The 127,846-nt window shown below is 51.4% G+C and overlaps 1 protein-coding gene and 1 long non-coding RNA gene across 2 annotated transcripts; both read right to left on the bottom strand.

The window, feature by feature from the left end:
- Positions 1 to 49,662: 49,662 nt before the first annotated feature.
- Atoh8 (atonal bHLH transcription factor 8) lies at positions 49,663 to 77,704 on the bottom strand. Its single transcript, XM_021654070.2, has 3 exons — positions 76,497 to 77,704; positions 67,974 to 68,165; positions 49,663 to 50,634 (listed from the first exon to the last, which is right to left on the bottom strand). The coding sequence occupies exons 1-3, from the start codon at positions 77,265 to 77,267 to the stop codon at positions 50,629 to 50,631; spliced, it is 969 nt and encodes a 322-aa protein (XP_021509745.1). The 5' UTR covers positions 77,268 to 77,704; the 3' UTR covers positions 49,663 to 50,628.
- A 23,117-nt stretch (positions 77,705 to 100,821) lies between these two features.
- Positions 100,822 to 109,403, bottom strand: LOC132654189 (uncharacterized). Its single transcript, XR_009591826.1, has 3 exons — positions 109,222 to 109,403; positions 108,358 to 108,535; positions 100,822 to 101,276 (listed from the first exon to the last, which is right to left on the bottom strand). It is a non-coding gene; the product is annotated as an uncharacterized LOC132654189 (long non-coding RNA).
- Between the last annotated feature and the right edge of the window lie 18,443 nt (positions 109,404 to 127,846).

Below are 127,846 nucleotides of genomic sequence, written 5' to 3'. Positions count from 1 at the left end.
CCTCCCCAAACAGTTCCACCAGTGGGGACCAAGCATTCAAATCTGAGCGCAGGGGATCGTTCCCATCCAAACCATCACAGAAGGTCTCAGTCGCCCTGGCCCCATGCTCCAGCTCGTCCTAGTCAGCGGCCTAGTCTCTGGTCTCAGAAGGTTAATGCGGCCATTTCCCATCATCTGCTGTGCCTTGGTTCTGCAGTTCCTCCCTGCCCGGGCTGACTGGTGCCTCTCCGGTCACTCCACTGCCCTGCAGCCCCAGGGAAACCTGTTCCCAGTGGACAGGAAGTAGTTGGCAACACAAAACCCCATCTCCGGGGCTGAAGTCCTGCAGAGGGACTGCAGAGGAAAATAGTGTTTCTCTGATCGGTTGTCTCTCTTAAACTCTGCAAGGCAGCTTCCCTGTCCGTCAGAAGACATTGGTAAGTACCGCTGCCAGTGAAATGAGCCAATTTAAGCCAAATTAGAGTAAATAAAGGATGGTTTGTTGGGAGGCAGCCCTCGGTGGGTTCTCCGACCTCACAGGAGAACGTCAGTGAAGTTGCCATGCAGAGGGAGACAGAAGAGTCAGGGGCAGAAAGAGAAAGTGCCTGTTCACAGTGAGAAGAGAGGAAATGCGGAGATGAGGGGCAGAACCAAAATGTTTGGACTTTATAGTGGGGGGTCTCTGGGGAGGGGAAGCCCATCCTCTGGGCTGGAAATTTCAGGGTAGAGGGCAGGTGTGCCAGCCGTGCCCTCTAACAGACAGGGACTGAGGGATGCTGGGACAACCCAGAGGCCGGGTCTGCTTTGGTATGTAAAATAGGCACCTCAGCCACTTGTCCCAGGTCTGAGTCCCAACAGCTGCTCTCTCCAGTAGGCGCCCTAGCCCTCATACACTCTTCTGCAATGTGCGCTGAGCCTTGCCGAGTGGGGATTGCTATACATGCTTTCATCTGCTGCAAAGAAACTTAGTGAGAGACGAGAGCTGCATTTATGTACGGGTGTGAGGGTAAGTATTGGGAATACAGTTGGAAGATACAGACTTAGCCAACTGGCAGTAGCAGGTCCTCTAGGGGTTATGACCTCCCCAGCCTTGGCTTTTTGGCTAGGCTCTGGTAGCAAGCTTGACTTCTTTTCTGTTGAGTGGGCCTTGAGCTATTGGTCACCTCCACTGAGGAAGCGCCGCTTTCATCACCGGCCATCTTGCTAGGCTGGTCATCTTACAGTGGACTGTGGTAACTTTTCTCCCTCAAAGCTAGAGCACAAAGGAGATAGCACTTTCCTTCCGGGAGGAGGCTTCTGGGTCGGTACCCACTTGCTTCGCCCATGCCCTGTGACACTCAAGCCTGCACCTGCTAATACAGTAGTTACCTTGCTCATCACTGCGGTGAAATGCCAGCAGAAGCAGCCGAAGGTGAGGGAGGCTCTCAGTTTAGGGGGTGCAACTCGCCATGGCAGGGAAGGCACGGCAGCTGGAGCAGCTGTCTGGTGATGGGAGTTTGCAGGGCCAACACAGATCAGGAAGAACAGAGGACTGGAAGCAGGGCCTGACCTCAGTAGCCTATGTCTGCCAGCTCGGCCTTACTTCACAAAAGTTCCATGATCCCCAAGTGATGCCACCAACTAGAGACCAGGGACCATGTGTTCACTCATACGAGTGAAGGAGATTTTTTTTTTTAAATCCAAAGGGTTAACAGCTTCCATTAGCTTGCAGACCTCGTCCTGCTGCCACCTATTTTGCCTCTATAAACAATATAGTTTCTGCTCCTCTTTCACTTCTCCTTCCTCACAGACAGTGAGCAGATGCTGCAGTAAACAGCAAGGCTTGGCAGAGACCAGTAGGAGTTCATGGGACAGCATCCTCAGGAACATCTAATCAGCATTGTGCGTGCATCATGCATGTGTGTGTTGCAGGCTGTACATGAGTGCGTGTGGAGGTCAGAAGCCAGCTGCAGAGAGTGTTTCCTTGCTATCCACCTTTTAATTCTGAGTCTTGCCAAGGAGGGCAGACTGGCAGGCCAATGAGCTCCTGGGATCTATCGGACTTAATTACGCCTCAAACACTGTGACCCCGAGGCAGCTTACAGAAGAAAAGAGTTCACTTGCCGTAAGAATCTGCAAAGCTGCAGCAGAGGCAGCAGGTGCCAGGCCGGCAGCTGGGGAAGCCGCTGGGGACTCACATCAGGAAACAGAGAGCGGGGCCCACCCTCCGAGACACACTTCCTCCAGCAAGGCAACCCCTCCTCAACCTGGACAGCACCACCAACTGGGACCAGGTATTCAGATGCCCCAGGCTCTGCGGACATCCCTGTCCCCACTGCCCGTCGCTGCCTCCACAGCACTGGGATCACAAGTGTGCACCATCACACATGGCTTCCTGCACATGTGTTCCGGGGAACGCACTCAAGTTCTCATGTCTGTGAGAACTTCACCAATGCCCCCAACCCTCCAGCATTTCAGAGTGGAAATGCCCCGCCCCGGCCCCGCCTCCGTACCTGTTTGTCAGGGAGCAGACCTTCTCCGGGGTATTGTAAGGCTGACCGCCAGTGTCAGGAGTCGAGGGTGAGTTAGAGAGCATTCCAGGCACATAGGTGTGCCCTTCTTACACGGGTGGAATTGCCAGTGTCTAAGCGGGGTGTCTACGGGGTGGGGGAGGGCGAGATGCGTTCTGCGTGTTCAAATGCTCCTGGAACTGTGAGCTCCGGGGACGTTGAGTGGATTTCACTCATTCTGTTTTCACCTGCAGAGCCTAGACCTCATCCTTACAGGGAATAGAGTTAGTTCTGGCCTTAGAACAATGATTTAAGGATGGGGGTGAGGATAGGGTGACTGTGTACTTAGAGAAAGCTCAGCCAGCACCTTACAAAATCATGTCATGTGTGCTAGTCTTCTTGCTTGCTTCGTCGGTGTTCCTCTTGCTTTACACACAAAAAAAGCCAAGTCTGTTTCCACAGACTGTGGTGTGGGGACTGTTAAAGCCCTATGTTTTAGCAGCATTCCAGCCCTGTGGCCCCTTACTAGATATCAAAGGGATTGTAAATTTGCCCTTTCACTATCTCAAGGAAACGTTTTAGACCAGCACTGTAGCAAAATAAATCATCCAAATGTGTGACATGTTTGTGTATGTGTGAGTGTGCGTGAACTTGGGTGCATTCGGGAGGGTGAACACACACAAGCACCCCTTCCTCTGGAGGGGGAGACATCATGGTCCGACCTTCTGGCTGTTCCCCCTACCCAGGTCATTTTACAGAGCATGAATTTGTGTTCATGGAGCACCAGACTGCTCTGGCTGGAGATGACCCTGACCCTGACCCTGACCCAGGACATACAGATGGTTTCAGCCAGGTTCTCCACAGGGAAAGCACAGGCTTACCAGCTGACCTACATTGTCTGAATAAGAGTTTTGCTAATTCCCAATGTTACTAAACGGGCTGAGCCCGGTGTGGTGGTACACACATTAAATCTCAGCACTCGGGAGGCAGAGGCAGGCGGATCTCTGGGAGTTTGAGGCCACCCTGGTCTATAAAGCAAATCCAAGACTGCCAGGGCTGCACGGAGACACCTGTCTCAAAAGAACAAAAAAAAAAAAAAAAAAAAAAAAGAAAGAAATTGCAAATCTACTGAGCAAAGACGAAACTCATATACCGTTATGATACGTAGACTAAGCAATGTTCTTTTAGTTTTCTTATGATCACATTTGGGGCTGGAGAGGTCACTCAGTTGTGCTTACCCAGCATACCTGAAGCCCTGAGTTCAAACCCCAGTATGAACTGGGCACGGTGGCACAGGCCTCTAAGCCCGCACTTGAGGTAGAGGTTAAGCAGTAATCCTCACCCTTCCTAATGCTGTGACCCTTTAAAATAAACAGTTCCTCATGTTGTGGTGGCCCCAACCATACAATTATTTTCATTGCTACTTCATAACTGTGACTTTGCTACTGTATGAACCAAAATTAAATATCAGATATGCAGGATATCTGATATGTGACCCCTGAGAAAGGGTTGCTCGACCCCCAAAGGGGTTGAGACCCACAGATTGGGAAACCCTGGGCTAGAGGATCAGGAATTTAAGGTCATCTTTAACTTCATAGCAAGTAAGACCGACTCAAGATATATGAAACCCTGTCTCTAAATAAATCAATTAATTTTTCAAGTGGTTATGAAGGAAGACAAGTTCAGAGCTTTTCTTCTGCTGAGAAGTACGATGCCAGGAGTGCTGGTTTGGGTGGGGAAAGTCCCGTAGGCCCGTGTGTTTGAGCACGTGGTTCCCAGCTGGGGTCCTGTGTGGAGAGGTTGCAGAGCCCTCAGGAGGTGCCCCTTGCTGGGGAAGGACACCACTCGGGGGCACCGTGTGTTGACGCGCAGTGAGCCGCTCCTGGCAACGTGCCGTGCCCCCCACCTTATCCACCCCAGCCCTCTGCAGCCAGAGGCCACATGAACTCTCTTCCTTAACTTGCTTTTGGTCGTCTTCTTCACCGTTCTATTGCTGTGAAGAGACACCATGACCACGGCAGCTCATATATATATATAATTAATTGGAGCTGCTTACAGATCAGAGGTTTAGCCCATCGTCATCATGAGGAACACAGTGGCCGGCGCCGTGCTGGAGTAGTTGAGAGCCGCATCCTGATCCAGTCAGAGAGAACTGGGCCTGGGTGGGATTTTGAAACCTGAAAGCCCACCCCCAGTGAGACACTTCTTCCAACAAGGCCACGCCTCCGAATCTATCCAATTTACAAGCCTGTGGGGGGCGTTCTCATTCAAACCACCACAGTCTGCTTCATCACAGCAGCAGCGAAGTAACTAATACAGAGTCGTTCTCGGGCTGAGCTCCGTAGAAACCTCTGCGTGTGCGGCAGCTCTCACCTCTGTGTGGCTGCGAACGCAGAGAACGGGAATCTCTGGAGAGCGTGAAGAGGCTGACTTCTTGGTAGGCATCTTACGCAGCGATGTGAACAGCTGGCCCCACCCCACCTTTCAGCAGCTGGGCCACAGCCCCCAGCCCACCTTCAGGGATTCATTCCAAGACTCCTTGGATAGTACTAGACGTTTGCTGAATTTGTTCCTGGACCCAATACCCATGGCAAAGCTGACTTATAAACTCAGCCACAATAGAGGAGTTAGGTGAGGCTGGAGAGATGGCTCAGCAGTTACAAGCATTGCTCTCGCAGAGGAGCAAGATTCCTGCTCCAGCTGCCTGTGCCACCAGTTTCAGGGGATCTTCTGCCCCCTTTAGGCCTCCACAGGAACTGCATGCACATGATGCACTTAACAAACTGGCAGGCAAACCCCCATAAGCATAAAACACAAACAACTACATTATTCTTTAAAAGATTAGCAATAATTAATAATAAAATAGAGCAATTATGGTAATGCAATACAAAATTACTTAAAATGTATGAATTATTTATCTTCTGGAATTTTCTACTTAATGCTTTCTTTCTGTAGCCATCCACGGGACATTGAAACCACAGAAAATGGAATTCTGTGCGGAGAGAGCTACTGTAACACTAAAAATTGGGGTGTTCAAAACATATTGTTACTTAGTTGTGTTACCTGGGTTACATTTGGCTTATTGAAGAAATTCAGTTCCAATAAAAGTTGGCATTAAATAGAACCATATTTATCATGCTGCGTAAAACTCAAGTCCAGGTGGATCAAAGACCTTGACATAAAACTAGAGGCTCTAAATCTATTAGAAGACAAAGTAGGGAAATGTCTGGAACTCATTGGCACAGGAGACAACTTCCTGAACAGAACACCAAGAGAACAGGCTCTATGAGCAACAATTAATAAATGGGATCTCATAAAACTGAAAAGCTTCTGTAAGTGAAAGGACACTGTCAATAGAACAAAACAACAGCCTACAGACTGGAAAAAGAACTTCACCAACCCTACATCAGACAGAAGGCTATATCTAAAATATTAAGAAATATCAACAAATCAAATAATCCAATTAAAAAGTGAGAAACAGAGCTAAACCAAGAATTCACAACAGAGGACTCTTGAATGACTTAGAAGCACTTAAAGAAATGTTCTATGTCCTTAGCCATCAGAGAATGCAAATCAAAATGACTCTGAGATTCCTTCTTACACCAGTCAGAATGGCTAAGATCAGAAACTCAAGTGACAGCACATGCTGGAGAGGATGTAGAGAAAGGGGAACCCTCCCCCATCACTGGTGAGAGTGCAAACTTGTACAACCTCTCTGGAAATCAATCTGATACTTTCTCAGAAAATTGGGACTAGTTTTACGTCAAGACCCAGTATACCACTCCTGGGCATACACCCAAAAGATGCTCCATTATACAACAAGGACATTTGCTCAACTGTATTCATAGCAGCTTTACTGGTAATAGCCAGAAGCTGGAAACAACCCAGATGTCCCTCAACTGAAGAATGGATAAAGAAATTGTAGTGCATTTACACAGTGGAATGCTACTCAGATATTAAAAACAAAGAAATTATAAAATTCACAAGCAAATGGATAGAACTAGAAAAGATCATTCTAAATGAGGTAACCCAGACCCAGAAAGACACACATGATATGTGCTCACTTATAAGTGGATATTAGACCTATAGTACAGGATAACCATAGTACAATCCACAGACCCAAAGAAGCTAAATAACAAGGAGGGGAAGGGAGAGTGCTGGAGTGTCACTCAGAAGGGGAAATAGAATAGACAGCAGAGGTAGATGAAGAGAGGGAACTGGGCAGGAGATGGAATGGGGAGGGAAACAAGGGTCAGGGTCAGATGTGGGGGCGGGAGGTGAGAGGGCTGGGAACAAGAAGGGAAACTGAGGGAGGATGGAGGCCTGTGACAGGGCAGGCTCCTGGGAGGATAAGGGTGTGACTCTAGCTGAGACTCCTAACAAGGATGGGCGGCATGAAGACTGAAGTGACCACCTCCTAGCCAGGCAGGACTAGCGGAAGGAGGGGAACAACAGCCCACCAACGGAACCGTTGATCCAAAAATTACCCTGCCTATAAGCAGTGCAGGGATAAAGAGGGAACAAAGATGGAGGGAAAGTCCAACCTGAGACCCACCCACAGGAGAGAGCCAGCCCCTAAGATTATTAATGATGCTACAGTATGCCTGCTTACAGGAGCCTAACTTGACTGCCGTGGAGACAGATGCTGGAACTTGCAGCCAAGCATGGGGTGGAGCTCCAGGGTCCTGTGGAAGTAGTGGGGGAAAGATGGAAGGACCTGGAGGGGACAGGAACCTCACAAGAAGACCAGCAGAGACAACTAACCCAATCCCATGGAAGCTTTCAGAGACATCAACTAAGGCGCAAGCCCGGTAGACCTAGGCCCCCTGCACATGCATGGCTGATGGGCAGCTCGATCTTCATGTAGGTCGCCTGGCAAATGGAGGGGGGGGGCTGTTTCTAACACGGACTGTATTGCCTGCTCTTGGATCACTTCCCCCTGGCAGGGCTGCCTGGCCTGGCCTCGGAGAATGAGGATGTGCTCAGTCCTGCTGTGACTCAGTGTGGTTGCTGTGACTTGGTGTGACTTGGGAAGATTTCTGGGGGGAGAAAGAGAAAGGGGAAGGGGAAACAGGGGAAGGGAAGAACTGGGAGCAAAGGAGGGAGGAGCCACCCTTGGGATGTAAAGTAAATAAACTGAAATTAAAAAAAGGAAAAAAAGTTGGCATTAATGACAAATCCATTTAAAATATTAACTTACTGAGTGGGAAGGTCACATTCTGAATGAACAAAGAGTAATATGAGCAGAATGATAGCTGAAATAGCTGTGTTCAGAGAGAGACTGTCAAGGCTGAATAAGAACAGGGGGCCAAGTTGGGCAATGGGAGCACGCGCCTTTAATACCAGCACTTGGAAGGCAGAGACAGGCGGATCTCTGTGGATCTTTTGAGGCTAGCCTGGGGCTACAGAGTGAGTTCCAGGACAGCCAGGGCTACATAGAACAAGCCAAAAGAACAGTAGGCCAAAGGAAAGGTATCTGCACACTGACACTCAGATCAGAAGATTCCACCAGGGCCAGCAAGGCGGCTGAGCTAGTCCTGGTGATTGCCACCAAGCCTGAGGACCTGAGTTTGATTCTCAGGTCTCACGTGGCAAAAGGACAGCATCTCCTCCTGCAGGCTGTCCTCTGACTTCCACAGGCATGCTGTGGTGTGCTTGCATATGCAAACAAATGCAAGAAAGGCATTTTATTAGGCTGACATCTGGAGTGGGAAGAAAGTGAGTGTTAGCTGTAAGGAACTGAGAACCCCAGTGTCCATCTGTATCTAAGCCATAAATCTTTGCTAATTTTTTAATACCCTCTAAGGCACCCATAATAAGCCCCTGCCAATCAAACACATTCCGGGCATGGTCTCATGTAGCCCAGGCTGTCCTCAGACTTGCTATGTAGCCAAGGATGATCTTGAACTTCTGAGCCTTCTTCATCCACCTCCCAAATGCTAGGATTACAGGTGTGATCCTATTACATAAAACCCCTGGTTTATGAGTTTCTGGAGATCAAAGCCATGGTTTCATGAATGTTTGACATGCATTCTACCATCTGAGTAAAATACATATGTATTTGACTTCACATCTTTGATGGGCTTTAAAGATGGACCAGGGATGATCTAAGATGGTACATGATGAATAACTCAATCCTAGACTCCTAGCTCAGAGGGTCTTTATGCTACATAAGCAATACATAAACTTCTTTTCCATTTGTAATTGTCCTGGCAGTGTAAATAATGTCTTAGGAGAAAGCATCAGAAGCTGAATATATTTTAGGGAAACATTATTGCTTAAGTTTGCAAAGCAAGGTGTGCTCCCTGCGCCTCAGCGCCTACCAGCTCTTGCAGGCTTGGACCTCCTTGGGGTGGGATGCTGTGGCCTGGGGTGGTCAGGCTACCTTATCACAGCAGCAGAAACGGACCCAGGACAAATCGTCCTGGGCTGGAAGCCCTGTATTATTCCAGGCAGTCGTAGCGAGCTCCTTAAGCAGCTTTAGAAACCAAAGCATGTAGCTCAGTTGTATCACACATCTGTCTGCAGGGCGGGGGGGAGGGGGGAAAGCATCTCTTGTTTACTCACTAAAGCTTGATGGTATGTGTGTAGTAGGGACTTGGTCGTTCTTAATCAGGCAGTTGTCTCTTTAAAGTATTGGGGGGGCAAAATAGCTTTTCTGCTCCTCAAGTGTGCTGCTCAATAAGAGAAGAAAGTGAGGTTCAAAACTGCACACATGAACTCTCCTCGTCTGTTTGCTCTGCTGTAACAAAGCGCCTTGGACTGGGAAGCCTACAAACAAAAGAAGTCCGTGTTTGCTCAAGGCTGAAGACAAGAGGATTCCTGGTTCTTAGATGAGGTTATAGTGAGCTTTAGGTCAGCTTGGCACATCCTACAATCACCTGGGAAGAGGCTTGGTGAGACTGTCTACGTGGGTGGCCTTTGTGTGTGTGTGTGTGTGTGTGTGTGTGTGTGTGTGTGTGTTAGGGGAGGGTAAGTGAACTTGAGTGGAAATGCTCACAAAGTCCAGAGGAGGGGCTGGATCCCCTGGAGCTGCAGTTACAAATGGTTGGAAACAGCTCAACATTGGTGCTGGGAACGGAACTCCAGTCTCTGGGAGAGCAAGAAGTGTTCCTAACGTCTCCCCTTCCTGCTAAGCTGTTCCTGGTCAGGATCCTTGTTTACAGCGACGGAAATGGAACTAGGACAATATTGCTGCAACTATTCAAATATTGCTTTCCCTAACACCTTCAGGCCCTACCCCGACATCATTGCTCTCATGTTGGAGATTATTTCAATGCATTCGGGGGAGGTGCAGTCCATACCTTATCTTTCACCAGTTCACAGGCACATGCCTGCATGCACACCCACATACATGCATGCACGCAACAATAGCCAAAATTAAAGGCCAAAATCCTACAAGAGTTTGGACTCTTGCAGAAGATAATTTTGTTGATAGAGTAGCCTATCAGTGGCTTTTCCTTCCCCACTTCTGCCTGTGGCCAGTGTGTGTCACTTGTCCTTCGTCGGAGAACGCTGTGTGCTCTGTGATCTCAGGATGTCAAGGGAGGTCAGAAGGGTCAGAACCTCAGCCCTCCTCCCGACCCCCTGCTCCGCTGATCTGGAGCTATTCATCACAGGGAGGCTGACAGAGATGGAAAAAGCATCTGGCTGACTTCCGGCTTCACAGACCAGCATTTCCTCCTGCGCACAGAAGCCGGGCATGGCCTGTCTGGAAGGTTCAGGCAGCCTTCCCATTCATGAGCAGGTCAGACGTCCCAGGGTCGTCTTTAGACGACAGCATACTCATTCATATGTCGCTTTGTTGTTTCTAGATTTATCTCCAGAGTCACTTTCCGTGGCCTTGTCCATCTCAGTCTGAAGCAACTCCAAACTCTCTGCAGAACTCTCCCCCGTTTCTGATCTCCCCAGGCCCCTTGCTCACTGCCCATACTGTAGTCTGGCTCAGCCCCTCACAACCAGGAAGGGTGTCTCCTCTTCAGGAAGAGGCATGGCTTGAATGAAGAACACAGCCGGAGTCCCAGCTTCCTGCGGCGGCAGAGAGTTGTCCTTTCTGTTGTTGCTGCTGTCCAGTCTTGAATACTGCTGAAACGTGACACATTTTAAGTATTCTTTTCTTCAGTGTGAGAAAGAAAAAAAAAAGACAACAACATCACTTGTTTGGATTTATTTATTTGTTTTTGGTGTCTCTGAGAATAAGAAAATAATATGTAACGTCTTCAGTGGAGCAGCTTCATGTCCCAGTAGCCCAAATGCTGTCCCGCCATGCACTGGAAAGTCAAAACTTCTATCAACACGCATGGATGGAACTGATTGTGAGCAAAGAGAGAAAACATACGTTTGAAGTGTTAGTCCTAGTAGCCACGATGGAAAAAGAAAGTCAGCGTATCCAAGGAATTGCCGTGCCAGGAGCTTGCGGGACCTTCGGCACTGCATCATCTGGCCTAAGCGTCCAGTTTCCCCACTTGACGTTGCTCTGGCAGAGGCAGAATAGAGGCCCCGTGTGATCTGCCCGTGGAAAACGCAGCCCTGTGTTTTCCAAAGCTGGGAACCGAAATTGAAATGATGATGGCTTGATTGTCACACACACTAAGTGTAGCAGATTCTGGACCATGGGCCTGCCACTGAGTGGAGCCCTCTGTGCTCACTGCTATGGCTCTGGCTGACCCTCCTTTCAGGCCTTTCCATTGCTAATGTGCAAACAAAACACGTGGGGTTCAGCCCACAGTTCCAGACAGACGCTCGTGGCTGTGTTAGTGCTCAGTAGGGCTTTCTCAAAGACACTGCCCCGGGCTTCAACCCGTCCCTGTCCAACTGACCGCCGTCAGCCCCCACAGCCCTCTGAGAGCGAAAACACAGGCTCCGCCCCACTGTACCAGAGTTTCCATCTAGCAGGGAGAATGTAATTAAGAAAGGTAGTGTAATGAGGGCACTGACGTCAGGGTTCTTCTAGGAAAATTCCATGCTGAGGTGAAGAAGGGCCACCCACAGGAGCTCTGACTTTAGGAGAGAAACCTCCTTCCTTATTTCTTCTTCTCTCTCTCTCTCTCTCTCTCTCTCTCTCTCTCTCTCTCACATACACACACTATCACACGTCTCATAAAGTTGCACTAAGAACATTAGGTCAGATTGGTATGTGTGTGTTCCCATTTGTCTGAGCACACGTGTGTGTCGCTAGTACATGTGTGTGCATGCTTGTGTGTGCCGGAGGTTGGTATCCCGTCTTCCTTGATCTCTCTCTCTACCCTAACCATCAAGGCAGCGTCTCCCAGCTGACCCCGGAACTCAGCAATACTGTTCAGTCTAGCTTGCTCTGGGGACCCCAGCTTGCCTTCCGAGCTCTGGGATTGCCCGTCTGGCACTTACGTGAGTTCTAGGAGTCTGAACTCCTGGCCTCACACTTGCACAGCAAGCGCGTTGCCAGCTTTCCCCTCATCCCCTGTTTTTGTCTCTTAATGTAAGCGTTTTGGTTCAGGCCTATGGCTGGAGGCAACAGTGGCAGCAGAGATCAAAGCTATGGGAAGTCATTAGCCATGGGACAGAGTTCCATGTCCGTCAAGTCTGGGCTGGGGAGGCAGAAGGCCAGAAATAGGTGTAGGCAGAGTGAGCTTGCTGAGAGCGGAAGTCAGGTGTCAAGACCCATTTTGTCAACTCATAGCAGGATGTACTTTAGCTTAGTAGCATGGCATGCCTCACTTTTCCTACCAAACCAGGATGGCAAATGGAGACTCGGACATGACCTCGTTGAGGGCTGAACCTCTGCAGGCCAACCTGAAGTCAATGTCAGGGTAAAGGGCAGTTGGACTCCCGGGGCAATATTAGTGGGGCAATATTAGTGGCAATATTAGTGACTCATACTTAAAAACCAACAATGTGACTAGACAGAAGAAGCTGTGGGGACCTGGGTGTTAAGTGTGATGGGGGGGATTTTGGAGGGGGACATGAGGAATCTGACTTCCTCATGGGCCTCACTGAAAACTGATTATGCTGGTGGTGGGGGCCTCAGCATCCTTCAGGCTGCCTTCTGACCCGGGATTCTGCTAGCCATTTATCTAGCTCCTTTGAGAGCCAAGAACAGAAGGCTACCTCTGCATCAACACTCATGTGCACGTGAGGCCATTCACAGCCCCTCTGGAATTTCTCCACTGTCATGAAGCCTCAGCAGGTCTGGGTTCACCTTGACTTCAATTGACTTTTGAAAAGGAAACAGCAAGCGTGGCTATTGTTAGTGGGCCGGTACACAGCGCCACCTGGTGTCAGGAAGCCATATGTACCATTCTCAGCACCGAGCTTAGTTTTTTGCAGGGGTCCAGAGCTCTCCAGCAGCTGGTACACAGAACCTTCCTGCTCTATTTGAGCCCTTTCTGTCTGACCACTCAGCTACAAGCTCCTCTTCATCATCTCATGTCTTTATCCCCGATCTTTCTTTCTCTGTCATCTCTTTCTGGAAGAACATCTGCTCCCATGGGTCAAACCACACACTGGGGTGGAGGGAGAGGGGGCGAGACAGCATCTTCAACATATGGTTCTGGTCAAACTGGATGTATGCCTGTAGAAGAACTTATATAGATCCACACTTACCACCATACACAAAACTCAACTCCATATGAATCAAAGCCCTCGACACAAAACCAGAAACACTGAACCTGATAGAAGAAAAAGTGGGGAAGAGCCTTGAACTCATTGACACAGGAAAAGATTTCTGAACAGAACACCCTTAGCACCGGCACCAAAAACAACAATTCACAAAAGGGACTTAGCAAAAAGCTTCTGTGTGGCAGAGGACACTATCAGCTGCAATGGGAGTCACTACTTGATTGAGTTTTCGATAGTCAGCTGTCATGATCCCTCTGTCTTCTGCACTAGCCAGACAGGAGAGATAAAGGGAGACGTGGGCTGTGAAAGCACCCCCAGATCTTTCAAGTCCTTGATGGTGGCAATTATTTTCCACAATTCCTCCAGGGATATGACACTGTTTTGAGTCACTATTTTCCCTGGCAGAGGCGACAGTAAGATGTTGTGGGTATGAACATGTTTTTGTTTTGGTCCCAGGTGTGCGGTGTGGGACTGATTCAGATGGTCCACAGCAGCAGACTATTTGCCTCATGCGGGCTCTGAAAGGAGCTCTTTGCCAGCTGCAGACAGGTTAAATCTGAGGACTCTGGAGAAAGAATAAATGCCAGAGTCCAGAGAGTGAAGCTCAGAGAAAGAACAAGGCTGCTCCTGCTTCCCCCTTGCTGCTCCTGTTGCTGTTGTGAGACAAGTTGGAGATCTTCTGAAATGAGGACTGGACTGGCTCCAAGGAACCTGAGGGCCCTGACCAGCAGGAGGCAGCTAAGAGAACTGCGCCCCCTTTCCTGCCCACTAACCCTTTTCTCTCCTACCTGGTACTGGGGTACTGGAAGGGGTTGGGGTGAAGTAGGGAGAAAAAGATATTAAAAAAGTAAACAAAAAAAAAAGAGTTTAAAAAAAAAAGTGTGCCAACATTTAGCCTTTCTAACCCTTGCTCCATAGTCAGGGAACCAACTTCTAAGTATGTCTTTCCCAATTCTGGGACTTGGGAGATAACCACAGGATGAGATAGGGACCCACTGGACCTACTGTGAGTCAGACTTCAGCCAGAACTCCCTTAATTACCTGACCTCCATAGCCCCCACTTTAACTGGAGAGCCATAGTGTTTCTTGGATCTTCAAGAATCAGCATTAATTCAAAACCAGTATCCAATAGATCCCAGAAAGCCTGATGGTCCCCTCTCCTCTAGCATACAGTAACCCTTGTAAACTCCCATGGGCTCCTCTGGAGAGAGGCTAACAGTAGAGTTTTAGGTATTTTATCAAGGCCCTTTCTTGGGAACCTGGCTGTCCCTTCATTAAAGGGTTCTGGGTCTACAAACTGGCTCAGGTCTGGATATTGATTCACTGACCAAGATTGCCTTTTGCCACAATCCAGTGTGGCCTTTCTTTCCTTTGTTTGAGACTTTTTCTGTGTGTACAGAGCAAACTAAAATTCAGGAGCTTCTTATTTATCTCATGCCTGGAAACACCGTGACTGACCAGCTCATACCAGAAGTCAGGCGCCGTGAAAGTTCACTTTGCCTGTGCTGAACATTACAGGTTAGGCTATTGCAGACATTGCTTCGTCTGCGCTGCCCATTCACTGCTGAGGATCACTTTCCCTCTGGCCAGTCAGTGCTGCCACCCGGACCCTGCTAGCCCGGGACCCCATAAACCATTGCATTTAATTCACCCAACTGCGCAGCAACATCTCCAAGCTTGAGGCCTAGCACTAGAAGAAGGGTAATAACAGAGCTCTTCAAATGTGCTGGTGCCCTCTCACCATTTTGAGTCTAGTAGGCTTAGTGAAGGCCTTTCCCATTGTGGAGGGGTAGGTTTTACACAGCACACAATTTCCTTCACCAAGCTACAGGACACCAGGCATCTCCAACTCCTTCTCAGTAGGCCATCTTTTGACAAATGTTTGAGCTAACCAGTCAGACAAACGTCAGACACCATTCTTAGCTGTGTAAGCTTCCATAGTAGACCTAGACTCTCCATTGAGAAGGCTCACATCAGTGAGCTCTGCCTGGTCCGGTTTTATGCTCTTTCCACCATTTTCTTCTTTTCCACCACTCCTGCCTCCTTAAAATCCATCTCTACACATATGACCCAGACTTCTGCTTGAACGGAACAGCAAACTCACTAAGCTCTTCAGTGTTGTAGGATGCCTCCTGTGGACTACGTTTCTATCTCCCCTCTGGTAACCCTCTTTGCCTTAAGTCTGGTTGTAGGTCTAGAGGCAGCTATTGGTGGGTCCTAAGGGACATCAGTGTGGCCGTGTCTGGGAATTCCTTCAGAGAAGGTCACTGCTGGTTTAGCGGTCAATGAAGGATTAATTTCCTCAGTCAAAGGTGAAAAGGGAAATATTTCAAGGGTGAGGCTAAAGGTGGGGCGACTGCTTCCCCAGGAGAGAATCTGAAGGCTCAACGTCCTCAGTGTCAACTGGGTCCTCCCACATCTCTCCAGTGACCTCATTCTTTATTTTATGCCCTTGCTTTAACCACCGACACCCTTGGAGGCTGGGACTTGAATTTTTGCTATAATTCAACCAACCTTATAATGAGAGCTTAGGTTTGATTTTCTGTAGTTTGAGCTCTGTGGCTGCTGGAGAGAAGATTCTCTTAGAAACCTATAGACTGTTTAGACATATCAGGAGAGGGCCAATTTTAAACTAAGTCTATTGTCCTTCACTGTATTATATAAGTTAATTAATTTTATCATGAATCCCTTTCCTATCCTTTGTCCATTTATCCAGAGTTGCTAAGAGCAACCTATCAGCATTATTATTTTCCTTATTTTTCCACAAACTATGAAAAAAATATATACAGAGTCAACACATTCATTGCTGCCCACAATTGATGAATCAGGATAATCAAATGCATTTCTCTCCTTAAGTTTATAAAGTAGTTCACATCATGACTTTTAGTGCTTTCCAAGCTCCCAGGAGACGCTTCAGTAACTGAAGATGTTGGCAAACTGGAAAGCCTATTCCAGATACTAAAAAGATGCATCTTTATACTTCTGTTGCTCTAGAATTACTTCTAGTACCAAAATCTGTATTAGTAAGGGTTCTCTAGAGTAGCAGAACTTATAGAATGAATCTTTAGATAGATAGATAGATAGATAGATAGATAGATAGATAGATAGATAGATAGATAGATAGATCTGGATATACACATATACACATGGCTAAAGCTAGGGATATATATATATGTACACACACACATATATATGGGGAGATTTATTGGAACGATTTACAGGCTGTGGCCCAGCTAATCCAACAATGCAATGTTGGCTGGCTATAAATGGAAAGTCTAAGAATCCAGGAATTGCTCAGTCCACAAGGCTTAGTGTCTCAGCTGGTCTTCAGTATACATTGGAATTTTAAAGAAGTCGCCTCTAATGCCAGTGGAGGAATGGACCTGCTAGGAAGGTGAGAGCAAGCAGGCAAAGAGCAAAAGCTTCCTTCTTCCATGTCCTGACAGGCTTTGTGCAGATGGCATCTCCCAGATTCGAGGTGGGCTTACGCAGCTCACATGGTCTGGATTAAAGGAGTGCCCTCTTACCTCATAGATTTGGATTAGAGCTAAATCTCTGTACTTCAGATTAATCAAAACCCCCTCACAGGCATGCTTGGGGGTTTAGTTCATTCCAGATGTAGTCAAGCTGAAACTAAGAAGAGCCATCACACTCGCCATGGCTGTCTGGCCTGCTTTCTTCACATACCTCGGTACAACCTGCCCGGGTGGCATGGCCTACCCCAGTTATTAACCAGGGAAATACCTTCACAGGCTTACCCACAGGCCAATCTGATGGAGGCGTTTTCTCTTCAAGTTCCCTCTTCCCAGATTACAAAACACCCGACCAGCACAGAGGCCTAGAAAGTGCGGTATTTTCTTTTTAGCAAGAAGCAGTGAGCAGTGGTGTGTTTATTCATGTAGATCCTAGAGGCTGGCTCAATTTCTCTAAGCAAGAGAGCAACGCAGGAGAGGCTGTCACCACAGGGCCTCGGAAGTGCAACTCAGCCTCCAAAGAACAAGTGACAGAGCTGCCACAGGTGACAAGGGACTTTGTGCTCTAAGTAGTCTCTCACCACGGGCTCCTTAGGGCCACTGGGAGTATGGTGGAGCACCTTAGAAACTGTCCACAGTGGAAGGGAAGAAGCAAAAGAAACGGGCCACAGGCTGGGGGCCTTGGTGCTTTCAAACCTGTGACCCTGTGTACACTCCACGTGCTGAGTCTTTTTTTAGATTTGCTTTTAGTTATGTATGGGGGGGGGCATATAAGTGCATGTGCTCTCAGAAGACAGGCATCAGAGCTCCCTGGACCTAGAATACAGGAGGTTGTGGGCTGCTGGATGTGGGTGCTGGGAACTGAACTCAGGTACTCCACAAGAGCAAGATGAGCTCTTAATCACCGATCACTTCTCCACTGAGCATCTTCCCTCCACCGGGCATCCCTCCATTCAGCATCCCTCTACAGTGCATCCCTCCACTGTGCATCCCTCCACCAGGCATCTCTCCACTCAGCATCCCTCCACTCAGCATCCCTCCACTCAGCATCCCCCCACCAGGCATCTCTCCACTCAGCATCCCTCCACTCAGCATCCCTCCACCAGCATCTCTCCACTCAGCACACCTCCACTCAGCATCCCTCCACCAGGCATCCCTCTACCCAGCACCCCTCCATTGAGCATCCCTCCACTCAGAATCCCTCCACTCAGCATCCCGCTACCAGGCATCTCTCCACTCAGCATCCCTCCACTCAGCATCCCTCTACTGTGCATCCCTCCACTCAGCATCCCTCCACTCAGCATCCCTCCACTCAGCATCCCTCCACTCAGCATCCCTCTACTCAGCATTCCTCCACTCAGCATACCTCCACTCACCATCCCTCCACCAGGCATCCCTCCACTCAGCATCCCTCCACTCAGCATCCCTCCACTGTGCATCCCTCCACCAGGCATCTCTCCACTCAGCATCCCTCCAACAGCATCTCTCCACTCAGCATCCCTCCACTCAGCATCCCTCCACCAGGCATCCCTCCACTCAGCATCCCTCCACCCAGCACCCCTCCATTCAGCATCCCTCCACTTAGCATCCCTCCACTCAGCATCCCTCCACTGTGCATCCCTCCACTCAGCATCCCTCCACTCAGCATCCCTCCACCAGCATCTCTCCACTCAGCACCCCTCCACTCAGCATCCCTCCACCAGGCATCCCTCCACCCAGCACCCCTCCATTCAGCATCCCTCCACTCAGCATCCCTCCACTGTGCATCCCTCCACTGTGCATCCCTCCACTGTGCATCCCTCCACTCAGAATCCCTCCACTCAGCATCCCGCTACCAGGCATCTCTCCACTCAGCATCCCTCCACTCAGCATCCCTCTACTGTGCATCCCTCCACTCAGCATCCCTCCACTCAGCATCCCTCCACTCAGCATCCCTCTACTCAGCATTCCTCCACTCAGCATCCCTCCACTCACCATCCCTCCACCAGGCATCCCTCCACTCAGCATCCCTCCACCAGCACCTCTCCACTCAGCATCCCTCCACTCAGCACCCCTCCATTCAGCATCCTTCCACCAGGATCTCTCCACTCAGCATCCCTGAACTCAGCATCCCTCCACCAGGCATCCCTCCACTCAGCATCCCTCCACCAGGCATCCCTCCACTCAGCATCCCTCCACTCAGCGTCCCTCCACTCAGCATCCCTCTACTGTGCATCCCTCCACCAGGCATCCCTCCACTCAGCATCCCTCCAGTCAGCATCCTTCCACTCAGAATCCCTCCACTCAGCATCCCTCCACCAGGCATCTCTCCACTCAGCATCCCTCCACCAGCACCTCTCCACTCAGCATCCCTCCACTCAGCATCCCTCTACTGTGCATCCCTCCACTCAGCATCCCTCCACTCAGCATCCCTCCACTCAGCATCCCTCTACTCAGCATTCCTCCACTCAACATACCTCCACTCACCATCCCTCCACCAGGCATCCCTCCACTCAGCACCCCTCCATTCAGCATCCCTCCACTCAGCATCCCTCCACCAGCATCTCTCCACTCAGCATCCCTCCAATCAGCATCCCTCCACCAGGCATCCCTCCACTCAGCACCCTTCCACTCTGTATCTCTCCACTCAGCATCCCTCCACCGGGCATCCCTCCACTCATCATCCCTCCACTCAGCATCCCTCTACTGTGCATCCCTCCACTGTGCATCCCTCCACTCAGCATCTCTCCACTCAGCATCCCTCCACTCAGCATCCCTCCACTCAGCATCCCTCCACTCAGCATCCCTCCATTCAGCATCCTTCCACTCAGCATCCCTCCACTCAGTATCCCTCCACTCAGCATCCCTCTACTGTGCATCCCTCTACTCAGCATTCCTCCACTCAGCATTCCTCCACTCAGCATCCCTCCACCAGCATCTCTCCACTCAGCATCCCTCCACCAGGCATCTCTCCACTCAGCATCCTTCCACTCAGCATCCCTCCACCAGCATCCTTCCACTCAGCATCCCTCCTCCAGCATCTCTCCACTCAGAATCCCTCCACTCAGCATCTCTCCACTTAACATCCCTCCACTCAGCATCCCTCTACTCAGCATCCCTCCACTGTGAATCCCTCCACTCAGCATCCCTCCACCAGGCATCTCTCCACTCAGCATCCCTCCACCAGCATCTCTCCACTCAGCATCCCTCCACTCAGCATCCCTCCACCAGGCATCTCTCCACTCAGCATCCCTCCACCAGGCATCCCTCCACCAGCATCTCTCCACTCAGCATCCCTCCACCAGGCATCCCTCCACTCAACATCTCTCCATTGAACATCCCTTTAGCTCTTCTGTTGAATTTTGAGTCATGCTTATCTCAGTCACTTTTTTCATTACTGTCCCAAAATACGGTAAATCAACTTCAAAAATGTTACATTTTGTTGGGGATTTAAAAAAAAAAAATAATAATAATTTATTTTAACTAACATATAATTATGTAATTTTCCCTTCTCTCTCCTCCCCCACAACTCTTCTCATATTCCTCCCACTCTCTCTCAAATTCATGACCTCTTTTTATTTAATAATTATTGTTATTTTGTTATAATTATTATTGCGTTATACACACACATATAATACAGCCTGTTGATCTGCTGGGTCCATTATGTGTGTGTATGAGTATGTGTGTGGGTGAATCTGTATATGTATGTGTGTCTCTGTGTGTATGAGTGTGTTTGTCTTTCTGTATGTATGTATGTGTGTCTCTCTGTGTGTATGTGTGTCTCTGTATATGTATGTAAGTGAATGTGTCTCTCTGTATGTATATGTGTGAGTATGTGTGTCTATGTGTGAGAGTATTGTGTGTCTTTGTGTGTGTGTGAGTGTGTGTGAGAGTGTGTGTGTGTGTGTGTGTGTGTGTGTGTGTGTGTGTGTCTAGAACTGACCAGTTACTATTGGATAACCATCTAGGCCTCTATTTCTGGGGAACACTGATTCTTCCTTTCTGTGTAGTTAATTGCCTGGAAGCTCTTCATCTAGGGTGGGTGCCTGTGAGATTTCCCCCATCTCCACTGGTGTGACAACTGGTGTTGTCATTGTTCAGGCCTTGTTTGGGTAGCCTTATTGTTACATGGGTGTAGCTTCCCTGTAGTTTGAATATAAAGTGTCTCTCATGGGCTCATGTGTTTGAATATTTGGTCTCTGGCTGGTGGTGCTGTTCTGGAAGGTTGTGAAACCTCACTGGAGGAAGTAGGTCACCAAACACGGGCCTCTGCCTACTCTCTACTTCCTGTCTGTGAAAGCAGTACGACCAACTGTCCCCTTGCAGGCCGCCATGCTCTCCAATCACCATGGGACGCATCTCCTAAAACTCTAAGCCAACACAGCCCATTCCCTAGAGCTGTTTGTCTCAAGTATTGTGTCACTACAAGAAAGGCAAGCAATGCAAGAAAAAAAAAGGTTCATTTTAGCTCATGGAGCAAGAAAGCAGAGATGGGGGTATGAGAGAAAGGGAGAGACAGCCAGAGAGAGAGAGAAAGGATGGGGTGAAGTATGTGGAAGCAAGATATGCCTTCTCTCAAAAGCAAGATATGGCTTTTAAAAGCATGCCCTCAATGAGCTACTTCTAGAAGTGGGGTGCCGCTTCCTCGTTTCTCCCATCTTTCAATAATGTCATCAAATCATGCCTACATTGATTCATTAATCCATTGATTAATGAATTAATTCATCCCCATAATCCAATCACCTCCCTAAAGCCCCATTTCTGAACATTAATTATGCTGGTCACCAAGGCTTTAGTACATAAGTTTGGCAGGCTGTGCATATGCAAACCATAAGACACTAATTAAACCAAAGGTAAGGCCTAGAGATGTGGTTCAGCCATTAAAAGCACTTACTGCTACTGCAGAGGTTCGGCTGTCAGCATCCAGCAAGCAGCTCACAGCAACCTGGAACTCCAGTTCTAGTGGCTCTGACATGCTCCAGCCTCTGCAGACACTTGCACACACACAGAGCCCTTTATACTCACCCAAGCACACATGCAACAAATGAACACATAATTCTAAAAGGTGTTCTAATGAAGATGGGAGTTTTCTGTAACCCCTGTTTTCCATGCATGCCTTGTTCCCAGAAATGACAACCCTGAGTCCTTATACACATTTACAAAAGCCTAGGCCACCAGAGCTGGGTGTGTTCCTTGACTTGCTCATAACTGATATCCCAGTTATTCTATTCTAAGTTCTGCCCTGTGGTCAGTTACCTATGCTCAGGTTTCTACATCTGTCCTCCTCAGTGCCTGGGGTGAATCCCCCAGGCTTCACTCTATCCCAGCATTCATGCTCTCTACCTGAATTCCCTTCTCCTATTTCCTGCCTCAACTATAAGCCAAGTAGCTGTTTATTGACAGGTGAAGAATCTGTATGATATGCAAAAGATTATACCCACATTCTAGTGGTTATGTTTTCTTTCAACAACTTAAATATTTACACTACTAATGCCATGTGAGCTTTCTGGATCCAGCTGTTATTGTCTGCCATTAATTTCTGAAAATTTTCACCATGATGACCATTGTTATTTCAAATACTCCTACTATTCCTTTCTTTCTTTCCTCTCCTGCACAGGTCACACCGTTTGTGCCTAGATCACACTGTACACATGTCACACCATTTGTGCACAGGTTACCCTGTTTGTGTTATACTACATAATGCCGGCTGGCCCAGAACTCTCCTTGTAGATCAGACTGCCTCATGCTCACAGATCTACCTGCCTCTGCCTCCCTAGTGCTGAGATTAAAGTTATATGCATCCACACATGACCTCAAAATCCTTTTAAGTTATGAATACATGAGTGGATATGTGCAAGAAAGTGTGAGTACCTGATGAGGCCAGAGGCATCAGATCCCCCGGAGCTGGAGTCACAGGCACTTGTGAGCCGCCTATTGGGTGCTGGGAACTCAACTCAGGTCCTAGGGAAGAGCAGTACACACTCTTAAGCGCTGGACCACCTCTCCAGCCCTGTTACGGTGTGTCTAATTTCTGTGTTTTTCTTTTGATTCTGTACCAGTGTTTCCAACCCCTGCTTGCCCATCTGTCCTGTGTGAGTTTACGCTTTCCATGACGGCCTGTGACATGTGATTTCAGGTACCAACTCGATGGGCCACAGGATACCCATGTCAAATGTTATTCTGGGCCTAGGAACATAGCTCAGTTAGCAGAGCGCTTGCTCAGCAAGAACAAAGCTCTGGGTTAGATCCGTCCACACGGGGCATGGCAGTGCACACTGTAATGCCAGTACCCAGAATGTGGAGGCAGGAGGCAGGGGGATCAGAAGTCCAGGCACACAGCAAGTACAAGGCCAGTCTTGGCTCGTGAGACTCTGTTTCAAAACAAAACAAAATACGTTATTTCTCTGTTTCTGAATGAGATTAGCACTTGAAGTAAAGTAGGTGGCCTCCTCAGTGTGCTGTCCAACAGGCTGAGGCCCTGAACAGAACCGGGAAAGAGGGAACCCTCCCTTGTCCTGCCTCTGTGCTGGGCCTGGTCATTTTATCCCACCTCCTGCTCTTGGTCTGGAATGCACCATATCTGCCGCACCAGCTGTGGAGTCATCAGACTTGGGCTGAGTTCCACTCCTGCCTTTCTTGGGTCTTCAGCTGCAGATAGCAGGACACAAACTCTATAATCAAATTAGGCAGTTACTCAGAATAAATGTGTATTATTGACCCTTTTTCTCTGGAGAACTCTGACTGCTATAGAGCCTTTCACATATTAACCTCAGTTTTCCTTAAATTTCCATGTTTTTCTTCAATGTCTTGGGATTTTGGTTGCAAACCAGCCATGATGCACAGGTTTGTGTTCTAGCCATTTCTGCTCCTCTGTGGAGCTGATTCTCTGCTTTGTTAATCTCTCCAGTGCCAGGTGGTGGATTGCCCTGAGAACACAATTTTCTGTTAAAACTGAAAAGTAGTTTATTTTTTTCAGCTTGTTCCTTGTAACAAGAACACAGCATATTTGAGACACAGAGAGAGAAACAGGGAGGGGAGAGAGACAGAGAAATACAGAGAAACAGAGACAGAGACTGAGGAGAGAGTCTCATGTAGCACAGGCTGGCCTCAAAATAGCTATGTAACCAAGGATGGCCTTGAACTTTTGGTCCTTCTGAATGCTGTGATTTAGACCTGTACCATCATACCTAGTTTTATGTGGTTCCAGGGATCTAACCCAGGACTTTGTGCATGCTAGGAAAGCTCTTTACCAGATGAGCTATATTCCTAGCCTAGAAATCATGACTTCTAAGCTCTTTCCATATCAAAAATGCAATGGGAAGTCCCCCTAAAGCTGTCAATTTTGAGCCAGGAAGAAAGAATACAGTTGCAAGTAGCAAGTGGGAAAGTATATATTCTAACACCAGAGGCAGAAAACAGCACGGGGTTCCCACAGAGCTTTCAGAGACAGAATATGTCAGAGATACACGACATCAGGTTCTCGGGATCTGACTCCTGTGGACAGGCTGGAAGCCAAGACGTCTGAACTCCCATGGCATTTTCAGCGTCTTATTGGCCCAAACAATCAGAGAGCACAGACGGAAACTATGTTTATGTTGTGCAGCAATTTTCTTCAGTGCCAGGAACCTCATTAAAACCCAGAAAGTAGAGAAAGACAGCCAAACGCCTGCCCCAGCCATGCTAGCCAGGGTGTTCCTAAAACAGACACCCAAGCACCTGCCATGGGTGCCACTACAATGGACAGACGAACGTATGGTACAGAGATGGGAAAGATGGAGTACATAATAGAGAGCTGGAAAAGAAAGCAAAGCTGAGGGGTCTGTACACTGGAGACGCGACAGCGGCAAAGAACAGGCAGATATGGTGAGGTCCTGGCCTGGCCTGCCACCGAGGGTCATGTCTTGGTCCATGGTCCTGCCTCGATGTCTGTGGACCAAGTTACCGCCAAAGGCCAAGTGGATGTCGGTGGTGTGGGCTGTCACCTCAGACCATGTGTATATATGAGGCCCAAGCTGTCATTGTGGGCACGTGCTGATCTGGGTGGCCTGCACTGCAATCTGAGGCCCATGGGGACATCCGGGTCCATGCTGCTGCTGGGGGCCTGTCCATGGCCCTATGGCAGGGTCTGTGTTGATGTACCAGGCCTGTGTCACCAGCAAAGGCCATGCACATGTCCCTGGTCGGGATTGTCTCCTGAAGCATTGTGCTGGCCTTGTCCCTCTCCAGCCATCACATTTACCTCCCAAGCCCAGATCCAGGGCTTTGAGTTGGCCCATCCCAACATCTACCCCATCTATGATCTGCAGGAGGGCATGAAAGGACTGATCCTGCAGATCCAAAGATGCAGGATTTCATGACACAGGGCAACAACAGATTTTCCACAGGAGTCCCAGTAAGGATCCAATATTGATGGTGTAGCAGAAGCCATGAAACAGACCAGTGACTCTTTGCAATGAACATTTGCAAGTAAAGATGTGTGGACAAAAGGGTGTACTATGTAACACACTATGACACACTCCAGCTTCCATGCCAAGATGGTTTTGTTTTGTTTTATTTTATTTTATTTTATTTTATTTTATTTTATTTTATTTTATTTTATTTTATTTTATTTTATGGGGGGGTTGGGAAGGCAGAGGATGGATACAAAGGGATGGGGAGATGAATGGGACAGGGATGCATGATGTGAAATTCACATAGAATTAATAAAAAGCTAACAAACAACCAACCCAGAAAGTATCAAAGACAGGCTTATTATGAGTAGGGAAGTTTAAAGGGGTGAGGAGTCATTAATTCTAAAGGAATGTTAGGAAGTAAACCACCCAAAAGTCTTAGGAAGTCCCTGAAACTTACCAGATATACAAAGCCTCCCCTTCCTCCTGAAGGCTACATAAGCAGTAAAGACTGCTGAGGACAGAAACCAGCAGAGTATTCTAGAAGAGACAGTCTGACCTGTCAAGCTGGTAGCAACCCATACGTGAGCTCCCAGGTTCCAGTTTTCATGAGTCGTCACTCATGCTTGAGTGAGTTTTCCACAGCACAGCTGTCTTTGTCCCATGCTCCTAAAGTAACCCCTCATCTGTATTCCTGTTCATGACCCTCCCCCGATAAACTCATTAATTCACCAATATTGTTTCTTTGGTCTGTCATTTTCCTATTTGGCTATATGGATATCTGTCATGTCTCCCCAGGAATAATGTCACGCAACAATCTGTAAGCCACAAAACCTGTTCCAGACACTTTGTCAACCTCCTCTCTAGTCATTACAATAAAACTCTAATGTAAAAGTAAGTTTTATTCACCTGTTTCAGTTGTCTCTGAGGCTTACCGCTTGATCAGCTCACGCTTTTTAGTTCTCTCCAAGCTCTGGGCTGCCTGCTTCAACCCAGCTGCTCTTGCTTTACATGCAGAAACCCTGTCTCAAAAAACAACAACAACAAAAATTTATCATGAGCTTGATATGGTGGCACATGCCCAAAATGTCATCTCAGCACTTGGAAGCTAAGGGAAAGAGGAAGTGAGGTTCATCTTCAGTGAACTGAAGGCCAGGTTCCACAACAGCAAATCATGGGTTAAATCCTAACCCTTACAGCCTGGAGCAGTGCTGCAACCCCCCCCCCCAGCAGCCTCCCGTCATCTCCCAGACCACCCATCGCTTTTCTCAAACAATGCCTGGTTCAGCATTGTTTGCCTTGAGCTCTCCTGGTTCAGCATCGTTTGCATATCGGTGCACTGTTTATTTAGGTCTGCTATGATTTCATGTGTGCTAAACACATCGAGGCCTTTCTCTGTCATTATTCCATAAGCCAGGGCTTTTCAACCTCTGGGCTGCAACCACTGGGTACATATCAGATAGCACGCATATCAGATATTTATATTATGATTCGTAAGAGTAGCAAAATTACAGTTACTGTGGTTGGGGGTCACAGCATTGAAAAGGTTGAGGACCACTGCAATAAGCAATACAGAACATCAGTGAGTTATGTGATTCTGACATCATCACCTTAGGAGCTTCCATACACGTGAGGAGCCAGGCACTGGGGTTCATATCTGTAGTTCCATCACTTGGGAGGCTGAGGCAGGAAGATCAGTGTAAGTTCAAGGCCACCCTGGGCTGCATGGTAAGTCCCAGGCCAGCTTGTGCTACAGAATAATAACTTGTCTCAAAATATAATAAGATACAGGGCTGTAAAGACGTCTCAGTAGCTATGAGTACTGACTGCTCTTCAAGAGGACCTGAGTTCAATTCCCAGCCTCCCACATCTGCAACTCCAGTTCCAGGGAAGCCAATGTTCAGCACCTGAGCAGGCGAGAAGAGGTGCACAGACATACAGGCAGGCAAAACACTCACACATATAGAATAAAATAAAAATATGACGCAATAAAATAACATAGAGGATATGCAGGGGTTATATGCAAATAGGACATCATTTTATTCAAGGGACTTGAGTGTAGACCTCAGCATCTCAGGGATCCAAGCCCCTGAAGGGGTGCAGTTGTTCAGACATGTCAGCCTGTTCTCTGGGGGTCTTCGATGTAAACTCAAGAAACAAGACCCACAGGCCAATTGCAGCCAAGGACCCAAGCTCAAGTGCAGCTGTGCGGGTCCCTAAGCTCCTGAGGTTCTCCGCTGTGATGAGGACTGGGATGAGGTCTTCCGAGTAAAGCACTTCACCGGAGTAGCCATTGGTCTTCGTACCTGCCACTGGCAACTGGTTCTTACATCTGAGGTGAGCTCAGAAAGGACTAGGTCTTAATGAGCTGTTCATTAAGATAGAAGCTGCCCGTCTATCCCAAGCCCCTGTGCTCTCTTTGCAAATATTGCTATTCTGTTTATAATCAGAAGCCTAGAACAGTGCGCTTCAATGTTCTTTGGCTAATGAGCTATTAGCTCGTCTCGAAGACACCGGGGTCCCTTGGAGATCATTTACCAATGTAATTCACTACGTCCCCTTAAACACTTTGAACTGCACTGTAAATTTAGAACACTGCCTCTCCTCCATAAGTGCTTACATCAAATGGAGCAAACCGTGGCCTTGGCAAGGGAAGTCCTTCGAGTTCTCAGTTGTAAATCTAGGAAACAAAACTCGTTACTGCAGCGAGGCACTTGTTTCCTTCAAAGCCCAAGGAGAGGCACAAAAATGAGTCAAATTTTCTTTCTCTTTCCCCTTAAGATTACAAGCCTAAATTTTATTTACCCCTTTAAGCTGGAAATGGCTTGGTCAGTAAAGCACTTGCTTCATACCCCTGTAGCCCCCAGAATCCACATTTTTTTAGAAAGCTTGGTGTCTTGACTCTTGTAATCCCAGCAATGGAGAGATGGAGACAAAGGGGATTTGGGGGTCACCTGTCAGCCAGTTGAGCCTACTTGGTGAGTTCTGGGCCAGTGAAAGTGTCCTCTGGTCCCTCACATGTGTATCTGCGTGCATGCGCGTGTGCGCGCGCACACACACACACACACACACACACACACACACTTCCACAGTTCATTAATTAAGACCGGAAGCACCAGCAATCTGTCTGTCCTTAATATGCTGCTAACAATATTCAGCACACAGACCACTCTGGAAGTTCTGGTTGTCGGGTAGCTTGTTCATAGCTGGCACGGAGAAACTTCCCTATGGTAGAAGAAGCCTCCAAAGACAGCTGCCCGGGGCAGGCCACGTTCCCTGGGAACCGGTGAGCTTGGACATGAGTGTACCATCACCCTGCAGTGCCTTTCGGTCAGAGAGTCAAAACCCAGGATTGTTGACTTGGTGGCCACAGTGCCCAGAAGGACCCACCAGGTAGGTACAGGGCAGACAGCATCAGCTCTGTGACCATGGCTTCCTGGGCACGTGACCCATACTCATTAGGGAGGGTCACACTAGAGCCATCCTGAGAGGAATGAAAATACTATAAAGAAGCAGTTGCGTCCCTCCCTCCTGTGTCAGACATTGAGACAATGGTCCGCAAGGAGCGGAATTTCCTCAGGAGTCTCCTGCTGGGAGAAGGAAAAGGCTGGGTCCTTGGTTCCAGTCCCAGGGGAGATTTCACACTGCTGACAATGTGTCTGGCCACTTTGGGCTGATGAGATGGCCCAGTGCATAAGGTTCTTGCCACACGAGCCTGAAGACCCAGGTTCGATATTCAGAACTCATGAAAAGGTCAAAGGAGACAACGGACTCCACAGATCACCTTGCAGAGGAGACTGGGCAGCAATAACGGAATGACCAGAACCTGACCAAGACTGCTTAGTGATGCCCAGGACCCCGAAGATGGAGCTGGGAAGGGTGTGGGTGGCACTGGACCTCTTGGCTCCTTTTCCGAATGTGGCTGCATTGAGTACATCTCCAGTCTCTGCCTCTTCCTGTTGCTTGTCTGATTCTGTAGCCTGTTAGAGGCAAGTGGCCAAGCCTGGCTTATTAGGAGATGTCTGGCCCAGGCTCCAAATGTAACAACAATGTGTCCATTCCTTATCCAGACCCAAGCGTCTTCAAAAAGAGGTGAGCAATGGCTCCTCCTTGTCAGAGCCATGTGCAGTGTCTTCAGCTTCTGAGCAGAGATCATGTCAAGAACCTGACGTGTCCTGCAGGCACATTCTCTAACCCAGTCTGGGCAGGAACCTTTTCTGAGGTGACCGCTTGGCTTTGGTCTTCAAGAATTTTTCTCCCCTGGTCAATCTAACTTTCCTGATTTTATTTCCAATATCCTTGAGGGGACTGCGAAAGGAGAAGGAGGCTCCAGAGCAATCTGAGGGGCACGCTCAGTAGCCACGGACAACAGTGGGGGGGGGGGGGCAGTAAGAGCAGGCCAGGACTGTCAGTCACCACAGGAAGCAGCCTCCTTCCTGGGCTCACAGTGGCCCTTGTGAAGATTTAAACATGATGCCACCTCGCCTTATTTCTTGTGTTACACTGGAGTCATGTGTATTCCACAGCCTGGGGAAAGAGGCCTTACACCCTCACCTCCCAAAGCTAATAAGAAAGGCCTTTCTGCCAGCTGGGATTTGATTTTAATTTCTTTCTTTCTTTCCTGAGCCAAGGTCTGGCGAGGTATCCCTGGCTAGCCTGGAACTCACTATGTATCTTGGAATGATCCGCCTTTCTCTGCCTCCCAAGTGCAGGGTTTAAAGGTGTGCATCACCATACTCGGTGATTTTAATGAAAAATTTAAATGCTGCTTCTAGAAGCTGGGAGTCCTGTTGTATTCTCACAAGCTGATACACACACACACACACACACACACACACACACACTCATGTATACCAGCCTAAGAAGCCAATGATGACCTCAGTACTTCTAATCCTCCTGCCTCTGCTTTCTGAATTCTGGGGTTACAGGTGTGCACCACCACACCCTGTTCATGCAGTGCTGGGGATGGAATCCAGGGGCTCGTGAGTATTAGGTGGGCAACTGAGTCACATCCAGCCGCTCACAAGATGATACTATGTAGAGCTCTGAGAAGCATTCCAAAGACAGGGCTGGCTTGGCCACTTGAAAACTGGGAACCCTGAGTGGCTTCCGGTCCATTGCGTCTCTGGCCTTATTAAAGCTTCTCATCTGTAAAGTGATAGTGAGCTTTCCACCTGCAGAGCTCCCTCCATGGTTTCAGGAGGGCAGGGGTGGCTGACGCAGGCCCACCATTCAAGCCTCTTCCTCCTGTGCTGTGGCCAGCACTTCCCATCCTGGCCAGCAGAGGGCGATGCCACACTGTGAAGACTTTCTGCTCCAAAGCTACCAATTTTGAGGGCTGTTGCCTGAATAAGGAAGGTGTGGTGTCCGGCCGCTGTCCCAGCTTTCAAGTAGAACAGTCGGGTTCTCGGGTCACCCCTGTGTGAGCACCAGTGTCATATCCGAAGGTTCTCGGTACCCCCGGGCTCCCTCGTAACAGCACCTCAGCACTGGGCCCTTCTGGGAGCCCAGGAAGTCCTTTGGGTCTCAAACCAGTGTCCACAAGGCACCACTGTATGGTAGCTCTGCTAGGCACCAGGGGTGTCCCTGACAGCCTGCTCTAGGCTCCAAGCAGCCTTTTCCTGGATATGGGCTGCTCTCCAGGATGTCAAAGTTGCAGAAAGGTCTGGGCAGAGGTGAAGGCCACCACGATACAAATTCTGCAGGTGCCAGATCAGGGCTCTCCAACCTCCCCACAATGACTCCTCCATTCTCGGTGCCAGGAAAGAACCCGGGACCAGACATTCCCTCAGGCTAAGCAACTCAGCCTAGGAGGTACGGTTGGCACCCCAACTATGGCTCTCACAAAAACTGTTGCTCCCCTGCAGCTCCCCAAATGTGTCTAGGGCTCCAAACGGCCCATGCCTCTCAGCCCTGGGGAGCTGAGGTCAGCACATCAATTGTACGGGGATCCTGAAGCACAGAGGGAGGGCATTTGCCCAAGACCTGAATGAAGCACACTGCCCAAAGTTACAGCCAGTAACTGGATTCTGAGGAACCTCTTGGCTGTTATTTTCTAAGGCTCTGGCCATTCGGGGGAAGCAGGATGGCAGCTCCTGCCACCTAGAAGTCTGGATATGGGGTCACAGGCTAGATACAGGAACACAGATCTTATGACTGTCCTGTGGGCACGGGCAGGAGCCCCTCTGATTCCAGCAGGGATAACTTACCGGAAGGACTGAGATGTCCTGAAGGTGTCAGCCTTTGCCCATGACTAAACACAGCTCCTGGTAGGTCCTCGTCATGGGACAATTTAGAGGGAAGGAAAGGAGGGCCATCAGGGGAGCCATGCGGACTCACTGACTGGACCAGTCCCAGGGGTTGGCAGCAGGCACTGGGGACACAGGGTGATGCCCCATGTGTCTCCCTGCCACCCTGCAAGTTGGCGTGGGTCTCTCTTCTGTTCTCCTGACTGGGATCCAGGGAGAGTATTGTAACCAGCCATCCAGGGTTTTCCACCAGAGAAAACCCATTTCCAAAAATGACAGACACTGTTTTGTGTAAGAGGCTGGGCCAGGAGTCCAGATGAGAAGCTAGAAAGATAAGGATACCTTGGTCCTGGACCGGAGCGGAGGAAGGTGCAGGGAGGCGAGGGTCCTGAGAGGCTGGGAGGAGGAGCCCGTTTGGAGAGGGTGACCAGCAGACCAGAAGACCCACCTGGGGACCGGGGGAGGCGAGACAGCTGGTGGCACGTGACAGGATGACGCTGGGACAGTGGGCCGGGCGCAGGCGTGGGCCTGAGCAGCAGCTCTGAGCACTAGCCCCTCTTCTATAGTTTCATGGCGTCCACACACGCCTGGACTGTGAAGACAGAAGGCAGGGGTGCAATTGTTCAACTGATTGTCGGGCAGCTGGGTGGCCTTGGGTGAGTCATTGTGTTCCTGGGGTCCTAGGTTTTCCATATCGGTGTTAACGGATTACCTCACTAGGCTGCTGTGGGGATTAACTGGGCTCTAGGCAGCTTTTAGCACCCTGCTGGCTCCTAAGGGTCAGCTTCATATAAATAATAACACTGCCACTGAGTGAGCGCTTGTTCTGTCCAGACTCCAGCCATTTCCCCACGCAGATCACCTCAGACCTTCACAGGAAACCGCTAAGTGGTTTACCATTTTAAAAACACTTTTTAAATTTATTCTTCCACAATTTCACACGATGTATCTTGATCCTGCCCACCCATCTTCTCAATTTTCCAACCCGCCGGAATACTGATGATCTGTTGGCTTGGTCTAGTCCGGGTAACCCCCAGCCGCAGCGAGTTCCCTAGCGCAACAGTGGCCTGTCGGGAAGTCAGCAGTTCCCAGCTCTCCCCCACCAGACTGAAGGTTCCTCCCTTCGGCAATGTTCTCTGAGCCTTGGGGAGGAGGCTGATCTGACGGTCCTATTTAGGACTGAGCCCTTAGTCTTAGGACTTTGACCAGTTCTAAGCTTCTCCAGCAGAGGCTGAGCGGGCGCTAAGCATAAATACGTGGCTTGCCGTCGCGTCCCAGTGTTACAGGTAGAGGCCTTTACCCACAGGCACGGAGGGGCAAGGTGCTGACTTGTTTTATTCCCCCCTCGGCTCCAAGGACCCTTTGGGGAATGGGGCTGGGCCACGCAGGTCTGGCTGGTGGCTCTGGAGGTCTGGAACAGGACGTTTGGGGAAAATGCTCCCCACCCCAATCCGCTGGCACATCAGCCTTGCTGACCCTCCCCTCACCCACACCCAGGAGTTCTGGTTCTCCTGTTAAAGGCTGGGGTGGGGGAAGGAGCCCTTCCACAGAGCGCAAATGTGTCCCTCGCTGCCTGGATTCTCCTGGAACCCGGGCGCACAGACAGAAGTTGTGTACACAGGATTTTAGTATTTCCTCTCCGGCTCCAGCCCCAATTTGAGGGCCTGTAAAAGCTTGAACGGCGTCCAGTGCGGCGTGGTTTGCCTAAGCCAGGCTCCCGGCGCTGAGTCAAAGCCCACACAGGGACCAGGGCGCCTGGAGTGGGGTGGGGGACCGTGCGAGGAGGGGCGGGTGGCGGGAGGGAAGCTGCTGGGGGGTGGGAGGGGATGGAAGCTCTGAGAAAGGCGCCAGCTGAGGGGGCAAGGGGACGCGGGAGGGGAGGGGACTCCAGAGCGCCCACACGCAAACGGCCCAGCCTGCCAGGAGCTGGCTGATCTGCCCCTAGCAAACCTCAGGGGCTGAGGTTCACTCATGGGGAGAGGTGAAGGCGCAATTTCACGACCCCTTTCTTCCCCCAGAGCCTGGGAAGCTTTCCCATGTTCGTTGGGACAGTGGTGGGGCTGGGGAGAAAAGGCTCCTTGTGGCCGGGAGGATAGGCCTGATGTGAGAGGTGGGTCCTGAGGGCTCTTCTGGCCTCTGACTTTTAAGCCCCCCCATCTCCAGCGTGAAAACATCTTGTCCTTGAGCTGTGTCTTCACAGCTCACTCTCCCTTTCTCCTCTGTGAAATCCAAGGGGGTGTGAGTGTGCCTGCCTCCTATCTCTGTGGCTCTAGTTCCAGAATGTGGATGTGTGAGGCAGGAGAGCGACAGAAGAATGAACAGGGCTTGGGAAACAGAAAGGGTCTCACCCTGGGCCCAGTGTGTGATGCCTACTGCCTGAGTCCAGAAACTGCAGCGCCATTGATGGAGCTGAAACTGCCAGCTGAGGTTGGGCTTGTCTTCTTGAATCCGGAGCCAGCAAACAAGAGTGTTCAAAACACAAGCGGTGACCACTCAGGGTGGAGGGCTAGGGCCTTAGCGTTCACAGGATCCGCATTCTTCTCTCATCTCTAAATCCTACCACGCTTTGGAAAACCTTGCCTTGCAAATTCAGTCACAAAGGCAATCCCTTAAGACTCACAAGTAAACTGCTGTTTTTAAGTGGGGGGTGGTGGAGAATGACAACAGGATGAAACCGGGTCTGGTGTACCCCGAGCTAGCTAAGCACTCCCTGTGTAATTGAGGGTGACCTTGAACTCCTGATCCTCCCGCCTCCAATCCCAAGTGTTGAGATTACAGGGGGGCATGTGCCACCACACCCATCTTCAACTTTGCTTAATATTTAAGGCCTGTGGTAATTACATCCTTTGAACAGCATAATTTAGAAAACCACAGGATCATGAGTAACACCACGGTTCTGGTACAGCTCAGTGACTTCCTCTAGAAAACCTGCCGCCAAAATCTTAGGTGTGGACTTTCTCTAGCGGTCATTCACACTCTCACCCCTCTCCCCTCCCCTTCTCCCCTCCCATCTTCCTCTTCCTCCTCCTCCCCCTAGTCAGTGCTTAATGCATTACCTCTTAACGCTACTTAATAAACCCACTAACTTTCATTACTGTGACTCGTCTTAAAATGCTTAATATTTAAGGCCTGTGGTAATTATTCTGTGGCACAGGCAGGGACCCCACTTTCACCTAGCGCAGATCCCTGCATGGAGGTGGGGTGGAGCATGGCGCATGGCAGGCTTCGGGCTGTTGGTGGCAGGAACGGGTAATGCCCCCCCCCCCCGCCACCCTCGACAGAAGCCAGGGCTGCAGCCGAGGTGTGCCTGCTCTGATGAGGGGAAGGCAGACGCCACACTTCCGGGCTGGGTGTGAAGGGGATCAGTGCGGTTTCTCCCAGCATGCCGCTCTCAGGGGACGGACCTCACACCTTCCAGGTCTCTCGCACCCAGCCCAGCTCAGGCAGGCCTGAGGCCTCCCTGGCAGAGGTAACACACTTTCTGCTCCTCTGCTCTGAAGTCCAGATGCTCTGAAAACCAAGCACGTGTGCACGTGTGTGCTGCTTGGAGCTGAATCCGACTTAAACAGAACTCGCTGGTGATTTTAAGTGACACATTTCAGTCCATCTGTACCCCGCTGCCCGGGGACCTGAGCTGTGATCGTTGGTTCTGACACGTTTGCTCCAGGCCTGTCCCCAGGCTGGGATGAAGCAGATCTAATAAACAACATGACATTATGGGACTTGTCTGGTCCTCCTTAGCAAACCCAAGCTCCAAAGCTTCCTCACCCCAGAGGTTCCTTGTAGGAAGCAGTGAACAGGTAAAATCCACCAACATGGCGGTGTTTTGGGTGGCCCTGCCACGATGTGCAGCCACAGCGTGCTGTGTGGTCCCTTAGCTCGTGTCTGGAGGCAACCGTGTTGGGAGCATCTTACAGGGCTGATGTGTTGTGTAGGCTTTGATTTTTTTAAATCTACTTTATTTGGGGTTCCTTAAGCCTCTCCTTCCCTTCCATCCCCCCAACCCTAGGTACAAGAGAAAGAAGGCTAGTAGGGACAGGGGATGTGGACCTCTTTAGACACAGTTCTTTAGGGAGATTCTACTCTTTGTCACCAGGACATCCAGCAGTCCAGCCATCCAGCAATACAACAAAAGCAGCAACAAGGACCACCAGCAGCAGCAGGGGCAGCAGCAACCTCCTTGCCGTGTTCCCTGAGGAATTTCTCTCTAGGAGCATCTTGAAGAAAAGCAAAGCAAAGCACAGCAAAGTGTTTTCTCTCTGGGCTCCTATTTATACCTTTTCAGAGTGCGCACCAGAAGTTTTTCAGCTGGCAAAAACCATGCCCCCTGCACAAGGCAGTTTTCAGCTGACAAGGATTACAGGCCCTCTCACCAGGCTGTTATCAGCTGTGGATTCCTGCATGCCACACTTGGGATTACAACAAAAACATACTTACACACCATAACCAAAACTTCCACTGCAGTGGTGCCTTCACACACGGATAAGGTCATGCACAAAACCTGTCCTCAAAGCATACTTCTCTGGTGGGAAGGGGAGCTGAAGGGATTTTTGTTGTTATTGCCTTATTTTGAGATAATTAGAAATTCATTTTTTAAAAGTACAAAGTCATATACAGGGACCCAAGCACTCTTCACCAAGCTGCTCTCAAAGTCTGTCACTGCCATGTGTCCTACTTTGCTCTCTATTGCTGTGAGAAAGCCCGTGACCAAGTCCACACACAGTCCCAGCTGCAGCCCATCACTGAGGAAAGCAGCGCAAGAACACAAGGCAGACACCGAAGTGATGGCCATGGAGGGAGACACTGAAGTGAAGCCCATGGAGGCAGATGCTGAAGTGATGGCCATGGAGGAACACTGCTTGCTGATGTTCTCCTCGTGCCTTGTTCGGTTTGCTCCTTTATCACTCAGGACCACCTGCCTAAAGGCGGCACTGGCTGACATGCGCTGGGCCCTCCCGCACCAATCATTCATCAAGAAAATGCTCCCCCACCCCCCGCAGGCTTGCCTATAGCAAATCTGATAGAGACATTTTTCTCAGCTGAGATTCCTTCTTCCCAGGTGAATTGACCTTGTGTCAAGATGATGATAGATAGGTAGGTAGGTAGATAGATAGATAGATAGATAGATAGAGCAAAACAAAACTAACCTGGTGTGCTTTCTGTGGGTTCCTTTTTTTGTCTTCCACCCTTTTCCACCCTTACTAACCCCCTAACACTAGATAGATAGGAGAGAAAAAAAAAGGATAGGCATAAGGTTTCTGTGTTTAAAAAAAGAAATTCTTGCTACACTAACCAGCATATCTTGGGACAGTATCAAAACTACAAGTGGACATTTGTACAATCCCAAGACTGTGTATTTATTATACCAGATATAAATGTGTCTGTGTGTGTGCTTTATATGTCCCCACCATGTAGCCTGGACCTTGCTATGTAGCTCAGGGTAACTTCAAATTTCAAACTTCAGAATCTTCCCGAGTACCGTGGTACTCTATAACATGCATAGGTCTGTCTTTGATCCCTTTTAACGGAGTCTTTTGCAGATTGTTTTCCATCTTTAGAATTGTGTGTATATGCATGTATTTGTGTGTTTGTTGACAGAGAGGAGGAGCAAAAGAGGAGTGAGCAGGGAAGCCAGGTCAGATTCACCATCTGGACCAGTCTCTGGGTTGGCAGAGGGTGTCAGGAGCACAGGGATGATGTCCTCCGTGTCTCCATGCCACATGCAAGCTGGCCTGGGTCCCTATTCTGTTCTCCAATGTCACTATTCACCCAAACTGGCCACCAGTAAAAATCCACTTGTGAGCCCTGTGGAGTGCAGGAGTCCCTTCTAAGGCCAGACTGAAGAATGGAGCGTCCTGCTAGGCGTGGCAGATAGCAGACAGACCACATACAGAGGCCCAGACGACGCAGTTCAGGAAAGAGGGACAGCCATCCCAGGTCTCGTGGGTGGTCTCTTACTTTTTGTTGCTATGACAAAGCACCATGACTAAGACAACTTATAAAGCATTTAATTTGGGGCTTATGGTTCTAGAAGATCAGAACCCATCATGGCAGGGAGCATGGAAGCAGGCAGGCAGGCAGGCATGGTGCTAGAGCAGTAGCTGAGAGCCTGCACGGGATTCACAAGCAGGAGGCAGAGAGGGCGAAGAGGGGATGGAAGCTTCTGAGACCTCAAGGCTACCCCTCGTACCACACTTCCTTCAACAAGGCCGTGCATCCTAACTCCCAAACAGTTCCACTAACTGGACACCAAGCATTCAAGCATTTGACCCCATGGGGGCCATTCTCGTTCAAACCACCACAAATGTTTGCTTTCTGTTGCTGCAAGAAAGACCATAACCAAGACAATTTGTGGAGGAAAGGGTTTTATTGTTCTTGTTTTTTGTTGTTGTTTTCACCATCACTGAGGGAAATCAGGGTAAGGACTCAGGACAGCAGCAAGGGCACAGGAACCTAGAGGCAGGATCCGAAGCTAAAGCCATGTAGGATCCCTGCTTGCTGGCTTTCTCCCCCAGGCTTGCTCAGCTTGCTTCTTACACCATCCAGGACCACCTGCCTAGGGGATGGTGCTGTTCACGGTGGACTACCCCCCCCCATTAATCTTTAATCAAGAAAATATCCTACAGACTATGAAGGAGGCATTTTCTTAGTTGAGGTTTTGCTTTTCAGATTGTGGTGGTTTGAATGATAATGGCCCTCATATGCTCATATGTTTGAATGCTTGATATCCAAGTAGTGGACCTAAGAAAGAATTAGGAGTCATGGCTTTGTTGAGGGAGGTTTGTCACTTGGAGGTTTCAAAAGCCCACAGGCCCAGGCTCTCTCTCTCTCTCTGCCTGCTGCCAGTGGATCAGGATGTAAAGTTCTCAGCTGCTGTTCCATGCCTGTCTGTTTCCTACCGTGATGATCATACTCTAACTCTCTAAAACTGTAAGCCAGCCCCAAATCTCTTATAAGACTTATCTTGGTTGTGGCGTCTCTCCATGGCAGTAGAATAGTAACTAAGATGTTCTATCTTGTATTTAGTAGAATGAAAAACAAAAACAAACAAACAAAACTACCAGGATAATGTGCACTTGTGAGAACAATCATTTGCAGAATGATTAGGAAACATTAGCCCTTGATGAAAATCTGACACACATCAACTGTACTAAGCAAAGACTCACTGTGGAGAATTAAAATTTGATTGTTATGAGAGAAACCCAGAGCTTCCCAAATTTTATCCTTGTCACAGCACACAGAGATGATGACAGCAACGGCAGCGTTCACTGGGTGTGCTGGCTACTTTTCATGTCAGCTCGACCCAGGCTCAGGTCATGTAGGAAGATGGAATCTTAATTGAGAAAAGCCCATCCTAAGGTTGGACTGTGGGGAAGTCAGTAGGGTGTCTTCTTGATTTGTAATTTATGTGGGAGGGCCCAGATCACTGTGCGTGCTGCCATCTCTGGGAAGCTGGTCCTGGATGGTGTAACAAAACCATGAGCAAGCAAGTCAGTAAGCAGCAGTTCACAGTCTCAGCTTCAGCTCCTGCCTTGACTTCCTCCCCTGACTTCCCTGGATGATGGACTACAAGATGAAATTAATCCTTTCCTCCCCAAGTTGCTTTGGTTATAGTGTTTCATCACAGCAATAGGAATGCCAACTGAGACACTGAAGTAAAAGAACACAGCTGCTAAAAACAAACAAAAAAGCTTTATGATAGAAGTTTATCTTCTGACAGTAGAGGATGAGGAGCGATGGGATGTTATGTAAGGGGAGAGCGCTTGGTTAGCATTCAATCCCTGGACTTGCAAGAAGAAAACAACACCAGCAGTATCATAAGGGGGAGAAAAAGGAGAGGAGTAGGATGAAGTATAGGAAGAGAAAGGGAAGAAAGAGGAAGAGGAGGAAGAAGAAGAGGTAGAGGAGAAGGAAGAAGAGGAAGGAGGGGGGAGGAGGAGGAGGAGGAGGAGGAGGAGGAGGAGGAGGAGGAAGAGGAGGAGGAGGAGGAGGAGGAGGAGGAGGAGGAGGAGGAGGAGGAGGAGGAGAAGAAGAAGAAGAAGAAGAAGAAGAAGAAGAAGAAGAAGAAGAAGAAGAAGAAGAAGAAGGAAATAGGCAGTGTAAATCAGAGATTTGGCACCTGGTGAGGACTTGCTTTCTAGTTCATGGATGACATCTTATTGCTGGGTCCTCAGATGGTGAAAGAGGGAACATTTGGTCTCTTCAGCCCCTAGAAATACACTAACTCTCATTCATGAACTCTCTTCTCTCATCACCTAATCACATCACTTAGGTTTTAACACACGAATTTGGGAGAGAAACAAACACAGCCAAAAAAAGAAATCTCTAGTAGACCGCTTGAGCATAGACAGCGAGCCCAGGACAGAGGACCTAGCTTCACACACATGCAACTCAGGTTTGGAAGTGCTGGCTTAATTAAGAGATGTTTACTTATCTTTCATATAGAAATCTGAGCTAGTCTTCTGCCCTGCTCTGTGATGTCATCAAGGGTCCAGACTCTATCCATGGTGTTGCTCTTTCATCCCCAGCATATTGTCCTCATCTCTAAGGTACAAGATGGTAAAGCACATATCCACTATCCGTCCAGAGGGAAGGGACGGGACGGCCCACCTAGCCCTTTCAGAACATACATCAGGTGTCTTATTATAGCAAGTATCAGCAAAACTTACTTTTTAAACTCTGTTTCTGTGGGTCAGGAATTTGAAACCATCCAAGATGACAGCCTTTAGAAGGCTTGACTGGGGTACGAGGTGTGCTCCTAAAGTGGCTGACTCAGGCAAAAAACCTCAGTCCCTTGCACACAGACCAGTCAATAGGACTGCTTCATGGATTTAATGACTTTACAAATGGTTCTTTCCAGGTGACAGTAAGCTATTGCAATCATGCTGCTATTCAACCTGCATTTTTCATCCTCAAAAAGTACCAGGGATCAAAAGCATGTTTTAATCTTTGTGGTAGATTGAATGAGAAGCCCCCCCCCCCAGGCTCATACATTTGAATGCTTGGTTCCTTGAGAATCATAGATAAGCTCTTACGTCCGCCCCAGTGCCTGCCTGCCTGCCTACTGCCATCTTCCTACCATGATGGGCATGGACTCACCTCTGAAACTGTTAGCAAGCCCCAATTAAATGCTTCCTTTTACAAGCTGCCTTGGTCATGGTGTCTTTCCACAGCTAGAACAGTGACTAAGACAACATCCTAGAAGGTAAATTATATTCTGCCTGATTTTTCTCTCATTCTGCCTTCTCGTTCGCCCAACCCTCCTAGCACCTTCTTCTGAGGCAGAAACCATAACCGTGTCTTATTTTCTCTCACATAGCAACAGATTTTTAGCTGGACTCACACTGTGCAGCAGATAACTGTCTTAGTTTCATTTCTTCGGCTATGAACCTGTCAGTTCTGAGGCATGCCAAGTGCAGGGAGGCAGGCGGAGCAGGGGCAGGGCCTGGTTAGACAGGAGAAGCCAACAGACACAGTAGCAAGGCATGAAATTACAGCTGGGAGCTGGAGAGATGGCGCGGAGGTTAAGAACACTTGTTCTTTCCGAGAACTGGAGTCTGGTTCCCAACACCTCCAACCACCTGTAACTCCAGCTCTGGGGACTCTAATGTCTTCTTTTGGCCTCTGTGGGCAACCCCTCCATCACATAAACATATACAGAGGACAAAAAGAACAATTTTAAAAAGCAAAGTGCAGCTGGAACCATGGCTGGGGAGAGGCTATGGTAGGACCATGAAAACAGAGGGAGAGGGTGGAGTGTCAAGCCAAAAGGCAGAGTGATCCCAGTGTGGTGGCCCGAGGCATGGCCTACACCAGGAAAGGCCTAGTCTGAGCATCCTGGTCCTGCTGCTAGGGATCCCTAATGTCTGGGGGACAGGCACCTTCCACAGAGTGCTCTCAGATTCCGTGATGAAATCTATTGCAGAGGCTGATCATTCTTTCCTACTCAGAAAGAAATAGTAAAGGGTTGGGGCCTGGGGATGGGTGTAGCTTATTCTGTTGAATATTTACTTTCCATACATGAATCCCTGAGTTAGATTCCAAATACCAAGTAAAGTACCAGTACTCAGAAAGTCAAGACAGATCAGAAGTTCAAGGTCATCTTTGGCTGCAGAGCAAGTTCAAGATCAGCCTGAGAGAGAAGAGACTCAGTCTCAAGGAGAAAAAAAAAAAGATTCAAAGAAAGTGATTGATTAGTGATGCCTGCCAGAGTACGGAGGCTGCTGTGGCAGCAGCGCACACTTTCTGGAGCTCTTCCTTTTTACCGCCGGTGGCTCACCCTCCTCTCCTCCTCACCAACTTGGATGACCCCTATAGTAAGAAAAAAAATATCCATGGCCCCACCCTTCTCATTTTGGCTGACCCACTGCTAGACTTTCTATACACAGGGAGCTTTTTTATGCAGCTGTAATTAAAAGGTAGGTCCTAATGGTAAATGCTTTTTCCACTTGGCATGACAGTACAGGACTTTCCTAGGATTGTTCTTAATGAGATTTTTTTTTTAAAGCAACAGAATCTTATTACAGAGAACTAATAAAGGGAAAAAACGCTTCAGGGGCTGGGGAAGCACTTCATTTGGTAGAGCGCTTATCTAGCAAGCATGAAGCCCTGGGTTTGATCACTAGCACTCCATAAACCGTAAACCAGGTGTAACCCAGGTTGGTACTCAGGAGGTAGAAGCAGAAGGTTGGGAGTTCAAGGTCATCCTTGGCTGCATGGCAAGTTCAAGAACAACCTGAGCCATGTGAGAGCTTGTCAAAAATTGAAGTAAAGCTTGAAAACACTTTAATTCTAAAGTCCATCAGAAACCTTGTCAGGCAGTAGAAAACCTGGCTCGTTGTCCTAAAGCAACAGCTCTGGAGCTTTCCTTGAGTGTCAGAATTATCTGCAATCTCATTTTAAACGCCACCTCTCCCCCTTCAAAGAGGCAGGCCAAAGCTATGAGCAAAACCAATAACAGAAGAAGACCCTCAGGTGCTCAATAACCATGAGAGAATGCTCTTCTGTTACTCAGAAAAAATGAGAGTGAAAAGATGTCTGGAAGATTGGCAAAAATTCAAGTGTGATATGGTGTAGGTCCAGCAAGGGAATGGACACAAATGGCTACAACCCCTAGGGCGTCATCTAGGTGGCTGACGAGCATTTAGCATGCTCTATCTGCACAGTCACAGACCTACCTCACTTCCAGGTTTAAACCCCCCAACCTGAAGGCTCAGGATCTTTCCTGAGGCCTCGCTCACTTGTTCAGTGGATTCTTTGTTAATCAGCACTATCGGCCACCCATCCTTTGGATACCGGGACTACAGTCGCGAACAAAACAAGCCCAAGCCCTGACTCCTGACAAGTTTACCTAGAAGGAGGAGGTAGGAGAAGTTGGTCAATCATGGGGGTAGATGAAGGGTGGGCTTTAAGTGTGTGAGGGAAGACCTCCTGGAGAAGATCCTGTTGGTTACTTTTCTTGTCGCTATGACAAAAATCAACTAAACAAAGGGTCATAGTTTTGGCTCCAGCATCAACCTGGCACAAATCTAGGGTCACCAGGAAAGAGGGAAACTCAGCTAAAGAACTGCCTCTATGAGACTGGCCGATGGGGCATTTTCTTGATTGCTAATTGATAGAGGGTGGACCAGTCCACTGTGGGCGTTACTGTTCATAGGTAGGTGGGGCTAGGCTTCATAGGGAGAAAGCTGCTTATGAACAGGAGCAACCCAGCAAGCAGGGTTCCTCAGTGGTCTCTGCTCCAGGCTCCTGTCCTGGCTTCCCTCCATGACGGGCTGTGACCTTTAAGATGAAGCAAACCATTTCCTCCCCAAGTTGCTTTCCATCATGTTTATCGCAGTAACAGAAAGCACCTGGGACTGGAAGGAGCCGTTATTTGGGGCCATAATTTGAGGGAACAGTCTATCTTGATAGTGAAAGCGTGAAGGTGTGAGGAGGCAGCTCACACCAAGTTCACACTCATCAGACTTTCTCCTTTTTATTCGTTTCAGCATCCCAGCTCATGGCGCTACCCACATTCAAGGTGAAGCTTCTTCCTTAATTAACCCTCCCTGGAAATGCTCTCAGGGCCACACCCAGAATCATGTCTTCTGTGCGACTCTCGATTCCATCTGGCTGACGAGATTCAGCACCACAAGAAGCATTAATCAATGACTAGGAGATGAGGGGACTCGCCATTGGGGCAGTTGAGGCTGTCTTGGTTAGAGTTCCTACTGCTGAGATGAACACCGTGACCTCGAACAGCTTGAAGAGGAAAGCGTTATTCCAGCATGACTCCGCCGTCAGACTCGGCTGCTGAGGGAAGTAAGGGCGGAACCTGGAGGCAGGTGTGGGGGGTGCTGCTTGCCCCCATGCCCTGCGTGGCCTGCTCTGGTGGAGTTCACCAGCCCAGGGTGGCATTGCTCACAGTGGGCGGGGCTCTGTCACCCCACTACTCACTCAGTCAAGAAAATGCACCACGGACTTGCACTCTGGGCCAGTCTGATGGAGGCCTTTTCTCGGCTGAGAGTCCCTCTTCCCGATGGCTCCCGCCTGTATCAAGTTGACATAAAACCAACCAGCCTAGAGCACCCCCAGCAATAAGAACAGCTGATGCAAAACCTTAGAGACATGCTGAGCCTATGTCAAAAAACCACACAGTGGCTGCTGGAGCTCAGCTGAGAGAGTGCGTTCCTAGGCACCATTTCTCCGCTGCGCTAGAGAAAGCCAGCACTCGCAGGTGGAGGCAAGAGAAGCAGGAATTCAAGGTCATTCTTGGAGATACATGGAGTTCAGGGCCAGCCTGGGTTACGTGAGACCTTACACACACACACACACACACAGGGTGGGGGTATGATAATTAGCACGTGATAAGTTCAGGAAGGGACAAGGGGCAAATGTCTCAGAGCCTTGACGGTCACAGTAAAGATACAGATTTACTCTGAATATAACCAGGCAGTGTCTGGAAGGGGATGTGGAGCCAAGTTCAGGGAGGCTTTGGGGAGGGAAGTGTTTGATGAGGACTAAGGACTGTGCCCTGGACGCAGAACATCTGAAGGAGAGGGGAGGCTGGGGCCGGGGTCTCAGGCCTAGAGAAGGCCTTCCATCACAGTGGGTGGGCACCGAGTTCTTCCCCCACGGAGGGCAGCAGAAAGGACTGTGGGGGCAAGAGGGTAGCAGGTGACAGGGCCCTGAACAGCTGCACACAGGCAGTTGTTTCTTGAGAACAATGGGATGCCCTGTGTCCTTCCTTGCATTCCAGAGGCCTCTCACCCAGGGCCAGGACAAAGCCGGCCCTTTTGTTAATTAAGTCTCCACCACAGCAAACCAGTGCTCACTGACCAGGGCTCTGGAGGAAGCAGTTAAACAACCAGCTCAAGCGCTGGCCCCTGGGAACAGTGCTTAGAGGAGGAAGACAGAAGGTCCTCCTGACTTAAGGGTTGGGCCAGAGGAAGGACATGGCCCTGGGAGGGGCCAGGCAGAAGCCAGGCCATATGAGGCCAGTGTTGAGTAGAAAAGCAGCCTGAGCAAAATGCCTCTTCCTTCCTTCTTGGGGTCCTGGCAGAGCAGGCACAACGTTGTGAACTTGGGGTGGGGATTGCTCGCATTTTAACTGCTGGGGAGTCGGCAGATCCTGTCCAGTGAGATAGAATTATGAAGGGAGACTTCATCATTCTACTTCCCGAGGGGGAAACTGAGGCTCAGACAGGCTCTAATTTGCTCAGGGTCACCCAAACCACCAGGCTTCTGACTCCCAGGACAACCTGCAGCCACCAACATCCACACACTTAGGAGACCAGGCTGTGAGGGTGAAGGAGGACTCAAGGAAGGTAAAATGGTTTCAGATGGAGGAAGAGAAAATGCAGAGGCCCGGGCCTGAGGACAGTGGGCCCTGTGGAGGGAAGCTCCATGGTGAGAACAGCTCAGCCCTGGTGGCGTAATGAGTAGAGGTGTGTGAGAAGGTAGGCCTGGAGGTCAGCCTCTGGCCCTGGGAAGGAGGGAGCCAATCCTCCTGGCCACCATCTTCCCCTCTGGACAGCCCTGGCTGAAGAAGCACAGTGCCTCCTGTGTTTCCCTTGCTGAGCCAGTTTCCAGAGCCTTCTTCACTCCACGCCTAGAACACAACTTACTTCATGCTCTGCCATGAATCTCCACTAGGCTCTGGAGAACAACCATGACAGGAGGTGAGCAGGACCCCGTGGGCCCACTGCTTGCCCCGTACCAAGGCAAAGAGCAGAGGCAACTTGCCTTTCAGACACTAAGGCCCCGACACACCCGCTGCTCCCCTCTCCCCGTGCCCTGGGAGACAGGCCTGGTGTCTTTCTTCCTGCCCATTCTGCCTGGTTGAGCCAAGGAGACGGCTATATAAGCCACTTTGTGAAAGAAAAGGAGAGGGTTCAGGAAGGCCCACAAAGTATGAAGTTTGAGGTCTGGGGTCTGGGGAGATAACCTTCATCCTGAATGGAAGGATGAACACTCATTTTTTATTTATCTGTTTGTTTTCGAGAAGGGTTTTTTACATTTTTTTTTTCAAGACAGGGTTTTTCTGTGTAGCCCTGGCTGTCCTAGACCTCTATCTGTAAACCAGGTTGGTCCTGAACTCAGAGATCCACCTGCATTTGCTCCCCGAGTGCTGGGATTAAAGGCGTGTGCCATCACCCCCAGCGGCTGAAGCGTTTTTTGTTTGTTTTTAAACTAGATATTTTCCCCCTTTCCTTCCACCATGTGCAACTCAGGGATCGAACTCGGGACGTCAGACTTGCCAGTGGACGACTTCATCTGCTGAGCCATTCGCTGGTCTGGATGAGTGTTTGTGAGTATTCCTCTAGAGATGCTCTGTTCTTTTTTAACATCTCTGGATAGTCTCCCTTGCTACCTCCACCCCCTGTTCTGTCCTTCCTCCCTCCCCTCGTTCCTCTTCCTCCCCTCCCTTCCCTCTTGCTTCTTCAAGTACTTCTCTGCTCAAAAGCTAATCTTTTGGAGCAGAAAAGAACTGCCAGGAGCAAGAAGGGGCTGCCTAGTGAGAACTGGTGGCCCTCAGACTCTGTGGCTTAGTAGTTATGCGGGGAGTTCTAATCAGAGTCCAGAACAAGAAAAAGACATTTAAAGATCTGGATGAGACATTAGTTGGCTTAGGGTAGACGCCAGAAGTCATGATACCACTGTCTCCTTGTGCTAAGAAGGTCACCATGGATTGAAGGCCTGACAAGGATGAAGCCTGGCCCTCGGGTTCACAGGAGGGCCTGGGAGGCTCTCAGGTCAATGGAGCCTCTTCTCAGTGTCTCCTCACTTGCCAAAGGGCTGTCGTGTCTGCCAAGGGACCCTCAGCCTGCTAGCCAGCTGGTGTGCACTCACAAAAGGGGTCAACAGGAGAGGTGCCCACCAGGAGAATCATCAAAGCAGCCGAAGTTCTCGACTCAGGAGGAAGAAGCAACCTCCTGGCCAACTGGTTCCTCAGGCTTGGCTCCTGGGTCTTGCCCCTCTACCCCAAGCCCAGGAAAGGACCCCTGAGAGATCACAGCAGACGGCACTGCCAGGACCAGCAGTACCGAGTATCCTATGGGATCTGAAGACAAGCATGCTAGGCAAGAGCTCTACCCACTGGGCGGCACCCCCAGCCTCACAGGAGGATTTGTCTGTGGAAAACACACCTGTTACATAAGCTTGAGTGGCACTGTGTTCAGTCAAAGGTTTCCACTGCAGGGCTTGTCAGAGCTTGTGTAAATAGGCCGTGCTGTGCTGTGCTCCCAGGGGATCTGACCAGTGAGCCCCACAGTCTTAAAAGGCCTCGCCTAAGTCATCTTAGTACTGTTTGCCAAATCACAGTAGTTGGCTTCCCAGGCATTTTCTCAGCCCCCTGAACGAGCTCTCAGGTCTTTGTGGGCACCGAGCTTTGTTCTGAAAATAAGGCCCAGCATTGTTACTCTAGGTGTTCAAAAGGAGACATGGCAACAGCTGTGCCTGAACACTGGAAGCGTGTCGCGTGCGTGGCTCAGGGAGCCAGGCTTGTCTCTAACTCACTGCGCAGCCAAGGATGGACTTGACTTCTGATCCTCTCTCCTCCTCCTCCTTTGGAGAGCTACCTGGTCAGGGTTACGAGTGCTGGGAGACTGAACCCCAGGCATCACGCATGCCAGGCAAGCCCTCTGCCAACCGAGCCCACCCCCACACCCCAGGCCTTTATTATTTCCAGGAAGGTGGCTTGAGATATGGCTTAGCGGTCAGGAACGCTTACTGGGTAAGCACGACGGCTGGAATTTGGACTCTAGCACCCTTATAAAAATGCTGGGCATGGTCTGGCATGCCTGAAACCCCAGCACTGCGTGGGGCAGGCAGGAAGACACGGGCTGAACGGTCCAGGTTCACCCGGAGGTCCCGCATCAAAGAAACAAGGTGGACAGTGATACAGGAGAACACGCAACTCTCCTTAGGTGTGCCCACACATGCGCACATATATTGTGTATACATACACACATACACACGCATGTGTCTGTGGCACGTTATGAGCCCGTGTGTACAGAAGGGGGGTTTTCTGGGAATGTCTGTTTGAAGGCATGCTGTCTGTGGGCCAGATGGCTTTGAAGATGGCTTAGGGCATGGTCTTGGCTGATCTTGCCTGTCGGGGAGGGGGCGTTCTTTGTCTTCCTTCCCTTCGCTCTGTGGTCCATCCGCTGCCTCTGGGACAGTTCTCAGTGTGGGGTACCTGGGGGTGGGAATGTGGCTGATCCAGAGGGAGCCTCAATCCTCCTGTCCCTCACAGGCTAGCCTTCTGCCTCACAACCCATCAATTGGCCAACATACATTATAGCTCTGTGTTTTGGGGTCTGGGACATCAGAATAAAGAAAAAGACCAAATTCCAGCTGCAGCTGTGGGACGACCTTACGGTTAGTCAGAGCCCAGAAATGCAGCGTCAGGGGCAATTACAAGTGCTGGAAATGTGATGAGCAGAGCTCCAGAAATGGGGGAGTCAGGGCTCCCTGCTCACTGTGCTTCGTAAATGCTGTAAACAAACAACAAAACGCTCTCCACACGGCTGCCTTGTATGGGCCCCGTTTCAGGGACGTGATGGAGCAGCAAATGCCAGGAGAGGCAGCTGAAGAAGAGGCCACAGGCAGCTGACCCAAGAGACCAAAAGCAGAGATTTCAGGATGTTAGTCCACTGAGAACTGTCAGGGAGCTGGGATGGGAATGGGCTGTGCCTACTTCCTGGGACACAGGATGGAGAGGTATTTTTATTTGTATGTGAAAGGGAAGTTGTGCCCCGTGATAGAAGCGGAGTTCGCCTAGGTCATTCTGCTAGATGAGCCCAACCTCTCTGTCAGCCCCAGTGTCTGGCTCAAGAGGACTAGAATTCCCAGGGGGGCCAGACGCCCAGCGGCAGACTGTGCCGAGAGTTAAAACTGAAAGGAACTGTTTCCACTGTCGAAAGCATGGGGCTCCAGAAAAGAAACGTGTTCCGTGGGAAACCACAGAAAAAGAAACAGGGACGTGATTGAGAGTGGAGGGCTGCTGGTCTCCGGATGGGGCTCAGCCAGCCAGAATGGGAGCAGTATTAAGCTGGGTAGAGGCTCTAGATTTCAGAGATGCTGGAGCAGCCTGCAGAATGCCTGTCCTTCCCCCACCACCTTCTCTTAAAGATTTGTTTTCTTTTTAATCCTGTGTCCGTGAAGGGGCATGTGCATGAGGACAGATGCCGCAGAGGCCTCAGATCCCCTGACACTGAAGTCACAGACTGCTGGGAGATGCCTGATGTGGGTACCGGGACCCTAACATGCGTCCTCTGCAAGAAGCGCAAGTACTCCTAAGCACAGTCATCTCTCCAAGCCCAGCAGGCCCATTCCACCTAAGCCGCTGTACCTGGCCCTGCCCCGGACCACAGGCAAGTGCCAGCCCTGTGCTCTCCTGCAGCTCCCAGCGCGGCTCTAGCCATGGCTCTGTTACTCCGAGTCTGGTCCCTGGACATGGAAGTCTGACATAGACTGAAACTGAGGAGAAAACTGTATCGGGCACACTATCAGGGTACCTCAGGTCAACATCGGACTGCCCCAATCTCTCCCTAACACCCCAGCAGTCCTTCCCTGTTCTTACTGTACTTTCTTCCCCTCTTCTCTCTCTCCTAGGATGGTCCATGAAGTAAATTAACAAGGCCACCCAAAAACATTGTGCTGGGACTGGAAAGGACTTGAGAGCACAGGGCTGGGAGCCAGCCCATCCTGAGTCAAGGACTGTCTCTGTTGACGACTGGCCCTGTGCCCTGGGGACTTGTTTTTCTCATCTAGAAAATGACATTAATGGTGATCCTGGTGACACAAAACTCGGGGTGGGGGTTAAGTGCAGGGTGAAGTAGAGAGGACTTCTCCCATGACCTGGGCCGGCCTTCCTGAGCACAGTCTAGCCTAAGGCCATGGTGGGCATTCCTCACCAACACTGGGTCTCAAGGCCTCCCGGCCCTCCCTCACAATCCCCAGCCAATGGCTGCCCACTGTCCTGCTCACCCCCAGCGTCCGCTCAACACACACAAGTGCTTCCTTTATATGTTGCAGCTTTTACTTCAATTTGAAGCAGATGGTTGCACACAGATGTGAGCGGCTTTGGCCTCTGCAGCACCAGGACCAGGCCTTGGCTTTACATGTGCCCCTCCCCCACATACTGGCTCATTCCCTGGTCCCTTCCTCCCTAAGCCCTCCTGCCTGGCCTGTCCACAGGCAGCTGCCTTCCAGCAGGGTGCTTTCTTTGTGTGCTAGCCTGAGTCTGGCCACTGGTGAGGTACCTGGTGGGACAGGCCCTGGGAGCAAAGACATTCAGAAAGCTTGCCTTGAGGCATGTCCTGGGTCGGGTATGGGGCAATATTGCCTCTTCACGCCGAACCTTTTCCTCCACTCTCAGGAGGTGTGGTGTCCAAGAAGGAGCCAGGACCCAAAGAACACTGGGAATGGGGTCGGAGGCCTGGGCAGCTAATGGGACGGGCCCAGGATCTCAGACCCCACCTTCCACCACCAGCCTGTCTGTCACGGCCCTTGGGGGCTTGTCTTGTGCCCGGCCAGCTCAGGGCCCTGCACAGACGGCACGGATCAGCGGGCTAAGCGCTGCTGACGGTTCCCGAATGCCCACTCCTCCGAGTTCCTGGCAGAAGTTAATCCATCTTTGGCTTGAGGTGGACTTGGCTGGCAGCAATGGTGTGGCTCGAGCTGTGGGGTTTCATCCCATAGTTTCCTTGGACAATCTCTGGAGAATCTTTGGCACTAGCCTGCCCCACCAGGCAGAAGGCAAAATTTGAAGTAACCCTGGATGGCTGGAGGACAGCAGGAGACTAGCGGGAGGCAGAGTACCCCTGTTGTCCTGGTCCTGCATGGCCCTGAGAGGTGGTAAGTGGGCTGAGAATCTGGTAGCATCTTGGAGAAGACAGAAAATAAGCTTGGTGGCCCCAGCTTATTTCTCCTCAGGCCCGACTGGGAAGAGACCCACAGCAGTGTCCATGGTCTAGCCTGTGGCAGGTCACTCCTGAAAAAGAAAACAAACAAACATGTATCAGCAACATCCCCCATTCCTCCTGGAGCTGGATGCTAACACTCACAGAACATTCTCTCAACTCTTGTAGCTGCCCACAATGGGGCATCATACCCATACTGTCCAGCCATTGTTTATTGAATTCAATGAAGCCAGATTTGGACCCAAGACTAGCTCTCCCCAAAGTACCTGCTGCCCCCTTTCTCTCCACCTCCACTAAACTCTGTTGCACTGAGGAAGCCAAACCCTTTTAAGCTCAGGGACACCTGGTGCTGACGTCATAAGCCCCAGAGTCATGCTCTGAGGTCAGAGTCAGCCTCTCCTGATGACTGGTGCTGGAATGGGGGCTTACAGGCCTTCCCTGCAGGTTGGTTGGTTCCCAGGGGAATAACTGTCTGTCTGTGGCTTTTACCATCTCCCAAACCTGTTCAGATAAGAGCATGCCACTGCTAGGCCTGAGGTCTACTCTGGCTGCGGCCCATCACCCACCAGCTGGCACACCTGACACAGTCAGTTCTCCAGTGCTCTGTGTCCACCTCTGACAGATAGATCGGATGAGGGGAACCCTTTATTTTCTGAGCAGAAATGAGAACAGACCTGTAGAATCCCAACCCAGAAAACAAATCAGCAGACCTCTGTGTATCTGAGCATCGTGAGGTGTAGACAGAGGCTCAAGAGTCCTGATGATTGCCTTCACTGAGGAACCTGAGACATCCTGAGAACCATGAATCATTGGGTCAGGCCATCTCTAGGTCCCAAGATTCCATGAAGTGACAGATGAGGAGCATCAGCCCTGAGAGGGGAGTGGTCACTCGGAACATGGGAAAAGTCCTCAGAGACCTTAGCCCAGCACTCGCCATTCTGCAGGAATCCTGAGCACGCAGCTCCTACTGATGTTAAATTAGCAAACCATCTTTTGGGTACCGCTGACAAGCCGGGGCCCTTCTCGCATGCATTCGGAGTCAAGGCTGAGCAGGCAGAGCAGGGAGTGAGTGTTACATAGTGGCAATGTCCAGATTTGAACCCAGGCCAGCCCTGTTTCTCCTACCACAGAAGCTGCTCCTGCTGAAGCCTGACTCTGAGGAGCAGGAGGGAAGAAGCCAACTGTGGGGCTGGAGGGCTGCTAACCACAGACCCGTATGGCTTGCCTTGGAGGCCCCAGGATGCTGGCAGGAACATAGCCAAGATGCGGTCCAAGATCCAAAATAAGAGGTTGGAGCCAGGCTGGATGCAGAGTCCAAGGAGGGTGAGTGAGCCAGGCCATGGGGAAGAAGGCTGTCCAGCTAATGGTGGCTGAGCGGGGGAGAGGAAAAGTGAGAGGCCGGCAGGACCTTCATGTGGTAAATCCCAGGCTTGCATTCTCCTGGCCCATTGTGCATGGCTGGCCCCAACAGAGATCTGCTTTTTGTTACACAGTCTGAGGAGAAGGAGTAAGAAGCAGAAAGAAAGCCCATGGGGATGGCATGGGGTCTGTGGTCCACAGCATGGTTTAGGGCTACGTCATCCCGGCGCTGGCTGCCTGGGAGGCCGTGCCATGGACTGGGGCTAGAGCTCCTTCCTCATCCAGCTTGACCATGGTCTGGAGAAGGAGTGGAGGACTGGGACCATTCTAGCCACACTGTAAAGGTGGCGAGGGCAGCCTGGCTCCAGCTACAAGCCCTGCCAGCTCTAAGACTGAGCTGACAGCTGACACTCAGCTCTGAGCATCCTACCCCAGACTAGCAAAGGAAGCTGACTGTTCTAGTCTCAGTGTTTGGTTGTTTTCTTCCTCTGGACCAATCAGCAGTGGCAGAAGGCAAGGGAGCAAACACAACTGCCTACTGTTGCTTTGGGCTACCCCGACGTGCCTGGTTTGATTGCTGTCGTCCAGTCAGTATGGCAGAGTGGGTGACGCCATCACACACAACAGTCACCCTTCAGCCTGTCTCCTCCTCTGGGGTCGGAGCCAGTGAACGGCTCTGCTCCCTGCTGTAGCCCAGCGCCCAGGACAACTCCAGCTGCCAACACCAGCTCTGTAAAATCCTGGGGAGCAGGCACAGCTGCCCTCCTTCGCAGCCTGCAGCTTGCTGCAAGGCCCGCATCCCACGGGGTGACCTCCATTCTCAGGCAGGACATCGGGCATTCGTGGGACTACGACTGTCCCCTGCTAACCTAGAGCAGCCTCAGCCAGCTCAGTGTCCTGAACCTTTCGGTTTTGTTCTCCTTCTTCTCTCTGCTGAACCTGTGTTCCTGTTCTGCTTTCTTCTCTTGCTCGCTTGTGTCACACAGGGGAATCGAATCACTTTCTGCTTCTTAATCCTTATCCTCAGGCCAGTGAGATGGAACAAAGGCAAAAAGGTGCTTTGCCACCAAGCCTGACGACCAACCTACGTCTATACCCAGAAACTATGTGGTGGAAAGAGAATGACTTTCACAATATGACCTTCACATGTGCCACACGCGCGCACACACACTAAATAAATAAATTCTGTGTGTGAACAGTTTACCTACATACTTGTATGTGTGCCACATGCATGCTGGTGCTTACGGAGCAGGGCCAGAAGGAGGTACTGGGTGGCCTGAAACTGACTTTGTGAGTCACCGTGTGTCACTAAGAACCAAACCCAGGTCCTCTGTGAGAGTCCACAGTGCCCTTGGCCACTCAGCCATCGCTCCAGTCTCCATCTCCCTCCTACGTTTAAAAAAAACCACTGCTCATCTACTGTCCACTTTACCAACTAACTCTTTTTCTCCACTATTTTCAAGTTGTATATTTGTCTACATTTAAACAATTTGGATACAATCTTCTACATGTGTGAAAAAATACCCAGTGAGTTTGAAATCTGGACAGTGATTTTTTTAAATTATTATATCCTAAAAAAATGCAGGCCGATTTCAAGCACCTTTTAAAAACTGAAATGCCACAGCAAAGAGCTGTGGGAGAATTCTGCAAGAATCATGCTGCTGCTGTTCTTGAACCTTCCACGTTTGCTGCTGCTGCTGCTGCGTGCTCAAGTCTGCTATGGCTGGGCAGGCCAGCTAAGCGCCCCAAATAAGCGTCGGCCTCATTTAAAATATTTAGTCAGTCAGTTATTCTTGGGGGGAGGGGCTGAACAGGCCACAGGGCTCATGAGCAACGAGAAGACAACTTGCAGGAGTAGGTTCTCTCCTTCCTCCTGGGGTGGTACTCTGGTCCGCACGCTCAGAGGAAACTCACGTTCTGACGGCTGAGCCACTGCCCCGGCCCAGGTCTGTTTTCACATCTTTTCTGAGCTGGGAATTGCAGATTTTCTCTGAGCCCACGGGCTCCTGACCTCCAAATTTCCCAGGGAACTGGAAACAGGCAAGATGCAGCCCATCTCCCAGCGCTGCACCACCCCACCATGAGACAGGCATGGAATTCAGGAGCAGCTGCAGCTAGCTGCTGTTTGCCGAGGACGAGGACGGGGACATGACAAGGATGTGACAGGAGTCTGTCAGGCTTGGCTGGGAGGATCCTCAGAGCTCCTGAGCACCTAAGGGCATCAAAGTCACAGACAAAGCCTTTGTGAGCTGGGGGTGGGAGGGCAGGTTCCGGAAAGAGTTGTACTGAGTTGCTGTCACACAGCAGCTGGGTGACAGCCACTGCCCTTCCCTGGCCCCGTCTCACCTCATGGGTGACCTGTCAACCCTGCTCAGTCTTCTGTGTCCCCCAGAGCTGTTCCCCCAAAGAGAAAGACATCATCCTAGATTCTAGGCTAGTGTATGTGACCCACAGTTCCCGGGCCCTGAGACTGAGTCCCGAATCCAGTAAGCCAAACCCTTCATTTGCTGAAAACAGTGATTCCAGCCAAACCTCTACACCTGGGAATGGCACAGAGCGGTACTTCCCCAGCAGCAAGAAGCAACAGCTGCTAAACCAACGCTGGGAGGAGGGCACGTGGCTGGCAAGACCCCCTCCTTGTGCTGATGTGTCAAAGGTAGAGCTGAGCCCCAGGCAAACTCAGCCAGCATTCACTGACTACCTCTCTGGATACTGATGGAAACAGCCCACCCATGAGCATGCCAACTCCATGGGGACTATGGCTTGTGTGTTTTTTCTACCCCCTGCCCACACTGGACATTAAGGTCTGCTCAAGCCCTCCCTCTCAGCTCACCAGCTTCCACCTGGAAAGAATAAGATGTTACTCCCAGCTCCCAAAGCACTTTATTTCCCAGGCCCTGCCATCTTTCTGTAGCCTGGGTTACCATTAGTGGGGCAGCTTGCCTGCCCCCCTCTCCACTCAACTCCCAAGGGGCACTGAAGGAGGCACCCTAATCTTCCCAGAGCCTGGCAGGGAAGTGGGAGACTGGGGCTCAGTGCTGTCTTGTTAGAAGCAGCCATGTGCCAGGAGCCTCGGTTCATTTCCTTGCTCACACTGACAGCGACAACCCCAAAGGAAAGGGTGTCGCTGCGTCCAGTCAGCCGATGAAGGCAGAAGCCTGCACAGTCGCCAAGTTACGGGAGTTGCTGTTGGAACTGTGTGAAATCTCTTCCTGGGAGACAAGGCTTCGACCCTTTCCTCCTCCTGGCTGGCAGCAGGGGAGGTCTGGCACACCCAAAGCTAGGACCAGAGCCTAAAAGGAGCCCGTCAGGGCCTGCAGGGGACTGCCACGCCACGCTGACGCCTTCTCTCTGGCTGCCGATCTGTTTCTCTCTCAGAGCTCTCTGCCTGTGCCTCTCTAAGCCAACTCTTTCTTGGCTTCTTGTATATTTGTCTCTCTGGGTCTGTCAGTCTATCTGTCTTTCTTGGCACGGTGCCCTGTAAGGCAGGTTTGGTCCAGGCAAGGCTGGAGGGCCCAGCAGCTGCAGTGTCCCAGCTGCCTCCAGTCCTGCAGGCTCACCCCCAGCGGTCCCCAAGGGTTGGGGACTTTTCCCTGCAGCGCCGGGCTGGAGAGAAGCAGAGCTGGGTGGACAGAGCCCAGACAAGCGGGAAAGCCCGACTCCTCGGTCTTCCCCAGCAGGTCTGACCTCACACACACCCCATGGATGTGTGCACACCCTAATCGCTTTCTCCCAGTGTGAGACAACTGGGGAGATTCCAGTTTCGCAGGGCTCAGTGTTTTAACAGTCTGGCAGATAAAGGGAGGGGTGCAGTGTCTCCTTAGGGACACCGAGCCAGCCAGGTCAGTTACCTCTCCTGCCTCACATCAGGCTTCCAGAGTACAGCAGGGATAGGCAGCCCCTGGCCCTGACCTTCACACAGTCTCTCCACTTGAGCAGGAGCAGGATGGCAGGTCTCTGAGCCCTCTGCCCTGAGGTGGCAGTTACTCTGTTATTCTGCATCTCAGCACCGCCCCTTCCTAATCTCTCCAGCAAAGTGACAGCAGGAGGGGGGAGGGCAGAGCCACATAAACCAATTCATGCTGGCCAGGAGGCCTCTGAGAAAGTCTGTCTGTACCCGGAAGACACAGGAGGGAGCATGCTGTGCAGGGAGCAGCACAAATGGAATCTGTGTGTGTGTGTGCATCTGTGTCTGTGTGTGTGTATTGTAGCTGGGAAAGGCCAGGGTCCCCAAGCAGCCCAAATCATCAAATGATCTCAGCAAAAGCAGTTAAATTTTTGTGCAAACAGTTTTTTTTTGGGGGGGGGGGGCGGTGTCCTTATTTACTTACTATTGAGACTGGATCTCACTAATAGCTTATGGTAGCCTGAAACTTGCTGTGTAGCAGAGAACAACCATGAACTTCTGTGTCTCCTGCCTCTGCCTCCCACACCCAGGCATCAGTCAGTCTCTTGGTTTATGTGATGCTGCCGTCAAACTCAGAGTTTATGCGTGTTAGGCAGACACTACCAACAGAGCTATCCTTAGCTTGCAAATGCACCTTCAGCAAGAGATGCCCCTTCCCTTGTCTCTTCTAATACCCTTAGGCTCACGCCTTAAACTAGAATCTCGAGCCACTGTGGGATGGAGACGGGGCCACCTCTACCAGGGCTCCTTATTCCCTGCCACCCTATCAGTTACACCATAACAGGAGGGTCCAGGGAAGTGACTTTCCTTCCTTGCACAGATTTCACATGTGTGTGCCACCCGCCAGCAGCCATACACGATAGTGGTCAAAGGTGACGACCAACGACATCAGAGTCTGTGTTTGAATTCTGAGATCCCCATTCTGCGGGCTGTGTGACCTAAGCAAGTCAGCTAACGTCTTCCTGGACAACTCAAAGTCAATCCCAGCAGCAGCAGCAGCCTGCACAGGTCCCTGGGTCCCCGACACCCATGGGATCCTATGCCCCAACACTAAACGAGCCTGCTTTTGGGCTTGTCACCATTACTTTTCTACTTCTTCCCTGGCTGTACAGCCCTGGTCATCTCTGCCCCAGCTCCCAGAGCTGGCCTCGCTGCAACAGGCTGTTTCTGGTTTGCTGCTTAGACCCCAGGCACATGGGAATCAAGGTCCCTTGAAAGGCTGCATGCTCACCAACTATGGTGAACTCCTGTCCACATAGAGCCCTCCACTTTTCTGTCATTTAGCTCTGATCTCCACAGTGGGACCTCAGTCTGTTTTAGTCTTTGAAGTAATCCAAAATAAAGCCTGACAGTGAACCCTGAGACTGAGACTCACACACACACACACACACACACACACACACACACAGAGTAGTGTGACACTTGGCTTCTTCTGGCCACTTTTCAAATGGACCAGCCATATCCTCTGGGACCCTCTGTCTTGCACTTGAGAAAAATCTTTCCATAGCCACTGTGCCTCCATCTCCTGTCTCCTGGGCAGCAGCCATTTCTGCATTTTAGGAGGAAGATGCTGCGTGCTAAAGGCAAGTACCCAAGCCCAGATCGTGACGAAATATGCTGAAATGCAGGCTCCTGTCCCCAGAACCACACTGCTAGGCAGTCCCGAGGGAGAGGTGTGTCAAAGGGTAGTGGCTGTCACCTGATGCACCAGCCCGCTCCAGTCCTGCCCAACCCTGCCCTGCCGTGGCCCTGGGTGGGTCTGTGTCATCTCACAGCCCCAAATAACAGAGATCCCTAAAGGTGGTAGATCTAGAAATAATTATGTGAGAGAACTCTGCAAACCGCAAAGCACCTACTACCTGTAAAGAGATACGAGATCACTGGGAAGCTGGCTTCTGATGACCTATGACCTGAATGCCACCAGCTGAGAATAAGGCTGGGCCACCAGCTTTGTAAGGGTATGGTTAGGTTAAAGGAGCCAGGGAAACAATTTTCTGCCACTATGGCTGTCCTCACTAGAAAGAAGAGTCGCAATGGAGTCAACTCTCCTGGGTTGACCTATGGGGGGCTGCTTTTTTGCCCTCCCAGTGGACAGCCCTGATGTTTTTCTCAGGTTCAAGGACAGCACCTCTTTAGGGGAGGGAGGGGTTTCCTTAGAATGGACCGTTCTAAGGAAAAGAAGCCTTCATTCTGGTCTTGTCCTCACCCAGATCTCGGAGGCACTTTAAGGGTGGGGTGTTTGACACCACTCTTGACAGCCACTGTGTAGCCATGAGGAAGAAAAAGAAGCCTGAGTCCCAGAGCAGCTACAGGGTGTTCCACAGGACCCATAAGGAAATGGGATAGAAGTCTGGGAGGGCTTCCTGGAGGAACTGAGCCTTTCAGAATGAGCAGGAGTGAGGCAGCGCTAGAACGCTAGACTGATGGCTGGGGATGGGGCTAGGCTGTGCACAGAGCAGGCCCTTCTGGCCGGGGCACTGTGAAAACGGGGATATGAGGAAAGGGGAGCTGGGGCTGAGTCAGCGAAGGGTGGTGGTGGGGTGGGGACAGCTGGGTGTCCTGCTGATGCTGACCTATGCCTTGCCTATGGAGAATACCTAGGCATCCTGGTGACCGAGTGATGCTTCCTGACTGGCTTGCATCTGGGATGGGCTCCAGAAGGGTGTGCTGCAGTCTGAGCCGCTTGGCCGCTGCCACAGGCCTGGGGTGACTGACCATGACTGTGAGTGAGTGTCTTAAAGGAGGGTCTGGCTCCTGACTATGTCATTCAGAAACGTTTACACTGGGAAATCAAGGCCGAAAGGGCTTCTTGTTTTTCTCTTGGACTCTCTTGTCAGGCCTGCTGGGATGGGTATAAAGGGGACAACCAGGGCCAGAGCCAGGGCCCAGGGGCAGCCAATCCACCCTGCTGGAGGCCCAATACTAGAGGGATGCAGCTGAGCAGTGGGCAGGTGACCCCTCCCAAAACCTTGTCCTCTGAAAACCTAGAACTGAAATCAATTTCCAGTCACTCTGCCAGTTACACGTTGTCCCCGGGGACATGAGATCAGCTTTTCTTTCTGAGATCCTCCACACCTTTGGCCTCAGGAGAACCTACTTCTCATGTGGAAGATGGGGGGAGGGGACAGAATTCACACACCAAATTTATCCCCTTTCAACTGTCGATCCCTGATCAGCCACTGGAAGCCACGGAGCCTCTCAGCCTGAGCTTCAGACTTTCTAAAAATGTGTTTGCCTGAATGTATGTCTGTGCACCACATGGGTGTCCACAGAGGCCAGAAAAGGGCTTTGAACCCCTTGGGCCTGGAATTTTACAGAGTTGTGTGCTGCCATCTGGGTGCTGGGAATTGAACCCTGGTCCTCCCCCGGAAGATGAAACAGTGCTCTTAACCTCTGAGCCCTCTCTCCAGCCAAGCCTAATACTCTTGAACAAAGTCTCATGGTCCCGAAAGTACCACTGAGACTCAGACACCTCACCCCCACAGAAGCCACACAGGGAGGATCCAAGGGCTGGCGTCAAGCTCCTCTGGACATGAGATTAACGGCCTGGAAATTATGATAAAATAAACCTGTGGTCCTGCCCTGTCTGACCAACCGGAGGTGAGTGAAAAGCAGGGGTAAGGCAGGAAGAAAAAGGTGAGGGGTTTGAAAAGAGCTCCTAAGAAATACCGCATACTCTCCAGAGACCCAAACGGGAGGCCTGGGAAAGCAGGCCACTAGCAGTCACTTCGTAATGCTAAGTGAGGGCTAACAGGCTCTGGGTCTGAAGGGAGAGCAAGAAGGCAGCCACCGGCAAAGAAACGCAGGGAGCAAGAAGAAACAAGAAGAAGCAAAGGGAACCCCGGCTCTGTGCCCTGCCCCTACCCCAGCACCCACACTGACATCAGGAGTACTGCTCCTCACCCCTCCCAGGCAGTCCTGACCCTGTTCCCCGTCCCGAGGGGTGCCAGGGAGACAGAAGGATTCCTTCCCTGCTCGTCTCTCTTTTCACCCCAGCTGCCAGCCCTGCCCCAGGACCCCACAGCCCAGGACAGGCCACCTGGTGACTGTTCCCAGAAGGTGCCCAGATTCTGAGCAGACATGTCCCAGAAGCCTTTGGCGACAGTGGCAGCAGCCGGTTCTTTAAAAAGGCCTCACGTCAGGCTCCAGTCAGCTGTGGGGGCCCAGGCACTGGGGTGTTTATGGCTGCCACTGTTCTCCCAAAAGCTTCGCTGGGCTGCCCTCTGATGAGCCCACGGGGCACTCCCCCACCCTCACCTCTCCTCCACCTTCACCACCCCCCCTCATCCCAGCCCCTGCAGGCACAATGCTTCCTTCTTCTACAAGCTGAGCAACGGATGACTTTCCACCTCAATGCTACTGTTTGGTTAGAACTCCAACACGACAAGTTGGGACCAGGCCACACTTTTGGAGGTGACCTCAGCAATTACAGGTCAGGACCAGGCCATGCTGATCCAGACTCATGTTCGTGTCTGTGTGCATGCATACACAGACACACACCACACACACACACAAGGGGGTGCTTGTGGGGAACAAAGGTTAACATGAGAATATCTTCCTCACTTCTCTACCTTATTTTCCTGTCTCTTTTGAGGCAGGGTCTCTCCCTGAACCTGGGCCTTGTCACTTCATCAGCACACCCTGCCACACTCGGCTTTTTATAAGCGTGCTGGCCCGGGAATGATGAGCATGTTACCTACTGAGGCATCTCCCTAGCTTGGGTCTTTCCGTTAGACTCCCCGGCCCTCTCGCCTGCCTATCTCTTCCAGGCCAGAGGAAGACAGTCCCTTCCCACTAACCCCAGGATTAGCAGCTCTGAGACCAAAAACAGTTGACAGTACCCTAAGAACTAATTAGGTGGCCTTCAGGCACCCCCACGGAGGAAGGAATGACACCTGGTGTCAGAAGAGGAAGAAATAACACTGAGAGCAAACAGGAGGGTGGGCAGAGGGGGATAAAAACCAGAGATAAAAGTCAAGAGCAAACAGCGGCGCCTGAGAAGCGTGAACTGCGGCCGCCAACTTTTACGGCATCCAGCCCTGTTATTCATAAGCGAGTTTCCTCTCTCACAAAGAACCTTTTGCACGGTTTTCGCTGCTGCCTCCAAACCAGCTGCTCGCGCTGTTGTATCCTGAGTGATGATGAGGTTCTGAAAGGGCTTTTTGGGAACAGATGGCCAGGGGAGAGCTGGGGAATGTGCCAGCGGAGGGCCGGGCGGGCTGCCAAGGCCTGCGGTGACTGAGTTCTTGGGCTTCCAGCTCGCGTGCTTTCCCTGCCCTCTGCCCTCCGTGGCGCCAGCAGGCCTTCCCAGCGAGCGCTCGGAACATCTGGAGTCTGGGGTTGCCAGGAGGGGGGGCGGGCGGCCGGGAGGGGGGGACCCGCTGTTCCTGAGGAGCTCCCATAGACTTGCAGGCAGGCCGCCTCTCCCAGCAGCTAATCAAAACCACAGCACCGAATGGGAACCAGGCGGCGCTCCCAGCTGCAGCCGGAGGCCGCCAGGCGACTTAACCCGGTGTCAGGCCTCACTGGCGGCGCAGCCCTGGGGGTGCTCGGAGCTGATGACACCCCCCCCCGCCCCCGAATCCCGGCCCACCCCACGCCTGCGCCACCACCAGCGGGCTATTGGCTCCCTGCAGCTAAATGGAACCTCCGCGTGCTGCAGCTGCCTATTTACATAAGGGCTCCAAGTGGGTAGGGCACAGGACAGCGCCCGTGGGTGCTGGGGGCGCTCCCAGGCAATCTCAGGGGAGAAAGAGCTTACCGTTTTCAACCAAAGAAAGAAAACCTACTCCCTAGCCATCTGGACCGGGGCTTTCTTCTGGCCTCAGTTTCCCTTCTGTGGGAGCTGTGCTCCCGACTCCAGGAGTATTAATAACGAGGGGCAGGGATGGTAGCTGCAGTGCCTGGTGCGCAGCGGGCCTCACCATATGGCTGCTGTCTGTTTACTGGCATTCTTCTGCGCCAAATGTTGCCTAGATTTCTTGGTATAGATCCACGCCCTTTGAAATTGAGGATTTATGGACTGGCTGCTTGCTGGCCCCACTTTAAAGGACAGGACCAGCACTTCAAATTCAAGTGCTAGAGATGGAAGAATCCCTAACTCAAGAGATGTGCCCTCATCTGCTGGCCCTGGGTACCTTCCCAGTCTCGGATGTTCCTTCCTAGGGCTGAGTTCAAGCTTGTCACTTTGTAGCTGCAAATTCAGAGATTCCCTTTCTGAGAAAGGGGCAGCCCCTCTGACATAAGGTTTTCTCTGATCCCGTCAGCAGGCATAAAGGAAGGAATGATGTTCTTGCTTTATGGGAGAGACACCTGGGGACCAGAGAGGTTAAGGAACAACTCCAGGGTCACCAAGAAAGAAGCGCCAGTGCCAGGACTTAAAACCTTGTCTGGTTCCACAGATTTTGTTTACTTCACAGTTAAACACGCCAGAGAGGGCAGCACTCGTGAGAGGGTCCATCCCAAAGGACCTTCCCTTCCGAGCCACGGTGAGTTCTTGCAATGGTGACGGCTTTTGAGTCTGAGCAAGCAGGGCAGGCCTTTTGTCACTCAGAGTCCTGAGTCTCCATTCATATCCAGCGCCGCAGGAAAGGCAGTGTTCTGATCCCTAGAGCCTCGACCCGACCTCAGACCACCCAGGGAACGTCACAGGCTGTCAGAAGGAAGGCCCATCCAAGCTCACCTGGGAGGCCCCCAGCTAATGATCCCTCCAACCAGGGCCTGCCAGACTCGGGGCCTAACGGTGTCAAATGTGAGAGAAGAAATGGCAGCTGAGAGAACGTTCCATGTTGGAACAGCTGGCGACAAACATCTATGTAATTGGAATGCCAGAAAAAAAAATAAATTGCATCCATTTTTATGGCTGGAGGGGAACTGGCTGGTGCTTTCACACTCACCTCTCTTTTTTCCCAGCATAGATGGACTCCACAGGCTTTGTGAGCAAATGGCATTTAACTCAATGACTTAGCCTGGACTTGAGAGCCACCTGGCCTGCCTAAGTTCTGACCTGGGGAGTAAGTCAGTGCCTAGAGGAAAGCCATACAGAAGGGGACAGCCAGGCACAGTGGGCTTGGTCACTGATGCGGCAGGTGGATGGACAAAGCTAGGACAGTGCCCTCAGTGGGGGCTCAGGCCCACTGGGAGCTGGAGGGGCAAGCCCCAGCCAGGGAGAGGCCCTTGAGACTACACCACACACTCAGGCTCTCTGAACAGTCCAGAAAAGGATGGTCCAGAGCTCAGCCGTGTAGTTAGGAAGCAGCCCAGAGCAACCAAAGTGTACACTGATTCGTCCCTCTCCCCCACTGACTGCCGCCCAAAATCAATCCGCCCTGGGTCTGACATTATATGAGTCTATTATTGAGACTGTCTTTCAAAAAACAGAGTCTGGTACCCCATCTGCCATCACCTTAAAAAGCTCCTCCCTTCTCCCAGGCAGCCGTAGGCAGAAGAATAAAGCTTTGCCTGCCTGAGAGGTCACAGACTCCCAGACACCCACTCTCAAAAGCCACTCCTCCACTTCCTAGCCCTATAGGCCACACCCCACCCACCCTACCCCATCCCACCCCACCCCACCCCACCCTAACCCCTTGAGCAACTAAGACAGGGGCTTACTGGCCAATCATTACTAAGACTCACAACAACTCCACTGATGCCAGCAGGAAACATTGTTACTGAGCTACTTGGAATCCCTGGAGAAGGGTGTTCTACATTGGGGGTACCAGCTCTCTTATTCCAGAGGCTGGGTAAGACAAATAGAGGACAGGTGTGAGAGAACACGTCTGTCCCTCCACCCCCTCTGTCCTCCTCCTGAGAGGCTCCCAGAAGCTGCCACTATAGAAACAGAAGCTGCAGGAGTATGGCATGGGGCCAGGCGCTTAGCTGCTCTCTCTTCAGCAAGGCAAGGTTGGGACAGCCCTCCCCAGAGCCTTGCCTCCCCAGTCCCGCCTTTCTGCTGAAGGGCCTCTGACAGGGCTCTCTGCACTCCTTCGGCTTATGAGTTGGGTGAAAAGCTCAAAGCCAGAAAGGAAGAACGGCTGGTGAAGGGCTGTGACAGACAGAGAGGTTAACGGAGGGCTAAGTCAAATCTAGTGCTGACTCTTAGCAAGGACCTGAGGGACAGGGCAGCTCACAGGGAGATCAGGAACCTCTGCACTCAGACACATGTCCTGAAGCAAGGTCACCCCCACACACACCCTAGACATGTTCACTCACAGAGTGATGCCCCAGCTCAAACTGCCACCAGTCACTGGCCAAGCCCACCAGCACCTCAGAGGCAGAGCAGGCATCTGCTCACAGACTCTTCCTCCACAGCCCCGTGCCCCAGCCTCATGCCACCCTTCCTGGTGGTCTCACAGCACAACTACTCTTTTCACTTAAGGGTTTTTTGGGGGGATGGGAGAGGGCTCGCTGTGCAGCCAGGGCTGGCCTGAAATTCTTGGCAATCTTCCTGCCTCGGCTCCCAGAGTGCTCCCAGGTCTGAAGCATCTTGCCTGGCACCCCTTAAGTCTTTAAACAAAGCTGCTGAGGTGGCTGCGAAGGTAAAGGCACCGCCTGCTGGGGAAGTTTTGCTTTATGATATGTAAACATGTTTTTGTTTTAATCCTAGGTGTGGGATACGGGACTGATTCAGATTGTCCAAGCAGCAAACTTACTTGCCTCATGCAGGTTCCGAGAGGGGCTCTTTCCCAGCTGAATATAGTTTAATTCTGAGGCTTCTAAGAGGTTATAAAGGTCAGAACACAGAGAATGTTGAGGGGGCTCTGAGAAAGAAGGCTGCCGGTGCACGACCCCCCGCCCCGCTCCCCACCCTGCTCCTGGTGCTGTTCATGTATCATGGCAAGTTGGAGATATCCTGAAAGAGGATCAGATTGGACTTGCCCCAAGGAACCCAACAATCCTAACCAGCACAAAGCAGCTAATGAAAAACTATGCTAAAGAGAACTCCGCCCCCTTTTCCCACTAACCTTTCTCCCCTAGCCAGTACTGGGATGTTGGAAGGGATGGGAACACAGGGAGAAAGAGGGATTAAGAAACATAAATAAAATAGTTTTAAAAGTACAACACCTGTCACCAAGCCTGATGAGCTGAGTTTAATACCCTATGTGGTAGAAAAGAGAGAACGAGAGAACCAACAAGTTTTCCTCTGATGACCTCCACACTCATAGCTCACGCCCCTCCCTGCCCCCACGAATGAATTGTTTTAAATGCAAATGAGTTGTAATGGGGTTTCAACATGTGCCTCCAATTACATGTATTGGAAAATGAACTCCAAAACTCATGTGCCAATAATATGGAAGCAGGGCCTTCTGGGAGTTAATTACATGACATGAGGTCATCAAGGTGGAGCCCTATGTGACAGTACTGGCTTTGTAAATGGAAGAGAAACTTGAGCTAGCAGGCTTGCTGTCTGACTTCGTGATGCCCTTAACCAGGTTAGATAAAGCAAGAAAGTCTATCAGAAAACAACACTGGACTGACTAATTAGACTTCCCGGCCCCAGAGCCAAGAGCCAAACAAACCTCTGTTCTTTTGAAATTACCCAGTCTGTGGTATAGGGACAAAGGAGAGGGTAATCAAGTAGCTGTCTCCTACAGACACGTGAAAGGATGAGCAACCGACCAGACTCAGCTTCGGCAGGAAGGGTCTGGGAGGCGAGTGTGGCCTGAGATGCTCATCTCATTGTCCATGAAGAGTAACAGCAAGGGCCCCTGGTGTTCCTGAGCTGTACACAAGCCAAGCGGAGGCCATACACTCACCGTGTCACTCAGAGGTTGGCCCACGAGCACTCTCCCAGGGCCTCTTCTAACGAAAGGCCCAGGGCAGGAAGCCACTATGCCACCCCAGACCCAGAAAGGGCAAAGCACGTACCTTAATGGAAAATTCTAGATCTTACCTTCTAGCACTCCCTAAGGCCCAACAGGGCCCTGAACAAAACTTTCCATTCCTCTCACCTGCTAACAAAAGACTCTACCATATCCGTGGCTTCCTGGTGGCCTCTGGCGTCTGCAGACTCCATGTGAAGAACAAGAGTTCCTCATTAGATTTTTGTCCTCTCCCTCTGATCACTCTCAGACTCCCAATCCTCCAATCATGGTACCCTGTTGCCATTAGGTGGCAGGGACATGTAGCCAACTGTTTTGTGTCAATACCCTCATGTCTGTCACAAAGAGGTACCATACAGGGCATAGGTATCCGGAGGACTTTAAGACACCCCCCCATGCTTAAGGACCCCTACAGTGGTCACACACCCTATAAGATGTGGATACCTGCTGAAGTGGGGACTGCACTTTGGACCATGACCATGACCCAGGCTGTGGCATGGCAGTGCTGAGCCCTTCTTGTCACTCGAGGCTTTTCAAAGAGGCAGTTCTGCACATAAGGACTTTAGGAGGACAACTTAGTGAGCAGAGGCAGGGTCTGGGAAGCATACCCTGGCGGCCACAGGAGCCAAGGACACTAGCGAGGGTCCAGTCTCTACTTTGACTGGATAGGGCACATCTTACAAGCTTCCCTTTCAGACCTTTGCAAATCTCCCACCCCAGAGCACAGGGAAGGCACCCTCCAGCCAGTTACCAAGCAGGCAGGACTGCGCGCCCTTTTGCAGCCCATGAGCACAACATTTCATCTTTGAGTCCGCCGTGAGTGGGTGCCACTCTAGTTCTAGCTACTGAGGAGTTAGGAAATGGTTCTCACCTGGCAGGCAACAGCCAGGGCTGTCAATAGCTCTTGTCCACAATCTGCTACCTCCATCTCCTCATCTGTACAATAGGGAGGTCTCTGGTTTCTTAGCCTTGAGGTGATTTCACAGACTCCAGGCGCTTGGCTCTGTGGGGCATCCTCACTCTGCTGGCCTTTCCCCCCATAACCCTCTGGCTGAGGCTGGAGTGCACTGTCTATTTCAATCAAAGGACTGAGAGGGAGAGCCTGGGGCTGCCTCTAGAGGGGGGCACATAAAGAGGTGGGGAGGGGAAGGAGGAGAGAGAGGAAGGTAGGCAGCCTGCCCGAGCACTCTAACTGCACCACTGAGGGACACACACCAACAGCTGAATGCCAGGGGAGTTCACCAAAAGTTTACCAACCTCCTTTGTCACAGAGCACGCGGCATGGAGCCATCAATCACGCCTTCATTTACCCATGTCACTCTCCCAAGGAAAGCAGGAAAGCTGGCCCCAGAGTGGCCAGTGGCTTCCTCTTTCGCCCACTTGATGAGGGGCCTCTCCTAATTGGCCCTGCTAAATCACTCCCAGGAATGCAATGTGCAATTAGGGCTGGTAGCACCCCCCTGAGGAGGGCCTCCCTGGCGGGGCCTCAGTAGCCTCTGGGAAATCAGGGCAAGCTATAGGTTCCCTACCTAAAATGAGCCTGGGGGAGGGGCAGGCCCCAAGGATGGAGGCAGAAGAACAATTGGATGAAGGATACCAGAGCCCCAGCTCCTGTTCCCAGGCCCTCCTGGATGTCTCACAGACAGGCTGCGTCTCACTCAGTTTTTCTCCACGTGTCACAGGGAAACACATCCAGACAGCGACAGCAAGTCTGACTGACTATCTCAAAGCATCGGGCATGTAGAAAATGGTTATGCCCAACCCCTTCTCTCCCCCGACAGGTTTCCTTACATGTATCAGGCCTAGTGCAGGCTTCATCTGCCTGGCGGCCTCTCCGCCGTCCTTGCTGCCGCCAGTGAGTAGCTCCAAGTACTTCCAACAAGATGTCCCACCCAGCTACCTTGGGCAGGAGAAGTACCCCGGGACTCCTCCATCTGGCCCTCCCCTGCCCCGGGATAGGCCACACCATCCCTTCCGGATTCATGTACGGGAGTATCTCTCTGAGCTCGCTATCACTGTATGGAAGTCCACAGCCCTGCCCGACCTGCTCAGGGAATCCCTCCAAAGCGAATACGTGAACAGATATCCTCCTCCCTCGTGCACAGTTTCCTGTCGCTCCCCAGATGAAACCACATTCCCCAAACGCGCAGAAGTCTTCTCCCGGGCCGCCACCCGCTCAGGGAGCTCTCGTCCTCACGGAACACCTGTCGGGGCCAGGACAGATCGGCCCGGAACACACGAACTGGCCCCTGGGAATCTGGGCACACACAGGTCTCCCCAGCGCTCTGCCTCCCTCAGCTTGCCGTGCGCTTGCAGGGCACACCTTACGCTTCTTGGCACGCCCCTCCGCCTGCAGGGTACGGGTGCAGCGCTGGACACACTCGGAGAAGCTGAGGTTGCTGTGGTCGGCACTGTAGTCCAGGTCAGCCAGGCGCGCCAGGGACAGGATGTAGTTGCAGGCGATCCTCAGGATGGCCAGCTTGGACAGCTTCTGCCCGTAGGAGTAGCATGGCACCTGAGAATGGCAGGAGAAGGCATCAGGACGGCAGCAAGGGCCTTCGTGCTGAACATGCACCCCTCAGTGCCCACCTAGGCGGCCAGGGCCGTAGAGGCAGCCTGTCCACTGTGTGTTGGGGCCTGACGTCTCCTTCTATGACCGGTGGATACTAAGCGCCTGAAGTGTACACAGCTCATCCACTCCCTAGGGTGCATCTGAAGTCCCACTTGACAGAGGACCTGAACACCAGCTGAAGTACCACAGACTTCCACCCCACAAAGCCCTGTCTTCCTCCCGCTCTGAGGGCCTAAATACCCTTTCTACCTCTGATGCTTTTTTCATATGTTCATTCATTCACTGACATTTATTTTGTTGGATGCCTGAGGCCTCCATAACTAAGAACTTTTTTTTTTTTCTGAGCTAGGGTCTCACTATGTAGACCAGGCTGTCCTCCTAACACAAAGAAATCCACCTGTCTCTGCCTCCTGAGTGCTGGGATTAAAGGTGTGTGCCACCACGCCTGGTAGCATACCCCTATAATCCTAACACCTGGTGGGGGGAGGGGAAGGCAGGAGGATGAGGAATCCAAAATCAACCTCACCTAACAAGTTCAAGACAAGCACATGTCTCGAAACAATTTTTAAAAATAAATCCAAAATAAAAACACAACCCCTAGCCAAGCGTGGAGGTGCACACCTACAATCACAGCAAGGCAAAAAGACAGCTTTCAGTTGGAAGCCACCCTGGGCAAAACAGTGAGTCCCAGACCAGCTGGGACCACAGAACAAGATCCTGCCCGCAAACAAGCAAGCAAAGAGACAAACGTCAACTCCTGCCTTCAAAGACTGTAGACCCAAGAAGAATGATGGCAGCTGGAGGGAAGGCTCAGTGGTAAAGACTGTGGCCACAACCTCACAGAGGCCAAGCCTGGGAGCCCAGGGATGGTGGAAGGAGAGAATGGATTCTAAAACTCGGCTCTCCACATCCCTCATGCGTGCCATGGCATGTATGCCTACATGCACATGCCATGCTCACTCTCTTCGTGAAAAGAACTTAGTAAAAAAAAAAAAAAAAAATTAAAGACATCAAACATTCTCCTGGGACCCTGAAGACAATCAGGGGACAGTGCAGGTACTCAGACACAAAAATGCGGTGTTTTTCTTCTTTTTTCACTTGCTCTACACCCTCTGGGCCTGGGCCACTGCCAAGCATGGCACACAACAGGTGCGTCATAAATGCCAACCAGACTTGATTCATTTGCCTGGGATTTGGCAGCACCTAATCACTCACTAATTGTGGGAGGGGGCGGAGTTTCTGACGTCTTAGCACTGCCCCTCCCGCACACGCGCTGTGTAAACCGTCCAACTGCACGGTGGAACTGGCCGTGGTGTCACGTGGATGCAGCTACTCACCGTCCACCTGACAGCTACCCCCCAACTGACCCGTTCTCTTCTTGGCTCTGCTCACCCAAAGGGCTGAAATGCTCCCGCAAGCATCCAAGGCTCCGGTCCCTTCTGTGACTCTTGGGCGTCTGCACACAGCGTCCCTGTCACCCAGCCCCGTGCGGCACGCTCGCAGACTGCTGCAGTAGTGTTTAGGGGGCACACTCATAGGCCAGGGGATCTTTGAAGCCCGTGGTTTTGAACCTGAGATGATTTTATCCCTCGAGGGGCAGGTTGCAGGGTCTGGAGCCATTCCTAGTTGTCAGGGCGGAGGAGCAGGAGGGTTTGAAGGGAAGTGTGGGGCTCTGCTGAACGTCACGCCATGTACAGGCCCCTCAGTGCCCTCCACACCAAAGAACTCCTTGGCCCAAAGCTCAGTAATACCGAGAATGCAAACCCCTACCAGAGGCCCCAGGAAGTGTGAACAAGACTGTTACCTCTGCCTGTGGACCCTGAATACGTCATTCACTTTAACCAGCTCTTCACCTAGGAACTTTCACCTAGCTCTTCACCTGGGTCTCTCATGCCTGCCCCACAGCAAGGGCGCAGCCTGTGCTCAGCACTGCTGTAACTTCCAAAACATAATCTGGGCACTGGAGAGACGGCGCAGAGGTGAATCAGCACACTGGTCATGCAGACAACCAGAATTGGTTCCCAGCAGCCAAATAGGGCAGCTCACAACTGCCTGTAACTCCAGCAACGTGGGACCCAAGGCCCTCTTCCAGGCTCCTCAGATACTGCTCTACTGCACAAAGCCCCACTCAGACACTTTTAACGTAATTAAAAATGAAGTGGAATGATAAGGGGCTGGAGAGACGACTCAGGGGTTAAGGCCTCTGGCTGCACTTCCAGACGTGGGTTTGAGTCCCAGCTTCTGCATGGCCGCTCGAAATCACTGTAACTCTGGTTCCTGAAAATCCAATGCCCTCCCTCTATCAGCCTCTTCAGGTAGCAGGCATTCACATGATACAGGACAAAGAAATAACACACCCATGCCTTTGTCTCCTGGATTCACTACTTGCCTCTGACACACAACTGAGTGAATGACATACTCAGTGTGAGCCTTCGGACACTGGGCCGACCTCGCACGGTGGTGGGGACTGAGTGGATGACGCAGGCACTGCACACAGAGCCTAGCGTCGGTCAGCAGAATGATGACATGCACTGTTGCAGAAGATCCCGAGACGGGCTCCAGAGAGGGCGAGAAGTCTGGGCACGGCAGCTAACCACCTCTCAGCCTGTTCCAATCAGGAGAGTAGAGAACCAACGGGCCAGGGAAGGCAGCAGAGCAAGCTAATGCCCTGAACCTCCAACTCCCACCTACACGCCCATCCTCCTCCCGGCCACAGTGCCAAAACCAAGAAAAACTGGCAAAACAACGCAATTCACCAGTTTCCCAGTCAGAGTCCAGAAAACCCTGTTATCAGTTTGAACAAATAAACACACTCTGGGCCAGGGAAGGGGTCTCAGGGTCAGGGCCCAGCACCTCTGCCTGCTCTGTGACCCAGGAGGTGATGTCTGCCTCCAGGGTCAGGGAATCTGAGGATCTAGGACTCCTGTCACTTGTAGATTAATCTGGAAGTCCTCCTTCAATAGTCAACTCTGCACCCGGGTCCCCAAAAAGCCAGGCTTCTAAGAGGAATCGAGACTCTGAGGAAGGTCTGTGTCCTGGGTTCCTGAAAGACAGGTGAGGCCAAGGCCAACCAGGAGCACCATGCCAGGTTCTGGGCCAGTCTGTCCTAGTTTTTTGTTACTTTGTGCCATTGCTTGGGTCAAATTCCTCTTTGAACCAGAAGAAAAACGTGGACTGAGCCCTTGCCTATCTGGCATGGTCACACCCTTTCACAGCATTACCCGACCTGATCTGAAATCTACCTCAAGTGAATGTCCAGTATGCGAATGAGGAAAACAGGTGACATTCCGAGCCCAGGTCACTCAGCTGAGACCTGGCTGAGCCAGCAGCTCATCTGCCTGGCACCTGAGGAAGGCACATACGACAGAACACTCCACTACCAAGGTGGCCACGTGGGGCAACCCTGGCTCTTCCAGGTGGTTTGCCCCTTCCCCGCCCCTCCCCAAGGCTGGCTTCCTGCTTAATTGGCTCCATCTTGAGTCTCCTGGCACCAAGGCTAGAGATGTAACTCAGCTGGTAGAGTTGGCTGGCATACCTTGGTACCCTGGGTCAGTGCCCAACCCTGCACAAACCAGGAGGAGTGGTGCACACCTACAACCCCGCACATGGCAGGCAGAAGCAGGAGGATCACAAGTTTGAAACTATCCTCAGCTATGTATTGAGAGTGAGGCTAGCCTTGGCTACATGGAGCTGACTGATTCAGCTAGACTGGCCACTTATCAAGCCCCAGAGAGCCTCATGTTTCTGCCTCTCCGGGGCAGGGGCTGGGACAACAGACGTGTGCCAACGTACCTGCAGGGGCTGGATTCAGGTCTTCATGCTTGTTTGCAAACATTTACTGATGGAGCTGTCTCCCCTGCTCCTGGATTTTATTTTTTTATTTTTATTTTTTTTAATTTATTTAATTTTATTTTATGTGCGTTAGTGTGAAAGTGTCCAATCCCTTGGAAATGGAGTTACAGACAGCTGTGAGCTGCCACTTGGGTGCTGGGAATTGAACCCGGGTCCTTTGGAAGAGCAGCCAGTGCTCTTAACCACTGAGCCATCTCTCCAGCCCCATGCTCCTGGATTTTAAACTCCACAAAGAATCAGCTTTTGGCATTTTCACGAGGTCCTCTAGGGCCCCAAACATTTTACACCTCCCCCACCTACCCAAGCCAGACCCTCCCTTGGCTCCAGCAAACACTGGCTGCGCAGCCTCATGGCCTGGCTGTTCTCTGGACATCTTCCCAACTTTAAGGAGGACTGTGGCCTTACAGGACCTGTTTCCTCACCAGAAACATGGGCATCCAAAAAGCTGCTTCTCAGAACGGATCGCAGTGGACAGGTGTGCGGGGGAGGGGGAAACAAAGTCAAGAACCTACCAGAGCATGTGGGGAAGCCCCCAAAGCCTTTATCCCTTGGACAGTGCCTCAGAGGCCGTCCTCGGAGGGGCCCTGGCCCACGGAGCTACAAACACGCCATGTCCCTGCACACGGCGGCTTTCTAGATTCCTTCTTAGGAAGCTATTCTCTTACGTCTGTGGGACAGATTTCTTCATGAAGCCCCCTCATCTAGGGCCGTTCAATGTCCCTGTGAGGCCTCCTTAGAAAGGGCCTTTAATATCCAAACTGTCCACAAAGTGAAGGAGACACAAGACCCAGCAGCCATTGGCCCCTGGGGTCTGACAGACCTGGGGACAGATCCTGGCCTCTTTCTGTAAGTGTCCTTGTCAGTGCGATGACAAGCAGCCCCACAAACTTAGGGCCAAAGAGATATTTCCATGTCACAGGAACCTCAATAAACAGCCTCCCTTGGAACTTGTGAGCTGGGGGTAGGGAGAGCCCAGTCGCCCTCACCAACTGTGTGGCGCTTTCGGTGTAAGCAGGCCTGCCCACCCCTGGGGGCGGGGCACAGACACCACTAAGTTCCCCTATGTGTCTTTCACCTCACCAAAGAGAAGTTAAACTAAGACCACTATCCCTGCACCCTTCTGGGATCCCAAGGCACACGGGGGGGGGGGGGGGTGGCCTGGGCCCATCTGCTCAGTGCCTCCTCCACAGGGAGAGGCAGCTGTCAACGGCCCATCACTGCTGCCGCCACTCCTCTATGGACATCGAGGGGCTTCGAGGAAGAGAACGGAGCCACCCACAGGCTACACATCCCCAAGCCGGCCACAGTCAGAGGGTCCGGCCAGGAAACTGAGTCCCAGGGCTCAGGCCCTTCCCTCCTCTACCCAGGCCAGCTGGCCTTTCCTTGGACCCCTCCCACCTGGCAGGAAGCAGCCTGCACGTGGCCAGGCCCAGCTGCACACACATGGCCTTCATATGGGCAGCAATGAGGGCTCGGGTGCAGCTGGGCTGGTGGCAAGTGCTGTAGTCTGACCATCTGCCCCGCACCCTCCCCCCCCCCCGCCCCAGACTAAGGGACTCTCTCCCACCTGCACCTCCGCCAGCAGCCACACACACATACCCCATCTCTTCCCGGTTGTTTCTTCCAGGGCGGTAGATTGCAATGACACGCAGAGGCCTAACTGGTTTCCTGGGCGGATAAGCTGAGGCGAAGCTGTTAAGCGCTGGCCACTGGAAGGACTCACTAAGCCTGATTCATTCCAGGCTTTGCGGTGACCACACGTTCTGCCACTGCACAGCGCCACGGATGCATTGCCAAGTTCTGAGCAGTGCTGCTCGGAGGCGGAGCGGCACAGAGCCTGCGAGGCCACCAGGAACACTGCAAGGCCCCAGCCAGTTCACACCGGCTGCCCGAGACCCTCAGACCACCTTGTGTGAACCGGGGTGCGGGGGAATGACTAGCTCACAGAGCCGACCAGAACGCAGATGGCACACAGCACAGAGCCTGGCTAAGCACAGAGCCTGGCGCTCTCTGCAATTATTATCAAAATGATCAAATGGCTGGCTAGATGGCTCAGTGGGTGCCTGCCGCCCAGTCCGGTGGCCTGAGTTCGATCCCCAAGGCCCACACGGTAGAAGGAGAAAACCGACTTCTCAGGTGTCCTCTCTGACCCAGACTCGCACACTGTAGCACACTGACACCCGCTAAATCAAATGGTCTCAGCACTCAGGAGGCAGGGGCAGACACGTCTCTAAATTCCAGGCCAGCCTGGCCTACGTAACAAGTTAGTTGCAGGCCAACCAAGGGCACAGAGCGAGACCAAAGAACCCACATTGTCTCGTCTAACAGAGCTGTGCTCAGTCCCAAGGCCCAGGAAGACACTGAGAAAGGTGCCTGTTCCTTACTGCCTCTGCCTTAGTTTGGTCTCTTCGTGCAGGCTGCATATGAGGCAGGGGATCTACCTTAGCAGCAGAGGTCCAGAGAGGACAGGGGCCTGTCCACGGCCATACAGAAAGCCCAGGAGGGAAGACACTGCTATGCAACACAGGCCTCCAACCACCCGGTGGGAGCTGTGTTGGGGGAAGAGGGTGCTCATATTCTCAACCCGTATCTCTGTTTCTGTCCTTTCGGGAACACAAGCAAGTGTCCACTGGAGCACATCCTTCCGAGGAAAGGACAGAATGGTTAGAGCTAGGAAAAAGAAACATGAGACATGCATCTGTGTGTGCGCGAGTGTGTTCTTCGGGTAGATGTCCTGAACAAGTATGCATACATCTAACTATGTGTGCACACAAAGTCTCTCTTTGAGAATGCTTGGGCTGACCTTCTGCAGGACACATTAAACCTGACCCTTCTGGGCAGACCGTCCTCTGACTGCAGAAATGAAAGAAGACCAGTAGCAACCACCTCAAATTCGAGTCGCTAAGGTAGGAAGACTTTAGCCACCTAACCCCTAACTCACTACAAGTTGGCCTGAGCAAGTCTCCTGCCTTCCCCTGTGTGAAGTACCCATCCACATTGCTTATGCTATATAAAACATGTCCATATGTGTCCATGAACGCTCTCTGGGAGAAACTAAAGAAGGTGGCTGGAGGCACTCGACTCCTCAGTTCAGGAGGGGCTCACCTAGCTGCAAGTGAGGCAGATGCACGGGCAACTCCCAGCCCTTCTGTCAGCCTGTCCTAAATCGAGACTGCACGATGCCCTTCAGGCTGGCACTGCCCAGGCACGCAGGCATGCAGCAGCTGGCCTGGGGGGAGAAGGATGGCTCCACAGCCTAGCCGACAGCTGACGTGTCTGCAAGCCATGACGGCCACTCCACCTCCCTGATCAAACACTTCTCCGAGTAGGGCCATTTTCTCCCAGGGGTTCCTTGTCCAGGTCACTGAGGGACTAAGTCTCCAGTGCTTGACCTTACCCAAAGAAGGAAGAGAATATGAGCCAAAAAGATGATGTTTTTCTGAAATGGTTTTCGACTGGCTAAAACCCAGAGAGGCTGAGTAATTTTCCAGGAGACAAACAGCTAATCAGTGGCAGAACAAACAAACAAAAATCCATCCATTAGAGTAGTTACACACACCATCCATTCCAATCCCGGACTCGAGGGCCCATCCCACACCTTTTTTAGATCTCACGACTCCAAAAAAGTGAGAAACCAGAGTCCCAGGGGAGTACCAAGCTTATTAAAGGGAATTGTCAACTGCCCCCTCCACCACCATAACGCTGCAGTTAAGTAAGCCGCTATCAGGTGAGGAGAGGTGAGGGCAGTCACCATCCCTGCCCCCCCCCCCGCGCGCCGCCCCCAAGCAGCAGAAGAGAAGGGGCAGCGGTGGGCAGGATCTCCTGGGAAAGTTCCCACAGATCAGTTCCTGAAGCTGTGCCTGGAAGGATCGCAAGCTTATAGCCCAGATCCTTAAAAGACTCCAGGAACCGGGAAGGAGTGCAGCGAACCTAGAGGCAAGCTGAGAGAGGCTGCGAGGGGCTGACAAGGCCCCCTGGCTGCCCTTTCTAGTCCAGGACCCCCACGAGCGCACCTCTGTGGTGTTGTGGGCCTCGGTGCCACCAACAAGGGTCCAAGACCCCAAGCACGCCGAGTGCGCAGAGCGGAAAGGTCGTGCTCGCTCCCCTCCCCTGGCCCAGCCGCTGCAAGATTCCCATATTCCCCTCTGTATTCCCGGCAGACCCAGGGGATTCCAGAAGACAAATACTCGCTGCCACACAAGTCAGACCTGAGGTCAGACGCGCAGACAGGGTTACCCCGGGGGAACCGGGGCGTGTCTAGGCCAGAGATCCCTAGCTTTCGCCCACGCTGCGAGCTAAGAGCTGCAACAATGATAACTCCAACCCGCCTGGGGTGCGGGATCACCTTTATCCGAACTCCAATCCTGGGGCCCCTCACCCGCCCACCCCTGCCACTGTTGCCGGGCGGCGGAAAGCGGGTACCTGTTTCCTCAGAGCCTCGAAGGCTGCGCTGATGGTGTGCACCCGCGTCCGCTCCCTGGCGTTGGCCAGGAGCCTCCGGGTCTGCTGCAGGGCTTTGATCTCGGTGGAGGCGGCGGTCGCTTCGCCGGGCCGTTTCCTAGGCGACGCGGAAGAATCCGGGTGGTTATTGTAAATTACGTGTGAAATTGACGAGTAGGAACTTTCCCCGGAGCGCGTGGGGGGCGGAGGGCGCACGGGGGACTCTCGCGGCGCCGCTGGGGGTGCGGGAGGCGCGGGCGGCGGGGGGCGCGCGGGAGGGGCGCACAGTAAGATGCGGGGACGCAGAGGCGGCTCGCGGAAGGGCTGCGTCTCGGAACCCCCGGGGGCCAGGCTCTGGGGAGCCGGAGGCGGCGGTGGCGTGGGCAGTCCGGGTCCCACCGTGCCTAGAGCGAAGCCGCGTTTGCGCGCGTCTGCGCCTTCAGGCGCTCGGATGCCCCTGAGCTCCCTGGCTAGGTCGGTGCCTCCACCTGGAGGAACCGCGGGCGCCACGGAGGCTGGCACTGGGGTCGCGATCGGGAACGGCTGGGTCCTGTCCCGGAGCCCGTTGGTGGCGGCGGTGGCGCTGGCCGCGGCGCCGGGCTCGGGCGCTTCCAAGTCCAGTCGGAAAGTTTTATAGCCGTTCGCGCGCCGCACCGGCTCCTTGCCTTTCCGCTTGAGCTTCTTGAGGCCGTTCAGCTCTTTCACGCACACTGTCTTCCACGGCCCGTCCTCGAGGACCGGGATGTGCTTCATGGTGCGGACGGCGCGACGAAGGGGCGTGGGACCGCCCGGGACGCGCGCCCGCCTGTGCCCCGCGCTCAGCGCGCCGGGCCGCCGCGTCCCCCCGCCGGCCCTCCCTCCCCAGCCCCTCCCTCGCTCCCCAACTCCCGGGGCAGCTGCGCCTCCGGCTCCGCGGAGCCCAGGAGGCTGCCCGGTCCCCGGGAGCGCTCAGAGTGTCATCTGAAGTCGCGGCCGCCTTGCCAGCGTTTCTGCAGAACGCCCGCTGCGCTCCATCTGTGTTTGTTTAGCCTCAGTTTACACAGAAGCCCAGTTCGCAAGATCACTCAGCGCCGCCCGCCCGGAGAGAAGCAGCTCCTGCCGCCGCCGCCGCCGCCCGAGCCCAGGCCGCCCGAGCTGCGAGCGCCTTTAAAGAAACAGGAAGCATTTTTCAAAACAGCTGGGCCGAGGGCCGCCTCCTTTGTCCGCGTGCTCGCGGCCTCCCCCAACCCCCATGCCTTCTGCCGGAACCTGCCTCCTCCTGCCCGCCCTCCCCGCCCCCTCCTCAAGTTGGGGGCGCGCCTCCTCGCCCCAAAGCCAGGCTGCTCTCTGCACTACTGTCCTGAGCACGTGGCTGCTGAGCGGCCTGGCCCCTCATTGCCCAGCCTTGCTGTCCTGCGGGGTGACTCAGCGCTGACCTTCCCTACCCAGAACCCTCCCGGCCACCTCCCACCCAAACTGTCCAACAGAGGGAGAAACCCCAGGGCTTCTGGAGGGAGAAGATAAGTGGGAGATGAGAACCCCCGAGTGGCTGGTCATTGTCATCCCACTGCCAGGCCTTCTCCCTTCTTTCTCCTGTTTGCTGGAGCAGAGGTCCCAGGAACAGAAGAGGACACCTGACGTTGGGAAACTGAGGCACCACAGTCTGCAGGAGGCAGAGGAGGGTGGAAGTTTCTGGTTTAGCAGATGGAATGAGTGAAGATCTGAAGCCAGTTCACCCGGGGCGCCCGCTAAAGCCTGATTTACTCATCTATGAACTGAGGAACCCAGAGAAGATGCGTGCTTGTCCCAGCCTGGCTCTGAGGACTGAAAGCAGACACAGCGGAGGCAGATTCAACAGTAGCTGTGCTAACGGTCTCGCGGAGGCAGCTTCTTGATAAGTTTCGAAGCTCAGCTCTGCCATTTCTTGGGTGACCTTGGCATGGGCAGGCAAGCCTCTGCACCCCCCTCTCCCGGTGGCCAGGGAGGGGTCATTGAGCACAGCCTGACGTCAGTGGTCTTAAGGGGCAGAGCCCGCTCTCCAGACCCCCTCCTCCATCCACTGGAGATCCTGCTAGAAGGAAGCCAGGAAGGCCTGCACAGGTGCTGTCCCCTCTCCCCGAGCTGGCACAGTGTTTGTCTTCTCACTGAGCCTCCCCCGGCCCACTTCCGCCTTAAGGCAGCCGTCATCAGAAGGATTAGGTGAAGCTTGCCTACAGCATTTGACCGATGCCCAGAGTCTCGTGAAGCTGGCCCAGGACACACTGCTGTAGTGACCCTGGATCTCAGGGTCCAGCCGGGGTTGGGCAGAGTCGTAGACCGGGTTGCTCATGGCAGTTAGCGTCAGAAGTGTCCATGTCGTTGTGTCATTCCTAAAGAGGCGGTCAGTGTGTGGGGAAAGCTCATCCTTGAACACCTCGGGCTCCGCAGAAGCTGAATTCCAGCCCTCCTCTGCCGTCCCCCAAGAGAAGGGAAAGACCGCTGCATTCGGATGGAAGGAAAGGGAACAGAGACAGGAGTGACAGATAGGCAGTGTAGACCTAACAGGGCCTGCACCCCGCCCCCCACCCCATCTTCACCCGGCCACCTCTCCCTCTGGTCAGCTGAGATTCTGGACTTGGTAGTCATGGGGTGAAAGGGTGTTCAGAGGGACAGAAGAGAAAGTTGAGTTCCCTGATGATGGGAAGCGTGCCTGTGACTGCCATTCTCTGTAGATTTCAGGCCGGGGGCCAGCTGAATGCAAACCTGCGCCCTCCCAGTGCTCCAAGCACTCCGGATTCCCATCAGCTTCCTTGAGAAGCTGGACAGAAACCAACTGGACAGTGCCCCCTGGTGGTATAAAACTTAGGCAAGCCACACTACGCGACTCAAGGAACTTAGCACTAAGAATCTGGTGAATCCAGGGAGGTGCTAGGATGAAGAGGCTCTCAGTTCTCCCAGTAGCTCCATCCTTGCTTTGTGTGAAATGACACAGATACCCTCCAGGAAAATCTACACCCTTAGTAAAACCCTCCACCAAGACACCTTCTGAGGTTACACTGGAAGGCCAGCGGTGCCTCTGGAAGATTCCCTGTCCTTTGAGTGGCTGTCCCATGGCATAGGAGTAACTGGAAAAGGAAGGGAAGGCAAATGCTTAGAACTGAAGTCACGGGAGAGACATGCCAGGCAGCTGAGGTCTGTTAATCACCACGACAAAGGGAGCAAGCACGTGGGTTTGTATCCCTCATCTTTATGATGGCACAGAAAGGCAAACCCACTTACCCACAAGAAAACCACAGCTTCTGGTGGGAGAGAGTAGCCAGCAGAAGGGGACTGAGACCAACAGACCCTGAAACTCGAGCTCTGCACTGTTGTGATCCCCTCTGCCTCCTGAGAGCCCAGTGAGTAGCACCTGGGGGTGAGGGATTGGACCATCAGTGGGACTGGTTTTTGGACAGATAGCTATCTCTCCGTTGTGCTTCTAGCCTGAGTAGAAGTTGGAGCCACAAGCCTCCCGTAGCTCAGCCTGCTGTCCGCCTGGTTCCTTCCAGACCATGTCCAGAGCCCTACCTCGGACCTGAATCATGGTAGCTGTCCATTAGTGTTTTCTCTTTGCTGCCCAGCACAACCTGCCCATGGGGCCTTGGTGCACAAGTACAGCCTGTGCCGACCGGACAGCTCTTGAGGGTGGAGCCCTGTGATTTCTGTCTTCTCCAGATGAAAAGGGACCTTAGATACTAGCTGCATGAGGCTCCACATTCCTGAACACTGAGTCTATTTCTGGCTGCTGAGATTGCTCCAGCGTGCCTGTGCCCCGTTAGAGAAATCGGGGAAGAGTGAGAATTAAACAGCCAGGTGCAGGCAGCTCTCAGTGCGAACAGCGCCCTTTGTAGTTGTGCTCACAACAGCCCCGCATAGGACCAGCTGGGGCGTGAAAGGAAGAGCAGGATTACCCTGGGTCTATGAAAGCCCCACTCTGCCATCTAGCCAGGGAGCCAGCACTGCCACCATTAACCAACAGGACGCTGGATCCAGTGATGAGACATCTGTTTTTCTACCTTCCTGCGCCCCCGTGGCCATCCCAGCTACGGAAAACCAAGTTTTGGGGCTCTGCAGTAAGGGAGGAAGGAGTCGCTCTGAGACCTTGTGGTCCTCGCTTTGTGGAGAGTCTCTGGAAAAGGGCGGTGTCCGTGAGGTGGAGTGGAGGGCTCACTCCTGACTCTCCAGTCAAGGGGAGAAGGACAAAAGTCAAGAGGAACGAGGTCAGTGGTAGAGTACCTACTCAGCACACACAAGGCTCTGGGTTTGATCCTGGCATGAAAGGAGGCAGGGAGGAGGGAAAGGCTGTTAAAGCGTGAGATGCCTTCTGTCCTCTCTCTGCTCAGAGCATCCCAGTAATTTCGCTTTGCTCAGGTGTGTTAAAGGCTCCCATGGCTTCCCTCCCTCTGAGCGTTCCTGGACACAGCAGTGAGTCTGGGCTGCCCTGCCATTCCTTTGGCTAGTGGAGCCTTGGAAGTGGCAGTGTGCTTTGCAGGGATCGGCTGTGTCAGCTCCCTGCCAGGCGGAGCCCTTAGGCGCCAAGGTAGAGGCCCCTGTGATTCTCCTGAGGATGAGGGTGGAACACCTTAGGACCTCTAAGAGCTTCTCTTGATGTGGTAAGTTAAGCAGGAGAGAATGGTTCAAATCAGAAGCTGGTCATACCATGGGCAGATTCAGCAGGGCGCCATGACAGCTGTCTGGAGCCCACATACCAAGCGCAGACAGTTCCCATCCATTCCCTCTAAGCATCCATAGTGTTGGGCTGTTGTTCCCCAGGCTAGGCATACAGCAGTGGACAGAGAAAAACCCTGACATGAATAGAACTACCATTCTAGTGCAAAGAGATACAGTGTCCTGGAGGAAGACCTTATGCAAAATGACAGGTGCTTCAGGAAGCGTTTAGGAAGTAGAGTGTGGTGGGACAGCTTTGGGGCATTTGAACCAGGAAGGAGGTAGGATTGCCAGAGGATCCATACCTCCGCCTGCTGCTCCTCTTTCTTCGTGCTTACACTGTTCTGTCCCATGATTGTGGAGGTCGCCTCTCTCTGTCCATTTGCAACTGGAACCCTTTTCAAGTTTTATCCTCCTCCAGTGTATGCTCTTCTTGTACACCAGCTTCATGGCTTTTGCTTGTCATTCATCAGGAAGAACAGATAGGGCCACTGTCTGTGGTAAGCAAAGCCCCACAAGGCAGGTGGCATGGTGCGGCTCTAACAGTCGAGTTTTGCTAAGAAATGATGAGGTGACTTCAGCCGCAGGGATCTCTGCCCAAGGCTGACCCAGTGACTTTTGCAGATGAAGAGAGAGCAACCAAGTCTCCAGGCACCCAGTTTCCCTTGGCATGGCACCCATCGTCCCCTGACCTCGCTGTTAAATCACAGGACTCATTCTGCATTCCTCTTTCTAGGGTCAAGACCAGGGAACCCCGAGGGGTACAGGCAGGAAAGCCCTCTGCTCTTGCTGTGTTTGCCTATGGGGCTCTGCTCCAGCCAGTCATTCATGTGGCCAACAGGAATACTGAGCATCGGTGTTTGTGCGAAAGGGGGGCTGCAGAGGCGAATGCTCGGCGGTGAAGACACTGGCTATTCTTCAGAGGACCCAGCCTCAGTCCTAGCACCCACATCCTACTGTTCAGCACTGTCTATGATCAGTTTCTGGGGACTCCAGGCCTCTTCTGACCCCCTTGGGTACTTGCAAACCATATGATGCACAAACACACAGGCACGCACACATACAGGTAAGAGAATAAGTATTTTTAAAAGACAGAAGAAGAAGAGCGTGTACTGTAATGTGGGGCTGGGGTGAGCTCAGCCAGAACAGCCCTTGCCCGGCATGTAGGAAGCCCTGAGTTCCAGCCATCACTGTATAGGCTAGGCATGGTGGTACACACCTGCAGCCCCAGCACTCATGCTGGAGGAAGGAGCAGCAAAAGCACAAAGTTGTCCTCAGCTACATGGGGAGTTTGAAGCCAGAGAGCCATACTTTAGACCCTGTTTCAAAAAAAAGACTGGAAAGATGGCTCAGCCACTAAGAGCACATGCCGATCTTGCAGAGGACCTGAGTTCGGGTCTCAGCACCACCACTGTCACAGCCTTGGCTGAGAGGTTAAGCGCACTTGCTACTCTTGAAGAGGTCCTGGCTCCTGGTACCTACGCGGTGACTCACAGCCATCTGTAGCTCCAGTTCCAACACCCTCTCTTCACAGCGTGGGCACCAGGCGCAGACACATACTGCACAAGCATACGCATTTGGGGGGGGAGGGGAACGCTCATACAGATACAGTAAATAAACCTAAAACATAATTTTTTAGGTAAAGTCTTTAAGAAAAAAAAAAAGTCTCATTCAGATCCAGGAGTTTGGGACGCTCAAGCCTGAGGGGCTCTGGGTTAAACACTGAGAAGCATCCTCTGTCCCCTGTCCTGGCCTCCTGCAAGGCTCAGCTCTTCATCTGTAAGAGGAGAAGCAGCAGAAGGATACAGAACCACAGTCCTCAAACTGCCCGGAGACCTAGCAAATTAGGATTTGTGCTAAACCTCCTGCAGCTACAGAGCACAACACTGAGAAAACCAAGGCCTTCACTCTGAGACAGGGAAGCGCAGGGCCCTTGGAAATGAAGCAGATCAGGAGAGAGACGGGGAGCCAGCAAGTGACTTCTCAGGGCTGTGAGAATCAGGACCTGGTAACAAGGCTAGGCTTCAGCCACTCTGCTCCCGGGATTGGTGACCGGTCGCCATAGCTGTGCTCCAGGACTAGATGGGAAACGATAGTGCCTTTTTCATCTTCTTTCCTAAGGAAAACAGCTTCCAGTTCCCGGTGGAATGCATTCCTTCATTGTGAAGTCTTCCCTAACCCATCTCCCCCAGTCCCTCAGAAAGAAGGGAGGAGGGGTGCTTGGCTGCTTCTCCAGTGAGGCTTCTAAAAACGTCTCCGCTCATGGCGGCAGTCGGAGAACATGAGGGGGCAGAAGAGAGCTGACGTAATCTACATGTATTAGCAGTGAGGAAAATTAAGAAGGCATACCAGCGCAAGCCCACTCCGTAGACCGGGAAGCGCCGGGGACAGCTGGAGATCTAGTGGTCTCCATCCTGGCCGAGTCTTCAGAATGCCTAATCAATTGCAATCCTAGATCGCCACAGCTGGAGTGAGGCTCCACCATGGCCCTAGTCTAATGTCCCAAGGACAAATGCTTTTTATCACGCGTGCCAAATCTAATTGATTGGTAGGGGTGGCCTGAAGCTCTGTGTTGAAAAAGATTCTGTGGTATCTGGGCTGTAATTGATTAGCAAACGTCTGACATGGGGGAAAGCCGAGGACTGTCAGGGTTCACACGGTGTGCTTGCTGTAGTCTGACCCTCCAACTTTATTGATGGGGAGACTGAGTCCCAAAACCCATCGTTTATAGCCCTGCCCCCCCATCCTCCCAGGAAGGAGGAAGGTAGCTGCTCTGGGTTAGGGGCGCCCAGTCCTGATCTCAAGACCTCAGGTCCAAGGGCTGTCGCCAAGAAGTAAAGACACCGCTGGCTGGGGTTAGCTGGGCTAATGGCCCGTTTCCTGAAAACAATCAGTAGCTGTGGTTATCGCCTTGAACTGGTCGGTTGGCTCAGCCAGTGCAGGTGATGTGGCCATCTTCACAGTCGATCTAAGACTGTCCCTTTGGTCAGGACAAGGCTGTGGGGGAGAGGTATTTGGCACAGGACAATAAAAACCCCAGTTAGTGCAGTTGCCCAAATGGGATGAATCTCTGTCTAGGCCTTAAGGTTGAGCTGGCCTATCTGCTCTACCCACGAGCCCACCTCTTTCCTGCCATCTCCTCATGCCCTGCCAGCCCTGCTCATTTCCTTCGCTCTCAGGCCTGACCTTGCTTCTCTTGGCCGAGGCCTTCTGTGGTAAGCTGGGGACTTCAGGCAAGCCTTTCTGGCCCTGCCACACCTGTTGATCAGTTCCACTCCCTGAAGTCTGCCCCAGCACAAACGCCAACCTGGCGACTTCCCGTTTGTGAAACCGGAAGCTGAGGCCCGAGAAGGACAGAGCTCACCCGATGTCACACAGGAATGACCGATGCGGGGTGCCTGACCCTCCCTTGCAGGGGTTGCCCTGTAGAATTCACTCCAGTTTATTTACTCCTCAGAACAGCGCAAATAACTTCTGAGGAATTCCAGGGAAGTCCTCCTGAGCAAAGGTCTTAGTGGCCAAGAACTTGGCACATGAAGGGTGCCTATTGAGGACGCAAGCCGGGGAGGGTGTTGGAAGGCAGCCAGGCTACAGGAAAGCCTGTCCGGAGGCCAGTTCTCACCTCCTGGGACCATCTCATCTCTAGACACTTGTCCACTGAGCTCTAGGATGTGCAGCCGCAGCTACCTCCTTGGGTCCTCAACATCCCTCGTTCTGAACTAAACAGTCCTCTTTGCGGAGTGCTAGAGGAGAAAGTGGCTCCTGTCTAAGAAATGTGCTGATGTAGAAAGAGGCCGTGAGTCGTGGGAAGAGAGCTCAGGCTAAGGAGAGCCAGCCCTGAGCTGAGCTCTGATTCATCACTCCAAGCTAGCCGATCAGTCCAGTTTCCAGACCTCCCTGGGCCTCAGTTTCCTCATTTGCCAAGTAAGGACGGGAAGATTGTTGACCCTCCTGAGGTTGTGGTAAGAACTGAGGAGGTCAGGGCAGGAGATGCATCTGTCGGTAGCTAGCATACACTATGGCTTATACTATAAACGCCACGAGTGGTGGGCATTCCTGCAGTCCCAGCACTGGGGAGGCGGAGGCAGGAAGATTCAAAGCTTAAAGCCATCCTCAGCTACCTAGGAAGCTTGAGGCTAGCCTGGGTACCTGCTGTCCCAGAAGGGACAAAAAGGATAAGGAGGTTATTGATGGGAAAGGCTTGGCACGTGGTGACAGGCAATCGAACATAGGTTCTTTCCTTTTAGTGCAGTGTCTCAGGGCTTTACCTTCCACACCTCCTCCGGGAAGCCTCCCTGGACACCTGAGTCCATCCTCTGTTCTAGGGGCTACTTCCAAGGAAATTTGTCTCTGCTCTGTACTAGGAGCCTTCTTTCTCAGTCACAGGGTTCCCCACTCCCTCCCGACAGTGCCCCCCCACCTTTGAGCAAAGGGCTCTGTGGGTACTGAACAAAGTGGCAACCAGGATCTCGCCCCTCGTCCCGCTCCACCCACTTTACCCACTCCCTTCTGGCTTTCCACCCCCTTGTCTACTTTGTTCCTAATGCTTCTGTCTCCACGTCTCTGGGGCTCTGTTTGCATGAGGGGGGAAAGTCTTCTCGCACACACAGCCCAGAGAGCATCCAGTTGCTCCCGGGCGGCCTGCCAGCTTGAGTGACCTGCAGCTTCCTCCCCAAATCACATTCCACTGGCACGGATCTTGCCCCGCCTGACGCCAGCCTCCGAACTCGCCCCCAGAGCAAACATTTCCAGTTGGCAGCCTGGCCTTGTTTTTCTGAGGCCCTAATTCAGTCTCCCTTGTAGAAAACAGAAAACAAAATGCGTGGGACCAAAAACTGCAACAAAATAAACTCTAAGAAGAGGGGGCTGAAGGGTGAGGGCTTGGCTCCAAGGCACATGGAAAAACATAAGCTTCAGGGGGTGCAAGGAGTTTTAAGAAGCAAACTCACAGGCTGCCCAACACCCCGCCTCTGCCTCTTGCACTGGCTTGGCGGCTGAGACCAATTCATTCAGGCTGCTGCTGCTTAAGACGACTCTGTTCTCATTCATAGCCAAGCTGGGAGGACAGGGGAGAAAGATGAGGAAAGACTGGAGACTGTGAGGAGAGGGTGGTCGGCTTCAGTACTGGTGTTTGTTCCAAAGGGGAAATTACAGGAAGAAAAATAAACACAGCCAGGCACATTGGAAGGCCAAGGCATGCAGTATCGGGGAGCTGGAGGGACAGGGTGTGTGTGCATGTGCTAGCGTGTGGACATGCCTGTGGGCGCCGCTGGGTTTGCTTCTCAAAATAAGGGCAGCTCAGTGGAAAGATGTCATAAGCCAGGCTTGGGCGGCCAGGGGATGGGCCAGCCAGGGAGGGCCGAGGCTGGCGCCCGGGCCTGCTCATGAGGTCAGGCAGAGGCCAGGTGTCGGAGCAAGGGAGTGCCGCCACGGCCTGTTATCCAGGGGCCAAGGCATGTGGGGACAGGAGTCTGAAGGTCAGTTTGCATGGGGGTCCTTCCTCAGGGAAGAGGTGGGCTCACAGCGTCGCTGATGGACTTGATCTGGGGACAGGGTGTTTTTCTGGGTCCTTAGGGTATACCCTGGAGCTGAGAGACCCCATGTAGGATGAGGAAGTGGGAGGCGAGGAGACAGAAGAGGACCAAGGACAGAGAGGCAGTCAGCAGCCCACAGACTGAGGACAGACAAACACAGATACCTTCAACAAAAAGATGAGAAGAACAACCGAAATTATGTCAGGAACCAAGGTGCTCACTGAGGGCAGCACAGACACTCAGGCAGAGGTTGCCTCCTCTCCACCCAAGCCAGCAAGCTTGTCAAACATTCGAGGTCAGAAATAGTCACAGGAGAAGCTGAAGAACTGTGAGGGAGGGCTGAGAGAAGACCCAGGCAGCCTCGCCTTCTGCTTTGCACCAGCTGCCCACACAGGGCAGACCCTGGCACCCGATGAGAAACCAGCAAGGTGAATGAGGTCTCAGGGTAAGGGGCTTGGCGGGTTTGAAGTGGCTGTCGGGACTAAGCAGGGACAGCTAGGGTTGCTGGAGCAGAAATCTGCTCACCTAAAATGAGAGAAAAGCCAGTGTCCCCCAGAGGGGTGCCATGACAGGACCACCAGAGACATGTCATCAAATCTGCCTTCCTGCCACTCATTCGGCCTGTGGGATCGGACCTCATCCCACTGGCTTCTGAGGAGCTGAACCAGATGGCCAGCCTGGAAGTTTCTTTTTGTCCAAGGTAAGGATTGACAAGTTGTTTGGCCCATGGCCCTTCTCCAGTTGTTCTCCAGACCTTAGGAACCTGAACTTGACACTTACCTTCTCATAATCTTCAAGCAAAGTAGTTAGTGAACTTGTCCAAAGGATATTTTTACCCAAATTCAAGACATTTCTTATACTAAAAAATTTAAAAAAAAAATGGAATCTCTATGGGCCCAGAGAAACCAGGGGGAGGTTTGGGGAGCACCCTGGAACATTGCTCAACTAGCTCTCAAGTTCACTGTATTGTTGGGAGCCCCTAAGGACTGTTTTTGTAAAATTTGCTTCTAGTCACTTTGTCAGGTCTCAGAGTGACATGTCTCTCTAAGCATCCTCCAAACGTCCCTTTAAAAATGTGTTCTATACGTGTGTGCACGTGTGCGTGAGCACGCAGATGCTGGGGTCCATGCTGGCCTCTCCCTCAGTTTCCCTCCACCCTGTTTTATTTTTTCTGAGACATCCATCTCTTGCTGAAATGGGAGCTCACGGATTCAGCTGGCTGAGTGGCCACAATCCCAGGGATCTGCCTGTGTCTGCTCCCCAGTGAGCCGGCCTAACTGTTTCTTTCTTATTATTAGGTCCCCTCCCCCTCGTGGTTTCTGAGGATTTGAATTCAGGTCTTCAAGTGCAGCAACCACTTTACCAAATGAGCCATCCCCTCAGCTCCCAAATACCTCTGTGCTAGCATGTTGAACTCAAGGGGTCTCAAGATGCAAATGGTTCCACCTGTTCAGTGGGACCTCCTCCTGGTTGGCACCTGAGTCCTCTGTCATGGATGTGGCGATGTGTGGTATCTTTCTTGCTCTCTAATACACGGAGCGGTGGGCTTATCTTATCACTGATCCGGAAATGGGCAATTCACCAGGAAGCTCTATTCCTTCCCATGGGAGAGGATACTTAGAGTCCACAATTCTGTGTTCTCTGTGTGTTTTCTCTCCTTGGTTTTCTCCAGGAAGAACTGAGTTTAGGGCGGGACCATCCAAGGATATGACATTGTGCAGCTACATATGACTCGCCCAGATCTGAGGCTATCTCAGTCCTGACAGACAGCTTTGCCTGGCTGGAGCCCTCCCCTCCCTTCTCCCATCCCCAGACACTAACTTCAGCCTCAGGGCTGGCTAGCATGTACCACCTCTTGGATAAGCAGTGTAATGGGAGGGGCTCAGTCACTAAAATCACACCTCCCAGGAGCTGAGCTTCCACGTCAAAGTCCTTCCAGCAGCAGTAGGAGAGGAATTTTTAATATTACGTTTGTTATTTGAAAAACTTATTATTATTTTATGTCTATGAATGTTCTGCCTGTGTGTGTGTACACCGTGTGCATGCCTGGTACCCACCAGGAGAGGGCTTTAGACGCCCTAGAGTTACAGAAAGCTAGGAGCTGCCATGTGGGTGCTGGGAATCGAACCCAGGTCCTCTGCAAACAAATGCTCTTACACTGAACCGTTGCTTCAGCCCTATAGTACATTTGTTTGATGGGGGGGGGTCCCCACTTGCACCATAGGACAACGTGCTGGAGTTAGTTCTCTGCTGCCACCTGGGCATCAGACTCAGGTCATCAGGCTTGGCAGGGAGGACTCTTACCTACTGAGCCACCTCACTGGCCCAAGGTATTTTAAATGAAGTATGCCAGGCAGACTTCCAAGCTCACAGCTGGCAAACAGAAAGCACCAGGAAATGGTACAAAGCCATGCTATTGCCTGACGGGAGGCTTTGTGCCCGTGGGGTTTCTGGCAGTGGCCCTCAAATCCTGCCTTTGTTATAAAACAGAGTCAGGGCAATGTGTAGCAACAAGGCCTGCCACTCCTGCTGTGGGTGTGAGTTCCCCAGACCCCCTACAGTCTCTCCCGGCTGACTTCCTCCCTTCCCCCTCCCTCCTCTCCCACCTCTAGCTTTCTTTCTCTCTGCCTATTTTTGTGGTCAGCTCCATCCTCTTTTCCCCCTGAACTCCAGGGTAGTTTGATCTTCTCATTTGTATCTTCTTTTGGTTTTTGCTCCCACAGCACTTTTGCTTGTTTCACATTCTCCCGTGGACTAAGCTCTCTTCAGCCCTGCCTCTGACAGCCTCGTTCTTCAAGGCATCTTCATTTAGAAAGGAAGAGCCTGGGCTCTAGCTTCCCTCTTCGTGCAGCATGGATTATCGGGCGGCCGCCTGAGCTGTCTCTCTGTGCTAAATGTGGATCCCAAAGAGTTCTGATGAAGGACACAAGCTAGAGGGTGGTATTACACGGTACCAGACGGAGCACCTGCTCCAGGCTGTGGGCAGGATCTGGCTACCTGGAACAGGCTAGGGGAAACAGGCTGGTGGTCTAGCATGCCCGAGACCACTCCTCATCCCAGAGCAGCAGACATGGAAAGGATACAGGATGCATTTGGTTAAGTATTCGACCATGTTAACCTCCCATCTCTAAGATGCTAAACATCTGGCTGAAACAAGAGCAGTGTAACCGAACATCTGGATACTCACTCTGCACAGCGTGGAACAGCTGCACGCTTGGCAGCATCTGGGTGAGTAACTGATGGGGGTCTCTACTGTGTGCTTAACATCACATTCATGCTTTCCTTTGACTTGTAACTGAAAACCAGACTCGAACTGGTTTAAATTTGAAAAGGGAAGTGCTTAGCTTACTGGCCTGAGGAGCGCCAGGACTCAGTCGAGGTTGGCTCCGGTAGGCTCGTTAATCTAGCCACTGAGTGGAATCCCTGTGGATTCTGTTTCTTTGTTTCCTGCTGTACCTTTCTCCCCTCACCATCCCAGACAAGGTCCCCTGGGTGGTCCCATAGGGCCACCAGAAGTCTGTTCTTGTTCACGTCGGAAAAGTGGGATCATATTTATCCCAGAATTCCTAGCTAAAGCCTCAACATCTATTCTGATTGGACAGGATCAGATCACACATTCCCACAGATCGAGTCTCTGTTACATGAGGGTCATGGACGCTGGCTTACTTGTCTGCTCCACTTGAGAAGGCAGCATCTTCGGAATTTCCAGACTCGAGCTAGAGAGTGACAGGGAGAGGTGTCCCACTGGCACAGGCGTGGGACCGAGATGAGGTATGTGGAGAGCAAAGGGCACAACCAGAACACCACCACCCACTCGAGGCCATGAGCTGACTGCCTTCTCATTTTCAGGTTTTTAAATTTTTTTAGGTAGTTCGTGGGCATGCATGTGGCATGGTACATGTATAGAGGTCAGATGACAACTCACAAGTGTTGGTTGTCTTTCCACATGGTCATCTGGCTTGGTAGCAAGTGCTCTTAGCCACTAAGCCACATGCAGCCTGACCCTGGCCTCCTACGGTCCTGAGCGTGGTGTGCCTCCTTCTGCCCGGTGCCCCAGCCTTGCTGTTTGGGTCCCTCATGCCAGCCTGACTGCACAGCAGACTACACAAGACTTGCTGACTTGAACAAGGAACGTTTGTTGTGTGGAGGTTTGTGTAGACCAGGGATCGCAGAGTGCTTTCGTTGGGGGATCTGGCTTGGGTTTGTTGTGAGGTGCAGTCCAGATGTCAGTGGGGGTTTTAGTCATGTGAAGGCTTCGCCAGGCTGGAAGATCTCCTTCTAAAATGGCTGTTGGCAGAAGGTCCTGGGCCCCAAAGGGATACTGATACATATGCCTTATGGCATGGTAGCTGCCTCCTCCAGAGCAAATGATGCGAAAAGGAAAGGAATACGCAGTGCTGCCTTTCCTGCCTCTTAAAAGTCAGACCCCATCATTCTGCTACTGCCAATTAGAAATGAGTCACTAAATCCAGGTGTGATCTACCTTCTGAAAGGAATGGCAAAGAGTGTAGACCTCTTTAAAGGTGCCACATGAGGAAATTACAAAATGGGTGACTCACTAAAGGCATCCTGAGGACATGGTAATACATACATGTAATCCTAGCACTTGGGAAACAGAGATGGATTGAAAGTTCAAAGCCAGTTTGGGCTACACAGTGAGACCCTGCTTCAAAAAATGGGGAGAGGCTGGGACTGGGGCTGTAGCTCATTTAGTTGTAGAATGCTTAGCTTACTGGCCCAGCATATAAATGGTTCTGTGTTCAATCCCCAGCACTGCAAAAACAAATAAAACTCCCAAATACTTGAATTATGGCTTCTTTACTTCCCACCGTCTAAGGCCTAGAGAACACATTCTGATTCTTTTTTGAGATTTATTTTTATTTTAAGTGTATGGGTGCTTTTTCTGCATGTATAAAATATGTGCATGCCTAGTACTCAAGGAGGCTAGAAAAGGAGTTCAGATCGCTTGGACAAGAGTTATAAACAGTTGTGATCTACCACATGTGTGCTGGGAACTGAACCTGGGACCTCTGGAAGAGCTGTCAGCACTCTTAACCAGTGAGCCACATCTTTAGCTCCACAGTTTCATTTCATGTGCCAACTGTTTGACTGGTATCGCCTAAGAAAGAACTACGATTGATTACCAATGTCTGTCCTCAACCAAACCAACAGCCTTTGTTCCTTAGTTCTTTGAAAGCAGAGTGTGTCCTTGCTCACGACCCAGCCTTAATGTGCTCAGAGCAAGTGGGTCCTAGATGACTAAAGCACCCACCTGTGGGCAAGAGTAGACCCGTTCATTCTTACCTGTGGGGACTCAGGGATGAAAGTGTGTCCAGCCTAGCCAATGTGGGAGAGTCCAGGTGGAAACTTTCTGGGAAAGGAAAAATAAAAAGGAAAGATAAAATAAAACTGGTGAGAATACTTCCTTTGAAAGCAATTTGGGGCAGGCACGGCAGCACACACAGGTCAGAGTAGCATCCAAGGCAGAATCAGGATCCTTCCTGCCTAAAAACATAAAGAAAACTGACCTGGAGAGCTGGCTTAGTCAAGTACTTGCCATTCAAGCATGAAGAGACGAGTTCGGGCCCCTGAGATCTAAGCACAGCCGTGTGCCCCAGTCTTCTCAGGGCTGGAAGAGGCCAGCCACGAATTTCCCCAGGCTCTAGATGTGCTGGGAAACCCCATATCCAAAAATTAGGTGGAGAGACTGGAGAGCTGGCTCAGCGGTTAAAAGCACTGGGTGCTCTTCCAGAGGACCTGTGTTCAATTCCTGACATCCACATGGCAGCTCACAACCCTTTGTAACTCAGCTTCCAAGTTCTTTCAGGTAGTGGAGGCTTTTACTTTGGGGTCTGGTGTTAAGGGTAGCCTAACTCAGTCTTCCACTTCTGCTCCTTGTCCTTCCTCTTCCCCCTTCTCCTCCTGGTTCTCAGATTCCCTGCTTTGTCTGCTCTGCAGCTCCCGGACCCTTTACAAAGTGGTGGGTGGCAAGATGGCTCTGCAGAGGCCACGTGCAGGCTGAGAGGCCTCAGCCTGTGCGGACATGTCCCTATCCCAAGGACTACCCTGCCAGGGATGTGTCTTCACCTCCAGGAGTCCCTGGCCACACTCAGTTATGTGCCCTGACGGTGCCCTCCTCTCTGGGAGGGAACAGAGAGCCAGCCAAGGTGCTAACCCAAGGCAGCCTGTCCTGTGGCTGATGCCAGCACCCAGCTATGCCTATGGCTCCGACGCCTGCAGTGACGCCTGGGGTTGGATGCTAACCTGGGCTGGAGACCATCTGGCCATGTCCTCTGGCTTCCCCAGAAGAGAACACTCTTGGACGTCTGGGCAGTTGAAGCCAGCCTGAACTGGGAGCTGACCACTGCTTTTGCCCTTCAGCCTCAGTTCCAAGCCGCCCAGGTGGGTGATGGTGGCAGAGAGGCTCATCCCACAGGCCACCGTGACTTAACCTCCTAGCCCCACTGCCAGGCTTCTGCCCCTGATCAGCTCTCACAGTGACAGATGGCGCCTTGAAGCCGAGCCCTGGGCTGCGGCCCAGGGGGACCATGTCAGCTGTGACAGGGCTCCCCTTTCATCCTCCGGCCTAGGGCTGGGGCAGCCCCAGCTCTTCACCTGGCTCAACAGGGCTTAGCAGGCCTGGGGATGAAGTGCAGAAAGCCACAGCGCAGAGTAGCAGCCGCCCTGTGGAAATGGCGGCCTGGCTTAGAGAACAGAGGTGACGAGACTCCGGCTGAGGAGAACACGGAGCAGCCATACCAGCTCTCCCTGCCAGCCGGGGCCCAGATGACAGGCTGGGCCCTGGGCCCTGGGGACGGGTGAAGGGCACCTGTTCACATCCACAGTGGCCTCAGAGCTAGTCTGGGTGTCTAGAAGGGGGCCCACTCCTTGACCCTAGATACCATTCCCCCTCCCCCAGGGGCCGAGGGCCTTGATCTGGGCTAGCCGGGGGGGGGGGGGGGGGATAGCTGGAGCTGGCTTCACCGGCTGCTGGGAGCATGGCACAGCCTGTGCAGTGTCGGGCCGTGTGATGTCACTTCAGAATTCTCCGAAGGCTTTCCATCTGGAGTCAACACCACCCTGGCAGCTGCTCCCAGCGTGGTGCCCCTTGCTAGCCTTGGGCTGGATCGAGTGTCCCTTCCTCTGGAAGCCAAGCCTGGGACAGGCTTAGGATGAACAGATTCAAAGACAGCTTTTTTCACAGGACAAGCTCAAGGCCACTGAGGGGCAGGGCAGCACTTGTGGAGTGAGAGAGAAACATGGGAGAAGTTGCCTCTCTCTCTCTCTTTCTCTCTCTCTCTCTCTCACACACACACACACACACACACACACTTTCATTCCCCACACTGTCTGCTATGTGCTGTGACTCTTCTGTCTTTAAATTTTGCTCCATCATGAATGTCCTCTGTCCACCTGGTAAATTCCATTCAGCCTTCAGGAGGCCAGCTCAGATGTCCCTGACACTGGCCGAATGCTCTGCCTCTCTCCTCACGGACAGATTTGTCAAAGCCCCCAGCAGCCCCACACACAGGAGCAGAGTGCCCACTGCTGTGTTAGCAGATGGCTTCACAGCCACCTGTCTGTCAACCCTGCCAGCCAGCAGGGGCTCAAGGGCAACTGAGGTGGCCTGGCACAGCTCGGGAATGACTTGTCTTCCTTAGGCATGTGACCACCAGGGCCTGTCCTTAGGGGTTACAGACAGGTATGCGTGTATCATGCTCGGCCTGCTGACGTGCTTATCCTTGCTGAGAATACATGTGGGGTGTTAGCAAATAGTTACTGAGGAAATGCATTTAAATAGGCCTGTGTCTGGCAGGGGTTGTAGCTCAGTGGTAAGGCTCTGCTCAGCACACATTAATCCCTAGGTTTTTGATCCCTAGTAAAGCATAAAACCAGGCAACGCTTGGGAGGTAGACGCAGGAGAATCGGAACTTCAAGGTCGTCCTTGGCCATACAGCTAGTTCAAAACCAGCCCGTGCTACAAGAGACTCCATCTCAAAAATAAATATACATTTTTGAGAAGACATTTATTACAGTCTCTTTACAGCTCTCAGTCTATTAGGACCTCTCGTCGATGTCTTGGAGTCATTTGAAGTTGATCTTAGTTATAGAATGGAAATACGAACATATTAAAAATCAAGCTGTTCTTGTGAAACCAAAAGTACCCGAACAGTTTCCATCCGTATTCAGGAAGGCAATGAAGAAAGCAGGACCTGAGGACCCAGTGTCTGGTACACTCTCATGGGCACAATGCCAAGCCACGTGGTTAATCAGTCAGAACCAAAATTCTTGCTTTGGTTCCCTGAGAAGATCTATGGCAATAAAATTCATGATTGTTGTTTTTAAATGAGGTGACAGGTGACAGGGATGGACAAGAAAATATAGCACAGCAACAGGCTAGGGTCCCATGGTGCCCAGCTCTAGAAGACTGGCGTTGGTGAGAAGGGCTGGAGGACACCTGGGAGCAAAGGTGGAGAAACCAGTCCCTGCCAGGGGTCGAGTGATTGCTTACGATAAGGCTGTTTCAAAAGAAGTTCTGGTGGGGCTCAGCAGTTGTACTACTCTCCCAGAGGACCCAGGTTCAATTCCCAGCATCTGCACGGCAGCTCACAACTGGTAACTCTGACCTGCCGTGCACACACAAGCATGCAGACAAGACACCAATGCACGTAAAATAGATAATGGTGAGTTGTTGTTTTTTTTTGTTGTTGTTGTTGTTGTTGTTAGTTTTTTTGTTTGTTTTTTTTTTAAGTTCTGTTGTGTAACTTTTCTTTGGGAGATGTGAACTCATGACTGTTCACCACAAATAGGGCATCAGTGAGAGACCAAAGAAACAGTTCCAGGCCAGTGAGATGCTCAGCATGTGAAGGCACTTGCTGCCAAGCCTGATGACCCAGCACCCACGGAGTGGAACACTGGAACCTGGTCCTAGTCCTGTAACCTCAAAAGAGTGTCATGGCACTAATATCCTCCTCCCACAAGTACATTCACATGTGCCCAAGCACACATACATACATATACAGACAAACAAACGTCATAAAGAATAAAATCCCAGCTTGGGGAGACAGTGAGTTCATTGTGCTTACTTAGAGGAGCGCAGTGACAGACTGCCTACACCAGCGTATATGACTCCAAAGACAGCGCATCACCAAAGGCCTCCCCTCCTCCCCCACAGGGACACCCTCCCCCCTCCGGTACCACACCACCGCCTCTGCACTCTAGCATCACTGTGTGCAGCTGCCGTGGGGAGTGCAGGATGTGAGCGGCGGCAGCCTCAGACGAGAGTCTGGTAGCCCCTGGCTCCTTCCACGAGGAAACATTGGCAAGCTGATGGCGCGGTGGTGACAGCAGTCTCGTGTCTGGAAGACAGCACCTCACAGCAAGTTCTTATCCCAGACACTCAAAGTTTCAAGTGTATCTCAGATGGGCTTCTTCTTAGAATGTTCCCACTGGCCAGAACAGAACCCCTGAACATTTCAGGTGACCAGAAAAAGGTCCCTAGGAAAACTGAACGACAACTTAACAGCACGCAGGCTCACCCTGTGGGACGGAAATGCGTCATCCGTCTTCTGGGACAGCAGTTACTCCAAAGGCATCTAGAGGATGAAAATTACCAACAAGAATTTTCCTCACTCTGGAGCTGGAGGGCTGGTTCAGCAGTTAACAGAGCCTTCTGCTCTTCCAGAGGACCCAAGTTTGACTCTCAGCACCCACACTGGGTGGCTCACAACCACGGTGCCACCAGTTCCAAGGTGACCTGACATCTCTAGCCTCCGAGAGCACCTCCACTCACATCCACGTCCACATAACTAAAAACAGAAGTTAAGAATTCCCGAATTCTAAGATATGTATTATTTATTTTCACATTTTAACATTTCTAAAATCTGAATTCATTGAGATTATGTGATTGCTTAATGAGATGCATCTTTTTATAATTGGTTTAAAGATTTTATTTATTTATTTAATGTGTGAGCACTCTATCTGCATGTATGTCTGCATGCCAGTAGAGGGCATCAGATCCCAGTATAGATGGTTGTGAGCCACCATATGGTTGCTGGGAGTTGAACTCAGGACCTCAGGAAGAGCCATGTCTTCAGCCCAAGATGCATTCCTTGATCCTCCAAAAAAAGTTAAACATCGCTGTAGCCAGAGTTTGTGTAGTTGACATCGTGTGTGTGTGTGTGTGTGTGTGTGTGTGTGTGTGTGCATTCGAGTATCTCACAGATGGGCCCCATAGAAGAGGATGCCAGATGCCCTGGAGCTAGAGTTACAGTGAGTAACTCAGTCAGTTGGGAGATGCCCACTGTGGGTTCTGGAAAAGGAACCTGGGTCCTGCCGAAGAGCAGCAAATGCTTTTCATTGCTGAGCCATTTCCCCAGCCCCTGCCAGCCTCAGATTTGCTATGTAGCCAAGGATGACCTTCAGTTTCTACTTCTCTTGCCCCTGCCCCGAGAGATTGTAGGTGTGAGCCACCATGCTCGGCTTATGAGGTGCCGGACTGTGAAGCCATGCATAGAGAGTGTGCGTGCTAGCCAAGCTCTCTACCAAAGGGCCACATCCAAAGCCCCTGCAGCTGACACCATCTTCATCGCGCGAAAATAAGCTAATGATCTAACTTATCCTAAATAAAACTGAACGTCATTTAAGACATCGTCTTTGTGCTAAAACGTGCAAGGACACTCTAAGAAGTGCAGCTGAACAGAGACTTCTAGAAGGTTGATTTTTACCTTACCCGCAAGTGCATATAAGCATAGTGTGTGCCTGGTGCCCAGGGGCTACGAGCAGCCACCTGGCAGCCCACAGTCGAACCTGGGTCTTCTGCCAAAGCAGCAAGTGCTGTTAACCAATGAGACATCTCCCCAGCCCCCATGAACACATATTTAAGGAAAAGGGATGTGGCTGGGCAGTGGTGATGGACAGCTTTAACCTCAGCTGGGGAGGCAGAGGCAGGCAGATCTCTGAGAGCTGGAGGCCAGCCTGGTCTACATGAGTGACCAAGACTGCATAGAGAGGTCCTGTCCCACCCTAGCACCCCACCCCCTCCACCCCAGAAAAAGAAAAGGACAGATTGGGGCGCTGGCTCGGCAGCTAAGAGTGTGTACACTGTTCTTCCAGAGGACCCGAGTTCGGTTTCAGAACTCTCAGTGAACAGCTCGCACAGCCTGTAGCTCAGCTCCAGGGGATCTGATCAATGCCTCTGCCTCTGCAGCACCGCCGTTTGTGTGTGCGTACCTACAGGTACACCCAAACACATAAACACAGTAAAAATAAAGTAAAAACTGTTTGTTAAGAGGAAGGAAGAAAAGGAGGAAAAAGCAGGTGGGTAAGAGGAAGAAAGAGGAGGAAGTAAGGGAGGGTTGTCGAATGCTCTGCTTGTGTGGCACAGCCCGTGGGCCCTAGGCCAGCGCTAGGCCCTCTCCCTTGCTCTTGGGGCCTGCCTCAGGATGAACTTTGAAGACAGCTGCCTAACACGACCCTCTTTGACTAGTCTGCCCAAGGAGAAGGGGTCTGGCGCTAAAATTGCTACTGGCAAAGCAGAGGTGTCCCACACTTGCGACACTGGCAGCCATCTGTGGGGAGGGGCACCCTGTTCATACTCCCCGGGGAGTGGGCCACCCTGAAAGTGGGTTGCAGTGAGCAAGTGGAGACACATGACAGGTCGAGCGATGCCTCCAGCCCTCACCCCAGCCCCTCTGGGCCAGTCCTGGGGAGCCCAGAGCTTGGTTTTCAGCCAAATGAGGGCAGGTGTGAAGGAGCTACCTCCTCTAGCCAGGCCTGTTTCCGACATCTTTTGGGGAGCTAGAATGGGGAGTTGAAGGGGAGGCCTGCAATCCCACTGGGGTAGTCCTGGCTGGGGAAAGTGTGAGAGCCCAGGGCCTGTGTTGGGAAAAGGGTCCAGGCAGGCCACTCTTCCGACACCCTTGCAGGTGAAGGATATGGCTGTTGGGGCTCTGGTGCAAAGAAGGGAAGGCCTTGGCACTGGGTATGTAAGTCTCCTCACCACTGCCCTGTCTTTACCACCTCTTCCTGGAGGCCTGCTTCAGCTGCCCCAACCCATACCCCATCAGGACTTAGAGAAGCAAGCTTCATAATCTCTAGATGTGTGTGTGTGTGCGTGCGCACGCGTGTAGGAGCTCGTGCAGACGTACTTGTGTGAGGAGGTCAGAGGTTAACATTCTGTCTTTCTCAATCACTTTCCACCTTTATACTGAGTCAGGGTCTCTTGTTTGAAAGCAGAGCTTGCCGCCAGCTTGCCCCAGCCCTGCGGGTACTTGGCCGGCCATCATGCCCAGCAGTATTTAAGGAGGTGCTGGGGATCCAGAATTCAGGCCTCAGGCTTGCGTGGCGGTCGCTTCTCCCATTCATCTCCCTGGCTCCTGGTTGGCTGTTTTGTTCTGCTTTAGACAGGGTCTCATAGACTTGGGCTAGCCTACGTAGCTGAGCGGGACTTCACATTCCTCTCTCGATCCTCTTGCCTTTGCCTCCTGGGTGCTGGAGTTACGGGTGTGCGTCACCGTAATTCCCACCGGAAAGCTCAGGTTACGGTGTGTTTAGGTTGTGCAGTGCTGAAGATCAACCCCAGGGCTTCATCCGAGCTGGCTGAGTGCGCTCCATCGGCTAAGCCCACCCCAGCCCCGTCTCTACACCGTGAGACCCACCCGATCTTCCCACCTACTGCATTTCAGTCTGGGGCTCCTTCTGCAGCAGCCTCTGGAGTGGGTGTCTCTCTGCCCTGGCTCATTTTAAAGAGAACACCCACTGACTCTCAGCTCTGGGGCTAGATCATTTGTAACAAGGATACCCACAAACAGATGCCCGGCCTGGGGGCGCCTCTGAGCCAGCCTGTAGCTCCTAATTCCTCTCTCCTTCTCCAACTCTGCTGTCATGGAATTGCAGAGGTTTGTGGTTGCACCTTAACACTGTGTAGCTTGGCTATTTGTGTAGGTGCCCATCTCCCACAGGGCAAGCACTGGGTTTCCTTTTGTTTTATGGATCTCTGTGGCTCCTGCCGGGTCAGCAGCTCACATACCATCCCAGGGAAGCATGGGGGCCTGGCCCACACCAAACCTGTTTGAAGAAGACGGAAAAAGTACCCTGTGAGCGGGATTATGAAATGACAGGACTGACGCGTGGGGCTTTCGAAACCTGGGAAGGCATCCACCCACGCGAATTACAGCCCCTTGCTATTCTTGTCCATCTGAGACTCATTCTTTGACCCAGGAAAACTAAGCAGAGCCCGCAGTCAGCTGGGGACAAAGCAGCCCTGCAACACAAGCCTCTGCTGCCCCCTAGTGGCCGCCGGGCCGTGGCCGCGCTGACGCTGCTTCCTGATTCCGCTCTAGAGTTTGCCTCCGCTGCCCAAGAACATCCCACCAACGGATGTCGGGCACTAGGAAAGGCAGAGAGAAGGGCATTTCGGGGCCTTCCTTTTTTGCAGTGTGACTCGAGGGATGAGCTACGGTGACCCCCACGCTAGTCTCAAACTCACTATGAAGCAAGCCAAGGATGAGCTTGGCCTTCTGACCTTCGTGCTCTGGAGTGCTGGCATCACAGAGGCGCACCACCACACCCGATTTATGCAGTGCCGGGGATCAAACCCAGCACCTCATCAACGTTAGACAAACACAGCCAGCTAAGCCACTCCTCTCCGTCACCAGGATGCCCCTGCTACGCAACATTTTACTCTTCTCCTGAAGTCCTAGAGCTTGAATCCAAGCCTTGTGCATGCTAGCCAGTTGCAGCGCCACACCACTGCGCTGCATCTCCGGCCCCGATGCTTGATGTCTGGGGAGCTGAGATGTAGCTCTTGTCTCTGTTATGCACACAGGACCCGGGATCTGCTCAGTGGTGCTGGCTGAATGAGAGGATGGATTATGGACAAGTTCAGCATTCTTCTATGGGCTCTCTATGGGGCAAGCGAGCTGGTTTAGTGGGCAAAAGCACTTGCCATCAAACCTGATGACCTGTGTTGGACCCCTAGGACCCACATGGTGAAGGTTTGAAAAGAACACCCAGCCCCTCCACATAGTAAATAAATAATTCAATTTTAAAAAAAAATTAAGATTTCTCTGTACAGTCCAAAACTTCTATATTAAACATAATCACGTCTTGAGGGGAGTTTATTTAATCTTATGGGCATAATCACTTTACAATCACACAAAAACATACTAATGGAGGTACAGTGGGCCTAGGAGGGAAGCTGGTTCAGACTGATGTCTTTCCCCAGTGCACAGCCTTCTTCTCCAGGTGGTGGTGACGAGTGACAAAGCTCTCTTTCTGCATGACTCACTCTCCCCAGTTCACCGCTGTCTCTCCGTGCTGGCAATGAATCGTCCCAGGAGATAATGACGAGTCCCACATCTGATGGCAAGAGTGTGCCTAGCTGAGACTTGGAGAGTGGAACCCACACCCCACACCCAGCACCTCTCCACACCACCACATCGCCGGCCAGGTGCCGGCGCTTTGGTCCTTAGGTGGTCTGGAAACCCAAGCCTCGGCTGATTTGGGAAGGCGAGGCGTTAGGAGGAAGTTGGCTGCCATCACTCATTGCTGCCGTCAGCACCTGGAGGAGGAGAATGGGGTCCATTCAGGGCAGGCCACACTTCTGTGCCATCCCCTTTCCTTTTCTCAATTTTTCCTTATTAAACAGTTTTGCTTGCGTGTACATTTGCTATAGAAATTTTAAAACGTACAGAAAGTCTAGAGGGGGCCAAAGCCACACATAATGCGATCATTCATTTGGTGGGTCCCGGTGAGCAGCTCCCGGCCCTTCAGCTAGAGAGCGCTTCTCAGCCCTCAGAACACGCTCAGCCACGGGCATCGGTACCCTGAGACCAGCATTGAGGGTGGTTTGGTGGGTTCTTTTTCATGTTTTTTCTAAATACATACCTAGTTTTGTTTTGGGGTATGATGTGTGTGTACATAACTGTATTGTGTGCACATGCGTGCATGTGTGTGGAGGCCAGGGGTTGATGTTAGAAGTATGCCTCAGTCATGTGTGTGTGTGTACATGCATGCATGTGTGTGGAGTTCAGAGGTGCTGTTAGAAGTCTCCCTCAATCATCCTCCACATTTTTTTTTTTTTTTTTGTAAAAATTCGGGTCTCTTGCCAAATCTGGAATTCAGTTTTGGAAGATTAGCTAGATTCCACGTGCCAGGGGGCCTCCTGTCTCCACCTCTCCAGTGCTGGGATTACAGGGATATGCAATCATGCCCGGCTTAACATGTATATATTTAATATGTACAAATAAACATATCTAAAGATCCATATATGTGTCCTAGGAATCAAACGCAGGTCCTCGTTCTTGAGACACAAGCACTCTGGTGGCTGAGCCGTCCCCAGCCCCTTTTTTGTTTTGTTGTTTGCTTGTTTTTGACACATGGTCTCCTCTAGTTGAGTTCCCACCACACCCCTCCCCCAAGTGCTGGGATTGCAAGCAGGCATCGCCATGCCTGCTGGCCGTATACCGAGTTATTTTAAGCACTGAGGTCATACTGTGTCTCTTTAGGCTATCTACCAAAAACATTCTATCACGTTGTTCTCTAAGTCCCAATCTCTCTGATTCTAAATAATGCTGTGGTTAGAATCTTTTGTTTACTTATTTTTATTATTTTTTTTTCAGTTAGTGTGTTAGCCAGTGTTCCCAGAGAGGCTGAGATCACGGCAGTTTTTCTGTCATTGAGGCCGAGTGTCTCCATGGCCCCAGTACAATACTGGAGACGGATTGGGGGTGGTTAGAGGGAGAGTTGCTGGTGAGCAACTGGTTCTCAGTCTGAGTTGGAAGCCTGGAAATACTGATTCTGGAATCACCAAAGGAGTCCGCAGCAGCTGAGATGAGAAAATCAGCTTGGCAGCAAGAGGGAGGCTGAGGAGCAGAAGACAGAAATCTTTCTTCTCTTTCATCTGGCTGCCACCAGAAGATGGAGCCACATTTGGAGGTGGCCACCCCACATCAATTAAGACAAAACAAGCCTTCCACTGAGGCTCCTGCTCAGGTGATTCTAAACTGTGACAAGCTGACATTTGAAACCAACAATCACAGTTAGCATACACACGGGCCCTTTTATATCCCTCCCCCACCCCGTGGACCCCACTCCTGTTGGTTCTTGTCCTCCTCCTGGGGAGCATACACCTATAATCCCAGCACTCAGAAGTCAGAGGCAGGAGGATCACAGTTTTAGGCCAGCCTGAGCTACACTGTGAGATCAGGCCTCAGAAAAACAAATGAGGGACTGGGGAGATGGCCCAGTGGGTAAAAGTCCTTGCTGTGTAGGCATGAAGACCTAAGTTAAAATCCCCAGCGCTCACATAGAACAACTGGGGGTAGCTGTGTGGATCTGCAACCCCAGGATGGGAGGCGGCAGAGGCAGGAGGATTGTTACGGTTTGCTGGCTGCCATTACAGGTTCAGTGAAAGACTGTCCCGTGGGAGTAAGGCAAAGAGTAACAGAGCACAGCACCATCTGGTTTCTGCACAGTAAGCACATGTACCGGTACATGTGTGTGCCTGCACATGTGTAACACAAAGACCTAAAGCTTTAAGTTAAATAATAGTAAGGATGATAATAGGAACAATGAAAAACAGAAGAGGAAGAGGAGGGGGAGGAAGAAGAGGAGAAGAAGAAGAAATGAAGAAGATAAAGTTAAAGAAGTTTACCTGAAAGTAGAAAAAAAGATTTAAAATGAAAAAACAAAACCAGAAACAGAGACTAGGAACTCCAACACCGTTCTGGAGAGATAAGGAGAGGGAAAAAGGAAGAAATCAATAAAGACAGTTTAAAATGAGATTCAGAAATTGAAGTCTGTGCATTTTCAGATGAAAAGAAAAGGCTTACAATGCACCCAGAAATGGTGGATTAAAATACACCTGAACTAACACGCTTTGCTGTGAGATTCAGAATGCTAGAGAACAGGAATGATTTGATTCATCACGCTTTAGAGGGAACAGAACATTTCAAATAGACTCCCTCCAGAACAGCTTCTGGCTGCCCAACAGCCACCCGAAGCAAGAGGACAATGAAGCAATTTTGCAAGGAAGATTCTCCAGTCCAGACCATAAGTCTAGCCAACTGTCAATGAAATGTGATTAAAGGGCATTTCAGATAAGCAAGCTCCCCCGAAACTGGCCTAGCACTCACCCTTTCTCTAGAAGCTATAAGAAATAAAGTCTAGAAAGAGCGAGCCAGGAAACAGGAACAGTAGGGCAGCCCAGCAGCAGAACCCAGGATGAGACAAAGGCAGAGCCGAGGAATGCAGCCTGGCACTTACCATAGCTCTGCCCGGAGGCAGATAGCTATGGTAAGTGCCATAGCCGCAGCCCAGCTCTAGCCCCTCCCCCGACAGATCTCACTACCCGCCCTGGCTGGTCAGAATCCACTGCATAGACCAGGACGGCCTCACACTCTGAGGTGAGAGGCACGGGCTACCATCCCCAGCCTTCCAGCTCTGAAGCTACTTGACTGGTCTTGTCTTCGTGCTGGTGAGATCCCTGCTGTGCCCTGTAGGAGAGAGAACTGGGTGAGAATTCTTCCTGTTCACTTCAATAAGGTGCCCTGCGGCGGGAGCAAGCGGCGGGAGCAAGCGGCGGGCCACTGAGAGCAGCCACCACCTAATTAGGTCCTGCGGCAGATCCACTGCAGCCCAGCGACTGTCCGGCCAGTGATGTTGCCAGGCTTGCTGGCGACACTTCCTAAGGACCTCTCGGATGTTAAACTCCCTCACCTCCTGCTTCTGCCTCCCAAATCCTAGCATGTCCCACACCTGTCCTCCTAACAGATTCTTTTCTAAAGTTTCCCTCACTTTCCCTTATTATCTAATACTTGGGACAGAAGAAAGAAACAATCCCTAGTGGCCACACGGACCACAAGCTTTCCAGCATGTCCTTCCTTCCAGCCCACTTCCTCAACCAGTGTGAGAACTCTTCGGTGCCTGTCACTCACGGGTCAAAAAGAGAGAGGTAGGCGGGGTGCGGAGATGTGTGCGAGCAGCGTGGCCTGACTTTGAACCCCAGCACGCACATAAAAAGCTGGGCAAGGTGGCACACGTCTGTAATGCTGGTGCTAGGGGCAGGGGCAAGCAGATTCCCGGAGACCAGCTGGTGAGCAGTCGGCGAGCCCCGGTGCCGGCGAGAGACCCTGCCTCAAAAAGGGGACGGCTGCTTGCGAGTAACCTGGGAGCATCTCCACAGCCACAGGCTGTGCGTGAGCGTGTACATGCACACACAAGCAAGACAGGTGGTTCACACCTTGGGGAGGATCTCTAACACCGCTCCCTTGGCCTACCACTGACACAGCTCCCTCCTTATCGAAGAGGATCTGCCCTGGGTCTGCGTAGCTGGACTGACAGACACCAGACACAGAAGAGAACGAAAAAGGGAAGAAGAGCAGGAAGAAAAGAGGAGGGTGAAGGAAGAGGAAGAAGGGGAGAAAGAGGAAGGCCGTCTTGCTCTACTTTTTAGCCTTCAGGTTCTTGGCTTGCCCCAGTAGAGAAAGCCAGTCTGCAGGATGGAAGGCAAGAGCCTCGGCAAGGACTTGTGGGGACCAGAGACAGCTAGAGACCTAAAGCCGTCAAGAGCACTCGAGGCTGCTTCTCATGCCGCCTTGGTTCTGTTGCCAGAGGAGAAACAGCAGCTTCCAGCAATCTCAACATGTGTGCGTGCGTGCGTGCGTGCGTGCATGCGTGAGTGATATGTTTTTTGGGGGGGGTGCACAGAAATGATTGACCAGGCACGGTGGGCCGACAGGAAAGGTGGTTACATCATAAGAAAACCTGATCTGGAGAAGCTTTTGAAGATGGGTGCCATGCTTGTAAGGGACGTGACTGTTTTTATAATGATACAAAGACTGAGATTTATGGCTGTGGATGTGTGTCTGAGATTCCTGTCTCTTCCCTTCTCCTGAGGCTCAGCGGGTCCATTGCCTGGGCTTGGCATGCTGACAGACCTTCACGGTGGCCACTCTGAGGGCACGGGAGCTCTTTGCACTACAGTCACCCCCACCATCCCGTGTGTGCCCTGCCATCCTCAATCTGGATTCTGGCTTGGTGCTCTTCTTAGCATCTCTGGACACCCTGGCTGCTTCCTGATCCTCCCAAGCCCGAAGCACACACTTTACCAGCCTTTCATCCAGTACAGGAGACAGGTTTCAACTAAGAGCCGCCATCCCAAATCTCGGAGCGACCCAAGCAACAAGATCCCACATTTCACTCTAGTGCCATAAGCTATTCCCTGAGCACTAATAATGGGACATTTTCATTAGACATGTACCTGTGATTCATCTTCAGACATCCCAGACAACTCCCCATGGACTCAGCTCACCAGGCCCCTTCCCAGGGATCAGCCTCCCACACCTACGGACGCAGCCTGGATTGGGTATGGTTTATGTGGGAGACAACCGAAGCCATGCTAGCCAGTGGAGACATGATTCTGTTAAGAATTACCGAAGGGCCAGCCGCTATTGGGTGATTGAGTGCTCTGTACTATGATGAAGCCCTGAGTTCAATCCTCCATCTGGCAAGAATAGTCGAAAGCTCATGAGTCAGAGGGGTTGAAAAACCAGTGTTAGGAGTGTCCAGGAAATGGCTAGGAGCCCGCTGCTGAACTGGCCTCCATGAAACTGTTCCCATGCCAACTTCAGAACCCAGTGCCCTGGCGTTCTCAGATTAGCAAATGTCCAGGCCAGCCTGGTCTACAGAGTGAGTTCCAGGACATCCAAGGCTACACGGAGAAACCCTGTCTTGAAAAACAAACAAACAGGGGCCACATCCAGCCCCTAGAGGTCAGTCCCCAGAGGGAGCCCCTAATTCTCATAAAAGCTGAGTGAACTTGGAAAGAGAACACCTCCCTGCATAACCGGCGCCACGGCAGGACCTAGGGCAGTCCTCAGGGCTCCAGCCAGGGTGGAAGGTGCCCGGCCCACCCAGCTCCGGGGTCTGACTGACCATCAGCTAATCTATGGCCTTTTCAACAGCATCAGACTATGCTTTTGGGGTGTTGAGCAGGCAGCCCTGAAAGCACAGAGTAGGAGCAGACGGTAGAGAAGGTTGTCCCACGGCTGGCCATACTGGACATGGCCTTCCTGGCTCTTCTAGAGGCTAAGTGACCTTCCCTGCCTCCAAAACCATGGGCCACCCGAGGCCCTTCCGAACAATCCCTTGCTCCTTTAAGCTAACTAAAGGCAACTCTGATCGTTGACGCTGATGAGACTGTAGTGAATGGTGCTTCATTCCCTGAGCAGTTTGCCCTTGACCTCCACGCTAGTCACTAACTGAAGCCAAGACTGTGGCCAGTCAGCCCACTTCCTTATCTCTCTTTCCATTGCACTGGCTGAAATTTTAGCATGCTAGCCTTGAAGATTTAAACATTTTGTGTAGAGGAATTTTAATCCAGCAATATGGCTGCTCTGGCAAGGGATCACATCCAAAAGCCTATGCATGTGTGATGCAGCTGGAAAACAGACACATCCTTAATACACACCTTTAATCCCAAACAATGATGTCTAACTGAGGGACAGACAAAGGGACGAATCAGAGAAAGATTAGACAGAATGAGTCAGAGATAGGATATGCCCAACTCTCATAAGAACAGACAGGAAAGAGAAGCTACTTAAGAGCAGTGCAGAGAGAGCGAGCAGGAGAGTTAGCTTGTGGAGCAGTACAGTAGAGTTTGGGAACACAGTTCAGAAACAGTTTTTCCAAGAAGAGCAATTCAGTGAGAAGTGGAGAGAAGCCAGTTTGATTCAGTTAGGTTTGGAGAAGAATTTTAGCCAGAAGAACTTAGCCAGAACAGCTAAGTTGAACCAGTCAAGAGTTCAGAAAGAACTAGAAAAGATGAGCTTATGCAGCAGTAAGAATCGGAGGCTGCAAACATTCCAGGCCTAGGTGAGCAGACAGAGTTTTGGGAGCTGAAGCCTTAAGGTCTGGGCTGGCAGAAGGTTAGATTGTACAGAGGCTAGAGGCTCCCAGGCCTAGGCCTTTGCAGGTTCTTGGCTGGGCCTAGAAGCACTCTGGGCTCAGCCCAAGTCATGTGTCCGTAAAGCTTGCGTACGGCTCTCATCTCATCCCCTCTTTTGAGGAATAAAAACATTTATACTTTTTAGTGTGTGTGATGGATAGGGTAAGAGGAATCTTAAATATTGTTGGTAGAAATGCAAATTGATAAGGATGCTGAGGTAAGAGTTTTCTCCAGAGAAGCAAAACTCACAGAACATCCACTTACACACAGATATGTTACAGGACCAGGCTCACACAGCTGTGCTGGGTGAGAAGTCCTACCACCTGCTGCCTGCAAATGAGTGAACCCAGGAAGCCAGTGGCATCACTCAGTCCCGGGCTGAGAGCTGGAGAACTATGGGAGTCTGTGGCTAGATCCAAAGGCCTGAGAACCTTCTACGTCCAAGGGCCTACCGTTGTCCATAGCTGATAACCAGTTGCTCTCCAGCCTAGACCTCTTCATTGAGTTTAGGCACACAAGACCCAGTAGCCAGACTGGAGCCTGGTCTGGTCCAAACCTTTCATCCCGCTTTAACCCATTTCACGCCAGGTGTTCCTAGCAGGTGGAACACCTGCTCCTGAACCTGGACGCCAGCCAGACTCTGCCCACCTTCTGCTCTGTGTATGCAGTTCCTCAGTCACAGCTGTTGTTTTACCTTCAAACACGTCTTCAGCTCATTCCTTTTCTCCATCTCCACTCCCTTGGCACGTGATGGGCTATTAACATGTCTGGGGTGTCTCAGTCTCAGTGGTGCGTTCTTGCTCGTTTGAAGTTAGGTGGTGAATCCCAAGGGCAATATGCTTCCTTTCCTCCTGCCGTGCAGATTATGGGAGCTGCGTGCGAGAGGGGGCGTTAGGAGCCCCTAAGTGGCTCAGACTGTCAGACCCCTCTGCTGACCTACAAAAGCACACTAACGTTTCATAAGTCATTAAAATCAGGGGCTGTTTGTTACTGAAGCACAAGCTGCTCATCCTGTCTAAAGCACCCTCATAGCCCAAGTCAGCCAAACTCCTCAGCGGCCTCTGGCTTCTATTACTGTGACCCCACAGAGCAGCCAGTAGCTCTTGTGGAATGTGCATCAAATACTCTCCTTATGACTCCACAGCACTTCCTGTCATACTCAGAAGAAAATCCAAACTCGGGGGTGGGGTGTAGACCCTGAAGTTCCAAGCTCGAGCACCCAGGTTGGCTGCCCACAGCTCACACGGGGTGAGTTGTGGTGGCCAGCACTTGCTGCCCCAGAAGAACCCTGCAGATCTCACTGGCCTGCCAGTCTAGCCTACTTGGCAAATTCCAGGGCAATGGGAAACGCTGTCTCAAAGTAACATAACCGTGGCTGAGCAACTACACCCAAGGTTGTCCTCTGTCCTGTGTCACACACGCACACACACACACACACACACACACACACACACACACACACTCTTCCCACAACCTAAAAGATGGGGCAGGATCTGGAGGCCGTCTGTCTCCCTGACCTGGCTTGCTCCTGCCTCCCGCATGCGTTCTATTTCAGTACCTTCTGCCCCTTGCTCTTTGAGACTCTGAGTTCTCTCCTGAGATATGCTCTCTCTTCTGCCTAGAAGACTTTCCCACCAAGCGTCCCCTCCTCGGCTTCAGTGCTAACGCTCAGGGAGGGCGCCTGCCCACCCCGCCACGCTCCCTGTTCAGCTCAGCTCCTGACTCTCCTCACGAACTGGGGGCACGTCCTCTTCATGTTTATTTACTGACTGAGTCGCATGCTGTGCAGAGCCCGTGTCAGCCCTTGGCAAATAGTTTTGAATGGAACAAAGACTGAAAGCAAAGGCAGTTTCAAAACGCCGTGTGTGAAGCAACCATGAAGGGCTTGCTCTGGAGCTAGGAAATGTCGTTGAGCAACTCTGATGACTGTGGCCCAGACTCCTCTCAAGTTCCTCACATTCCACGTTGCCATGTTGCCTCTAGAAGGCTGCGGGTTCTCGGCGGCCTCAGCTTGGAGTCTGTTCCCCTCTGGACTCTGACAGGACTCTAGTGTCAGGCCCACCCGGCACAGGGCCAGCCAGTGCTGAGAACATAGCCAGCCCGGTGGGGGCGGGGAGGCAGGCAAACGCTGCTGCCATGGTTGGCAGCTCTCTAAAGCAGTACAGGTTTCTAGTGCTCACAGATGGGGAAAAACTGTGGAGATGCCATTCCAGAATATTCTTCCACTGCATTATTGCTGTCACCAACCCTAGCCTGATTTCCAGTCACACCTCTGCACCCCCTCCATCACCACTGCTCACACAGATCCCATCCTCCTAGCCCATCTCCACCCAGCACTTCTGGGGGTGCAGAGGACACACATCATCCTCCTCTCAAAGACAGAGGGAGTGTGGCCCAGGGAGGCTAGGAGCCTCTTCTGGGATCATCACATGGTGAATTCACCAGGGAACTTGATTCAAAATTAGAAACCCCACAAAAGTTCTGTCTCTTCTTCCATCAGAGCCCAGCACACAAGGGACCCGGCTAGCAGTCACATGACCTCTAATCTAACCCTCGTAATCGAATCTCTGTCACCTGTACTTGAGAGCCAGGGCAGAAGGACTCCTACCCTGTGGCCTGTGGCCTTGGATTTAAGAGAGCCATAATTTAGCCTGTTATGCTGCCCGTCTCGGCTGAGACCCTGGGGAGCCAGCTCTTTTTGCCCAATTGTGTCGACCTGTCTTCCTGGCTGCCCTCCACTGCCTTGATTACTCTGCTTGCCCAGCCCATTGGCCAGACCTCACAGCCGACCTAACCCCAGCACCTCATCCTCAATCAATGAAGGCTGAGCCCCCGGGAACCAACCTAGCCTTCCCTGGTCCTGAGTTCCGAGGACAGCTCCCAGCTTTCTTTAGTTGGACGAGGCAGCCAGGCCAGCTCAGGAGTAGGAGTGTTCTGCCAACAGGGCAGGTCAGAGGCGACACTCAGAAGGGCCCCTGCTGGGTCTGGGGAGATAGCTCCACGGAGCTTGTCACAAGTGTAAGAACTAGAGCTGAATCCCCATGTGGTGACATCTGGCCGTCATTCTAGCCACGGAAGGCAAGCTGGCTAGCAAGATTAGCCATAGCGTCAAGCTCTGGTTTTGACTGACATCTGCACTCACACACACATTCACAACCACACGTATATTCACTCACACACACACGAAGATGGGAGGGCTGACTTGACTACAGCTGTGGGGAGAGCGTACACATTAAGAGAGCGATGGGTGGGAGAGCCCAGTTGACCGAATGTTCGCCCAGCACACGCAGATCCCTGGCTTCCACACTGAGTACCACATACAGAGGGCATGGTCGCACACACGTGTAATCCCAGTTCCCCACCCCTATACACACTATAACAAATGTTAAAAAATGGAGCTCACTGAAGGCCAGCCTGGCTACACCGTGACACCCGCCTCATGCCATACCCTAGAGGATGATCCAGGGCAATAGGTGTGACAGCTGCTGTGGACAACAGCCGTGTGCAGCCAAGCTGTGTCTCATACTCTAAGCCGAGTCTCCTCTCTCTCAGGCTTTCTTCCACAAAGGAAATAGCCCTGCCTGCAGCTAATGGCTGATTGTCCCTGCATAAATGCTCCACTGTCTTAGAGTGCGGCCTTCTTCTGGTTAGTTACACCTGGGCCCTGATTTCTTAGCATGTTGCCCAAGGGAGTAATGAGAGGAGTTTAGAGAAAGTTTTCACAGCCAGGTCAGGACTTTTTTATAGAATTCTTTCCCTAGCTCAGGGTTTCTCATCTTGGTATTGTTTCTGTGGGGAAACTGATCCAATTTTTATCTTTTCCACTTACACCACCTTTTCCTAGAATATAACCTGCTATGAATTCGAACAATACCTGCTGTTTTCCTTTGCTTTGCTTTGCTTATGAATGCACAAGTGTGGGTGTGAGAAAAGCTGCAGTTCCCTGGGACAGGGCAGGGCCCCGGACTTGGAACTGCCTGGGAAGGTGGGGGGTAAGGGGGGTGGGTTGGGGTCCTGCCCAGTGTGGGTAGCCAGGCTATTCTGATCCTTAGCTCAGTGCCTTGCCCTGCATAAGCCTGACCTGGCTAAGCTGCTATCTGGGGAGCCCAGGGCCTCAGCTGGGGACCAGGACTGAACAGTTTCCTGGGATGTAAAAAAAAAAAAAAAAAAAAAAAAAACCACCCAAAGCTTAAACTGGGAAAGATCCAGAAGCCCAAGATATGTATGGGTGTGTGAGCACTGCCTCCATTTTTACCTCCCAAACACCTAGCAGAGGTACAATCCAGCTGCCCTCCTGAGGCCCAGAGGCTCCACAGACCGAAATGTGGCTGCTGGGGCAGAGCTGGCGCTCTCACAGAAGACCTAGGTTTGGTTCCCAGCACCCTAATCAGGTAGGTTAGAATTACCTGTAACTCCAGTTCCAGTGACTCTGCTGCCCTCTTCTGGCCTCCACAGGGACTTGCACTCACACTTGCCTGCAGGGACCCACACAGACTGGTAAAAAAAAGTATTTAAAAAGAAAGAAAAATAAATGAGTGGCTCCTCATTGCCGTGAGACTCCTCTATGCCATGAGGCTCTTGGGAGTGAGTTCTCAGGCTCACATCCACTTCTGTTGGCAACCTCTAACCCTCTGAATGCCTGTGGTGAAGGAGTGAAGAGCAGCTGTTTATCCCCAGGTCAGCATCACTCGTGGAATAACGGGGGCGTGTATGTACCACCTCAGAGAGTTTGATGTCAGTGGTCTAGAGTAGAGGACAGACAGGCAGGAAATTTCTCTCCTTTACAAGAAAGAAAATGTTGCTCTTAAAGTGTCTAATCCCTGGAGGTTGTCTTAAGCAGAAATGCCCCCGCTCCAAGGCCAGAAGGATGGCTCAGTGGTTAAAACACTTGCTGCATACGCCTAAGTACCCAGAAGCCATGTAAATTCTGAGTGGCTGTGGAAGCCTGCCTATAATTCCAGCCTCCAAAGGCAGGCCAGGGACGCCTAGAACAAGACAGCTAGTGAGACAAGTCATAGCTTAAGCCCTGGGTCTGACTGAGAAACCCTGCCTCATTAAATAGGTGGCTCTCCTAGCTGGGGTTCCTAAAGCTGTCATAAGACACCAGGACCAAGGGGAGGAAAGGGTTTATTTCAGCATACACATCCCAATTCCAGTTCATCCGAAGGGAGGGCAGGGCAGGAACTCGAGGCAGGGACTGATGCCGTGGCCATGGAGGAGGACTGCTTACTCCGCCTGCTTTCTTACAGTGCTCAGGATCACCTGCCCAGGGATGGCTCCACCTCCGATGAGCCGAGCACCTTCAGCCCAGTCATCAACCAAGAAAACACTCCACGGGCTTAGGCCAGCCTGGCATTTCCTCAACTGAGGCTGCCTTTCCCTCTTCCCCATCTTAGGTCAGTGACTCCGGTTGACGTAAACCTAGCCAGGTCAGTGGGACATGAGTCACAGTGTCAGATTCCACCCTCCACACACACACACACACACGCACACACACACACTGCATGCACTTGCACCCCACACATGAAAACACGCACCACACACACACACACACATGTACATACATGAAAACACGCACCACACACACACACACACACACACATGTACATACATGAGAACAGGAAAAGAAACAACTATTTAAAATGGTGTCCTAGAGAAATCAGATATTTTTCTGTGGTAGTTGATGGCAAACAGATTAGAGTGTTGTCATGGGAATTCTGCTTATTTGTTTGTCTGTCTTATGTTTGTTTTCTTGAGACGATATCTCATGTAGCCTGGCCTCAAACTGGGTATGCAGCCAAGAATGACCTTGCCCCCCGCTCCAAGTGCTGGGGTCACAAACATATCACCCCCAGCTTTGGTAAGTCTGATTTATGAAGTCCAGCCAATCATTTTTTTAAGATTTTTTTCTTTTATGTGTATGAGCCTTTTGCCTGCGTGCATATCTGTGCGTCACACACACATGCGGTGCCCAAGGAGGCCAGGAGAAGCCATCAGATCTGGAATTGGAGTTCTGGATGGTCATGAGCTACCATGTAGGGGCTGGGAATCCAACCCAAGTCCTCTGCAAGAGAGCAGCCAACGCTCTAACCCCGGAGCCATCTCTCTAGCCACGAGTTCAGATCACTTGTAAAGGATGTAGTTGTGGGTATGTTTTGTCCTGAGTTGGGAACTCTTCTTTCCCAGCTCTTCCCTGGCTCCAGCCCCCCGGTGGCCCAGGTCCCCTTGCCCACCCTCACTCCCCATCTCCCATTTCACGTCTTTGGGCTGTAAAAACTGCTTCCTCCCCACAGCTGCTGAAAAGGTGAAGGGATCCCCTACTCCTGTGGCCTTGCCTCATCTGGCCAAGCCTGTGGCACTCAGGGCCAGCTACAGTTACTCCCTAGAGCCTGGGACCAAGACCCAAGATCTCTGAGTAGCAGAAAACATGTCCTGTTTCCAGAAAGTCATGAAAAGCCTGATGCAGCTATGTGGAGAAGTATTGAGGTCATGACCAGGGAAGATAAAAAACAACAGCTTTCTTTCCAAGGAATGTTTCTATCTCTGTTTGCTGGAAGCTGGCTTCAAAACCTTACTCTCTGGTCCCCATGCATCCCTCTCCAAGTCCTTGTATCACTAGGCCACCTTACGTGGTCATCTGATATCAAGCAATCTCGACGCCCGTTGCCCTCATGGCCATCTTCCTGACTGGACACTAAATCCAGGCCCTTGCTGCTCCACCAAGACCCTCTGCCCTTTTCCTCCTCCTCCAGCCCCCACTGAAGCTCGCAGTGGTTGGCAGCTGCATCCTCAGGGAAGAGGGAAGAGAGCTGGCTGCCTCCCCACAACTTCCCAAGGACAGCGAGTTCTCACCGCAGCCTCCGGTTCCCACCTCAGCATGCCTCCCCCATCATCCTCAGCCCAGAAGTGTTTCAGGACACGCTTGAGTGGAACACTCATGAGAACCGAGTAAACAGTGGTTTCCTCACATTCCTGTCAGCCTTTGTTTTTTAAGACTGAAGAGTCTAAGCTGGAGAGGTCCCCCCTCTCCCTCCCTGTTCCTTGGCTCTTACTTTGACCTCTGGGTTAGGGACGTGGCTGGCCTGGATTGCTGGACTCTCACGGCTTTTTAGATGGCCTGGTTGGCTCTCAAGAGGGGTCTTCATTGTCTCCACCTGCCTCTGCTCTGGCCTAGGAGTGACAACTGCTACGTGACATGACAGAGCCAGGCTGTGACAACAAAGCTGCACCAAGGATAAGTAGCTCTATGTCTGACCACGTGCCGCCCTGCCTCCTCCCAGCCACGGCCACAGATGGCCTCCAGGACAGCCTTTCCAGCTCTGCCCACAGCTGTCCCAGCCAAGGGACCTGGCTTCTCTTCTAGGATGTGGTGTGGGCCTCAGGGGAGGGCTAGAACAATGCCAGGCCCCTTATCAACAGCTAATCCCGGCCTGGCCGGCTCTGGGACTTCCCTTCTCAGAAACACCCGCTCTTATTTTAACACATGGCATGTTCACTTCTGAGTCAGCCCTAATTGCAGACAGAGCAAAGACAATTTCTCCCTAGAGCCACAGCCAAGGGCAAACACCTTCAAGCCCTCCAGGAATGGGCCTGGCTTCCTTCTGGCTTTGTCAGAGGGCTCCTGGTGCCACAAAATGGAGGAGCCGGAAGCAGGAACCCCAGAAAGAAATCATCAGCTTCCATCTGTCTTTCAGGGGTCAGTTCACCGAAGCCCAGAGAAGGTAGGCTCCAGTTCAATCAGCCAGTATGGGATTCCTGGGCCAGTCCTCCCGTGCCCTATCCCCTATACACTTCTCAGGGGTGGAAGAGGCAGGAAGCAAACTCTCAGACATTGTCCTTGAGGTTTGTCTCCGCTCATACTTCTGCTTAGTACTTTCTTTTTCCCTCTTGGGGGTGAAGTAGGACGCACCACAGCAGCAAGAGGGATCTCAGATGCCCCAAGGATAAGGATTGGTTTTATCTAGAAGGGAGAAATGTCACAAGTTGGAACTTCCAAGTTGGGTGGGCATGGTGGTGCAAGCTTCCAAGTTGGACCTTCCAAGTTGGACGGGCATGGTGGTGCAAGCCTACAATGTTAACACTCAAGAAGTGGTGGCAGGAGAATCAGAAGTTCAAGGTCAGTCTCAGCTACGTAGTGAGCTTGAAGCCAACCTGGGATACATGAGACCCAGTCAAAGGAATGAAGTGAAGGAGGGACGGAGGAAGGGAGAGTGGTAAAAAGAAACTCCAACATAAAAAAATAAGATGCTTAGGTGAACAGTAAGTAGGGACACAGCTGAATCTCTGGAAACAGAAAGCTAGGGCCAGAGTGGCCTCCAGAGGCTCTGCTCTGCCCCAGATTTCAGTGAAGATTTGTCCTAAGCTCAAAGTAGGGATGGAGGCTGGAAATGAAGCTCAGTGGTAGAATATTTGCTTAGCATGCACAAGTCTAGGAGTCCAAACCCCAGCATAGAGAAAGAGAGAGACAGACAGACAAACAGACAGATGACATATGGAGACAGTGAGACAGAGAGAAAGACAGAGAAACAGAAATAAAGGGCTTGGAGGATATCCCTAGCCAGCTCTAAGTGCCCTTAGCTCAGCCCAGCACCCATGCTCTGAGTCTTGTTCATCTGAACCCAGGCCTGAAAGGAGCTACCTGGTCTCAGAGCCTGTGCCCCAACTTAAGTTGCAGGGTTTAGGAACCAGAGAGATCCTGAGCAAATCACTCTGCCTAAAAAGGCTGGTTAGCCACTCAAGTGTTGAACCTCAGTTAGCTCTCACAGCCTGCCCCTGATGTCGAGCTGCTAGTCCCTGGAACTGTAGCACTTTGGGACCAGTTTGTGAAGGCAGGAAGTGTTAAGGACCGTAGCCCTTAGGACCATGCTGGAGACCTCTGAAATGTGGAGATAGAAGCCAGAAGCTGTGATCAGGAGTGTCCAGACCTGGGACAGGCTTAAGCCATATAAAGTGTGTTCTGCTTTTCAGTTCAAACACCTCACGAGCCTTTATCAGCTGACCCACTGGGTGTATGCCTAAATATTCCTCTTCTTTCTACTTTGAGTTGTGATAAAGGTCAACATTAAATGGTTTTCATTTGCTGGAAGGGAATAAAGACTAGAAACTCTAATGTTTAAGGGGTCTGAGCTTCAGTAATTACAACGTAGCTTACTTTGTAATTACTCCCCCACACACTATTCTGGTGTGGGTTTTTGTTGTTATTGTTGATGTTGGTTGGTTGGTTGTGTTGAGTTGGGTTGTTTGTTTTGTTTTGTTTTGTGTTTTTGAGAAAGAGTCTTATGAATCCAACTGCCTATGTATTTAAGGACGATCCTGGGCTCTTCATCTCCCAAATGCTGGGATCTCAGGAATGCACCACTGCATCTAGTTTTATGAACTAGTACACCTATCATTCCCTGCATGCTAGGCAAGCACTTTACCAACTGAGCCACATCTACAGTCTCAGGTATCAACTTTTAAAAAGCGTGTGCGTGTGCGTGTATGCTTGCTTTTAATTTTTTCCGTTTTCAATAATTTCAAATATTAAAAGCATCACCCTTGGGGCTGGAGAGATAGCTCAGCAGTTAAGAGCACCAGCTGCTCCTCCAGAGGACCTGGGTTCAATCCCCAGCACCCACACGATGACTCACAACCATCTGTAACTCCAGCTCCAGGAGATCTAAGGGCAATGCACACAGCGTAAACACACAGAGACATACATGTAAACAGAGCACCTTACACATAAGCTAAAATAAATGAAAAGAAATGCCCTTTAAAAACATCGAACATACACATGGGCTGAGGCTGTGGCTCAGTGGCTCAGTGGCAGAGCCCTGGATCCCAGAAGTACAGCTTTCCCAAATGTTGGCCACGTTAATGTTTCTCCTTGTGCTGGAGACTGACACAGAGCCTCGGGCAAGCCAGGCTCTGCCCCTAAGCCCCAGCCCTCAGCGCTAACACCTTAGACAGCTTAATCAGCAAATCCAGAGTATGAGACAGAAGTTCAATACTGTGAACTTCTCTCCAAGCGCTAATTAAAGTTTGTCAACTGTCACACTGATGTTCTTTTTCCAACCCAGGATCATATATGGAGCTGGCCTGTCTCCATAGCCTCCCATGGACTGAGACAGTTTCCTCATTCTTTGCTCTGAATGATTGGGACATTTTTGAAGAGCCGGTTGCTTTGCGGAGTGTTCCTCTCACCGGGTGTGTCTGGTATTTCTCACGATTAGATTGTGGGTCTGGATGCCGGGCAAGAATACCGCTGAGGAGACATAGCGTCCTCAGCCCTCCCTGCAGTGGGGAGGCCAGTGCCCCTGACCCTGATGACACAAAGATGGTCACTTGGATTAGGTGGCGCCCACTGGATTGTTTGCAAGCAAAGTCCCTGGGTTTCTCCTTTGAGACTAATGTGTTGTGTGAGATGTTTGAGCTTGTGCAAGTGTCCTTTGTCTATTGTCTTCCTATCACTACCTTCAGCTTGATAAGTGAGCCCTTAACCATTCCGATGTGGAGTTAGCCTCAGGCTGGATTTTCTGTTTCCAGCGTTCCTTCTTGCCTGACCAAGTGGAATTCTAGAGGAGAAAGAGCATCTTTCTTCCCTGTTGTCTTATTTATTCAACAACTTGCTTATGTTCGTGTGGAAAACCCGGTGTTGGTCTTGTTCTAAATCATTACCTGTTGTTAATTGTTACTCTAATTCTCCATGACTTGATTAGGGATGAGATGATGATCCTATGATGATCAATCAGTGTGTCATCCTGTCTCAAAAAAAAAAAAAGATATTTGAAACCAAGCTCTCCCTGGGGGGCTGGCAAAGTAGCTCAGCAGGAAAAGTACTTGTCACCAAGTCTCCAGGTCCAACGAATCCCACGGGTGGTCTTCTTACCTCCATGGACTGTGATGCATTCATGTATGTGAGTGCACACACACACACACACACACACACAAATAAATAGATAGATAGGTAGATAGATAGATAGATAGATAGACAGATAGATGATAGATAGACAGATGATAGAAAGGTAGATAAATAGATAATAGGTAGATAGATGGATAGACAGATAATAGATAGGTAGATAGATGACAGATAGACATGATATATAGGTAGATAAATAGATAATAGATAGATGGATAGATTAGATAGATAGATAGATAGACAGACAGGTAGATGACAGATGGGAGTAAAGCAAGCAGTTTAACAGAAGACAAAAACATGCAGTTACTGGGGTATTTCCACTCTGAGTTTCTAGAACATGGGTAATTTCCATGGGACTTTTTATATGGGGTTAGAAAAGAGGTCAGTTTCAGGTTAAACCAAAGATGGCCCCAACTGAAACAAGATGGAGGACACTGTCCTGTCGCAATCCAACACCCTTTTCTTTTTAGAATTAGTGATGAGAAGAAAAATATCTGTATGTGTTCAGTGCCCACCCAGCCACAGCAGGCCGCACCACACACACACACACACACACAGACGCAAGGCAAGCCATGCTCACACGCTGTGGAGACCCTGAGGATGCCGGAAGTGGAGGCTCCACCCAGCCGTGCCTACGCTTTATCAAGGTCAGCGCTCATCAGGTGGCAACTCTCACTGTCCAAAGTCTCTGGAATTTGTATTCCAAAACTTTCATTCATAGATTCAAATGCACACAGTGTGTGCTGTGCCTGAGTCTGACCATCGCTGTGTGTAAAATCATCAGCTGGAATCAGTGCCTAGGATCCAACCCCACAGAGAAGCTGGGTTGTCACAGAGGTTCTGATTCCACTACCCAGCACAGAATTACTTATTTGCTTAATTGTGGAATATATTTGAAAAAAAAATCAAGATTTCAAAGACTTCTTGTTGTTGTTATTTATTATTCTTGTTTTGCTTTTGAGACAAAGTCTGAGCATATAACCCTGTCCGGCCTGGAACTTACTATGTAGACCAGGCTAGCCCAATTTCACAAAGATCCACCTGCCTCTACCTCACAAGTGTTGTGATTAAAAGCGTGCACCACCACATCCATCTGTTGTTTTGTTGCTGATTTCCTTTGAAGATTTGTTTATTTATTTATTCCTGCGTGGTGTGGTGGGCATGGTGCCTGCAGAAGTCGTAAGAGTGTGTTGGATCCCTTGGAATCCAACTAGTGCTTTCACGCCTCCCGTCGTCTGCGTGTGGGATCTAGACGCTGGTCCTCATGATGGAGCAAATACTCTCTTAACTACTGAGCTATCTCTCTCTAACCCCTTATTTTGTTACTGAATCAGGATCTCATGTAGCCCAGGCTAGTCCCAAACTCCCAGTGGATCTGATGTTAATCCTCTCGCCTCCACCTCTGCAGAGCTCTAGTTACAGGCATGCACCCTCATTTCCAGCCTGCAGCAAAAGTTCTCACTGGATTCTAATTGTTGCAGCAAATCATTGTCCCATAATATCAGTTGATGTGAGGAAGAACAGGAAAGAGTTTGGAAGGTTGGAGCCTTTCTACTAAATAAATAAAATTTAAATTAAAAAAACAAAAACAAAAACAAAAACAAACCTCTTATATAGAGTGAAACAGTTTTCTGCCAGTAGGTGGCAGCATGTGAACCATGGTTTAAAGCAGGTGCTTGAGTTTTAGGCTTTGGTTGTTGCTGCTGCTGTCTTTTAATCTGTCTCAGGTACCGCAGGCTGGCGCTGGCCTCTCTGTAACACAGAGGCTGACTCTTAGATGCCTGCTCTTCCTGCTCCCACCTCCCCACCTTGCAAGTGCTGGGGTGCAGGTGTACACCACCACACCCGGTTTATGAGGTGCTGGGGATCAAGCCCTGGTCTCCATGCGTGCTGGTGAGTGTCTACCAACCCCCAAATCCTGAGTATGACAGCCTTTCCCATAACCTCAGAGCTGGGGGTTGGGGGGACGGGGAGGTGGGGAGAGTAGTAGCACTCAGGCAGGAGGCTCCAGAGTTCATTGGCTGGTCAGTCTAGCCAATGAACTCTGGACTCAAGAAACCCCTGTCTCAAAATAAAAGGTAGGGAGAGATAGAAGGAGACACCCAACATTGAGCTCTGCCCCCTCGAATGCATGCACACACAAACAGGCACTCACACATACATCAAACCCAGTAGAAGATAGGTGTATAAATAATAAACAAATAAACAGCATAAAATGAACTACATGTCACACACATATGAAGCACTTTCAGTGAGTTTAGGAATTACTCTCCAGTGTAACCAAGGCCCCAGGGTAAGCAGTCTGCTGAAGTATAATTTACATCCCCATGACTTGAAGGTGACCCCAAAAGAAGATGGGGTCATAACAGGACTTCTTATCTGTGCCCTAGCTAGGCAGGAGCTAGGGAGATTCCTCAAGAGAACTTACAAAAAAACATAGGACCCCACTGTGTGCACTGCCTGTGGGGAGCGTCAGCGTAAAGCAAGGCAACCAAGACCTACTTGGCTGCACTAACATGGAGCTAGACAGGAGGATGGGCCCTGTGCAGAATCTTGGCTCAGTTTAGTCACAAATTAGACCAGGCTCAGGAGGTAGAAAGCTGCCCATGGAATCGCCTCTCCTTTCTGGTGACTTCAGGAATCACCTCGACATTAAGGACAGGAGAGAGAAAGAGCATTCTGGGTGTTACCCACACACAGCAGGACAGGAGGGAGAATCAGCCAGGAGGCTGAGGCCGGCCTGGGTGGGGGCGGTGGCTTGGTTGGTAGAGTGCTTGCCCAGCATACAGAGAGCCCAGGGCTCCATCCCTACAACAGCATAAAGCAGGGACAGAGGCACAAGCCTGTAGCTCACCCCAGTTCAAAGACTAAAGGTCATCCTCCTCTACACAGCTACTGAGAGACTGCTAGAATCTGTCTCTCTTGCCATCTCTGTCTCTCTTCCCCTCACTCTCCTCCCACCTCCCTCCTGTCTCTGTGCATCTCTCTCCCCCTCCTTCTGTCTGTCTCTTCCACTTTGTGTGTGCCCCTCCGCCAGTCTCTCTCCTCTCTCCATCTCTTTGTTCCTGTTTAAATCTGGAGCAGGTGCTGTCTCTTATTGTTCCTTACTAAGCACTCTTTGTTTTACTGTGACTCCTGTGTTTCTTTTGTGCAGTGTAGTCAAGTGACAGTCCTGAAGGGGGCCACAGACAACAGCTGACACATGTCAGTGGGCTTCAAGGTTCTCTGCATGCATGGACTGAAAGCAGGTCTCAAATAGGCCTCCATGTCCCATGCCGGCCTCAGCTTCTGGTTCTTCTACAACATGTGCATGGGGGCCAGGCAGGAAAGCAGGGCGTGGGGGCTGGGCATGGGAGCAGCGGCACTTGGGATAGCTTCCAATTCAAAGCTAGTCTGGGCTACACAGTGAGCTCCAGTACAGCCCAGGCTACATAGCAAGAAAAAGAAATGTGTATGTGTCCACTTTCTTAGTATCACCCTAAGATTCTTTGGGAGCCCACCTTGTTTGAGCTCAGTCTCTGTCCTTCTAAGCTGAAAGGATCTTCCACATCTCCTGCCAACTCCTCTCACATTTCACAGCAACCAGGCAGGCTTGAGATCAGAGCTTGATCAGCTAGGTGGTCTAACTTTTGGGGAACTCAGATTTGGAGCAGAAAAGAGACAGGAAAGAGGTTCATTCTTGCAAGTCCCCGCAACCACACAGTATGTGGTGGGCATAAGCCTGTAAGCCCATCGCTTGGGAGGCTGAGGTGCAACCTTGCTCAAAAAGACATGACAAACAAGACAAGAGTTCTTACTCCTTCCAACTTCCTGTCTCTGTCTAAGTTTGGGTCTAGGCCTTATCCCATGGCAGCCATGGCTCTTCAGTCACGTTCGTTTTTTTGTTTGTTTGTTTGTTTGTTTTTTAATTAGCCTATACTAGTTTCTGTGGCTTGTCCTTGGGAAACTGTGCACATAAGTTAGTTCATCCTGAGAAAGAAATAACTCCCTCTGACCTTGGTGTCAAAGTGCACGCTTGTAACCCTAGCTCTTGGGAGGTGAAGGCAGGAAGACTGTGCTGAAGGTTTGAGGCACTGTGATGTAATGTATTTGAAATAAGCCTGGGCTATCATGTAATGAATCTGTTTGCTGTTGCTGGTTGTTTTTATGTTTTGGTTTGGTTTGTTTGTTGGTTTTTGGTTTTTTGAGACAGGGTTTCTCTGTGTAGCCTTGGCTGTCCTGGACTTGCTTTGTAGATCAGGCCTCTGCCTTCCTGAGTGCAGGGACTACAGGAGTGTGCCACAGCGCCCAGCTGATACAATGAATCTGAAGCCAGCCCAGACTGCAATGTGGCGAGTTCCAGACCAGCCAGGGCTAAATAGTGAAATCTGTTAGCCCACAAGTCAATGCACTAGCCCACTCCTAGGTTGCTTAGCCACTTGTGATGTCATCGTTGGTTGCCGCCACCAGGGACCCGAGCTAAAAGGACCCCTACCTCTTACTCGCCCCCTCTCTCGCACTCTTTCTGTCTCGCTTTCTTTCCTGGGGGCCCTATACCATCTTTTCTCTCTTTTTTTCCCTCTCTCTCCCCCTCTCTCTCCTCTTTCTCTCTCTCTCTTCTTCTTTCTGTTTCTCTGTGTCTTTCCCTTTCTCTCTCCACCTCCATCCAATAACCTCTTTGATATCAGATCTGTATACATGTATGCATGGCATCATTTTTAAATGTATCATAACAAAACCCTGACTCAAAAAAAAAAAAAAAAAAAAAAAAGCAGGAGGAAAAAAGAAATAAAGAATTCCTCCATCCCTTTACCTAGGAAACTCCAAGATGAGGACAAACACAGCCCTGCCTCCCCCCGAGGCAGAATAAAAACAGTTCATGCAGTTTGCTAGCTGAGCCAACGACCTGATGGCAACTTCGGACTGGGACATGGACAGTCTAAGATCACGCTGGGCCACCTGCCGTGGAAAGGAAGCAAGGCGAGGAATTCCAAGTGGCAAGAAAAGCCTGGAAGCCAGCTGTTGGTCTTAGCGGGCCTTGGGTCTGCGCTGTGAGAGCTGCAACGCATGTACCACGGGACAGAGAGAACCCATCAGAGCTGCCGCTCTCTGTCTTCTAACTAGCTGTGTGTGGAACGTTCTGGTCCTTCAGATCCTCAAGGACATGTGCACAGGATGTTTTTCTCAAGGGCACGTGAGAATTCAGGTGTCCCTTCCCCAGGAAGACACATTTTGTGAGGTACAGAGATCAGACTGCCTGGGAGTTATTGTAAAAACAGGTATTTCCAGGCCTGGTGACACAGGCCATGATTCCAGCTATAGCAGGGCTGAGGCAGGAGTTCAGCCATGAGCTGGTGATCCTAACACTTGAAAGCTGGAGAATCAGGAACACAAGGCCAGTCTGGACTACATAGTGAGTTTAAGATCAAGCTGAGCTATCTAAGACCCTGTCTTAAATTTAAAAAATAAAATAAGGTAACAATAAGTAAATGTTCCAGGCTGGAGAGATGGCTCAGCTGTTAAGAGAATTTCCTGGGAGAGACAACATCCCTTATCTAGCTTAGACTGAAGCTAAATTCCAAGTTACTACAGAAATGCTCTCTAACCTCAGCTGGTCTTATAACAGGGACCTAGAACCCATGTTTGCTGAAAAGTAGTGACTCAGGCCAACAGATGCCCAAGGGGTAACTAAGAGCCTGATAGCCTCCGCCTTCATTTTGTGTCTGTCTGTGTGACTTTAACTTTGGGTCCGATTCCCACTTAGTTCTGAACATAAAAGTGTTGATCGTGTGAGGAGTGTCTAGGTAAAACTAATAAGTCTTCCTTTCGAGGCTGAAGACCACAAGGCAAGACTCACTAAGGTGTCTCCCACTGATTTCCGACTGCCAGCTTTGCCCGGTTTTAACCGTAGGACAGCGGGCAGGAAATCTTCAGTTATCACCTTCCAGGAATAATGGGGCCTGGCAGGCAGATCACCCCTTATAAGACTGTTCCATGGCTGAAGGCAGTTACCCCACTGCCTTCAGTAAATTGGAAAGGAAGCCCCAATTTACTAGGTGATGCTTAATATTGACTATCAGCCTAGCAGGATCTCAAATCTCCTAGGCACAAACAAACCTCTGAGCATGTCTGGGATGGGGTTTCTAGATCCCATTACTTGAGGTGAAAAGACCCACCCAAATGTAGGCAAATGTGGGGCATCAGCAGCTCATGGGCTGGGGCCCTGGACTGAAGAGAAAGGAGAAAGTGGGCTATTAGGATGCCTCTGTGATGAAGACACTTGCTGCCAAGCCTGAGTACCTGAGGTCACTCTCCAGAGCCCTCACAGTGAAGAGGAGAACCAACTCCCACAAGTTGTCTTCTGACCCCCATATGTATGTTTGGCACAAATAAATGTAATACTTTTAAAAAGATTGATGGTGTGTGTGAGAGAGAAATCAGGTCCCATGGAGTGAACACCCTGACAGGGGTGCTAGGAACGCAGCTTTGTTCCTCTGGAAGCAGCAAGCACTCTTACCTTCTGGGCCATTTCTCTAACCCCGTAGTATTTTTATCTTGAGGAGAAAGCAAGCTGGGATTGTGGCACATGCCTTAAATCACAGACTCAGGAGACAAAAGCAAGTGGGTCTCTGTCAATCTGTGGCCAGCCTGGTCTATATAGTGAGTTCCAGGCCATCCCTGAATACCTGATAAGATCCTGTCTCAAAAAGAAAAAGGCAGAGGAGGAGAGCTGAACACCAGCATTCATTCCTCTGGCTGCAGCCGCCTCCTACTCCTGCCGCCATTGCTTTCCCACCGTGATGGTCGGTCAAGCCGTGGGCCAGAGCAGGCGCTCCACCCTTAAGCTGCCTTTGTCAGGTGTTTTGTTGCAGCAACAAGAAAATTAAGCAAAGACACCCTGTAAGCAGTGTGTTTATATAAAACTCTGGGTTCTGGGAGCCCCAGCAAATTAGGTGTGGCTACCCCTCCCCAGGACACCAAATGAGTAGAACATTAGTGGTGAGAGCAGAGAGGGCATTTATTCACCACGGCCCCGCTGTGAGGAACAGGTGAAGACACCCAGCGGCCCTCAGGTCTGTCTTCGGGTTACTAGCGTTAGCTCTGACGAGGAAGCCCTGCGGTCAAGGTGTGGTCTGGCTGATCGCCTCAACTCTGGTTCTGCGAGGCAATCCCAAGAATTCCTTGTCAGTCAGCATCGTCCCTTGAGGGGACCAGTCAGGTTTCTACAGGCGGCTCACTTCTGCTCTGGGTGCTTCCTACCCTGGGTGCACAGGTGAGCACCCTCCTCTGGGGTGGGGGAGGGCTCTCCTGCAAAGGCATGGTCTTTCTGGAGTCTACAGTATCTACAGGTTTAGGCCAATGACTTCCCTCAGCATCTTCAGCACTGAAGGGGGCTGAGTTCCGCTAGACACCCCATGTGTGATCTGCTGACCAGCAGAGGCAGGCAGGTCCCGCAAGGGAAAGGGGACCCACGAAATAAGAACAAGGACTTAAGGGCTTCCATCTGGCTTTTAGCTGCCCTGTGAACCCAAGAAAGGAGTCAGTGCCTTTTTTTTTTTTTTTTTTTTTAGGGAGAGCAGCTTCTGAGAGTGTCGTTCCTGCAGGGTCTGTGCTCATAGGACCTGACCTGCCAGGACCGCTGGACTGCCGGGACGCTGTGCAGAACAAGCAGACTGCAGACTCCCTCTATGCAGTAGCCCGTTCCTTAGCACCAGCGGCAGGACTCCCTGCCCTGCTGTGGCTCTCCCAGCCACATTAGCATAAACAGAGCTCACACGAAGATGGCTTGGGCATGACTGCTTGGCCACAAACACCTCTTGCCCTCTTCCCTCCACTGCCTCGGAGCTCATAGCAATACCCCTGAAGACGGGACTGGGAGGTCCCGTCCCACTTGTCTTTCTGGTGTAGCTCAGCTGATCAGACCGCTTGCCTGCAGTTCACCACTATTTTTCGTTTGATTTGGGGGGTGACTGACCAGATCTAACTTGGGGTACCTCGAAGTTAGGACTCCGGGAACAGAATGACTGAGGCTCTTCCTGTCAGCACTGCCAGCAGAAGGGCAGAGGCCCAGCCCGCCATTGCTACAGGAAGCCTGAGGTGTTTTCTGCTTAGGGACCTCCACTAAAGTAAAGCCAGATCCCTGCCTATGCTGCAGAAATTTCAAAACAGGTCAAAGTGAAGCAAAGTGAAGGAGCTTATTAAGTCGAGATAAGGAGAGTGTGCGATCCACACTTAAGCAGGATGTTTAGAGAGAGTGACTCATAGAAAAAGAACAGCACACACTTTCCAGGAGGCAGGGTTGCAATTAGATGCCTTAGAATGGCCATTAGAATGGCTACGGTATATGATCCTGCAGCGAAGTTTTCTTCTTCAAAGTCTGATTTCACAACACAGTTAATGACTAAGTGAAGCTTAAGTTTTAAGCAAAATTTAAAATTTAAATAAAAATGTAGGAGCTGGTCAGCCACGGTGAGTCATGCCTCCCACCCAAGCACTCAGGAGACAGAGGCAGATGGATCTCTGTGAGTTAGGGGCCAGCCTGGTCTATAGAGCAAGTTCCAGGCGAGCCAGAACACACAGTGAGACCCTGTGCTTCTTCTATAGGTCAAGTAGAGGCCAGAGAAGAGGCAGCTCCCTGGAGCTACAGTACAGCCCAATGTGAGTGCTTGGACTCGAACTCTGGTCTTCGGGAAGAACAGCATTCATTCTTCACCACTGAGCCACGTCTCCAAGCCTTGTTTTGAGGTCTTATTTCGGGGGACATGGGAGGCGAGTTCTCACTATGCAGCACTGACTGAACTGGGACTTAATGGGAGAGCAGCTGACCTCAAACTCACAGAGGTCTGTCTGCCTCAGCCTCTACCAGTTCTAAAGAGGCTTACCACCAGGACCAGCTCTTGCTTACCTTAAAGAACTCTCTTTTGTAAATGGAATTGTTCAAGTGTAGGGGTGAGAGGGGGCTCGCATACCATTAGACTTGAGGCCACAGGCAGCCTTCCTCAAAGCCAGCGCCGTTGCTGTTTCGAAGAGCTGTCCCTACAAAGCAGTTGTGATTTTGTTTGTATTGAAGCTTCTGACTCCCAGATTTCAGAGTAAGGGTCCTCTTACTTACAGAGAAGGGATCTCACATCCCTGTAATTTTTCTTGTCTTAAAAACTGATTATATTTTAATTCACCTATTTCATGGGGAGCAGAGGACAGCTCCAGGAGTCAGTTCCCTCCTTCCCCCATGTGGGTTGCAGGGATGGAACTCGGGTCGCCATCCTTGCCAGCAGGCACCTTTACCCACTCTCCATCCCATTCCCTA

This window comes from Meriones unguiculatus, chromosome 5 (genome assembly GCF_030254825.1).
Source record: "Meriones unguiculatus strain TT.TT164.6M chromosome 5, Bangor_MerUng_6.1, whole genome shotgun sequence".
Classification (NCBI taxonomy): domain Eukaryota; kingdom Metazoa; phylum Chordata; class Mammalia; order Rodentia; family Muridae; genus Meriones; species Meriones unguiculatus.
This window is presented reverse-complemented; position numbering and strand designations above follow the sequence as displayed.

What these genes read in the sequence shown, in the direction of transcription:
- Atoh8 (XM_021654070.2), bottom strand. Translation starts at nt 77,267, where the DNA reads ATGAAGCACATCCCGGTCCTCGAGGACGGGCCGTGGAAGACAGTGTGC. An exon ending in TCGAGGCTCTGAGGAAACAG is followed by an intron (nt 68,166 to 76,496) that starts GTACCCGCTTTC and finishes TGCCATTCTCAG; the next exon opens with GTGCCATGCTACTCCTACGG.